Raw genomic sequence first — 121,896 nt, forward strand, 5'->3', positions numbered from 1 at the left:
TTAGCGACTTCGCCCAGAACATTCACAAAGGTGCTAGCGCCCTTGATAGCGAAATTAAGGAAGATGGGCATAGATATACCCGTACTTGAACGACATGCTGGTGAAATAAAGAAAAGATCAATTATTAGAAGACAGGTAGTAATTTCCTTTCTACAACACCATGGCTGGATTGTGACCAATAACAAGAGCCATGTAATATCAGCAGTCACCTAAAGTTCCTAGGAATATCATTTCATACGATAGAAAGGGAAGCCCATTTGCCTCACGCAAAGGCCCAAGTTATTGCGGCCCAAACAAGACAGCTCAGGACAGTGAGCTTCACTTTTGCAGCAGATTGTTTAAAACACCTGGGAAAATGTATATCAACACTGAATGTGGTGACGTGGTCAGGGCTTCATATGAGGCGTCTACAAGTCTTGCAGCAATGGAACAGAAATCCAAAAGATACACGTACATATATACAAAGACGAATTAAGATGGTTGGAGAATTCCTGAACTTTTTGTTTTAAAGGATATAGGGAATTAATGTACTTGGTGTAACGTATCACCACAGACGCCAGTGGTGCAGGTTGGGAAACGCAGATGAGATCAGATGGTGCAAGGTTGGTCAGCAAAAGACCAACAGTTAGTAGCAAATCTGTTAGAACTCAAGGCAGTTCAAAAAGCATTAGTAACGTTCTAAGGACACATAAGTGGAAATATACCAATGAGATTCGACAACAGGACTGTGGTAAAAAAAATATATATAGATAGATCTATCCCATCTATCCATCCATCCATCCGAGGAGGAGCAAAGAGTGGATGAGCCGAGAGGCTCATCAATCATATCTTGCAAGCAGTCAAACGATTAAGACCGCAAATCAGTAATTTCGTTATGGGACCTCTCTGGTTCTAGATGCCCTGACAGTTCCCAGGACATACTTGGAAACGAGAGGTAACTCTCAATATATTACTTCCTGGTAACACATTGTATAAATAAATAAGTACATACTTTTGAACCAGGAAACTATATATATATATATATATATATATTTTTTTTTTGTAACAATTGTCATGGAAAAAGGTTTTCTCATAGCCATAACGTCGGCAAAAAGAGTGGGAGAGCTGCAAGCTATATCTGGCAAAGAACCATTCCTTATCATTTATCACGATAAGGCAGTCACGAGGCCAGTTTACCATTTTCTGCCTATAGTGATCTCCATTTCACATTAACCAAGAAATTGTAATTCCCTCATTTTGCCCAAAATAAGAAAAAGGAAGTAGTATTACACAATCTAGATGTGGTGAGATGTTTGAAAACCTATCTCAGCCGGGTACAGAATATCAGAAAGTCTGATAGGCTGTTTTTCCTCCCAGAGGGACCAAGACCTGGGCAAGCAGTTTCCAAGGCAACAATATCCCGATGGATGGTTCCATGCATGCGTAAAGCCTATGAATAGAGAGGGGACGGATCGCCACAAAGTCTAAAAGCTCATTCAACACATCATGGGCCCATCATGGGCATTTAAGGCACAAGCATCACCTGCACAAATCTGCAAGGCACATGTATGGTTATCATTTAATACATTTATGATATTTTATAGACTAGACATTCAGGCCTCAGCTGACAAAAGCTTTAGGCGTAAAGCACTTCAGTCTGTAGTAACAAAATAAATATTGAAACTATTGTATGTATGTATTCATATAGCGCCATCTATGTACATAGCACTTCACAGCAGTAATACACGTTACATAATAATATAACACATAATTGGAATAAGCGCTTTAGACATAAAAGTACCATTAGGAAAAAGAGTCCCTGCTTGAAGAGCTTACAATCTAAATGGTAAGTAGGAAGAACATACAGAGACTAGGAGGTATTCTGGTAAGTGCGTCTGCAAGGGGCCATGTTCGATGTATGAGGTGTATAGAATCAGCCACAGTGCTACTCATATAGGCTTCGTTAAAGAGGTTTGTTTTAAGATGTAGTGTCAGAGGGCGCAAATAAGAAAGGTGTTCATGTGATATGAGACGTGGAGAAGGAAGGAAGGAATAATGAGGCTTGTAGCAAGAAATGTAGCTTCAAAAGAAGTGAGGTCAGAGCATAAATAAATAGTAGAGGAGGCATGGCAGTGATTGTTTAGTGTTGAGGTGAGGGAGGACTGGGCAGTGAAAATGAAGTTAGGATAAGATAAAGTGGAAGTTGTGAGAAATACAATATATGAGTGGAGGTGCTCTTAGAGTGAAGAGCGATGCATCTTCTTTAAGTATGTGATGGAAACTCCTTTTCAGCGCAGTTCAAATGCTGTATGCAGAGCCAATAGGTGTTCTGTTGTCCACATCTTGTTCCACTCCTGTTGAACTCCCTGTTAAACTCCAACACTGTGTGCCACTTAAAGAAGGGTCACTTTAAAGATGTCCTCTTTACATGTAGGCTGCTGGTATTCACGATTTCTGGTGCTATATAACTAAAAGAAAAAAAATATATATATATATATATATCATACTCGAATTGGCAATAAATATGTAGAAAGTGATCCTTTATTTTTAAACTGAAAAAAGTGCATCTTTGAGTTTGTAATATTTTCATTCATACTGGGCAAAGTAACAGGTGATAAGCTATCCATTTTAGGCACTAGGTAACTTAGTACTGCAGAGCTTGGTATAATTGCACATCTAGGTAGCACCTATTCCCTTAATGGTGAGCCTAGATTATCCTTAAAATAGCTATGCTACGCTTGTTTTTTCCTGTGCCTGGTATGAGATGGTATTCATAATTCCGACAATACAAGAATGGTAGTTAATGATAAACTGCGGTGTCATTGGTAAAATGGACTTCAGCACAAATTTGGTGGCTTTATATTTATTTAAAGAGACCTCCAGTCTAAGTAATTGAGTATTTCACATATTTGTTCTAGTCAAATTTTGACCACAAACTCTTCCTTCTATAAAAAATACAGTGCTGGATATTTGGGGGTTTATTCTAGTGCAGATAAAATGGCTAATTCACAGTATGTCCTTTAGTAAAACTCATCGTTCTATTTGCTTCTATATGGGCAAAATTGTGTATGGGTTAGATTTATTTTTTGGGACATTTGCATTTAATTTGTATTGCTTGCCCCAATGACACAGTTTTGTTGGGAAATCCTCCAGAATCTATTGGATAAATGTAAAAATCATATTTTTTTGATTGACTGCCAATGTGATTTCTTTATGCGGTATTATAATTCTACATTGATCATTTAAACTTTGGAATTACTGAGATCATCTTAACAAAATTAGTATACCACATTTGTTGTTCTATGACGCCACAATGAAAATGGTGACACCACTTGAAGGCTTTCACTTTATTGCAGTGCCAATATACTGTATGGTGTGGAAGGAATGTTTCTTGGTTAGAATTTCGATGTCACAATGAAACTGTGATGTCACTCTTAGCAAGATGATTACCTCTAAAATGGTTTATTGTTGTTATTTAATGCTGAAGTAATGTTTCAGAAATGATGCAGACAGTCATTTTTTGTTTTGGTATTTTAATTCAATGAAAATATTTAGAATTCTTGTATTGCTTTAGGTAAGTGTATTAGGTGTTTTTTTTAAGATTGTGTATGCTTGATTTTGCAGTATGTTTTATACAGGTCTGCAATTTTGATGTTCTAGTTTGAGATTGTAATTCTGGCAACAAAATGAGGTCTTGCACCGAATCTTATTTCTTTTGGTTTAGTATATTTTCATCCAATCCTTAGATTGTCATGAATAATGTAAGTTTGGTATTTTGTCGATCTTACAGTTCACCCAGAGCTGTACATATAAGTATGTTTTTGTTTAGAACAGTGGTTCCCATCTCCAGTCCTTAAGAACCTGTGCTGAAGCAGCGCTATCCGGAAAACCTGACTTGTTGGTGGCCCGTGAGGACTGAAGTTGGCCACCCCTGCTATGCACTGTCTGATCAGCACAAGACTAATAGTGAGATTTTGTCAAATCATTTTTGAGAATGTTCTATGGTAACAATATTTGGTAAAAATGGCAATTCATTGTTTTTCCAGTGTTTTTCATTGTTTTCTGTTAATACATTAGCTGGAACCCGCAGCAGAGTTCTCCATTGATGTTACAAAAACTAAACTTCACCGTTTTTATAGAATGAGACCATTGCTTTTGTTCTTTATAATCTTATTTGCAGTTACAAGGTTACACTTCCATTACAGCTCAAACTGATCTCAAGCAAAACACAGATGTGATCAAATTGGTTCATAACAAACCATCATTTTCATTACTTTGATCTTGTTTATATGCTGTATTAAAAAAATTCTTGTTCCCCCTTTAAGGGAAGCAATCGTGTTTATTTTCTGTTGCCAAGTGTTCTGTTTTTCTGGCGAGCTATCTTGGACACTGCAAGTCTTCTAAGCAACCTCTGTTTGATTTCTTGTGATGTTTTATACAGAAAATCCCTGCAGATTACAACTGGCAAGAGTAAACCAGGTTCTCTGTAGCTAAGGCTGCTTTTAGTCAGATAGCAGAACGTTTTAACCCCTCTGCTTTCCACAGCACCAGGGGGGCAGAATGCTCTAATAATACCCATTTTCAGTGAAGAGGTCAAGGACGGAAATCAGGGCAGAGCCCTGTTCTGATGCCTGGAAAGGAAATGTACAGAATCATTTTCACTGATTTATGGAAGAGAACAAATAGATCTGGTTTCCTAAGGTACTGTGTGTCTTTGCTCCTTGCTTAAATCAACAATAACCTCCAAAATACATCCAAATTAACTTCTTTTTTTTTTTTAACTGTCTAGTTCACCAAACACAACTTTTTTTTAAGTTGCAGAAATATTGCTATTTTTCCTTTTTGTTAGGTCATTGCTAAAGTGTATTGTTATGCTTCTTTCGAACAAATTCTCTTTCAGGAAAATAATGCAAAATAAATATTCTATGCTTTGCCAATAGGCCTTCGATACTGTTTCTTACAAGTTTTGCCATAGCATTACAGGGTACCTTAACGCGGGCACGCTAAAATAATAGGGGAGATATCAATACGAAAGGCCTGGAAAGAAAGAAAATTTGACAAGTCATTCTGAGGTTTTTAATTAACTCATCTGGGATTCATAAGGGTGTGGCTCTGTGTTTCGTTTCTGTGCGGTTGTTTTGTTAGCCGGTGCTTCCAATATGTACAGGATTATCAGTGTTATTGTAGTTTCAATTTCTGTACAAACCGTAGCCAAATATGTAGCTCTGAGTTGATTTAATTCCTGTAACATTAGTGCATATTGTGTACATCTTTTATTTTGTACTCCACAGTATAAGGAAAATATCATTGTTACAAATAAATACTTTTGAAGGATTACAGTACTGTATTATTATTATTTGATGGTTTTGCTCTCCAGTTATGTATTTGTGTGCATTTTGGGGGAAACGTAACGCTTGCCATTATAATAATAATAATAATAATAAAAAAAAGAATCCTAATTTGAGGATTTCACAAATGAATATTGGCAGATTCGGGTAAACAAAGGCGTGTTGGTAAAAAGTGCTAAACGGCGAAGAGCTCCACCTGCTGGTGAGATGTAAAACAATGTTTGTAAATGTGTTTAGATTAGGGGTGAGCAACTCCAGTCCCCAAGGGCCACCAACAGGTCAGGTGTTCAGGATATCCCTGCTTCAGCACAGGTGGCTCAATCAGTGGCTCAGTCGAAGACTAATTGGTATTGTTCTACATTATCCCTAATGCCTTTTATTACAGTATCTGAAGTATTATAGATCGCTTCTGGCCTTCTCTTCCCCCTTTTTCTCCGGTATGGTTTGTTCTCATGCTTTCTTATGCTTTTTAGCAAAGCAACATTTTTTATTATACTGTTAAGACAGTATTTTTACTAAATAGATTAACATGGTAACTCATTTACTTCCATTTTAGTATGTAATGCCAAACAGTGCAAGAAGGTAGGTTTGTTTTTGTAACATTTGGAATGGCAGTTGTGCTTGTGTTGTGTCGCATACGGTATTACATAACAAAGGCAATGATTCTAAATGTAATAAGTATTTTGTGAAGATATTGCAGGTGTCCCCCTTCCTGTATCATTTCAGAATGACAAGAACAGCAGTGTGTTGTATTTCCTCCAGTTTCTTTTGTCTCCCCAGCTTGGCCTCGGGGCTCCTCCCAGAGACATTTAGGATTGGCTAGTAATCTTATAGGAGGAGCTAATGAGATTGTTTTTCTTCTCTTGTGTGACCTCACTGTATTTGTCTTAGTGCTGGCAGCCAGAAAGCTCAGTTGAGGATTTGCTGGCTGAGGAGAGAGACTGTGGATTTTTTTACCGTTTACCAAACTATGAAGCGATTTTTGGATTTAATTAAAAACTGAACCGTCCATTTGCTTAAAAATAGTGGTTGTATTTGTTTTAACAGAAACCTTAAACAGGAATTAGCTGCTGTTCAGGACAGTGCTGAGAAGAAGCCTTTCTGCTGTTGTGCTGCTCTCCCCACGGACACACTGCTCTCTCTCATGTGCAGTAACGATGAGCCCAGCATTTGGAGCCATGGAAGTGGAGCACTATGCAAAGGGAGTTCTGCTCGAGCCCTTTTTACACCAGGTTGGAGGGCACTCCTGTGTCCTTCGCTTTAATGACAAGACCATCTGTAAGCCTCTTATCCAAAGGGAGCATCAGTTCTATGAAACACTCCCTGCAGAAATCCGGAAGTTTACACCTCAGTATAAAGGTAAGATCTAATATCTGTGCGGGGCCGCCTTCATTTAAAAAATAAATAAACATGTAATTGTGTATGCTAATGCTAGTATCACCTGTTCTCCCTAAAACTCTTCTTTATAGAAGAGGTTTGGAAATGATTCTTTTTCATGTATTTCGATGTCAGGGACAGGCTGTGATGCGTGTGTTGGAGATGCTTGCCATTGGGTCTCTTGGCTGACTAACAGCATTAGAGTATAGACAAGCAGTGCTGGTGATAGGCCTTAAGTCTCCCATAGGCACCAGTAGGTAAGTGGAATTTGTTCAGACCAGTGCCTAAAAAGGCACGGTCATATGGACTTTTGTCTTTTCCTTTTTACTATCTCTCACCTCAAACTTTTTCTCTTGCTGCGGGTAAAGTTGGTTTACTTGCTGATTAAACACATTTTTTTAAAACATCTGTTATGCCTGGCATGAGCCTAATTGTGTAACTGCATAAGTTGAAAAGAACCAAGGATGAGCACAGTAATGAAAGTTAAACAAACTCTCAACGTGGTCGGTCTATTATTTTGCGGTTGGTTTCGGTTTAAAAAAAATGAAATTTGCATCTGTATAGACAGGTTGCATCAAATAGCTGAACTGAGTCATCTGTGGTGTTGCAATGGAAATTCCATTTCCCAGATGCATTGCGATAACTAGTCAATATCCTTTAGTTCTTGAGTAAATCGGTTCATGGAAAGGATATTTTTTCAGTTACTGTGCTTGCTCCAAGTTCACTCTGGGTAAATAACATTATGGCTGGAAGTCCCATGTTTCCATATGGCAAATGGTATGTTCTATGAAGACCAGGTAAATATTTTCATTATATCGTGTTTTTTTTTTTTTAATGTCCACGTAATACGTAATAATACAAAATAATTTCAAGTGTTTTGTTAAACTGTGACATACACAGGTATAAAATTAAACATGCATTGGAAGGTTTGGTTGTAAACCTTTTTTAGCTGTATAACTTATTATTTCTGCTTGTTTTTGATGTTTTATTTTAAATGTGGTGGAGGGTGGGAGGACTGATTTTGGCCCATGTGTACGGATGTTGCTCCTGGATAAAAAGTAAAGGATGTTTGCTAGCTGGCTTGTCCCCTTTATCCTCCTAGTCCTTCCTTTTTTCTGTGCTTGATAGCAGGGACTGTCTGAGCTTCTGCACTCCCTTCCCAGCTACTGTAAATCCCAGATCCATCTGCTCAGCTCAGAAGTTGCCACTCTCTCCTAGAGCTCTCCCAGCTGTCCTGAGTGATGTGAGCAGCAAGAACTCTGGTGCAGACTCTAGAGAAAAGGGAGAGTTAAAGGACTTTAAGGACATTATTATGACATTCAAGGATAACAGCTGAACCATTCAGATATTTCAAAGACTCAAAATAGTCATAATAATAAAAAATAAATAAAACAAAATCGGTACAGTGCACTCTGTTTTATGAGCAGAACAAATAAAGTTCTTTTAAGGTTCACCATGTTTCTTTGTACCAGAATTCAATTTGATTTGTATCTGTGTTTGATTTTACAACATTACTGCAAATAAAACAAACAATCCTTTCCCCTAAATACAATAAAAGAAATAAAACAGATTTAAACCTGGTGATTCTCAACGGAAGCCTTTCAAATAGTGTATGTTTTATTGTTTGGCGTCTTTTTATTTTTTATTTTATATTTTTCTTCTGTTTTGCTATGCTTGCAGAGTTCCTAATCAGATGCATAAAACCCCACACAATACTGTGATCATATTGAATGCCTTTTGCCTTTGCAACACTGCATAAATGAAACCCTTTTGGTGTTTCACTGCAAGATGTAAATAGGAAATGTTTTTTTTTTTTTTTACATCTTTTTCTTTTAAATACAATCAATAAAGATATTTATATATTTTAATAAATATTTTCAAGAATTGAAAACGTCTCCTGTTATTATTTGGTCAGTGTTGTGTTGTGTTAAAAGCTGGTACAAATTGTTGCCTAAGCATTTTGTCCTAATAATATGCTGTCTGTATACCGTATGTCAGGTGTTTCTATGTTTAGCTGTTTAGCTGTTTTGCTATTTGTTAGGTTGGCAGATGAGATTTGGCCTGTGGCAGGATAAATACTAAGGACTGGGTAAGAAAACAAACAGTTCTTGTTACATTGTTTGACATGCCCCCTCTGTTATCTAAATGCTCTTTCTCTCTGCCCCCCCCCCCCACCCACCAGGTGTTGTGTCCGTGAGCTTCGAAGAAGATGAAGATGGCAACCTGTGTTTAATAGCCTATCCCTTAAATGGGGACCAAGACAACTTAGAAAATTCAGAGTGCAGTGAACCCAAGAGTAAACTGCTGAGATGGTCTAATAAGAAAGCTCTTTTGTTAGAAAATGATAACATGACCAAGGAGAGGGTTCGACAGCACAGGAAAGAGGAAAAAATGAAAAGGTGAGCTTTTGTGCAAACCCTGCATGCAAAGTATTAACAATTGAATGCAACCTTTTACCATTTGCAGCAGAAGTCTATAGGAATCTTCAGCCCAATTACAAAACTTCCTAATTAATAATAATGAGAAAATGTTTGTTAAAGATTTGCATTAGAGATCCTATATACAGGCATACCCCGGTTTAAGGACACTCACTTTAAGTACACTCGCGAGTAAGTACATATCGCTCAATAGGCAAATGGCAGCTTGCGCATGCGCCTTTCAGCACGTCTTGAACAGCAATACCAGCTCCCTACCTGTTCCGAAGCTGTGCGCAAGCGGGGAGACTATAGAGCCTGTTACACATGTGTTATTTACATCAGTTATGCACCTATATGACGATTGCAGTACAGTACATGCATCGATAAGTGGGAAAAAGGTAGTGCTTCACTTTAAGTACATTTTCGCTTTACATACATGCTCCGGTCCCATTACGTATGTTAATGCGGGGTATGCCTGTATTACACATCTATTGAGAGACTGCCTGTGTTACAATATTCCTATTCTTGAGTTAGAAACGAAAAACACAAAGCAGGATGTAATCAATTGAACAGTAAACTCCTAATACCTCACAATTGGGAGCGTGTCCTGCAATTATATACTCAGCTGCATGTAAACCGTTTCAAAGAAATAGAACCAAGCAGCTATTTAAGGAGTTCCTCCATTTACACATTTAATTTTGGCTATTAGCAGATCATTTTTTGGGGTGAAAGATGCTTACATAAATGGATGGAATTCTACGTTCCATTATGATAAATTCTTCTACACCATTTGTCTAAGGGGTTACATGGATTACCAAAATATATAACCCAGCACTGGTATACCACAATGTATTAACTGCATTTCGTCAATGATAATTTTTTATTTTCCTTTTTTTCTAGTCACAAGCTGGACGATGAATTTGAATGGTTAAAGAAGTCCGAAGTCTTGTATTACAGCGTAGAGAAAAAAGGGAATGTTAGTTCACAATTTAAGCACAATCCTTGGAGTATGAAATGCCATCAGCAACAGTTACAGCGCATGAAGGAGAATGCCAAGCACAGGAACCAATACAGTATCCTTTTAACAAAATAAATGTGTGTGTATGTACTGTATATGACACACACACACACACGTACGTACGTACGTACGCATACGTGATAGCTACTCTTATAATGTCTTGTCTATGGCTAATTGTTAGGGGAATGTATCATTCTATACCAGGGTTGGCCAACTCCAAGCACAGGAACCAATACAGTATCCTTTTAACAAAAAAAGGGCCACCAATGGGTCAGGTTTACATGATATCCCTGCTTCAGCGCAGGTGGCTCAATCAGTGACAGCCACCTGTGCTGAAGCAGGGATATTCTGAAAACCTGACCTATTCGTGGCCCTTTAGGACTGGAGTTGTTGGGCCACTCCAGCTTTATACAGTTTCAACGAATGTCAAACATTTGGACTATATATAGTTTCTCTTGAGGCTTATGGCAATGAGGCACTTTGCTAGTGGCTTTTCAAGTTATCTAATGGTTCCTTCTGCTCTTGTACTTAGAAAAAGAAAAACCTGAGTCAAGCTATAGTGGTAATGTGAATGTAATGCTATGTAAGCTCCTAGTAAAAGCTAATGCAAATATCTGTACACGCTACAGCTAATTTCCTTCCCTGTTTGCCTCCATGCTGTCTGACTTTCACTGCAGTCTACAGTACGGATAACAATGTTTAGCTAAATGAAACTATTTGTAAATACAGGGCAAACTCTTGTCCTCCTGGTTTTAGATTATCCTAAAGAAACAAGCCTGGTTACTGAGCATTGTGAGCACTTCTGTCTGAGAAGTGGAAGAATCACAGTAAGAATGCTCAATATTTACCCAGTGTGTTAGTAACTCCCTTGAACAGTGCAGGGATTGTGGTGTTTTTTTTTTGTGGTTACATGGTTTCAAAGAGGAAATGGTGCCAGAAATGTGTTTTTCTCACATCACCCCTGTTACTAAAACAGTTGTCCTGAGAGATTTCAAAAAAGTTTAGTGTTAAGGGATTGATGCATCAGGTGACTTTATGGATTTTACATCAATGTCTAAAGTCTAACTGTTTTGTATACCGCAGTATAACAATGCAGTGATCCTATTGTTAATAGTAAATGTCCTCGGTTCTGTAATGAGGGACCCTGGTGAAGTAATCCTGATCATCATGTTATTTTTTAGTTTATTGCACAGTACTCTGCTCTTGTTCTACACGCAGCACACCATGCTTCTATTTAGCAAAGGGGACACCCCAGTAAATGTAATCTGCTCTTATATCTTAAGGAGACTAAGTGATTAGACATGTCCTAGGAACCAAAAGCTGATTAGGCGTAAACATTCAGTGTTATTTCAAGCTTTCATCTTGTTCTCTGAATAGAACGGGAACAAAGATCTGTGTGTCTCTTGTACCCTTCAGGCTGAACCCACTTAATTCCAGTTGAAACAAAAAATGCTTATGTTCACGTTACCCAAGCTTTCTATAGAAAAGTCTTGTAACATACAAAGCCGTTGTGTTAGCCAAGAACTATATAGGAAAGAACCCTCACGTCTGAAATCATATAGGTTGAAAAAGTTAATAGGGGTGGTATTGCCTTCCAGAAACTGTCGCAACCTGGGAGCATAATAGAATACATTGTTTGATTAGTTACCTTTTAGTTCCAACCTGTTAAGTAGAGAAGACTGCTACACAGAGCTTTTTGTATGTACACAAATGTATCATTGATTTAGGATTCTGCCCCACAAACACAATTGCATTTCTTTTGACCATAAAATATGTCCTGTTGTGAAAAGGTGTCCCTGGTTTAATTATGCCTATAACAGCCAGTTAAAAGCATATACCAAAGGCAAATCGAACTTTTAACATCCATTCAGTATTCTGTTTTATTAATTCAAATAAGAATATTCCTTAATGAATCAGAATTCATCCTTTTGGAAAACCTGACCTGCCGATATCCAGTACCGTGCGTCCTGGACTTAAAAATGGGAACCCGACAGCACGGAGACGACGCGTCAGAGGAGAAGAAAGCCAATCAGATCCGAAAGTGTCAACAGAGCACTTCTGCAATCATTGGGGTCCGAGTGTGTGGTATGCAGGTGAGCTTCTAGTGCTGTGCTAAACTAACCTTTTAACATGTCATATTAACTGCAGATGAAGTTAACCTTTTGTGTGCTGAATTTGTAGCATAGCTACACAGGAAAAAGGTATTATCGTTACATGGAGTATGATTGATTTGAAATTCAGCAGGGGATTTACAATAATCTTTTGCTCCACAGCAAAGCTTATGATTGCAAATGGGACATGAGAATAGTGTCTAAATTTGGGCTTAATTACTTAACTTGGTTGATGAGGTTAGAATGTGTCCTGTAAAGGGAGCATTTGAACTTTCACTGACAGTAATTTCTAGTGTTTACATGTCATTAAGAGCAAATTACTTTATGTAGCAACATGGAGGGATTGATTTTTAGCTCTGAACTGGGCGAGACTTTCAGAACTAATTACTGTTCATTGTCTGACATTGTGCAGGGAGGCCAGCTGTATAAAATATTGATTCTACAAAGCATAATTAACCATCTTTGCCACTGTCATGGGATTGATATCCATTTCTATCCATTTCTATCCATAAAACATCCAGTGATCTTGACAACATGTTCCTGTTTGGTTGGCAGAATGGTTCTTTAACATTGTAATACAAAGCTGGAACATGTAGCATTAAGGGGTTAACCCGTCCTACAATAAAAGTGGTTAAGATCTACAAGGCATTGATTTCTGCCATGTAAACAGGAAAGAGTTAAGGCCATTCTGACTTTCAACATTTCAATTGAGTGTGCTCTCCAGCTTCTGTAGCTTCTGTAACTTGAGCAAGTAACAGATCCTGTACATTGTCTTGTCATTTTCTCTTCACCAAAATGTTTTTTTTTTTTTAATAAGTTAATTCTGAAAGCATTCTACCACATTGAAGTGTGCATATATGCATCTAAGGTTCGATATCAATTGCTGGTAGCCACCTTGCATCTATGTTGTCATTTGTTACAAATTTCTCTGGGTTCTTTGACAACAGCACAAGAATGCCCTCCCCCCCTCAAAGTTTCCATGTAACATACAGCGTACACAGAACAGGTGCTTGGTGTCCCAGAAGGATTGATTTATACTGTTGAAAGCATTTGGGGGAGAAAACAAAAGGCCTGTGAGGTGTCTGCACTTCAGTTCCCTGCTGATAAACTGTTTGTTCCATTTACAGGTCTACCAGACAGGTACTGGGCAGCTAATGTTTATGAACAAATACCATGGAAGGAAGCTTTCAGTCCAGGGTTTTAAAGAAGCACTTTATCAATTCTTTCACAATGGGAAAACCCTGCGCAGGGAACTGTTTGAACCTGTAATAAAGAAACTGACAGAACTGAAACTCGTTTTAGAAAAACAGGAGTCGTACCGTTTTTATTCCAGTTCACTGCTTATTATTTACGATGGGAAAGAGGTACAGGAAGTTCCTGTGGACTCAGACCCTGAAGACATAGAGGACCTTTCAGAAGAATCGTCGGACGAATCTGCAGGAGCGTTTGCTTACAAGCCCTCTATTAACAAGCTCGCTGCTAGCACTGTTGATGTCCGAATGATAGACTTTGCACACACGACCTGCAAGTTCTATGGGGAAGATAGCATTGTGCATGAGGGCCAAGACACAGGCTACATATTTGGACTTCAAAATTTAATAGCTATTATTAAAGAAATAAGAGACGAAAGCAGCGAATAAAGGCGATGCAAACACCGTTTGTATGAAGCACTATATTGACTGTTTATATTCCAATTTGCTGACCACTTTGTGGTGGTAGGAATCTTTACAGGAACCGATGGGTTGTCCCATCTTAAAGACTTGTTCAAAAGAGGGCATTTACTTACAGCTGTGCTGGGAATAGCACTGATTTAATATTGTTATACTTATTTATTTTAAATATTTCTTGAACATTCCATATTTGATGATTCAAATACTTCTGTTACACCTGTGTGTATATGTTCCAATAAATTAAACATTTTTTCCCCCCTGTTTATTGGAAGTGATGCAGCTATCAGTCGTGGGAATGGGATTAAAGATTCCGCATTTTGTTGCCTGGAGATGCGGATATCCTTTAGTTACACGAATAAGGCTCAGATTCTGCCCAAACTACAATATATAGGCCAGACTCGAGCATAATATATACATAAAAAAGCTACATAAAGTATTATTGTAAATGATGCTATATTGGACAGCTCTGCATGTAGCATTGTAAATGTGTTGTTTAAGGCAGGGGTGCTCAATTTCAGTCCTCAAGCCTCCCAACAGGTCGGGCTTTCATGATATCCCTGCTTCAGCAAAGGTGGCTCAGTCTTCGTCAGAGCCCCCTGTGTGGAAGCTGGGATATCCTGAAAACCGTAACTGTTTTTTTTTTGGGGGGGTGGGGGGGGGGGGACGCAGGGACTGGAGTTGAGCACCCCCTGCTGGTGTAAGACACTGCGTATAAGAAATCACTATTGGGTCAAGCTCGTGGTTACAACAGCATTGGAATATTAAAAAAAAACATTCTGTGCGATTTTAAGCACATACATGTGCCTTTTATCAGAAAGAAAACATAAGATGCCAAATGTTAGCATTGGAATCTATTATAACAAGTAACGGTTGAAGTAGGGATGTTCATTGAAATGGGAACAGAAGTCACGATAACTGTCCCATGACGTTTGCACTTTTTGCTTCTGTAACGATACCATTAAACCAAATACTTATATTTTGTGAGATAATCCTGTAACGGGGAACAGTAAAATGAAACAAAACACCTTCTTTGTTGCAATATATAAGGGTATTGAATAGAAATATACATTAATAGAATACATGAGTAGAAAACAAAGAGCAACTATGTTTTACTTGTGGAAACGGATACATTTCAAAAATCTTATTTAGAGGAGGATTGGTTTAATTCTACTCATTTGTTTTATAATCTGATCTAATCAGTCTGTGGAATGGGTTAATTTAGGGCGTCCATGATCATGCCTGGCAGAAAGACTATATTTATATATTGTAAATCGGTCCTAGATATTTATATTCCATAGCTGGGCTTAAGATGGAGTATTAGTAGCAAGGGGCTTGAGAGAGTAATTTTTCACGATCTAATTTCACCGGGAAAATGCACTGGGATTTAAAAGGGTAAATGTTCAGTAGGTATTTCACTAGAAAATGCCATAGCTGTTAACCCTTTATTTCACAATGTGTTTGTGCGTTCTATCCTTGTGTTAGGTTAATGAGCGATGGATAAATTGTGTTTATACAGTAGTAAAATAAAAGATCTTCTATGACTTGTAGAGGGTGTGGTTTTGTTTATCGATATGTAATTTCATGGGCGTGTTTATCAAACATGTCCTATACACCGCGGCTGGCCCACTCCAGTCCCCAATGGCTACCAACTGGTCAGGTTTTCCGAATCAGTCTTTGACTGCACCACCTGTGCTGAAGCAGGGATATCCTGAAAACCTGACTTGTCCTATACCAAGAAAGAATATGAACAAAAAAACCCAACAAGATTTGGTAATGGTCAACTGTAGTATACATCTGTCTTACTGGACTGTTTAATATAAACGTGTTGTGCTTCTAAATCTAGAGTGGGCTAGTACATTTCAGACTGCAGTGCTACAAACTATTGTAGCCTGATTACACGTAAAAAAAAACAATTCTTATTACGTCTGTAAATGTACAAAACCGTTTGTAACCTACCCCTTTGTTGCTCAATTACCTTTTAATAAACAATACTTTAAATGACATATATTGGATTATATTTTACACATGTACTGGTCACATCCTTGAAGTAATTATATTGCTGCATTTTGTTAAAAACCATGTTAATTTTTAGTGGGTCAAACAGAAATGGAAGGTAGTTAGCCCACCTAGATGACCAATTCTCATACCCCTACCCATATCCTATGCAGCTGTGATTATTTACATACCTTCTTCCCTGCCATTGTTTGACCAGCCGCGTTCTGTAAAGGATGCTGACAATGAACCGCATCTGATGTAGCTATGGAGTTCCAAGCAAGGTTTCTAAGAATACAATCCCAATTGTGAAATATGTTCCAACTGAAAATAAGCTTCAGTAGTTATAAAATAGGACTTGTTTATAAACTTTTTGCAAACATCCTCCATTGATATAAGATTAGACAACTAGTGACGTGTTAAACCTCACATTTCTTATGCAAACTCAGGAGAGAATCTTGTAATTGTAGATCTTCCATCACAAAAGGGAAGGTATGAATTAGGGGGAGGGGGGAGATGTAACCAAATCAAAATGTTTCACCAAGTAAAAGCTTCGGGCGGGCCTCATGGATACATTAGTGTGATCACTCACTTGCCAAAACTATACTTTGTGGGTTAGGCTGAGTTCCCGCTGGCGCTGAGCGCGCTCATGTTTGGAGAGCGCTCCAAGCATGAGTGCCGGGTGTCCTGGCATTTACGTGCGGGGGGGGGAGGCATTGAGCGCGCTGAAAAGTTATTATTTTTTTCTTTACATAAGCGTAGAGAGCGTGGGACTTATATAGAGATATGTACAGTATGTAAGTAACCGTGGCAAGTGCCGCCCGCTCAGCGCTAGCGGGGACTCAGCCTTAGGCACGTTCTATAGTGCCGTGCGCGCGCGGATTTTCAGTTGGCTGACATTAGTCAGCCTTTCTATAGAAGGGCCGCGCGCGCACGGCAGGGAGAGGGGAGCCGACGGACAGCGGCGAAGATGAAGAAATTCATCTTTTCGCGCCGCTACCTGCGCGTGTGTGTGTGTGTGTGTGTGTGTGTGTGTGTCCGGGGACGATCTCACAGGAACCCCCCATTCAAAATTCACACGATCGGTAAACTAAAGCTTTTATTTTCCAGCAAATAATTCGTATTGTGTTTGTTTTTGCTGACTCCTATGCCAGTGAAGGTATGAGTAGACACTGCTTCATAGTTGGACTACTGGTATGTACCATTTTATGGGATTACAAAAAGTTGAGTGGACTTTATTGATCACCCTCCACTTCCAGGAATCCCACACTTTTAGCTTTATTACACTAGAGGTAGGTTCAATGAAACGGCAGGGAGAGGGGAGCCGACGGACAGCGGCGAAGATGAAGAAATTCATCTTTTCGCGCCGCTACCTGCGCGTGTGTGTGTGTGTGTGTGTGTGTGTGTGTCCGGGGACGATCTCACAGGAACCCCCCATTCAAAATTCACACGATCGGTAAACTAAAGCTTTTATTTTCCAGCAAATAATTCGTATTGTGTTTGTTTTTGCTGACTCCTATGCCAGTGAAGGTATGAGTAGACACTGCTTCATAGTTGGACTACTGGTATGTACCATTTTATGGGATTACAAAAAGTTGAGTGGACTTTATTGATCACCCTCCACTTCCAGGAATCCCACACTTTTAGCTTTATTACACTAGAGGTAGGTTCAATGAAACCCTTTAATAATAAAAGGTGCAATGTTACGGTATTTTTTAAAGGATTGCACCTTTAACATGTTGAAAGGAAAAGCAAATGATGGTGAAGCTGTACCGGAGTTGCTTGTGGTATGTTTGTAGCTGCGGGACGCTTGGTCTCCTACATTTTGAAGGAAGCGATGGGTGCGGCACGTGAGGACTTGAGAAAGGGGTCGTTGGCCGAGGCTTTGAAGCGGTGAGCTGAGCAGACACGAGCCAGGACGCCTCGTTCTTATCGTAATTGAATATAGCTCAATGGCTTCTCTTGGCTCTGCTCCCGGGACACACACTGCCAGTGCCGGTGTGAAACTTCATGGGAATATAAGGGCGGCACACAGCACAGTCACACATTCACACACTGGACACCGTGCTAAAAATATCTTGTTTTTAAATAGTAATGCCAGCGTCTGTGCACAGACCAAAGGAATGCAAAGCCAAGGGACTAGCATCATCTGCAACCGGAAATTAAAGGGCCTTTTACATTCCTCTGCTTTGGATGGTAAATGTTATGCATTCGTGTGCCCCCCATGTTCCCTGCAGACCTGTGCAAGGTGTGTGTGCAACGGTATTCAAACGCTTCCCTGCAAGGCCCCACTGGCAATGGTGGGGTTAAGCGGCTGCCCCTGGCGCCAAGTGAATTTTTTCTTGTGCCTTAGGCTAAGGCCCCACTCCCTCAGTCAGCGCGCCCGCACTGCAGACAGGCGGGGCGCGGACAGACACAGACCGCGATATGCGGTCTGTAGGGAGTGGGAGGGAGGGGAGTGGGATCTGATTGTGGTGCCGTCCACTCCTCCACACACATAGATACACACACATATATACATATACACACACACACACACACACACATACATACACACACACATATACACACACACACACACATACATACACACACACACTTTAACCCGCAGCTCCTTCCCTGCTCCCCGCCCAAGGCGCCTCCCATCTAGCTCCTTCCCTCCCCTCCTCCCCATTGGCTGACTCGCGTACCATGTGACACGTCGCCGCACGGGAACACAATTCTCTTGTATCCCCTGCTGGCTGACGCGTCACAGTACGTAGTCAGTTGGCAGTGAGGAGGGACTGGGACCGGATCGTGAGGCTAAACAGCAATAGTGAATTGCGCTCACGCGGCCGCCCGCGCCACCGGGCGCAGCGGGTCCCAGCCCTTAGAGTTGATCTGTTCAATGAACGTGCTATCTTCCTCTGTGGGATCTAGTAAAGAGGAAGATATTCGTGTTACTGCAGAACTCCCTCTTAGAGAATAGGAGAAGCTTGTCGTAATGAACCTCGACCTTTTGTCCTACGGGACATACTGCACTTTATATACATCCCGCGTGGGTATATACACGCTTTGTCTTTTACCTTTGTACTTTATTATTATATTGTATTGTATGTCTTTATTTATATAGCGCCATTAATGTACATGACAATCAATATATTTGTGTTTATGTACACAGAGATATACCTTGAGCGGTATTGATCTATTTTTATATTTATACATTTGCAGTTGCATACTGTTATACCTTTGTGTGTATTTAAATGTTCTTTATATTTCACTTTTCTGTCAAATTTTCAAAATACTTAAACTATTAGATGGTTGTTGTGGGTTTATTCTTAGCTCTCGTTATATTTTTCTTTTCGTTTTTATTATTTATATATAACACCCAAGTCTTATAGACTTTATAGTCTTATAGTAATAACACTTGGCTCATAATTAGTAGTTTTCTGTTTAAAATATATATATATTTAGCTCCAAGCCTCACTGATTTCATTGATTAGTGGTTAAAATATTTGGGATTGTGCACATCTGGATACATCAGATCCTGTGAAAGAGAGAGTGCTTTATAGATTCTTTTTGGTATTGTCACTGAGATCACCCTTTAAATACATACAAGTGGTGCTTGTTTTTATCATTGATATGAGAATTCCCACTGATTTTCCTATATTAACCTTTGCTTTGCCACCCGTTGCCGGCATCTGCAAGATACGTATACTGTATTAAGCAGTTCCCATATTCACAAAACGGCTAAGCACCTACACTGATAGTGATCAGTGCCGCTGTCCTGATGAATGTTGACCAGAATAAACCTTGGAAAACTGGAGCTGCCAAGCAGTTGTATATGGATTTATCGCATGCGGCTGTTACAGTACCCAGTTATTCCTATGTCGCTAGGTTGTAAATATTTAACTTGCGTATGCCATAACATGTGTATGATCTGTTAGTTAACATCACCACCTTTTAAACCTTTTTTTTTCCCCTTCTGAAATAGAGATCAGCGTGAGAGGGAATCCCCTAAGCCTTGTGAAAGCCTGTGAGTCCTGCAGCATTAGGACAGGCTGGCCTTTTTTTAAAAAATGGGACTTGAAAATCCTTCTTGCATTTGAGTTATAAGCGGCAGCGGAAAGGTCAGACAGAAAGTTCAGTGTGTGCAGGGGAGACGACCTTTTCCCAAAGCGAAAAGAAAACATGGGATTAGTATAGCTCCTTCAGAATGTCTGTCACCCCATGGAACAGCAACTCGGGGTGACCTCACCACAAAGTACTGACACACCTCCCCGTCAGAGCCAGGATCTATTCAATCTGATCCACTCTCAGTGCTGGAGAGATCAGCAACACATTCCCCGGCAAAGGAACGCAGTATTGAAAGTGGAGACGAGCACTTCTTAGGCCGAGTTCAGGGTGCTTACTGCATAAGCGCGCGCACGATCGGAACAAGGTCACGGTTTTCCATTAACCATGTCAGGTTGCAATTTCTTGTGACGGCAAAGTACAGCGTTGTCGCAGCTACGTTTGGCCGTTACAACCGAAACAGATTTTTTTTTGGGGGGGGGGGGCGGCAGTCGCGTCACGTGAGCTGGTTCAGCGAACCAGCTCCGTGACACGTTGGCCACGTCCCCCAAACGCCGCAACCCGACTCCTGCAGCCTGAACACAGATCGCCGGGCTGCAGGAGCGTGCGGCGGAAACGCGCATGGGAGCACGCAGACGCAGCATGCACCCTGAACCCGTCTTATATTCATACCCGCTACTTTTTAATTTTCACACCTACAGTACCACTACTTTTTTTTTTTTTTTATTTCTAATCTTAATTTCATTTTCTTTTTCAAGGAAAGGAGATTTATTTCATAATCCTGCGCACTTTCTATTGTTACATCATAAATATCCCTTTATGGACCAACCCAAGCCATTGGTTTTTTTTTTGTTTTCGTTTTTTCTTTAACAGAGGTTTGAAGGAGGGGGTCTCCGGAGCTGAACCCCCATTAATTTCAGCTCCGGAGACCCCCTGCTTCCAGAGATATTTACCTCGGAAGGGGGTGCCGGTGCTTTTTAAAGCTCCAGCGTCTCATGGGCCAATAGGAAGCCGCACCAATGATGTCACAGCTTCCTATTGGCCCGCAGGGAGCTTTGAAAGCGACCATTACGTGATCCCTGGTAGCCGAGTGGCTACCAGCACCCCCTTAGGCTACGCTTATAGTTCCGGCTACGTCAGGCTACGGTCGCTGGGAAAATCAAATCGCGACGACTACCAAGCTCTGAAGGAGCTGTACTAATCCCATGTTTTATTTTCGCTTTGGGAAGAGGCCGTCGTGTCATGCTTACTATAAGCGCACGCGGCGGCAGCAATGCATTTGTTTTAACGCGACGTCGCTGTCGCCGGCACTATAAGCGCAGCCTAAGGAGGCGTATATCTCAGGAAGCGGCATTCTCCTGCATCTCCCCTGCAACTCCAGTGAACATGGCTGTGCGTTGCCATGACAACGGGATGCTACGTGATGACCCAGCGTCACGTGACGCCCATTGCCAGGACAACGGGATGCCATGGCGCTACGCAGGGCCACGTTGCCATGGCAACTTGACACAGCATACCGTTAAGACGTCACCTAGCGTCCCGTTGTCATGGCTATGACGCCGTGCAGCCATGTTCATTGGAGTTGTAGGGGGGAGATGCAGGAGGATGTCAGGAGACGCCGCTGCAGATGAGAGAGAAATGTTTTTACATTTTTCTCCGGGTTGACCTTCAGTAGACGGTGGCAACCCTGGTCACACATTTATTTCAGCTTCATTAAAAACATTCTCTGAAAGTTTTACTTGGAAAACGCACAGTAAACAAACCCTTTAACATTGCGGTCTCCCTACCTGTGCCGACAAACTGGTTTGTTATGATCAATGTTGTGTTGCTTCCCCAAATGACAGTGAAGGGGTTCATCTTTTGATAGAGTGCTGAAAGGGAACAGATTCAGTTTTCATCAGAATAAACAAGCTCTGCTTCTTACACCTCTTTTACCTTCAGTGGAAATAACACGTCCCCGTATCCCTTTCATTTCCGATCCGTAACAACCCCTGTTTGCCAGTCTCTCAGCTTCAATCTCTGTGCAAAAGAATTGTACCTGATTTATCCCCCCCCCCCCCCAAAAAAAAAACTCCATTTGTTTTTTTCTTTCAATTGTTTAACTTGTTTTGATGATAATTTAGCCTGTTTTTGCCATTGTTTTGCAACCAGGAGACCTCAGTAAATAACCCTGAGCTGTGTGTTGTAGTGAATATCACTTCATGGACATGGATGACAAACTGTTAGAGATTAATTCCATGCATGGGACAGATCTGTCATAGTCATTGGTAACTCTCATAGGTCTAAAATCCACAGGCAGATAACAAGTCATGCCAGAAGAGGTGTGACAGACATCGCTATCGCCTAAATCACTCGAGATATCGCTGCAGTGAACCACAACCTGCTATAATTAGGGCATTCCAGTTGTACACCTGCTGATCTAAGGGTTTTTCTGATTTGAAGCATTATCAGTAGGAGTAAACAAAATAAACCCCTGAGGCTGATACCCTATCGAGAACAAACACAGGTGCACCCAGTGTTAAGATAGGACTCCATTTCTTCTCTGCCTAAATTACAAGAACATCAAGGCCCATATTTCTAAACGGTGCTACTCCATACGACACCTTACCACTGCCTTCAGTTGATGTCTTCCTGCTTAGTAAATCTGAGTCTCATGGCCACAGTGCCAGGGGGGGTATTATGAACTGTTGTTATGTGTTCTTGGCGAGTTGAATAGGAGGTTTCAAGATTTTTTTTAGGTGTTGAATAAGAAAACAAATGCTCAGAGGCAGTTATTTCTAGGTATGACAAGATTCCTGTTAACCCCCGCTGTGTTGTTCTTACTAGTTTTGAATGTCATGCCTTTGAGGTGAGTGCGGCATATCACGGGCCCCTTGTACATTTAGGCAAGTTGGTAAAACGGAGGGTGATATGGATCAATTTGCTTCATAATGCAGAGCAAAAGTTTTAATTTGTCAATTTGTGCCAGCGGAATATGTGTGACTGGGTCTGTGTATCAGCCTTTTTAGAGCACAGTTACGTCAAATGGAAGAAACAATTTCTTACATCTAGTGTAGGATATTAAACTTATACGTCTCCAGATATGGACGATTTTTTGTCACATCTCATTTCAATACGAGCACCATGTAACTCCTTCCCAACTCCTACTGACTCTCCCCAAGGTGCAAGATGGGGCAGAGATACAGAATTTGATACATCTCATTATAATCTGTGCACTATGTAACTCCTTCCCAACTCCTCCTACTGACTCTCCCCAAGGTGCAAGCTGGGGATATATATACACTTATACATACATACGTCCTACACAGATGGCTTCTCGGAAAATACTGGACATAATGGGGAAAGGTGCGACGTGCTCGAGACAAACACACACACACCATCTCTCGCTGATCCATGCTGTTTCGTTCTCTCCTTGGCCCCACCTGATTGGCTCCCTGGCTCCTGATTGGCTGCTGCTGGGTAATGCAACCAATCGGGATGGAGGAAGCTGCCCAGCCCCCTAGCCACAGCCCTGCTCTCTCCCCGTTCGGGGGAAATCCCACGGCGCCCCAAGTTAGCTAGGTCGCTATGTCCAGGGAGGTAATACTGGACACACACATCCAGGATTACCTCCAATTTTTTACAGGACAGTCCAGTTCAGTCCTGGACTCCTGGCAACCCTACGCTACAGCTGTATTCTCTCTCCCCTCCTGCCTCTGCAACCTCTTCCCTCCCTCCATTCCATAAACATCTCCACCATGGTGAGCCCCCCTATTCAGGCTCATACCCATACGTTCCTCAGGCCAAAGTTAAATCCCATGTCCACCAAGTCGCACCAATCACCCAATTTTACCAATCCACCCAGCTCCATTCCTCTACTTGCCGTAGGTCGCACATACAACGAAGGGTTAACTAAAGATTATTTCTTATGCAATGTGCAAGGTATTCAGTTTAATAGAGATTATTGCTAACTAGGTTGATGCTAACCTTTAACTCATGTAATGCTTAAACAAGATTATTGAAGCTTTTTTTTAAGTAAACAGTAACCTAACCCCTTTTCGCCTGTGGTTTTAACTGTGAGACAGAGGAGGAACTTAACTCACTGGCGGGTCCCCTCTCTTCTGTCCCCTGCTCCCCCCCCTTTACCCCCACCCTGACGGCCATACCTGTGCAGCAAGGAGGTGTAGGGCCATACCTAGCAACGGCGAGAGCCCACCCAGACGGTGATTGCAGAAGTTTGGTCCGACTTCCGGTGGGGCCTAACATCTGTTAGGACCGACTGGGTGGGTTCCCTCCACGCCTGCCGCTGGGTAAGATCCCGCTCCACAGCTAGGGAGAGAGAGCGGGACCCTGTATCAGAACGTTCCGATGTAAAGCGGGTAGTAGGGGCGGACGCGCCCTTAACCGTCCTGGCGCAGCTGACCTGGCTGCACCTACGGTAGTTCTGCCGTTGCTGTGAGATCCAGCAGGAGTTTGGTTACCATCAAATAGTTTGCCCATTCCCAACTGAAATCCATTAAATATTGTGACGGTTTAGGATAAGTTCTTCATGGCCATCTTGGATTGTCTTTCTCCGTAAGTTCCTTAAGATCCCTCCTGCACTGGGTGGACAAATACCAGCAGAAGCATGTAGCGATGGAAACGTGGGTGGCTGTGATGGAGGGAAGAAAGATATCATAGCGTTATTCTTAAATGTGACCCACAGAAAATGAACATAGGCATTGTATGGCGCTCTACAAACTGGTCCATTGCCCCATGAGCTGAGGTCCAATATGTCATGTAATGTCATGTAACATACGTGTTGCGTTGTTGGAAGGGGTTACATAAGCCGTGATGCATACTTATTGACTCCAACCCCCTGTATTTGCTAGGTTTCAGACCTCGCTGAAGATTGTAGACCCTATACCAGGGGTGGGCAACTCCAGTCCTCAAGGGCAACAAACAGGTCAGGATATCCCTGCTCCAGCACAGGTGGCTCAATCCGAGCCACGGATTGAGCCACCTATGCTGAAGTAGGGATAGCCTCAACCTGACCTGCTGGTGGCCCTTGAGGACTGGAGTTGCCCACCCCTGCCCTATACATTCGCCCGTGTTCTGCAAAACTCCACACCCACCCCTGCAATCCTAACCAGTATCATTTCGCTACAGGTACTGTGAGCTGACCATGAAGAAGCTGGACTCTCCGTGTCATGGGAAGAGAGCAGAAAACAGGGTCCACTTTTGAAACCGTAGAAATGCATTATGATCTCTTTTTTTGAGAGACTGCTTCTTTAAATGCCCCCGGGGCCAGACGGTTACGAATGAAAGGTCTTTTTCATGAAGCCTTGGAATGAGTTTTGTCACCGTTCAGCATCAGGATAGTTACATATTCACTTGTTTGTCTACTACCGGAGCCAGCACCTGATGCCAACACCTGATACGAACTGAATTAGGTTTGCAGTGCAAAATATGGTTAACGGTGCAATCCCACACAGCTGGACAAAAAAAATAAACTTTTGTAAACAATTCACCAATCTAATTGGCTTCCTTAAACTCATGTAGCCATGTTTAAAGCAAAGATTTATCTTTTGTTTCTTTGTATAACCTGATGAGACCCAAAAGGTCGAAATAGCTGTCTGTGAGTAGGTTTGCTGACTCTGCACTTCTTTAACCCGGCTGTGCTGAAAACCTGTGTTATACGGCAGGTATACGCTTATAGGGGGTCTATGTTAAAATGGATAAGAAACAAAAGGTGACAGTGTGTGCTCATTTGCATGTCATTACCCAGAATCCCCGTCTCTTGTGGAAGCATTTTATGCTAAGACTGGGGTGCGCAAACCTTTTGCCCTGTGCCCCCCTGCCTGCTCTCCCTCACTGCTCGGGCCCCCCTCCCCCCTCCCCCCTATTAACTTGTCTCAAGCGTCAAATGACACAGTGGGTCATGTGATGTCACGTGATCCCCGCGGCGTCATTTGACGCTACCAAAGCCATCTGAGTCAAGGTAAGGAAACTTACAGAGGCCTTGCGCGGTCCCCCGACATTTAATTTAAATGCTTTGGGGAAGATCGTGGGGCCTCTGTAAGCACCGCACCCACCCACCCCCACCAAAACAATCTCACCCCCCAGTTTGTGCACCCCTGTGCTAAGAGAGAATGGGGAAGGTGGGGGTTGCAGACGTGTCTGAGATGTGAATATGCTCACAAGGTATTTTTATTTGTTTCTCTGGAAATAAATGACATATTGCATTTCTTATGGGCCTCTAAAATGTGGGAGGTGTTTGTCAATCAAGTGTTTTATTTCTCCTGTCCTTCTCAGAGATACAAGAAAGATAAGGGACGGGGAGAGAGAGGGTTCTGACCCGTATTGAACACAGTGATTTGGGATTAAAGGGAGTAGCCAGAAGAAAACAGCTCCTCCCAGGTGTCCGCCCAGCAGTTTTACCAACTAACGTTACAAAAACACTAAAGAAACATATAGATGTCAGATTTTAGTACGAAAAAGCATCAATCGCCCAGACGTGTTCCCTTAAACCCGTGTTTTTCAAACAGGATTCCTAGAAAGCATTGGGTTCCCCTGGCATCCCTTAAGGGTTCCCTGTAGTTTTCAGGTCATTTTAAAATTGTACCAAATACAGAAGAATTTACAATGATCTCAGACGCGCTATTAGAGAGGGTTGGGGTTCCTTACAATGCATCTGATCTCAGAAGTGCTATTAGAGAGGGTTGGGGTTCCTTACAATGCATCTGATCTCAGAGGCGCTATTAGAGAGGGTTGGGGTTCCTTACAATGCATCTGATCTCAGAGGCGCTATTAGAGAGGGTTGGGGTTCCTTACAATGCATCTCATATCAGACGTGCTATTAGAGAGGGTTGGGGTTCCTTACAATGCATCTGATCTCAGAGGCGCTATTAGAGAGGGTTGGGGTTCCTTACAATGCATCTGATCTCAGACGCGCTATTAGAGAGAGTTGGGGTTCCTTACAATGCATCTGATATCAGACGTGCTATTAGAGAGCGTTGGAGTTCCTTACAATGCATCTGATCTCAGAGGCGCTATTAGAGAGGGTTGGGGTTCCTTACAATGCATCTGATCTCAGACGCGCTATTAGAGGGGGTTGGGGCTCCTTACAATGCATCTGATCTCAGACGCGCTATTAGAGAGGGTTGGGGTTCCTCAGAATTTCACATAGGTTTCCTTAACCAAAAAATGGTTGGAACCCACTGCCTTGAACATATCCCTGCCATTAGTACACTTTGGTGCTAGGAGAGGTGTCCAAACTCGCCGTCTAAATGTTTCATACTAGTACTATTCCAAAGTGTGGGAAAACAGTTTCAGGCGAGGAGAATCCTGCGTGTGCCGCCAACACAACATAGACAAACAAATTCTTCAAAGTGCAGGTCTCCTCTAGGACAGAGGCACAAAGTTGAGCTCTGCTCACACGTTCACGATGTCATTTCTCATTTATTGTAACAGCCAAGAACAGAGGAGGAGCAATGTTTCAGCTCCCATATGGACCTTACATCAAGTGGAGAACATTATGAACTTGTGAGTTGAGCTCTACTTTGTATTTCAGTCCTAGAGGAGACCTGCACTTTGGAGAATTTGTTTGTTCATACTAGTACCGGGCACCAAATCATAGAGTGTGAGCTCATCTGGGCAGGGACTGTGTGTGTAACAATCCTACGTGCCGCGTACCGCGCGCTGTCATAGTGACGCGCTTTGTGTCCCATTGGGAGAAAAGGGCTATATGAAATAAAGTTATTATTATTAAGTTATTATATATGTACGGATTCTGGTTTTAACTGAAAAAAACACCACTGACTGATCATTTTGCACTCCCAGCTAAAACCAAACATATATTCAAAAATCATCCACTAGTTTACTGCTTCCAATGAATATTAATTAGTTGTAAGTTGTGATACCAATTAGGTTCTTCGTTGATTAAATTATAAAGTACAGTAATTTTGGAAACCTCACAGGTCTCTTCTTCAAGGGTATAAATGTGCAAAGTGATTCATTGTATTGACAGCCGGGGAAAGTAGACGTGCAGTAGACGAGCAGAGGAGTGAATGGGTTAATCCTGGTCTCTCCGTGCTTACAGGGACACATAAGAGTGAGGTCACTGGAAATTCTGCGCGATATTCTCAGCCTCACATCAATGACTTTGCAGTCACACTTAACTCAGTCTTGTTTAAGAATTCATTTCTGGTCAGTGATGCCCAAGTAGGGTAAGAAAGCTTTGCGTCCGCAGGGCACCGCTTAGACAACGGGGGCAGCTCTTCATATTATTATCAATATCAAAGTCTCCAGATCGCCTTTGAAGTTGTTCCGTTTAACAAAATGATTCAGATGAGCTCTGAGTTTATTTCAAACAGTTCAGTGCACAAAACAGCTTGAGTGTTATTTGTTCAGCTTTTCCTCCTGAACACACAATATTTTTTATTTTTTTTAAAACAGTGGGTCACCTGTTGCAAAAGTCAGGTAGCAAACTGTTGCCCTGCCATGTTTGGCCCAGTAAACAGCCAGCTTGGCATTGGTAGTCGGGAAAAGGAAAGGAGACGTAGGAGGAAGAATATGAACAGAGCAGCAAGCGATGGATAAAACCTTCACCAGTTGGTACATTTGGTGTAGCCTGGAATAAGAAACAGGCAGACACAGACAGAACTGGAAGCCCCGGGAGATGAGACTGTGCCGGTGATGTGAGCTAGGAGAGGTGTGTGAGAGATACAGGCAGACACAGGCAGAACTGGAAGCCCCGGGAGATGAGACTGGCAGCGATGTGCGCTAGGAGAGGTGTGTGAGAGATACAGGCAGACACAGGCTGAACTGGAAGCCCCGGGAGACTGTGCCAGCGATGTGAGCTAGGAGAGGTGTGTGAGAGACACAGGCAGACACAGACAGAACTGGAAGCCCCGGGAGATGAGACTGGCAGCGATGTGAGCTAGGAGAGGTGTGTGAGAGACACAGGCAGACACAGGCAGAACTGGAAGCCCCGGGAGATGAGACTGTGCCAGCGATGTGAGCTAGGAGAGGTGTGTGAGAGACACAGGCAGACACAGGCAGAACTGGAAGCCCCGGGATATAAGACTGTGCCAGCGATGTGAGCTAGGAGAGGTGTGTGAGAGACACAGGTAGACACAGACAGAACTGGAAGCCCCGGGAGATGAGACTGGCAGCGATATAAGCTAGGAGAGGTGTGTGAGAGACACAGGCAGACACAGACAGAACTGGAAGCCCGGGAGATGAGACTGGCAGCGATGTGAGCTAGGAGAGGTGTGTGAGAGACACAGACAGACACAGACAGAACTGGAAGCCCCGGGAGATGAGACTGTGCCAGCAATGTGAGCTAGGAGAGGTGTATGAGAGACACAGGCAGAACTGGAGCCCCGGGAGATGAGACTGGCAGTGATGTGAGCTAGGAAAGGTGTGTGAGCGACACAGACAGACACAGACAGAACTGGAAGCCCCGGGAGGTGAGACTGGCAGCGATGTGAGCTAGGAGAGGTGTGTGAGAGACACAGGCAGACACAGACAGAACTGGGAGCCCCGGGAGGTGAGACTGTGCCAGCGATGTGAGCTAGGAGAGGTATGTGAGAGACACAAACAGACACAGGCAGAACTGGAAGCCCCGGGAGATGAGACTGTGCCAGCGATGTGAGCTAGGAGAGGTGTGTGAGAGACACAGACAGACACAGGCAGAACTGGAAGCCCCGGGAGATGAGACTGGCAGCGATGTGAGCTAGGAGAGGTGTGTGAGAGATACAGGCAGACACAGGCAGAACTGGAAGCCCCGGTAGACTGTGCCAGCGATGTGAGCTAGGAGAGGTGTGTGAGAGACAGGCAGACACAGGCAGAACTGGAAGCCCCGGGAGATGAGACTGGCAGCGATGTGAGCTAGGAGTGGTGTGTGAGAGACACAGGCAGAACTGGAAGCCCCGGGAGATGACATTAGCAGCGATGTGAGCTAGGAGAGGTGTGTGAGAGACACAGACAGACACAGGCAGAACTGGAAGCCCCGGGAGATGAGACTGTGCCAGTGATGTGAGCTAGGAGAGGTGTGTGAGACACAGGCAGACACAGGCAGAACTGGAAGCCCCGGGAGATGAGACTGTGCCGGCGATGTGAGCTAGGAGAGGTGTGCGAGAGACACAGACATACACAGGCAGAACTGGAAGCACCGGGAGATGAGACTGTGCCAGCGATGTGAGCTAGGAGAGGTGTGTGAGAGACAGGCAGACACAGGCAGAACTGGAAGCCCCGAGAGACGAGACTGTGCCAGCGATGTGAGCTAGGAGAGGTGTGTGAGAGACACAGACAGAACTGGAAGCCCTGGGAGATGAGACTGTGCCAGCGATGTGAGCTAGGAGAGGTGTGTGAGAGACACAGACATACACAGGCAGAACTGGAAGCCCCGGAAGATGGGACTGTGCCAGCGATGTGAGCTAGGAGAGGTGTGTGAGAGACAGGCAGACACAGGACGAACTGGAAGCCCCGGGAGATGAGACTGTGCCAGCGATGTGAGCTAGGAGAGGTGTGTGAGAGACACAGACAGAACTGGAAGCCCTGGGAGGTGAGACTGTGCCAGCGATGTGAACTAGGAGAGGTAGAAGATGAAACACACTTCCTGCTGCGTTGCACACAATACTCTGACGTGAGGAGCGCCCACCCGGAGAAACTCGCAGCTCTTATCCAGAACTTTAATAATATAGAAGAGAACCAAAAAATAGCGATCCTCCTGGGAGAAGATGAAACCCCAGCAGGACTGGCTGCACACTATATCAGCACCTGTCACAGACTGAGAGACACCCACTAACACCCAATGTGTAATTGTCACCCATGTACTGTGTAATCTTTATACCCTACCCCCTATTATTCATGTACTGTGTAATCATTGTACCCTCCCCCCTATTATTCATGTACTGTGTAATCATTTTACCCTCCCCCCTATTATTCATGTACTGTGTAATCATTTTACCCTCCCCCCTATTATTCATGTACTGTGTAATCATTGTACCCTCCCCCCTATTATTCATGTACTGTGTAATTATTGTACCCTACCCCGTTATTCATGTACTGTGTAATTATTGTACCCTACTCCCTACTATTCATGTACTGTGTAATCATTGTACCCTACCCCCTGTTATTCATGTACTGTGTAATTATTGTACCCTACCCCCTGTTATTCATGTACTCTGTAATCATTGTACCCTACCCCCTGTTATTCATGTACTGTGTAATCATTGTACCCTACCCCCTGTTATTCATGTACTGTGTAATTATTGTACCCTATCCCCTATTATTCATGTACTGTGTAATCATTGTACCCTACCCCCTGTTATTCATGTACTGTGTAATTATTGTACCCTATCCCCTATTATTCATGTACTGTGTAATTATTGTACCCTACCCCCTGTTATTCATGTACTGTGTAATTATTGTACCCTATCCCCTATTATTCATGTACTGTGTAATCATTGTACCCTACCCCCTGTTATTCATGTAGCCCTTTTTGTGACTGCATGCACTAAGGAACTACGGTGTTGCATATACCTGTGGCTTCAGGAGCTCTGAGCCTCCGCTAATTGGGAGCCTGGGGTCATACCCTTACTTATCACGGTGCAGCGCCTCCACTTGCCCAGGATCCCCATGATAGAGAATATACCCTAAGCAAGAACATAACAACCATATTGTGCAACAGCAACCTTTTATGTATTATGCATACTTAACGGAATAAATGCAGAATATATATATATCTTAACGCTACACACACACACACAGTGGCTCGGCCACACCTTATCAGGGTTAATGTTCTGTACACATGTGGCTCTGCCACTCTCCCTAGGAGTATGTCCTATAACCAGTAGTTGTATTGTACCATAGGGTTTCACACTGATGCCCAATTAGTTAGTGGGAGGCGGGATCAGCGCTTGTTGACCGGTGTAGGTGCACTTGTAGACAATGATACCTTCCGGTCACTGCGATGACCGCACACTCCACACAGGGTCCTCAGCGTTGTTCCAGCCTTTCGCCGACACTCCGTTATGCTGCGCCGTCTGTATCCAATCCAAGATGGCGACCGCAGCTCCGCAGCTCCAACCGCACTAAAGGGAAACGTCCCTAACAGCTATGGCCGTCCCTACAAAACGGCACTCTACGATGACAGGGGAATGCTCCTCGGGCCTGGGGAATGTCTCTCACCTAAGCGGGAAGGTCACTGACCCTCCGCTCACGCACACGAGGTTCCGCCAACCTCCTCCTTCACCTCCCTCTCGTGTCTGAGCCACCGCCCACACGCATCCTGTTCCTCTCTCCAGAGTCTCACACCCGATTGGTCCTCAGCCTCAGCTGACTCTCTCACAGTTCAGAGTTCAGAGTTCAGAGTCTCTACAGATTGGTTGCCCTTCGCGCGCTTCTCTCGCGCATGCGCAGCCTAACTTGTACACAGTGACCTTGCTGGCAAAAGGACAATATGGCGCTTCCTTTGCAAATGACAGCGCGAAACCTTTATATATATGCACATCCTTACATTCATGTACTGTGTAATTATTGTATCCTACCCCTTATTATTCATGTACTGTGTAATCATTGTACCCTACCCCCTGTTATTCATGTACTGTGTAATTATTATATCCTACCCCTTATTATTCATGTACTGTGTAATCATTGTACCCTACCCCCTGTTATTCATGTACTGTGTAATTATTGTATCCTACCCCTTATTATTCATGTACTGTGTAATCATTGTACCCTCCCCCCTACTATTCATGTACTGTGTAATCATTGTACCCTACCCCCTGTTATTCATGTACTGTGTAATCATTGTACCCTTCCCCCTATTAGTCATGTACTGTGTAATCATGGTACCCTGCCCCCTGTTGTTCATGTACTGTGTAATCATTGTACCCTACCCCCTGTTATTCATGCTTTGGGAATACTGAAATGTTCTTTCGTCATGCCAATAAATTTTGATTTGATTTGTCACAAAGATGAGTCTTCACCAAAAAAACGCCAATATTAAATATCTTTAGGGAGCCCCCTGCCGCCTTCACTTTTGAGAATATTACGGTTGGGAATCTTGGCTTAAATACACATTTTTGACTGACCAACAAATACCTTTTGCTCGATACATTTTGCAGTAATGTATTACAACATGGTGTAATTCGCGCTGCAGGAGTTAATCCCACCCATTGCTAAGACGAGCAAAGCCCTGGCAGGCTTTTAGTAGTGAAAGGGTTATTCCAGCAGACCATTAAAGGGAAGTGTTTGCAGCCCGTTGGGCAATTTGCCTCCATTCTCCTCGGCCCCCACATTGTCCCATCCCTAGCGCTCTCTGGTACATAAAGTCCTAGTTTTCAGATGAAGAATGCTTTTAGTCTAAAGAATGCCCCTAATGTCCCACTCAGGGGACACATCGCGAAGTATGACGACGATGCTGCATCTTCATCCAACACTGTTGACGTCGCCATGCAAAGGAGGAGGTGGGAACGGGACATCTCCTAAATTGCTTTCTATCCATTGTGTGATTGTCACTCTCTGGTTGTTCTTATCCATTGTGTGATTGTCACTCTCTGGTTGTTCTTATCCATTGTGTGATTGTCACTCTCTGGTTGTTCTTATCCATTGTGTGATTGTCACTCTGGTTGTTCTTTGCTTGAAAGAGACGATTGAACATACCATTTTCCTTAAATGAGCAATCCGCTCTGGTCAGTCTCAGGAAACAAATATGTGACCAACCAGTCCAACCACTGTCTCTGTATGTCCTGCAACACACTAGTTAGACTGTAAGCTCTTTGGGGTATTATTCTACCCTGTATTATGACTTTTCTATTGTCACTTTAAAGCACTGCGTGAACGGAAGAGGAATATAAATGATATACTGGTGTATATATAAAACGATATATATATATATATATATATATATATATAAAACTATATATTTATAAAACTATATATATATAAGACTATATATTAGATCAGGGGGGCGCAAACTTTTTTCCCTGCGCCCCCCTGACGGCTGTCCCCTCGCTCCCGCGCCCCCCCCAACCCCAACTTACCCGCGCTCCGGCGTAATGACGTCACGTTGCCATAGCAACGTGACGTCACATGACCTCGCAGCGTCATTTTGACGCCGCGTTGCCATGGCGACGCCGGGAGGAAGCCGCCGGAGCCACGGGTAAGTATGGTTTACAGAGGCCCTGCAGCTCCCCCGGCACTTAATTTAAGTGCCTTCGGGAAGCGCGCGGGGCCTCTGTAAACCCCGCGCCCCCCGTCGGCAGTCTCGCGCCCCCCCTGGGGGTCGCGCCCCACAGATTGCGCACCGCTGTATTAGATAATGGGGAAAGGCGGGGTTGCAGACCTGCCTAAGACATGCAGATGAGCATAGAGTTGTATTTGCATATTTGCTTTCCTGTGGAGGGTTTTTGTCACTTTTTTTATCAAAGGATACACAGGAAGAAGATTTACCAAGACAACGCTGGAATACTTTTACTTGGTGCTTTTTTCGGTCATTCTGCTTAACCAACACTACTTCTAGCCAAATTGTATTTCTTGAATCTCTGTGGATGCGACACTGTGTACCCAACAAACAGAATGCAGAAATATCAGCGGCTGTGTGACGTTACTCAGACGCATTCCTTTCATCCAGACAATCCCACTCTGATTGTCCTCTCTACCCACTCAAACGAAGCAGACCCAGATATGTCAATGCACTGCTTGTACTGTATATAATGTGTCAGGGCTGGGGTAAGTAACAGCGATAGGAATTAGCTAATACATGTAAAAACCACCAAGGACCCCCTGAGATCGGAGCAGATAGAATTACAATCGTCTGTGTCGCCTATTCAATCGCTCCTGTATAAATGGAGATTCAACCCAACGGGGGTTAAAAGATGCAGACCTGCTTAATATTGCCCTGGTTAACCTAAGCCAGCGGTAAGCTTTCAACCCAATGGAATGCCGACTCATACTTAGTGTATCTTAGGCCTATGGTCTATATCTCCGAGTCTTAGGGACACAAGAAGGGCTTACGTCTGGGGTCCTCCACTGCAGTCCTCAAGGCCCCTCAACAGGGGAAGACCGAGCCACTGATTGAGCCACCTGTGCTGAAGCAGGGATATCCTGGAAACCTGACCTGTTGGGGGGGGGGGGGTCTTGAGGACTTGGGTTGAGAACCCCTGGCCTGCGATCATCTGGAAACTCCCAAGTTAAAGGGATCACAGCGAGGCCGCTTCGCAGATTATAGAGTTGAAGTTATTACTTTTCTAGAAATTGTGACATTTGGCCAGTTTGTATTCTAGGACCCTAGCAATAGAAGGGTTGAAGTCAATGGGAATTTTTGGTGCGATAGTGCCCTGATCGGTACTATCATAGTTTAATGAATCACCCTCTTAGAGTCCAATTTGGCCCAAGCATGATGAGAGGTGATTATAAGGAGCAGGGATGGAGACCGGTGGCTTGGTTACTCAATGCATAAATATTAATAGCATGTAGCCGTTTTTACTTATTATGTAAGTTTTCTTTCAGCAAATCTCAAATCCCATCAAATACCAAAGGCCCTCGGCACTTTTATTTCTAGAGGCCTGTGTGCCCGATATTTTTACTCCATTTTTATGCTAATTTCATCGTTTGCTTGTTTCTTTCGATACTAGCGATATTTGGTACCGATTCTTTTGTTGCGATATTTAAAAGTATCGATACTTCGAAGACATTTTAAAATAAAATGTGCTGTTTTCTCTTATTTTGTGATTTTTTTTTGTTTAGGTATTTTTTCAAGTGAAATATTGTAGGCCCTAAAAGGTTCGTAGGCCCCAGGCCCTGTGCCTAGTCGGCCTAATGTATAAAGCGGCCCTGCACCAACCTGACTGTCCCCATTATCTCTTAGCATACAATGCTCCCACTGCTGCCAGGGAATATTACATGAAACATCACATGAAAATGGGAGTGGTCAAGGTTATAGTTAATATATATACTCGCGTTTTCTCGCGTGTATGTGTGTGTGTGTATGTATGTATATATATATTTTTATATATATATATATATATATATATATATATAAATATATATATATATATACACTAGCTGAGAGACCCGGCGTTGCCCGGGATGAAATTTTGGGGGGGCGTACGACAGGGTTGGGCTTCCCCCCCCCCCATGACAGCTAGGTGGGTGAGTGAGTTGACTGAGTGTGTGGGTGGGTGGGTGACACTTGACTGAGTGGGTGGGTGGGTTGGTGACTGAGTGGGTCGGTGACTGGGTGGGTGACTTTGGGTCGGTTTGACTTAGGGTCGGTGGGTGGGTGACTGGGTGGGTGACTTTGGGTCGGTTTGACTTTGGGTCGGTGGGTGGGTGACTTTGGGTCGGTGGGTGGGTGACATTGGGTCGGTTTGACTTTGGGTCGGTGGGTGTGTGACTTTGGGTCGGTGGGTGGGTGACTTTGGGTCGGTGGGTGGGTGACTTTGGGTCGGTGGGTGGGTGTATGACTTTGGGTCGGTGGGTGGGTGGGTGACTTTGGGTCGGTGGGTGGGTGGGTGACTTTGGGTCAGTTTGACTTTGGGTCGGTGGGTGGGTGACTTTGGGTCGGTGGGTGACTTTGGGTCGGTGGTTGGGTGGGTGAGTTGGGTCGGTGGGTGGGTGACTTGGGTCGGTGGGTGGATGACTTTGGGTCGGTGGGTGGGTGACTTTGGGTCGGTGGGTGGGTGACTTTGGGTCGGTGGGTGGGTGACTTTGGGTCGGTGGGTGGGTGACTTTGGGTCGGTGGGTGGGTGACTTTGGGTCGGTGGGTGGGTGGGTGACTTTGGGTCGGTGGGTGGGTCGGTGACTGGGTGACTTTTTCAGGGTCGGTGAGTGGGTAGGTGGGGTCAGTGACTGGGTGGGTGGTTTTGGGTGAGACTGGGTGGGTGGTTTAGGGTGAGACTGGGTGGGTGAGTGGGAGACTGAATGGGTGGGTGAGTGGGAGATTGAATGGGTGGGTGAGTGGGAGACTGACTGGGTGGGAGACTGACTAGGTGGGAGACTGACTGGGTGGGAGACTGACTGGGTGGGAGACTGACTGGGTGGGAGACTGACTGGGTGGGTGAGTGGGAGACTGACTGGGTGGGTGAGTGGGAGACTGACTGGGTGGGTGAGTGGGAGACTGACTGGGTGGGTGAGTGGGAGATTGACTGGGTGGGTGAGTGGGAGACTGACTGGGTGGGTGAGTGGGTGACTGACTGGGTGACTGACTGAATGGGTGGGTGACTGGGTGACTGACTGAGTGGGTGACTGACTGAGTGGGTGACTGACTGAGTGGGTGGGTGACTGAGTGGGTGGGTGACTGAGTGGGTGGGTGACTGAGTGGGTGGGTGACTGAGTGGGTGGGTGACTGAGTGGGTGGGTGACTGAGTGAGTGGGTGACTGAGTGAGTGGGTGGGTGACTGAGTGAGTGGGTGACTGAGTGGGTGGGTGGGTGACTGAGTGGGTGGGTGACTGAGTGGGTGACTGACTGAGTGGGTGACTGACTGAGTGGGTGACTGACTGAGTGGGTGGGTGACTGAGAGGGTGGGTGACTGAGTGGGTGGGTGACTGAGTGGGTGGGTGACTGAGTGGGTGGGTGACTGAGTGGGTGGGTGACTGAGTGAGTGGGTGACTGAGTGAGTGGGTGGGTGACTGAGTGAGTGGGTGACTGAGTGGGTGGGTGGGTGACTGAGTGGGTGGGTGACTGAGTGGGTGACTGAGTGGGTGGGTGGGTGACTGAGTGGGTGGGTGGGTGACTGAGTTGACTGGGTGGGTGGGTGACTGAGTGGGTGGGTGACTGAGTGGGTGGGTGACTGAGTGGGTGGGTGACTGAGTGGGTGGGTGGGTGACTGAGTGGGTGGGTGGGTGACTGAGTTGACTGAGTGGGTGGGTGACTGAGTGGGTGGGTGACTGAGTGGGTGGGTGGGTGACTGAGTGGGTGGGTGGGTGGGTGACTGAGTGGGTGGGTGACTGAGTGGGTGACTGGGTGGGTGAATGACTGAGTGGGTGGGTGGGTGGGTGGGTGGGTGACTGGGTGAAAGTGGGTGGGTGACTGGGTGACTAAGTGAGTGGGTGGGTGACTGAGTGACTAAGTGAGTTTTTGGGTGACTGAGTGGGTGGGTAACTGAGTGAGTGGGTGACTGGGTGGGTGTGTGGGTGACTGGGTGGGTGTGTGGGTGGGTGACTGGGTGACAGTGCGTGGGTGGGAGACGGTGGGTGACTTACCTTGACCCCGGGGGGCAAGAGTGGCAGGAGGCCCGGGCCGCGCTTCCCCTCCGTCTGGGAGCCGGCGCACGTGAGGGGGAGAGCAGGAGACCCGGGCCGTGCTTCCCCTCTCCGGAGCGGCGCACGTGAGGAGGAGAGCAGGAGAGCAGGAGGCCCGGGCCGCGCTTCCCCTCTCCGGGATCGGCGCACGTGAGGGGGAGAGCAGGAGGCCCGGGCCGCGCCGCGAGGGGGGAGGAGCCTGTAGTTTGCAGCTGAGCAGGAGGGCCGCGCTTCCTCCGCGGCGCACGGTGAGGGTGATGGTGCGGCTGGGGATGTTGCGGAGCGTGGGGATTTGGGTGAGGTGGGGAGGGGGGAGAGAGTGAGGGGGGGGAGGGGGGAGAGAGTGAGGGGGAGGGGGGAGAGAGTGAGGGGGAGGGGGGGAGAGAGTGAGGGGCACCGGGAGAGGAGGGGGGGGGGTGTGTGGAAGGTGAGCTGCGGTCCAACTGACGGGGGGGAGAGAGAGAGAGAGTGTGTGTGTGTGTGTGTGTGTCTGTGTCTGTGTGTGTGTGTGTGTGTGTGTGTCTGTGTCTGTGTGTGTGTGTGTGTGTGTGTGTGTGTGTCTGTGTGTGTGTCTGTGTGTGTGTCTGTGTGTGTGTCCCCGTCCGTCCCCTTTGGCCCGTCACTCCGCCTCAGGCCAATGAGAGGTGTGCGGGGGCGGGCGGCCCAAGGGACCAATGAGATTTCCCCTAGGGACACCGGACATCCAGGCAGGCAAACATACAGTGCTTTCAATGATATATAGTAAGATACATACACACACACATATACACGCGAGAAAAAGTTTGTAAACTTTCACATATTTCAAACCTAAAATGTTATTAGATCTTAATCTAAGTCCTAATCTAATATATATAAAACTGAAAAGTATTTGATTGTTAGTAGATGTGGGGATTCTCATTGGTCCCTTGGTCCGCCCGCCCCCACGGCCCGCCTCCCCCACGACTCTCATTGGCCAAGAGGTACGCTGACATCACGGACACACCTACTCCACTGTGACACACACACACACACACCCTGAGACTGTCACCTGAGACTATCACCCCTGCGGAGTAAGCACCCTGTCTGCCGCTACCCCCTCAAATTTTGCGCCTTCACGGCTGCTCCACACTCCACCTTCCGCACGTTCCTGTCAGCAATTTCACCCTCTCGCCGCTCTGCACACAAAATTTCCAACTTCCCCTCATCATCACACTCAATGTCCACCTTCCCACCCGATGAACACTCCCTGCCCGCCCGCTACGCGAGCAAAATCTCCGCATTACCCTGTCGCCGCTTCAATCACACTCTCAAAATGGCCCGCCCGCTCCGCAGTAAAATGACTCACTCTCCGCTACCCTCGCACCTATATATAATGTATGAATGTCTCCTGCTGCCCCCAGGACCACAGCATAAAGTGTCTGATAGCAGCATCTGTTATCACTACAGCAGCAGCAGCAGCAGCAGCAGCAGCAGCAGCAGCAGCAGCAGCAGCAGCAGCAGCAGCAGCAGCAGCAGCAGCAGCAGCAGCAGCAGCAGCAGCAGCACCTGTCTGATTTGTGTTCTTATCTGCTGATGCAAGACGTCTTGTTCTCACAGTGGATTAGAATTTGTTACATCACCTGTTCCCAGAGGTGTCCTAAAATGAGTAGCTGCACAGCGCCTCACTGTTCTTACTTCACTTCTAGACTGATGACACTCTTCTTTACATAACTATCATGTATGCATGTATATCTTTATTTATACAGCGCCATTCGGGTACATAGCGCTTTACAATACACGTGACATAATATTATAACACATAATGGGAATAAGCGCTTCAGGAAAAGGATTATTAACGTACTATATGTGTTGGACAAGATGTATGTAAGGACCACTTATTTCCTATGGGATGGCCAATATCTCATGTAATTACAATCTGATTGCGTCTGGTTTCATTTGCTCTCCACTGATTTTTATGATTTTTTTATACTTAAACTGTGCAGTTTATAATTGCCTGGTTCTTTTTGTGTTTACCCTTTCACCACCCCCCTTCTGGGAAGCGGTTCCATGTGTCCACGACTCCTTTTAGCGGTAAATACATTGTTAAGTACTCCTTAAGTATCTGTAGGAGGAGGAGTGTAAAAACTGTATTTATACAGCGCCAGCATGAATCTGGTGGGTTACAGAATTGGAATACAGAGAATTATAATATGGTCGTACGCTAGATCAGGGGGCTCAACTCCAGTCTTCAAGCCCCCCCCTAACAGGTCAGGTTTTCAGGATATCCCAGCGTCAGCACAGGTGGCTCAGTCGAAGCCTCTGATTGAGCCACTAGTGCTGAAGCAGGGACTGATTGAGCCACCTGTGCTGAAGCAAGGATATCCTGAAAACATGACCTATTGACGGGGGGGGGAGGGGGTAGCTTGAGAACTGGAGTTGAGCCCCCCTGAACATGAATGTAACACCGGACAAAGAAATGCTTTCCCTGAAGAGCTTACAATCTAAATCTGCCGCATACCTATAATCTCAGCATCCTGTATGGTTACTACAATGAAACAAAACATAGAGGGAAATAAAGTCGTCGTGCAAAGGCCTAGAACAGGGTGAACGGGAGAGACGTCCCTTCTGAGCCTCAATATGTTTACGGGAGTCAAGTGGTCGTGATGTGACCCTTTTATTTCCTCTCCGGACATTTAACACGTTCTGTAGGGATCAACTGTATCTGTCCCTGTAAATATATGTTGAAAGTGAAGCTATCGTGTATCCATCTGGGCAGGGGAAAGGCACACCTCACGGGATGGGTTTCCGCCTGCTCTGCTGACCAGGGAGAAAAGAATCAGATCAACAAGAAGCTCTGAAGCCTTTTGATGAGCAGCCCTATAGAGCACATGGAATGGAGTGGCAGTGACGTATGTTTATAAGAGTTCCTTGTGAACTAATGTGCTTCTAATAAGAACATAACTGGAACATTTCACTGGGAAATACAGTCTATCCAAAAGTAACATTTCCTTTCCCTATAACCCACTGAGCACCATTAAATAAGTCGTTTTGTGTGTCTCTACTGGCACACAATAGCCTGCACCGCCTGAGGGATGGGCAAAGATGTCCCATTGATTCTTGTTTCCATCATTCATTTGCAATGGCTACGTTCCAACAGAATCAGTTCTCCCCAGCAGTAAAGAAGTTTCATAGTCACAGGGATCCAGTTAGAGCGAGATGCGGCAGCAATGCATTCGAAATGCCAGTTAACATGTCCCACGGGAATCTGTAACAAGCAGAAGAAAGTAAATGCTTTATATAAGTTCCATCGCTCTGTTGATTCCAACCCGTTGGCGCCTGTGACTGTGCTTTGGTGCAATGATGCAGTGAGTTCATAGTTGTGTTATCGTCGGTTTTAACACTGTATGGTGACAGCTTGTGTTAGACGTGGGTGCACCCTTGGGTGCCTTTATCACAGGAGCAATGCCTCCTAATGGCAGTGATCTGACTAAGGAGTTGCATCTGGGCTATTGATGCCTTTTTTTAACACAATCAGGCAGCTATAAGTATTATTAAATAATTTTTTATTTAGTTTGTAACCAAAGTGTGTACTTTTCAGGAACAAATCCTCCCTAAGTCTGCTGGTCAGAAAGCGTATCGCACAGCAGATGCTAATGCCAATAATAGACTACGTGGGACATAGTATACGGCTCGGCACCCCAAACCCACCTTGGCAAACTTGATACCCTCTACAATTCAATATGCCGTTTTGTTCTCCAATGCAACTACAACACACATCACTGCGAAATGCTCAAAGAACTAGATTGGTCATCACTTGAGTCTAGGTACAAAGTTAATCTCTCCTGTTTTGCCTTCAAATACTTTCTGGGCAAGCTACCCGCCTACCTGAACAAGCTCCTAATCCCTACCACATGCAGCACTTATCATCTGAGTTCTGACTCCATAAGACTGTTCATGGTCCCTAAGTTCAGCGAAGTATCCGTCCGCTCCTCCTTCTCTTACCGTTCTCCCCAAAACTGGAACAGTCTACCGGAGACTCTCACATCCACCACCAGTTTAAGTTCTTTCCAAACTAAAGTTGTCCCACATTTTAATAATGTCTGTAACTGTTACATACGTCTATAATATATATGATCTCTAGCTGTGCATGCAATGTCTTGTATATAATGTATACCCTGTTCACTTATGTAACTGTATTTGTAACCATTAATTAGTTGTCTTAACTCTGTGCCCAGGACATACTTGCAAACGAGAGGTAACTCGCAATGTATTACTTCCTGGTAAAACATGTTATAAATAAAGTTAGCTGAGACTCGGAATGGGATTTGATGTCCTCTGCTTCTTTTTGTTTGATGTTGCTGTGTGTTCTGCAAGAGGTTGCACAGGCAAAGCCCCTCCATCTCACTGTTGTCTTTATTGGCTTTCTAATAAGGACAAGGTGGACTATGGGTTAAAGAAAACCATTGATTGACAGACAAGTCCCCATTCAGAGACCCCTAAAAGAAATGTTATTTAAAAATTATTTTCCAGAGAAACTAAATAAGACACATTGTTGCTCTTAGCACAGTTAGATTGGTTTAAGGAAGCAAATCTACTTGTTAAATAGTTCACAACAGGTTTTTTAGTTGCCCTTTAAATAAATGGAAAGACAGTCACATGGGTGGCTTTGCAGAGTCAAAAGTATGAAGCATGCATAGAAACAATGGGTGACATAGGAGGGATCAACTGGTCCTTACTTGCAGCTCACTTGCATATATCTATATATAATATATGGATCTGTGCCTCTGCATTTCAGAGCCTCTATGGACTGTGTAACACTCCCTCCTAGTGAATGTGCAGGAGGCACAGTGGTGTACCTGAGCCAGTGACTGCGTTACTACTCCCAAGTTTATGATACTCTACCCCCTGCGGTATTTCCGGAATGTCTTTCCCGGGCAGTAATTGTTCCCAGATGTTGGAAGACGATGAACCCTCCTCTACAAGAGGACTTCTGAGGTTCAACAACCGCATGTAGCCTGTGTTCCCGCTTCGTACACTGCAGCCAAAACCATTGCGAAAGCGTTCAGCAGAGTAAACAAACCTTACAGCCTAATAATTCCTTTAGGGAACATTTTGCAGAGCACTTCAAGTTTTAGGACAGCTTCCAGAAGAAGTAATGACGTCAAAATCATAAGGCAAATCGGAAGTTATCTTGGATAATTCCACCATTTGAGTCCCAAGTAAACTGGAGTGTTGAGCACTGGCTGGTTGTTTTCGGAAGGGATTCCACAGTAAATTGTTTCTTGTAGAGAAAAGGTATTGGAAACAAAACCTTTTTATAGTAGAGGGGGTCTCATGAAAGAATAGGGACAAAGCATTTACTCAGGTGTCGCACATTTTAATGTTGTCTGTAACTGTTACATACGCCCATAACATATATTAACTCTAAATTGCCATGTGATGTCTGTAACGTGAGAAGGAGCGGCTCAGTGAGGAAAGGCACTGAGGGGCTTATGCAGAGAAGAACGTTATTTAATGTGAAAACGGCAGGAAAATAGCCACAGAATTGGAGTAAGTTATGGGCGTATGCTGAAAGCTGCGTTACCTCTTTTTTCTGATGAGATTCAAAATTGCCAAGTTTTTCTGGCTACATTGAACTCGCTATAATATAGGGCAGAATGGCGAGTTGCAGTGCATCTATGCTACCTGCATACCACCCTATTTTAACATGGCGAATTTACCAATCTCGCCACGTGTTTGGCAATTTTTAAAGTAAAGAAACCTGCTGTGGCGAATTTTATGAATCTCTCCATGTTCTCTGCAGGACAAGCTTCTCTGGTGCGTATTTTCGCCAAAAGATGGCGCTATTTCCCTTCTCTATCCTCTCTGCATAAGCCCCTGAGTTTGAAACTGTGGAAGGGGGTTCAATTCCCGGCGTTGGCTCCTTGTGACCTTGGGCAAGTCACTTTATCTCCCTGTGCCTCAGGCACCAACATCATAGCTTGTAAACTCATCTGGGCAGGGACTGTGTCTGTAACACACACTTGGGAAAAAAGTGCAATATGGAATAAAGTTATTGTTATTAAACATAACTTTTAACCTCTGTTCATTTAATGTAGCTATGTGTTGTCAACATAACTGTGCCCAGGACATATTTGAACATGAGAGGCAACTCAATGCATTATTTCCTGGTAAAACATTATATAAAACTATAGGGGGGAGCCATAAAGGTCCTGCGATGGGTTGTCCGTATATAGTCCCCGTAGATTTTAACATTTGCATAACTTGGCTGTACTCCAATACATTTATCCGTTTTCTTTCACAAAAAAAAGAACAGAGTGGAACGGGATATTTTTAACCAAAGCAACAGCGAGCCGATGCCAATAACACAAGAATACGCTCTCAGTTTCCATAGCAACCGGAATAAATTCCACTGATTAGTACCAGAAATTCTAGGTTATTAAAGTCCTCAAAAAAAACTAAATAAAAAAACCACATCTGAGAAAACAGAACAAAAAGATTACCAAAAAAAAACTATTTACATTTCGATTCATAAAAGAGGTTATCAATGTTTTTTTCCCACAATAAAACGATACAGTGCCTAGTGGGGGGAGGGGTGCGTGTATGAGATTTCTTAGATACATTTTTGGGAATAAGAAATATTTAGCTCCTATGGGATGCTCAGTAAATTCCTGCATTCAACGCTCAGGAGAAATATGTTGGCGCTTTTGAAATAAATTAGAATAATAACAGAAGGACTTGTTGGGGCCTTCTCTGGCAGCAAAGATGTCAATCTGCACTCACTCGTAGTTACCATTTTCTGTTAGGGAGAAGTGGGCCAGAACTTTATGCAAAGAAATATGAATGGAGACCTAAATTACAATGAATAATTCAGCTTTAAATGAAGAAATATGGCAGAACAGAAAGCACGAATCCCTCTCTCTCCCTGTTAGCTTTCCAGCAGAACTCGTCATCGTTTCAGAATCAGAACCCTATAGAAAGGTGCCAGAGCCCGGAACCCGTTTCCCCTTAATTCCCCCACAAAATTAACCCTGCTCTTATTAGAGAATAAAAACATAACATACATACATAGGGTGACCAGACGTCCCGGTTTTTCGTCATTTGTCCCGGATCGCGAATTTTCTGGCCACTATCCTGGGTTTTATTGGCGCTTGTGCGCATGCGCGTTCGGCAAGTGCCCACCGCGCATTTTTTTCCCCAGGACAAATATGGTCACCCTAAACATAAAGCCAATGTTTTAATCCATGATTTTCAATTTCATAACCCCATTTTAATTAACAAACCTCATTAACCTGCTCACAGTGATCCTCGCCTTCCTGTTTTTCCCACCGGAGAAATATCTGCATGTGTCATTTCGGGTTTAATGGGAGTGTATAAAATGGCTGCCGTTTCCCGATCTAGGAATTCATGGAGGGCCGGGATTGAGTTGTCACAGAGGCCTGCGAGACTGCAACTGAAAATGCAGAATAAAGGAATATAAAAAAAAAAATTGTAGTTCTGGATATACAATATTTACCAGTTTTAAAGGCCAGATCCACAAAACTCTGTTAAATGACAATGTGATGGTAACTGAGTTATCTTGTATTGTGTCTTTATTTATATAGCGCCATTAATGTACATAGCGCTTCACAGTAGTAATACACGTGGTAATCAAATAAATAACAGATAATATAAATAACAGATCATGGGAATAAGTGCTTTAGACATAAAAGTAACATTAAGGAAGAGGAGTCCCTGCCCCGAGGATCTTCAACGTGTATCTTCAGAGGCTAATAACGTTAAGACATGCTTCCTACCGTAAACATGAATTAGGTAGAAATATCCGTGTTAGTTCAGTTGCGATAGTGCAGAGTAAATGAGGACTGCAGTATTAGGCAATACCTTTTTTATTTGGACTAACAATAGATATTATAAGACAGGCTTTGGAGACTTATCTCTCTTCGTCAGGTCAGCGATGCTGATTTACAGGGATTCCACGAGCTTAACACAGATGTAAAAAACAAGGTAACGATCTAAGAAACGAGATGTGGGGTATTCGTGGTAAATAAACCGACGGGGCAATAAATGGATGAATGGGATCCTGGGAAATGGGGAGAGTATGTAGGACCATATATCCATCAGCAGTGTGGGGGAGAGGGGGGTGCAGCGGGGAGAAGGGTTTAAAATTAAAATTAACAAAGAGGTAGGGAGAAACATGACACAAAAAATGATGATCGTGTGTAAGAAATCCCCATTTCTGCATTAAGTCCTCTTGTTTTAGTGTCAAAGTGCATTATCATTCTGCGTTCAAACGTTTTTCCGTTCTTGAAGGCTTGCAAACATTCCTTTGAGGATATACACCAGCGTTTCCCAAATGGTGGGTCGCGACCCGGCACCGGGCCACGGCACCAAAATTGCCGGGTCGCAGCGAGGCTGGCCGCCCGGTGTCTCCCCCCCCCCCCCCGCTCAAGTTTAAAAAAATGGCGGCGATTCCCCCCGCGGTCCCGCGTGCATGCGTAGGGCAAGCAGGGCCCGCTCCCTTCCTCCCCCCCACTCCCAACGTGGGACGGAGGAGTAAGTACCAGCTCCTCTGCGGCCTGCACGTTACGTGGGATGGAGGAGGAATTACCAGCTCCTTTGCGGCCCACACGTTATGTGGGACGGAGGGGGAAGTACAAGCTCCTACTGCGGCCCGCTTCCCCCCGCGGCCAGCTTTCCGAGCTCACCTCCCGTGGCACCCCCTCCCGAGCCCACCTCCCGTGCCCCCAAGCCCACCTCCCGTCCCGGGCAGCAGGGGATATCGGGGGCAGCAGGGGAAAGCGTCCGGCGGCAAGGTAAGTCACCCCACCCAGTCACTGTCACCCACCCAGTCACTGTCACCCACCCACCCAGTCACTGTCACCCAGTGACTCTCTCCCACCCAGTCACTGTCACCCAGTCACTGTCTCCCACCCACCCAGTCACTGTCACCTAGTCACTGTCTCCCACCCACCCACCCAGTCACTGTCACCCAGTCACTGTCACCCACCCACCCACCCAGTAACTGTCAAGTAGTAACTCACCCACCGTCTCCCAAACCCACCCAGTCACTGCCACCCACCCAAGTGTCCCAGTCCCCCCCCTCTCACCCAACCAGTCCCAGTTCCCCCCTCCCTCCCACCCACCCAGTCCCAGTTCCTCCCTCCCACCCACCCAGTCCCAGTTCCCCCCTCCCTCCCACCCACCCAGTCCCAGTTCCCCCCTCCCTCCCACCCACCCAGTCCCAGTTCCCCTCTCCCACCCACCCAGTCCCAGTTCTCCCCTCCCACCCACTCAGTCCCAGTTCCCCCCTCCCTCCCACCCAGTCCCAGTTCCCGCCTCCCACCCACCCAGTCCCAGTTCCCCCCTCCTTTCCACCCACCCAGTCCCAGTTCCCCCCTCCCACCCACCCAGTCCCAGTTCCCCCCTCCCTCCCACCCACCTAGTCCCAGTTCCCCCCTCCCTCCCACCCACCCAGTCCCAGTTCCCCTCTAAGTGTGTATCAGTGTGTGTGTATCAGTATCAGTGTGTGTGTATCAGTGTCTGTGTGTATCAGTGTGTGTGTGTGTGTGTGTGTATCAGTGGCTGTGTGTGTGTGTATCTGTATCAGTGTCTGTGTGTGTGTGTATCAGAGTGTGTGTGTGTATCAGTGGCTGTGTGTTTGTGTGTATCTGTATCAATGTGTGTGTGTATATCAGTGTGTGTGTGTGTGTGTGTATCAGTGTGTGTGTGTGTATCAGTATCAGTGTGTATCAGTGTGTGTGTGTATCAGTGTCTGTGTGTATCAGTGTGTGTGTGTGTGTATCAGTGTCTGTGTGTGTGTATCAGTGTGTGTGTGTATCAGTGTATGTGTGTGTGTAGCAGTGTCTCTGTGTGTGTATCAGTGTGTGTGTGTGTAGCAGTGTCTCTATGTGGCTGCGTGTGTGTCAGTGGCTGCGTGTTTGTCAGTGGCTGTGTGTGTGTGTCAGTGGCTGCGTGTGTGTGTATCAGTGGCTGTGTGTGTGTATCAGTGTGTGTGTCAGTGGCTGCGTGTCTGTCAGTGGATGTGTGTGTGTGTGTGTGTGTGTGTATCAGTGGCTGTGTGTGTGTGTATCAGTGGCTGTGTGTGTATCAGTGGCTGTGTGTGTGTCTGTGTGTATCAGTGGCTGTGTGTGTGTGTATCAGTGGCTGTGTGTGTGTCTGTGCAGGCCCTATAGGCCAGTATAGGCGATAAATATTTTAGTGGGTCACGAAGGAGAAGTTCAAAAATAACTGGGTCACGGAAAAAAAGTTTGGGAAACCCTGATATACACCACATTCCTGGGTGTTCAGTAGTATGATCCTTTGACATTGAGTGTTCGATGTTTGTGGCTGGCTGTGGGATTTTGGCATATACGTTTACAAAGTTTGCAGTGTGTTGTTGCATGGTCTTGGGCCATTCTCTATCTATCTGAACAAGCTCCTTACCCCTACCGCATGCAGCACTTATCATCTGAGATCTGATTCCAAAAGACTGTTCATGGTCCCAAGGTTCAGCAAAGTATCCGGCCGCTCCTCCTTCTCTTACCGTGCACCGGAGACTCTCACAGCCGCCACCAGTCTAAGTTCTTTCAAAACTAATGCTCTCACATTTTAATCTGGTCTGTAACTGTTACATACGCCTATAATATATATTATCTCTAACTGTGCATGCAATGCCTTGTATATAATGTATAACCCTGCTCACTTAATGTAACTATGTGTTTGTAACCATGTATTATTTGTCATCTTAACTCTGTGCCCAGGACATACAATGTATTACTTCCTGGTAACACATTTTATAAATAAATAAATTCTCAGTGCCCTTCAGTTGTTATGACGTTTTCCGTGGACTAACATCTGTCTGAGGTTTGGCGGTTGCCGGAATGGAAGGATGGGAGGTTTGGGGAATATTTATTTTAATATTTCATCCGCTGTCAGCATAGGCTTCAGATCTTTGATTATTTTTTGTATTCCCTCTGGGGCAGGGTTGTATGTGACCACTAGTGGTATGTGTGTGGTTGTTTCTTCTTGTATTGGAGTAGGTATTCTCTTGGGGCTTTAAGTGCAGTTGTGATTGCATTGGCAATAGTCTTTGTCTTGTATCCCTTTTGTGTGAATGATTCAGTCAGGGTTGTGAGGTGTCTGTTTCTGTCTTTAGTAGAGAAGGAGAAAAACTGGAAGAGCACTACTGTAGGTATCAAAAAAGTAGAAAGGAGGGTGCGTATCCAATAAAAAGATTATTTATTGGTCATGGAAAAACAGGGCAATGGAGAGCCCTACCAACGTTTCACGCTTCACAGAGCGCTTTCTCTGTCTTCAGTGCAAGAGCATATTCAGTGGTATCTTAAAGCCTGGCTCTGTACGATGGCTCGTTTTGTAAGAGTGGGACGGAAGCTGGAGTTATGGGGGTAACTACATCTGACTGTGGGTTTCTTGTATACAGATGTGTGTGTTTTACCATTCTTCAGTGGTTCTCTATCGTATCCAGAAAGTTCACAAGGTTTGCTGAATAATGTATCTTGAGCTTAATTGATGGGTGGAATCAATTAAAGGACTCGTAAAATTGTTTTCGATTTTCTTCACCCTTTGGGGGTTATGCACTAAGCAGTGATAAGTGCTTTTAAGTGAGATAAAAAGCCATTATAGCGTGATACTGCCTGCTGTGAGATTCACAAAGCAGTGATAAGTCTTTTAAGTGAGATAAATGCCTTTATAGCGCGATACTGCGTTCTGTGAGATGCACAAAGCAGTGATAAGTGCTTTTAAATAGCCATTATAGCACGATACTGCACTGTTATCACTGCTTTGTGAATCTCACAGCAATCAGTATCACGCTATAAAGGCAGTTATCTCACTTAAAAGCACTTATCACTGCTTAGTGCATAACCCCCTTTGTCCATATTATAAACAGGTCATCAATGTATCTGTAATATTTGTTAGCTTTGTGGGGGCATGGGGTTAGGAATCTCTGTTCAAGATTTGTCATAAAAAGATTGGCATATTTAGGTGCCATCCTGGTGCCCATTGCAGTGCCCATTAGTTGTAGGTACATTTCCTTGTTGAAGCTGAAGTAGTTGTGTGTGAGGATGGATTCCATCAGTTTGGTCATTATTTCAGTGTTGGTGTCTGTGAATAGTGGTTTTACAATATTCTCCACTAAGCCTGATATTTGTTCAGTGAGTGTATCCCATACCTGTTCTAATTGGTCTGCCGGGGTTTCCTGGTTTGTGGATTTTGGGCAGCATGTAGAAGATCCCAGCTCCTGGGTTGTTAGGTATTAGTAGCTCTGATTCTGGTTGTAGGTGATTAGGGAATGAATTGATGATATTCTTGAGTTGCTTTGTATATTCCTGGGTTGGATCACGGCATGGGCGTCCGCAGGGGTGGCTTGACCCCCCCTGGATCCTGGGCTGCCAACAGCGGGGGACAGAGGGCACTGGCGTGACAGGATTTAGCGCGCTCACGATGTGCAAGGAAGCGCGCGCGTATCTTCCCTGCTTCCCCCCCGCCCACCTGGGGCTTCCCCCCCCCACCTGGGACCCCCCCTTCCTCCCCCCGAGCCCGCTCACAGCCGCTCGCGGCACTTCCTGTGCCTGCTGCTAGTGAGCGCGTGACTGTCCGTGACGCAGAATCTTCCCGCTCCTCTAATGGTGGCTGCGCAGTGCCCCCCTTCTTCCCCGGGTCTCCGTGGCTGCCCACTCGCCCAGGGTGATAGTAGGTAGGTGCAGGGGTGCGGCTGCCAGGGGGGGGGGTTGCCTCCTGTCCTGGTGCTCCCTCCTGTCCTGGTGCTCCCTCCTGTCCTGGTGCTCCCTCCTGCCCTGGTGCTCCCTCCTGCCCTGGTGCTCCCTCCTGCCCTGGTGCTCCCTCCTGCCCTGGTGCTCTGCTCCCTCCTACCCTGGTGCTCCCTCCTGCCCTGGTGCTCCGCTCCCTCCTGTCCTGGTGCTCCCTCCTGTCCTGGTGCTCCCTCCTGCCCTGGTGCTCCCTCCTGCCCTGGTTCTCCGCTCCCTCCTGTCCTGGTGCTCCCTCCTGTCCTGGTGCTCCCTCCTGTCCTGGTGCTCCCTCCTGTCCTGGTGCTCCCTCCTGTCCTGGTGCTCCCTCCTGTCCTGGTGCTCCCTCCTGTCCTGGTGCTCCCTCCTGTCCTGGTGCTCCCTCCTGTCCTGGTGCTCCCTCCTGTCCTGGTGCTCCCTCCTGTCCTGGTGCTCCCTCCTGTCCTGGTGCTCCGCTCCCTCCTGTCCTGGTGCTCCCATCCCCCGTCCCCTTGGTGTGGGAGATGAGCGCGGGGGCGGGTAGTGGTGATGCACTTCTGGCTGGTCGGATCGCCGGCCTTCCCCCCCCCCCTCCCGTCCCCAGGCACTTACATCCGGCGCTGCATCTCTTGCTCCACTTTGTGTGTGTGTGTGTGTCTGAGGCGTGTGTGTGTGTGTCTGTCTGAGGCGTGTGTGTGTGTGTGTGTCTGTCTGAGGCGTGTGTGTGTGTGTCTGAGGCTGTGTGTGTGTGTGTGTGTGTCTGAGGCTGTGTGTGTGTGTGTGTGTGTGTGTCTGTCTGAGGCGTGTGTGTGTGTGTGTCTGAGGCTGTGTGTGTGTGTGTCTGAGGCTGTGTGTGTGTGTGTCTGAGGCTGTGTGTGTGTGTGTCTAAGGCTGTGTGTGTGTGTGTGTGTCTGAGGCTGTGTGTGTGTGTCTGAGGCTGTGTGTGTGTCTGAGGCTGTGTGTGTGTGTGTGTGTGTGTGTGTGTGAGGCTGTGTGTGTGTGTGTGTGTGTGTGTGTCTGAGGCTGTGTGTGTGTGTGTGTGTGTGTGTGTCTGAGGCTGTGTGTGTGTGTGTGTGTCTGAGGCTGTGTGTGTGTGTGTGTGTGTGTGTGTGTCTGAGGCTGTGTGTGTGTGTTTGTGTGTGTGTGTCTGAGGCTGTGTGTGTGTGTGGGTGTGTCTGAGGCTGTGTGTGGGTGTGTCTGAGGCTGTGTGTGTATGTGTGTGTGTGTGTGTCTGAGGCTGTGTGTGGGTGTGTGTGTGTGTCTGAGGCTGTGTGTGTCTGAGGCTGTGTGTGTGTGTGTGTGTGTGTGTGTGGTGTGTGTGTGTGGCTGTCTGGTGTGTGTGGTGTGTGGCTGTGTGTGGCTGTGTGGCTGTCTGGTGTGTGTGTGGCTGTCTGGTGTGTGTGTGGCTGTCTGGTGTGTGTGTGGCTGTCTGGTGTGTGTGTGGCTGTCTGGTGTGTGTGTGGCTGTCTGGTGTGTGTGTGTGGCTGTCTGGTGTGTGTGGCTGTCTGGTCACCCTTGAGAGAGGGAGAGTCTGAGAGAGGGAGAGTGTGAGAGAGGGAGAGTCTGAGAGAGGGAGAGGGAGAGTCTGAGAGACTGAGAGGGAGAGTCTGAGAGACTGAGAGGGAGAGTCTGAGAGACTGAGAGGGAGAGTCTGAGAGACTGAGAGGGAGAGTCTGAGAGACTGAGAGGGAGAGTCTGAGAGACTGAGAGGGAGAGACTGAGAGACTGAGAGGGAGAGACTGAGAGACTGAGAGGGAGAGACTGAGAGACTGAGAGGGAGAGACTGAGAGACTGAGAGGGAGAGACTGAGAGGGAGAGACTGAGAGGGAGAGTCTGAGAGGGAGAGTCTGAGAGACTGAGAGGGAGAGTCTGAGAGGGAGAGTCTGAGAGGGAGAGAATGAGAGGGAGAGTCTGAGAGGGAGAGACTGAGAGGGAGGGTGTGTGTGTTTGTGTCTGTCTGTCTGTGAATGAATACAGACACCAACCCACAGTCAGTCAGTCAGTCACCCAAGTGTCAGTCACACACGAGTCAGTCAGTCACCCACCCACCCACCCACCCAAGTGTCAGTCACCCACCCCGTCACCCACACACCCCCACACCCACTCTCTCTCTGTCTAGTTAAAATTATGCCCCCCCCTGAAAACATTTCTGCGGACGCCCATGGATCACGGGTGTGTTTCTTGTAGCAGATGTTGTCTGTGAGTTGTCTTTTACCTTCTTCTATGTATTTACTAGCTGAGAGACCCGGCATTGCCTGGGATTAAAATTTTGCGCTCCCCCTCTCTCCACTCCCCCTGTCTCTTTCTCCGCTCCCCCAGTCTTTCTGCCGCCGCCCCCCCCCCCTGCGCAACTCCGTTCTCAGGGCCCTCCCCTTTGCGCAGCTCTGGCCCCTCCCCTGCGCAGCTCTGTTCCCCCCCTGAGCAGCTCTGGTCCGCCCCATGCGCAGCTCTGGTCCGTCCCATGCGCAGTTCTGCCCCCCCCCCCCTGCGCAGCTCTGGTCCCCCCCCCCCTGCGCAGCACACAGTGTCACATAGACAGTGAGACACACACACAGTGTCACACACACAGTGTGAAACACACACACACACACAGTGTCACACACACACAGTGTCACACACACACACCTCCCTCCCCACGCGGGCAAGCAAGGGAGCGCCGTGTGGAAGGGACCAGAGGGAAGGGGAGGAGCAGCCAGGCGGGACGGTCCGGCGCGTCACCCGCTCGCAGGAGAAGCTGGGGGATGTAGTCCGGCGGCGGCGCCGTGACTGCGCACCACCACCCCACCCCCCCCATGCCCATCTCCCTCCCTAGGTAATGGGAGCATAGTGCGCACGCGTAATGAGCTGCGGGTGAGGGGGGGTGATGGGGGGAGCCGGCGGGAAGGTGAGCTGCGGGTGAGGGGAGGTGATGGGGGGAGCCGGCAGGGAGGTGAGCTGGGGGGGTGATGGGTGGGGGGTGATGGGGGGGGGGAGCCGGCGGTCCGGGCCGCTGGGTGCGTGTATGTGGCAGTTGGGTGAGGCCGAGGGGGAAGGTGAGCTGCGAGTGAGGAGGAAAAGAGAGTGGCAGTTGGGTGACGTCATAGAGCCACGCAGGCCAATGAGAGGCATGCGGGGCGGGGCAGGGATACGGACCAATCTGATTGGCCAGAGGCTGAGTGACAGACCCACGGACCAATCAGATTCACCACATCTACCAACAACCCCACAAATTTCACATTTATATATTAAGATTTGTGTGCACAACCACCACTGCCCCGCCTTTATCTGCTGGTTTGATGGTGATGTTGTGGTTTGGTTCGCAGTTCCTTGATTGCAGATCTCCCCATGGGGGAAAGGTTTGTACATCATAATTTTTTCTGCTGTGCTGATGCCAGTGAGGAAACTCGCGATCTGAAGCTCTCTATGTAGCTGTATAGTTTGCCGGTGCGTCCTGTTGGTGGTATGAAAAAGGTGTTCCTCTTGTCGTTGTTGTACCGTAAACAGTATCATGCTAAATATATCAGCCGTTAGTGATAATTATATGCAAAAGAGAAGTTGGCACTAACAGAGCACATTCGCAAAGGTTAATACAAGGACATAATGTTACGTCAAAACTAAACTCTGTGTCACTTACATCCAGACTCTAAGGCTGCGGCCAGGCAGGGAGCGGGCGCGCTGGCACTCATGTGCTGCGCCCTGCTCGGCCGGGCGATTCGTGGGCGGCTAGTTGCGCGCTCATCTGGGGGCGCAGCCATGACGTCACGGAGCTGGTTCGCCCTCATTGGGCGAACCGCTCACGTGAGGCGCTTGCGAGCAGCAAAATCAAATTTGCTTGCTCTGTAAGCAGCTAAGCGCCGAGCAGGAGCAGGCGCTCGCTCACGCTGGCCACACACATTGCTGCAATGTGTTTCATCGCGGCCAACATGAGCGCGCCTGCTCAGCGCCACCCTGGCCGAGGCCTAAGGGTTCCAGTCCAGGCTTTGGCTGGAACCCGCCCTTACCTGGCTGCTGTGGACATTTTGATTACTGGCAGCCTGCTATATTCCTCAAAGATTCAGGGGAGCGCCAGTGTTCACGTAGTCATATGTAAAAGAATAATTAAAGCAACATAGTGTAGCCCCGGTCTTATTTTGGTCCCAGAGACCCCCCTCGTAGAGTGCCGAGTGATTGCGGGAGCCGCCGCAGGCAGCGACGGACCCGCCGGAACAACGCGAGGGTGGGGGCCGGAGCAGGGAGCGCTCCGAGTCCCCGGAGTCTTGGTGGCATACCCAACTAGCGGGGGCCGCCATGACAGGATGCGCGAACGTGCGTGTGATCGCGCATGCGCAGGAACAGTCCGGGAGTTGTTGCGGTGGCCATCAGGGACTTGCGCATGCGCAAGGCAAGTGCGCACGCGGCCCCAATGTATTTGCAGCCTCTGCGGGACTACAGTTCCCAGGAGGCTTAGGGCCAAGTCCCCCTTGGCTTAGGGCCAAGCGGGCAATGGGAGCGCAAGGTTACTGGGAGAGCAAAAAGAGATAAATTTCTCGGGCTTAGGCAACGGCAGTTGGAGCTGGGAGAGGAAGGGTGTAGGGAGCAAGTGGCTCCTACACCAGGTAAGGTAGTTTCCCACATCCCAGACAGGCCCCAATCCCCACCAGGGTAGGGGGTAAGTACTGAGGGACGGCCCCTAGGTTAGGGACCCTGCCCTTAGCAGTGTGTGGAGTGTGTAGTCTTGTCAGTGTCACGGCTGTCAGTGCTGTGTGCGCTGACAAGTAGGCACAGTGTGTGTGTGTAGCACGGTTGCTGCAGGTACAGTGTGAGTGCAGTGTGTTTGCTGCAGGTGTTAGGTTGAGTTAGTCAATGGGGATCCGGGAGGTGAAGGGAGAGGTAGTGTGGGTGCAGGGGGTCAGTGACCCACCTGCATAGGACAGGCTACCCCGTAGGCCCCTAGGAGTGTTCCCTGAAGTCACCAAAGGTTGCTGTGCTGCAGGGACACCCATAGTGGTAGCGAGCATCACCCTTTACTGTGCAGCCAGCTAGGGACAAAGGGACAAGCGTCCGGAGCAGGTTTGCTGGCGAGTCGTCTGGGACCAGACGGCTGGACATTGAGACCCAGGAGGCAGACCGCTGATTCATCTGACCCTTTGCGAAGAGGTATCGGTCACCGCCGTGACTGGAAGGTACTATAACAACAAGTGCACCAACACCGGTCAACAGGCGCTGATCTCGCCTTAGGCTAAACTCTTTAGGAACACTGAGCGAGTGGTTAAAGAACTGAGCCTATACCAACACATTTCCGTACACGGACACGGTGTGGAGCGCGCGGTAGCGGGACTGAGACAGTACTCATTAGGAGCGTGGCTGAGCCACTACCGTTATAAGGACGGTACCAGTTATTAGGGTGTTAGGCATTGCTGCTAAGGTTATGCGTTAGGATATGCTGCGTGTGTGTGATTGATATGTGTTATTGCTACGTTGCATTATAGAGTGATAAGGTTGCCGTGCATTATCATTATTACAGCTAAGTTGGTTGCATCACATGTGTGTGTATGTATTTCTTGCCCAGGGGAATCTCACATCACGGGGATCCTGGGTAAGTGGAGGCGCTGCGCTAGAATAGTTACCCCAGGCTCCCAGCTAGCGGAGGCTCAGATCTCCTTTAGCCGCAGGTGTTGTACAGTGACCAGTAGTTCCTTTGGGAGGGTTCAGAAAAAGGGCTACAATAGTATGGTACAGTATAGTTTCAACTCTGTGTGACTTTCTTTCAAGTGTAAAGGTAATCCACTCACAATTTTCTTCTCATTAGTAAGGCATTACAGAGACACTCCTCTCTCTGATTAGAGCAATGAAACTGGATATCCACAGGTACAAACCCCTTTCACTTCCTCTCCACCGTTACACGAATACCCAGGAATAATAAGAAACACCAAATAGCGCAATAACGTCTTAAAATGTATTGGAGATCATCATAAGTAAAACGTATGGATATGCACTCACATAAGATCTATAAGTACAGTCATTGTACGAAATCCCGATAAGATAAGCACAATTCACCGGTACACAATGTGTTGTTCCCCTCCGCGTCTCTGCTCCCATCAACGTCACTTCCGGTTGACACAGGGTTAAGGGCGGAAGTGCTGTAGGGAGGATCTCCGGCTGCCAGGACTTCGCATCAAAGACTTGCACAGACTGAATACTGAACAAAGATTCTACGCGTTTCGTCGGTACGACTTCTTCAGGAGTCTGCTATATTGGCTGCACCTGTTCAAGGGCTTAAATAGCAGATAGTGACTTCCAGCCCTTGGCTGAGCATTGTATATGTTCCCCTGTTCCTGGCTACCCTGGGTTCTCGTAACTGAGCCTTCCTTGTTCCTGGCCACTTAGGCCAATATTATTGCCAGCACTGTGTTGGAGCTCTTATCTCACATATCGGCGTATAGTCGCGTTACAGGCCTGTTAAGGGTTAAACATGTGAGAGGTGCGTGGGTCATTTGTAAAGAATATTCAAGTTGCAGGAAAAGTCCCCCCCAACTGTCTGAGATCCGGACGCTCGTTAACAGCCCGGCCTTTGCCATGATAAGCGACCCTGCAGGAAGAGATGGCGCAGGAGAGGGTAAGTGTTACAGACGCCGCACGCTCTCCCCCCGGCAATCAGTTTCATTGTTGTGGGGAAGAGCGCGGTGCCTCTAACCTCGGGGCTGGGTGCAGTGCCACCGACGGCACAGTCATCACGCCGGCACTGACAGCTCAACATGACGCAACAATTGCGCCTACGCACACGCACCGGCTTCTTTATATATAGATTTTTAAAAAAAATCTTACGGCATTAACTGTGGTATTTTAAATCAACATGCAGCCGGGATTGCGCCCACGCGTATATTTATGTATTGATGGATTTAAAGAAAGAAAAAAGGATGGTAAGATGTGAGCTTGGTATTTTTAACACAACATGATATATGGATTGTAAGGGAATTGTTGGCATCAGTTTCCTGTTCCCGTGGAGGCGGCGTGACTGGGGTTTCACAACGCTAGGTTAGTACAATGCTGCCCTCTTGCTGTTAGAGAGCACAGCCGGTGTGAAATGGAATAGGGTGAGGATGGCGTGCTGGACCAGCCTGCATGTGGTACCGTGTAGGCGCTGGTACTGCCATAGGGTAGGACGGCAGGCGGGGACCCTCTTATAACTACACTTCCGAGCGGTGATATACATGGGAAAAAATAAGGTTCCTGTATTAAAGAAAGAGAATTAAGAGGACTGTGATTTGCATCAAAGAGTATGGTAAATACACCGCCCCCCCGCCCCCCCGCTCCCCCGCCCCCCCGCCCCCCGATTTCTTATTGTAATGCCAAACATACAGAAAGAGACAGTTGACAAAGAGACTTGTGAGGTGTGGAAAGCTCTCATGCTCTTTAAACGTTCAAATTGTTTTTATTTTTTGCTTTTAACCTGACGTTGTTCAAAATGTCCTGTTTATCGTTATCTTCAACATGACTTCCCTGTCACTGAGCCAATCAGCGCGGTTCTGATGGAACCCACATGTGTTCTAAGGCCCCAATTCAATTTGCTGTCAGGTTTTCCAATGCTGGAGAGGATTTTAAGTCCCATTCCTTGGAATGGTGCTGAGATCTTCCTCAGCACTGGGAAGACATCTTCACAGCATATGTTGGGACATTTTCTCAACTGATTGATAAAAGGGCCTCTGGCAGCCATTTTTACTCCCCAACAGGCTGAAAAAAAAAAACTAAAAAGCTCCCACATCAGAGAATTCTCTGATGTTTTCTGAGTGTTACTGATTTTTATAATCTGACTTCAATGGAGTCTCACTGACGAAAAAATAACCTATATTCTGTTTAATAGACCAGGGCAGCTGTGGCTCAACAAACTCCCCATTCCGGGACGGGTTACAGAAAGAAAAATGGGGATTTGTGTAGCTTTAAAAGTTATCACTAACTGCAAAAGAATGATGTGATGTTTGGTTCAGTATCATTTCGCTCCCTCCAGTCACTCCCTGATCCCCGTCTCTAGCTTGCAACCCTGTAGTTAGGGGATGGTGACTGGTACAGACTGAGATATGTAGTAGAATCAATGGCAGGTGTGCGTCATAAAAAAACCTAGAAACAAACTGATAAAACAAAACAACCAGATAGTTCCCCCTTATCACTGGGGCCGAGCGCTTATTTGTCTGGGCTGGGCCTCAGCTACGGGTTTGAATTCAAATATTATTTCTGAAACATTATCCAGTGTTTGGGAACTGTCATACTGTGCACTGAACACAACCTTTTCTGTGATAATACTTTAGTTAGATGTAACAGGTCTCCCCCCACCCCCTGCCTATTACAGGGTGTGTAGTGCTGGGTATTTTCTGGTTCACAGGATGCGGAGCTTTCCGCCGGTGGTATGGGGAAGACAGGACAGGCTTTTGGGGTGATGTTTAGTTCTTCTCGTGGTGGTTCAGCACCTCAATCTCTTGCAGGCTCTAGGAGTGCCGGAGACATTCACCACAGGAGAACTCTCTGATACTTTCCCTGATAGATTGTACTCTATTTTATCAACTGGAACAACTTTATTCTTCAGCTCACTGCAGACAGTCAGCATACACAGCATACAGTCAGCATACACTGCATACACAGCATACAGTCAGCATACACAGCATACAGTCAGCATACACTGCATACAGTCAGCATACACAGCATACACTGCATACAGTCAGCATACACTGCATACAGTCAGCATACACTGCATACAGTCAGCATACACAGCATACAGTCAGCATACACTGCATACAGTCAGCATACACTGCATACAGTCAGCATACACTGCATACAGTCAGCATACACTACATACAGTCAGCATACACTGCATACACTTGGCCTTCAGCGTTCAGATGGTCCCTGGACTCAAACCCCCAGGCATGGGCCCCATGGGTCGGTCCTAACTCTTCCCCTACTCCCTGATAGAGTAGGAGGTATAGTCCTCACTCCCACTCCCCTAAGGGGGGGGGGGGGTGGAAGGTGGACAGAGCTCTGTGCACACTCTTCCGTGGGACAGTTTCTCTCAGGGGAGAGACTACTGACTACATTTACATGTGCAGCCCCTTAAGTACCCAGGGGGAGGGTCTAAGGTCTGAGCCTAGGATTGGGCAGACAGAACACAGGCCTTGTCTGACCCCCCCCCCCCTTGTCACTCAAGGGAACTGCTCACTGCTGGGGAAAATCCGGATTGGGCCTAACACTGCCTGCACTGATCCCAGGACTTCCATGCTAGGCAGGGCAGATTAGTAGCCAAAACCAGAGAGAGAGGGGGAACTAAGAATGACGGAGAGAGGGGGGCGAATGACAGAGGGAGGGAGGGGGAGAAGGGCAGAGTGGAGAGAGGGGGGGAGGGAGAGAGAAGGGGAGAGTTACAGGGAGAGGGGGGAACCAAGGTAACAGGTAGAGAGGGGGGAAGAGAATAACGGAGAGAGAGGGGTGTGTGTCTGAATGTTAGAAAAAATCTATTAGCTCTAACATTTACATTTTTCAGTTGGATAGAAAGAAAAAATCTGAAAGTGAAGTGTGTGTATGTGGTGTGTGTGGTGGGGGGGTGGGAGGGAGGCAGAGCAGCAGCGCGCAACCTAAAGGCACGCCCAGGGCGCCAAATACCCTGGCACAACTCCCATATGTCTAACATGATTTATTATCTCACTGCCTTCTTTAGAAGAACACCAGCATATCCCCATATAACCTGCTTCGAAGAAGTTGCACCTCGAAGACGTCTCCTAGGGCGTTCCCTGTAAAATGTTATACAGCATCAACGGAGAAGTTCAGTTGTAAACTCAGTGGAATCCTCTACACCATGGCGGCCAACTCCAGTCCTCAAGAGCTACCAACAGGTCAGTTTTTCAGGATGTCCCTGCTTCAGCATAGGTGGCTCAAGCAGTGGCTCAGTCGAAGACTGCACTGCCTGGGCCGAAGCAGGGATATCCTGAAAACCTGACCTTCGTAGCTCTTGAGGACTGGAGTTGGCTGCACCAGCTCTGCAGACAAATAAAAGCGTAATTACATGAAACACACCTGAAACTGGCATTGCAGGAGTGGCCTTAGGCTGCGTCCATAGAAGGACAAGCAGCGCTGAGCCGTGCGAACGCTCCGCGCTGAGCCCCGGCATCCTCAATGAGGATGTCTTTAGAGGGGGCTCACGCGAGCGTCCGCAGGCGTGCTGAGGAGTTGGATTTTTCAGCCGACAGCCAAACTGTTTTTCAGCGCGCTGTCGGCTGAAAACATCCAATCAGCACGAAGCAGCATTAACGTAACTGCGCCGTGACGTCGGCGCCGTGACGTTGACGTCAGTGCGTCGCGGGCGATTTTCCCAGCGACGTCACTGCCCCGCCTCCCCCCACCTCCCGATCGCGCCCGCTGGCTCGCCTGCATGTGCATGAAATCGCACAGCTTCAGCAGGCGAGCCTCAGCGTCAGCGCTGTTCAGCACTGCTCCCCCCCTCTATGGACGCAGCCTTAATCGGTCTCTGCTTTGCACTGGCAGATATAACATATAATACTTTGGAAGGTCCAGCCTTATATAGCCACAGACTCACCAAACACCCCCCCGTGCTTTTCCCCAGTGAAAGTCACTGTATTTGGAAGAACTGACAGGAAAAATATTTCCATTGCGCTGGTCCTTGCTCAAAGTTCAGAGCAATGCGGTCACAGGGAGACTTTCTCAGAGAATAACACGTCTGTTACGTGTCAGCGAAGGGAAACGGCAAAGCAGGGGCAAATAAAACGATGCCAGGGACACTAGGGAAATGATTTCATTGTGATCCCCCCGTTCCCCCCTCCCCCTTCCTTAAGTTGAAACAATTATTTTTTGGCTTCAGTAAACCATCAAATGGGTAAAACTAGCCAGGAAATTGTTACAATACATGGTTACTTTACTATATTTATTACTACTACTGGTTACATTTTCGGTGCCCCTAAGCACAAAAGGCCAATTACATGGCATTGTTCTTATGGATACATTAAGGGTTAATTCTCAATTAAGGAAAAAATGCTGCAACCTACTCGCCAGGATCACGATGAACATGAGATCTGAGCCTATCATTAAGACATGAGAAGTGGTTACTGTACTTTAAATGTCCCAGGAAGAGGATAAATCTAATAATTCAAGAACCAAGGGGCTTCAGTTCAGGTTTGGGGTGAAGTCCTATTCAGCATATGATAGGGTTACCCGGTGTCCAGTATTTATTTATTTATAAAATGTTTTACCAGGAAGTAATACATTGAGAGTTACCTCTCGTTTTCAAGTATGTCCTGGGCATAGAGTTATGATGACAAATACATGGTTACAAATACATAGTTACATAAGTGAACAGGGTTATACATTATATACAAGACATTGCATGCACAGTTAAATATAATATATATTATAGGTGTATATAACTGTTACAGACCAGATTAAAATGTGAGACAGCTTTAGTTTTGAAAGAACTTAGACTTAGACTGGTGGCGGCTGTGAGAGTCTCCGGTAGATTGTTCCAGTTTTGCGGTGCACGTTGAGAGAAGGAGGAGCGGCCAGATACTTTGCTGAACCTTAGGACCATGAACAGTCTTTTGGAGTCTGATCTCAGATGAAGATGATAAGTGCTGCATGTGGTAGGGGTGAGGAGCTTGTTCAGATAGACGGGTAGCTTGCCCAGAAAGTATTTGAAGGCAAGACAGGAAAGATTCACTTTGCGCCTAGATTCAAGTGATGGCCAATCTAGTTCTTTGAACATTTCACAGTGATGTTTGTTGTAGTTGCATTGGAGAACAATTGAACCGGACTGTCCTGTATTTTGACACTGGCCAGTAAAAAATTGAATATTGGGTAATACTGGACATGTACAGTATGTGTGAACCGATATTACTTCTCTGGACGTAAATCCCACGGCCCCCCAAGCCGGTCAGGTCTCTATATCCAAAGAGGTAATACCGGACACATACATGTCCAGTATTACATCTAATTTTTTACTGGACAGTGTCCAAATACAGGACAGTCCGGTTCAATACTGGACACCTGGCAACCCTACACGCACGCAAATGTACACACACACACACACACACACACAACCACACACACATACACACATCCATAACCAGCTGATCATTATCAGATAGGTTATCAGCCCCACAGAGGTTTTAATTAGCTGAAGGATCCGAACTTCAACCACTGGCAGAAATCGGTACAACAGGTAGTGCTGTATGTAATAGCTCCAGGACATAGAATATTTAAACCTTCTTTGTGTTTTAATATTGTTATAAGAACACGTCACTTTAACTGCACTCTATATAGGAGCGCTTAAGCGCCACTTTTTGTCACAGGACCTAGAAAACAGGTCCAGCACCTGCTAAATAAGTGCAGTTGGTGAGTGTGAGTGACTGAGTGATGCAGCCTGCAGCCGTGAACCGGGTCAGCATTCAGTGCAAAGGTTTGGGTTTCTCTGGTGTTTTGTTGACATGTTATGATTTTGCTGAGGCGCTTTCTTTTCTCTGATCAAAGGTTAAAGGACGCAGTGGACGTTGCACAGCGGCACCTGCAGTCTGCCCCTCCTCTGCTCCGCCCGCTGCTGCCAAGCACACACATATTTCTTGTCCTGGGGGATTTCTAGGAATCACAGCTGTTTAATACAGAACACCTTTTTCACTAGCAGTGATTTATTCCTCACTTCTGTTAATATCCCACCGACAGGCCGCGTGAAATAACATTGACATTCCACATGCGTCTCAGAGAGAAAAACAAAGGCTTCAGCAACGCGCAATGTCAGCATTATTAATCTCATTCTGCTACACATAGGCGCAGAGGTTAATGCAGACGCTGTTGTAGTCCAATCAAACATAGAGAAGTTATTAATTAAACTGCGATGGTGCCGATCGGGGCACTATCGTATGGAAACAGACTGGAATGGGCAAAGGACGCAGAGCAGCCTTCAGAAAAAGAAGGTGCTGATTAGATGTATAGAATCCAATGGAAACAGAAACAATGGCGGCATTGTAACTTGCCAGTAAAAATGTTCCATTCCACGACAAGGGCAAGGAATTGTCTGCTATGTTTGTGTCTTTTGTTCCGTGTGACCTCACAGCTCCGATGACAGAGTTGCCCTGCGCCAGAGATCAGCCATCTATATAGTCCCGGCTGGATTGTTATTAACAAGGCCAGAGAGAAGGAACTCAGCAGAGTTGTTGAGGGATTGGCAAATGGGATACAAGGTTACAACGGAAGCAAATCTTACTTTAGGTTTACCATTGTGGCTCAAGGATGCGTTTAACCCTTTCACGCGGCCATGAAGTCTTGTAACCCAATTTGCCGGGCTTCTGGCAGCGTAAGGGTTAAAGAGCAAGGAGGGCATCTATATGGGTACAAGTGGGCACCCATCAGTACGTTGTAATATGAAGCAGTACAGGTGTTCAAGAAGCTTAACAGGTGTATGGAATGCAGACGGAGTAACTAGCAATATAAATCTGACCAGTGGTAATAGGAAAGGCCCCTAATGTTTGGCTGATTTTTCCTATAAATACAATTGGGGGGCTCAGGGGTTCCCAAAAGAGCTTGCTGGGGTTCTGTGTGTTTGTTAACTTATGTTCAGCTGTCTCAGCGGTTGGCGGTTAGTGGCCCCTCCTTCCCAGGTTTTAAGCTCGCCACTTCCCAAGTCAGCAGGTTCCTTTTCATTTTACAGGATATAGATCCAATGTTGGTCTTTCTCCCTCCAAATAGAGGTAAATGAGAATTTTAATCCTAATAGAGGTATACTAGTATTTTATCTGGTAGTGTTCGGACCTGTGAACAGGTTCTGCCTTGTCGTGGCTCACAGGCTTACAATGCTTTGGTCAAAGGGTTAAACTAAATGGCCCCTTTTCAAGAGAATATATAAGTATTTTACTGTGTATTTTTGTCATATTGGAAGTGGCATTGGGCTTCTCTGTCGCTTGTTGTATAAATACATTTGTCCTTGTTTCCAGCAGAATACAAAGATCTGCTGACATATCTATGGCACAAAGTCTGTGGAAAATATGTTGAGGGCAAACGCTATATTACAGAGTGTTAACAAATGAAACCTCCTTTGTATTAGACGCAGACCTGTTAAGTTATCATTGAACATTATCTTTCAGTAGCCAAGATAAGTGTTTCAGCTATTTTAGCTATTTTATTGCAAAGACAGTATAACCAACCTTGCACCCAAAAGGTCGAAATAGCTGTCTTTGAGTAGGGTTACTGGCTCTGCACTTCTTTAACCCAGGCTGTGCTGAAAAGTTGTGTAATACGGCAGGCACAAGCTCATATGGGTCCATGTTAAAATGGTTAAGCAAAAGGTGAGACTGTGTGCTCATTTGCATGTCATTACCCAGAATCCCTGGCTGCAGTGGAAGCATTGTATGCTAAGAGATAATGGGGAAAGGCAGGGTGGCAGACCTGTCTGAGACATGTGAATGTGCTCACACGTGAGATTTTTTTATTAGCTATTTTATCGAAAGATCTCAGGCTTGGGAAAAAAGTAAGGACGCTTAGCGAGCCCCTCCTGCCGTCCTGATCACCTGGGGGCCAGCGAGCCCCTCCTGCAGTCCGGATCACCTGGGGGCCAGCCAGCCCCTCCTGCAGCCCGGATCACCTGGGGGCCAGCGAGCCCCTCCTGCAGTCCTGATCACCTGGGGGCCAGCGAGCCCCTCCTTCAGTCCTGATCACCTGGGGGCCAGCGAGCCCCTCCTGCAGTCCGGATCACCTGGGGGCCAGCGAGCCCCTCCTGCAGTCCTGATCACCTGGGGGCCAGCCAGCCCCTCCTGCAGTCCTGATCACCTGGGGGCCAGCAAGCCCCTCCTGCAGTCCTAATCACCGGGGGGCCAGCCCCTCCTGCAGTCCTAATCACCGGGGGGCCAGCCCCTCCTGCAGTCCTAATCACCTGGGGGCCAGCGAGCCCCTCCTGCAGTCCTAATCACCTGGGGGCCAGCGAGCCCCTCCTGCAGTCCTGATCAGCTGGGGGCCAGCAAGCCCCTCCTGCAATCCTGATCACCTGGGGGCCAGCAAGCCCAGAAACACTGCCTGGTAGGGGGGATAAGCTACGGTCGGGCTACCGGGGACGTGTGGGCAGTAAAGGGCCTTCCTTTTTGGAAGTGAAACGTCTTTAGCGGCGTGAATGCATTTGATTGAGACGGACGTCAGTGGTGACGGAAGCTACATCAATCCTGGCAGAAGAGGCCATAAGTGTTGCCAGCTTCCAGTAGGAGGAGTCGCCGCTGACACCCACAGACGTTACCGTGCCCTGTCGCCTCTCACAGCTCCTGCTCCGGCACGGGGGGGGGGGGGGTTGAGCGCGCCGCGTCCCACGCAGCACCGCCAGGGGGAGGGGGGGAAGGGGAAGAGGAGAAAGGAAGAGCTCTGAGTGCGCACGCATACACACACGCGCGTTACCGTTCCCTGTTGCCTTCTGCTCTGGTAACGGGGAGAGTGTGGGGGTTTGAGCGCGCTGTGTCCCCCGCAGCACCACTAGAGGGGGGTGGGGAGGAAGAGCGCAGATAATTAGTGCAGAATAAATGTGTACTTTAGTATTAGGTGATACCTTTTTTCCATTTAATATATATATATTTTTTTTTTTTTTCTTTTTTCTTTGCCATGACAAAAACAAGGACATAGTACATTATACACAAAGAGTATGTACACAGTACATGCCTGTTTAAAAGTATATTAAAAAAAAAAAAAGAAAAATTGAAGCCCTTTGCCGAAACCCGGGATCGAACCAGGGACCTTTAGATCTTCAGTCTAACGCTCTCCCAACTGAGCTATTTCGGCAGCTATGAGATGTCGGTTCTTATTCTCTATTATACTATATCTGAGCATGCACTGCTTCTGGTGTGGTGATCTTTTACCCCATGGATTAACTCTCTATCTCTTGTTACAACAGTCACAATGTCATTTTTTCAGGATTTCTCCACCTGAAGCTTTTTATTCATACACCAACCGCCTCACACTCAGCCTGATACTCATGCACAACACCCACCTAGTATGTTATTCGGATATTTATTCTCTATCCTTCAATACTGAAATTACAGTGTATAAAAATAGCTGTCTTAACTATTACTATCTACAGTGTGACTGTTAACAAACACATCTTTACATACATTCATAGAACTTATTAACTGTGCCTGAACGTGTCGCGTCTCTGTGGCGCAATTGGTTAGCGCGTTCGGCTGTTAACCGAAAGGTTGGTGGTTCAAGCCCACCCAGGGACGTAAATTTTTTATTATTATTTATTTTTGCCACCAAAGTGTTGATTTTTCTTAAGTAGTGTCAGATACTTGTGAATAAATAAAACTATATATCGAAGTTAAACGTTTGCTACATTTCCTCAGGAATGCTTTTAGTAGCATATTAATAATCAACACGATCCACATGCAAATCATACCTGATAACAGATACCCTTTATATTCACTAACGTGTATGACCATTAACAGGTAACAATTAAGAATAATCATGTATATACCTATATGTCCATTATAATTTTTTTTTTTTTTTTGAAACATGTCAACATCAATTGTTGATTAAACATAACTGGTTTAATGCACAGTAATGTCTGAGTAATGTCTTTGGAAGCCAAGTTGAGTTTACAATGTAATGGGATTGAGCTGCAGATTGCTGCATTTTAAATGTGCAAACACAGCTTTTAACCCTATTGAACATATATAACGATTTTAATACAGAAATCTTGGGTGCATAGTAACTGTCATTTTGCAGACTGGCCACTCTGTGTCACTGCTATTGCACAGAACAGTTTTTCAAACCCCCTGCTGATGAAGGGGCCTGTGTTTCAAGACAATTTGAGAACATTGAAAATGTTCCTCCTGCCTTGAAGTATTGAAGTACTTTCGAGTCATAATGCAATCCGCCAGAACACACACTTCTTCGTGTTTGGCGTTGACGCAGAAACCCGGATTCACTAAACGCAGATGCTCGTAATAGAATTCAATAGCAATTAGGACATCAGCTTAGGCCCGTTCTATACTGTGTGAGTGTGTGTGTGAGAGTGTGAGTGTGTGTGTGAGAGTGTGTGTGAGTGTGTGTGAGTGTGTGAGTGTGTGAGTGTGAGTGTGTGAGTGTGAGTGTGAGTGTGTGAGTGTGTGTGGTGTGTGTGGATTGTGTGAGTGAAATAATGGTTTAAATAAGATTTTTTAAAGAAAAAAAAAGTTGAATAAATATATTTTTTTAATTTGTGCACTCATTGACACACACACACACACACACACACACACACACACACAAACACACACACACACACACACACACACACACACACACACACACACACACACACACACATTTCATCGGCGGTAGCGACGCAAAATCTTTATTTTCTGGTCTTCCCTGCTGACTGTCGGCTCCACGTTCCCTGCCGTGCGCGCGTGCGGCCCTTGTACTAACCTCAGCCATCTATAACTGCCGTGCGCGCGCATGGCGTAGCACAGGCACCAGTATAGAAGGAGCCTCAGGCAGCGTCCCCGCTTTGGGGGCATGTTGAGCATGCTTCAAAGTCACATTTTTTTTGTCTCAAGCGACAAGTTTGGGAGAGCATGCGTGCGCGCGCACACCGCGTGAGCGTGGACGCCTACAAAACGAGTACGAGAAGTAAAAACGGCAAGCGCCAAGCTCACAGCACGCTCAGCACCAGCAGGGACACAGCCTTAGGCTGGGGCCATAGAGGGGTTAGCAGGGCTGAGGCACGCTGATGCTGAGGCTCGCCTGCTGAAATCTGCGCGATTTCATGCCCATGCAGGCGAGCCAGCGGGCGCGATCGGGAGGCGGGGCAGTGACGTCGCTGGGCCAATCGCCCGCGATGCACCGACGTCAACGTCACGGCGCCGTGACGTTGACGCTGCTCCGCGCTGATTGGATGTTTTCAGCCGACAGCGCTCTGAAAAACAGTCTGGCTGTCGGCTGAAAAATCCAGCGCCTCAGCACGCCTGCGGACGCTCGCGTGAGCCCCCTCTAAAGACATCCTCATGGAGGATGCAGGGGCTCAGCGCGGAGCGTCCGTACGGCTCAGCACGAACGTGCCTTCTATGGACTCAGCCTTAGACTCCCCCCCCTCCTCTATTTTTGGTGGATGGGACAAACACAAAGGAAAAGATGAATACCCTCAATTTACTGCTGTGTTAGACCGCATCCAAACTAGGATAACACATTAAGATGGCCTTTCATTGAGTAAGACTGTCAGCAGGTAAATGAGACGTCTTTCTATTGACTGCTTTTTTATGGCAGGGGATTGTCTTCCATTGAATGAGACTGCCTTCCATTAAGGTAGGTAGATAAGATAGGTAGACTGGCTTCAGCTAAATTAGACTGCCTTCTATTGAGTGAAACTCACTCCCAAAGAATAGTTCCTTCATTTGGGTAAAAGGGCCACCTACAGAATGTGGGACTGCCTACCAATATGTGAGACTGTCTGCCTGAATGAGACTGCCACTCATTGGAGAAAAAGGCCAACAAATGAATGAGACTGCCTCAGAAAATTGGACTGCCACCACTTGGATGAGACTGTTGTGCAGAAAATAAGATTGCCACTTGTTGAATAAGACTGCCACTCATTGGATGACTGTTTTTTTTCTTCAAAAAATGAGACTGCCACTCATTGAGTAAGACTTTCAGAAAATGAGACTGTCTCCTAGAAAATGAGACTGCCACTCATTGAATAACTTTCAGAAAATTAGGCTGCCATTCATTGAATAAGACTGCCACTCATTGGATGAGACTGTCTCCCAGAAAATGAGACTGCCACTCATTGAGTAAGACTTTCAGAAAATGAGACTGTCTCCTAGAAAATGAGACTGCCACTCATTGAATAAGACTTTCAGAAAATTAGGCTGCCATATGAGACTGCCACTCATTGAATAAGACTTTCAGAAAATTAGGCTGCCATTCATTGAATAAGACTGCCACTCATTGGATGAGACTGTCTCCCAGAAAATGAGACTGCCACTCATTGAGTAAGACTTTCAGAAAATGAGACTGTCTCCTAGAAAATGAGACTGCCACTCATTGAATAAGACTTTCAGAAAATTAGGCTGCCATATGAGACTGCCACTCATTGAATAAGACTTTCAGAAAATTAGGCTGCCATTCATTGAATAAGACTGCCACTCATTGGATGAGACTGTCTCCCAGAAAATGAGACTGCCACTCATTGAATAAGACTTTCAGAAGATGAGACTGCCTCCCAGTGAGTGACGGCCTAAATCAAGACACTGAGGGAGCTCGCGTCAGACTGTCACACAGTGACGTCTCATGACGTCTCCCTAAAGAGAGAGAGGAGAGGAAGGCGGGGCCTGCTTCGCGCGCTCCTTCCCCGCTGTCACAATTCTCGCGCGCGGGCGGACGTGTCACGCGCTTGTATTGCGCGCGCAGCAGGATCCCCGCACGCGCGCGCTCCCCCTGACACCTCCGGTACGGTTCGGCAGATTCCCGCCTTTTCGGTCACACCCCCCTCCCGCGGCCTGTGAGGCGGAGGAGGGGATCCCCCCTTCCCTGCACAGCGGTCATGTACCACTCCCTGTACGCCTTCCGCTCCCCGGAGCCCAACTCGCTGCAGTTCGCTATCGGGGAGAGTTTCCTGATCTTGGAGAGGAGTAACCAGCATTGGTGGCTGGCGAGCCGCTGCAGCAGCGGGGACACGGGCTACGTGCCGGCCTCCTACCTCCAGCGGGTCCAGGTGCGTCACACAGGGGGAGCGAGTGCGGGGGGCACTGTCCACTCCCGTGTGTGTCACTCCCGTGTGTGTGTGTTTCTGTCACTGTCCACTCCCGTGTGTGTCACTCCCGTGTGTGTCACTCCCGTGTGTGTGTGTGTGTGTGTGTGTGTGTGTTTCTGTCACTGTCACTGTCACGGTGTGTGTGTGTGTCACTGTGTGTGTGTGTGTGTGTGTGTCACTGTCTACTTTCGTCAGTCTGTTGTCTTCATGTAATTATGTGGATATATATACAGTAATTCATTATGCTATGTTCATATGGTACACACATTCGTTATGTTCATATTGTGCATACACATTGCCAGAAACATACATGCACAAATATGTGTGTGTGTGTATATGTATGTATGTGCGCGCGCATGTATGTTTCTGGCAGTGTGTATGCACAATATGAACATAATTCGTTATTTGTTAACTCTATGCCCAGGACATACTTGAAAACGAGAGGTAACTCTCAATGTATTACTTCCTGGTAAAACATTTTATAAATATATGTATCCCCATGACTCGGGGAGCTACACCTGCTGAGTAACTGTTTGGCATACAGGAGGCCTAATCCGCCGCCACTGGGAGCCTGGGGTGATCGCGTTCTTTCTGGATACAGCACCTCCACCTGGGAGGGATCCTATCGCTGCAGGAAATCCCCTCACAGGAACCAATACAGTCAGTGAATAAGGATACACACACTGGTATAACTAACTTATATTTACTGACACATAACTAGATAACACAACCATAAAAGGCCCCCACAATACAGTACCCATACAATATACCCCACCCCGGTGGAACCCCCAAAGTACTGAGGGTGCCCTGGTCACCTAACCACCCCATTGTCCACAGAGCCAGGCCCACCCAAAGTGTATGTGGAGTAGCGCTTCGCCAGTGTGTGTCGTTGGTGCACGTGGGTACCGTCCTGGTCTTAGGCCAGACCAAGCCAACTTGGAAATGGTGGATTCGCTGAACCGCTCTGTGATCCCACGACGCGGGGTCAGTCTGATCCTCTCACTCTCTGTACCGGAGGCGTCCGCCTCTTGAGGGACCTCCAGCTGGAGGGAAACCCTTAATGTTTCTTAGGGTGCCTGTGGTCTGTTCCCAGGCCGCAGCTCACCGCGTGACGTCAGTCACCGGTGCATGACGTCACCGGTGCACGAACACTGTGTATGTTATTGGAGAAGCGTCCCTATCTGGGGGCCTTCCCTACAGCACAACAAGCTACAGAGGGTCGTGGCCTAGCTGGGACCTGTGGAAAGATCTGGCCTAGTTCAGGGGCTACTGGCACCCTGAACATTTCCTCACCCCTTGTCGTCCTGCTCCCTAATGGCGTTCTGCTGTATTTCGCGCCAAACTCCACTGCTCTGCCTTCGGCTGCGTCGCCCATGCCGCGGACCGCCCTCATGCTTGCGAGTGGTGAAATCACCAACTCTCCAAGCATGAGCGTTGGACTGTCCTGCAAAGTTTCCAGGGGGGTGGGGGTTAGGCGGTACATGGCCTAAACAGTGACGTGCTGATTGGCTGAGGAGGTCATGTGACCCCTCAGCGCGCCTCAGTCCATTTAATCTGTCTCGGCAAGTGCCCAGAGCCCGCGAGCGTATGTGTACGCTGCGTGAGCATGGCCGGACAGACTTAAATTGATTGTGCGCGGTCAGCGGCAGCGTGGACGCAGCCTTACGTGGATCCTTCATCCCTATTGGCTGTGCTGCTCCACGTGGTGCTTGCCCTAGAGGAGCCTTGTAGTCCCCTGCGGCTCTTGCGGAGCCACCTAATATGGCCGCCGCAGCTACTGCCCTACTGTGCATGTGCCGGGCATTGAAGATGGCGGCCCCCGCTTGCTGGATATGCCGCGGAGCTCCGGCAACCCAGTCTCCCTGCAGCCTTCCCCCACCCGCTACGGAGGGGAGATGGGACCCGTATGTATGTATGTATTTGGAACCTTAGGCTGCGCTTATAGTGACAGCGACGCGACATCGCATCAAAACAAATGCATTGGCTCCGTCGTGTGCACTTTTAGTATGCGCAGCGCGATGCAGCCAGAAGAATTCAAACCCCTCCTGTCTTATGTTAAATAATAAATATAAAATACTTGTCAGATTGGCATAAAGTTATTTATCACCCAGATAAGACCCTTTAAATATGTTACTGGAATTGGTTAATTTTGGTTCTAGGAGGGATTGCCCCAGAAGAATGTCTGTAGCTCCAATATATTCACTCCTTGCGTTAACACCCCTTACCCAAGCACACGCTACATGAAACCCCCTCTACTGTCTAAGTTTTATGTTTGAAGCACTTATTCCCATTTTGTATTACATCCCATGTTACTTTGTTGCCGATTTTATAGTTGTGTTGTGCAGTGTATATGGATGGTGCTATAAAAGTAAAGTGTGTGTGTGTCTATACGCACACCGATTTCTTGTTATCCATAGCTGCACGTTTGACACAATGGGGGTTCTTCCTTAAATAGTGATAGTGCCCAATGGGACACTATATCACACCGAAACTTTCATTGATGTCAATGGGTTTCCATGCCATAGTGCTGATCGGCACTATCACAGCTTACTGACTAACCCCCATTGTCTGTTAAATGTGCAGCGATTGATACTCTCCTACCATTTGAGTGTAAGGCGATATTGTTGATGTCATATAATAGACAGAGCCAATGTTGACACCTTGGCAATGGTGCAAGTTAGAAATTCCAATGTCTAACACGAATAGTTTGTAGGCAAGTCAATCGCTTCTTCCCACCCTTGCCAGAGGAGCACAGCCCTAAAATGTCAATCGACTTCAAGCAACTGGACTTTTGTCTGTTACCTGCATTTTGCCATGTTCGTGCTGAACATGCAACAGCTGTTCAATGTGTTTTTGTTGGCCTCCACAGGTCACCTGGGATCCCTTTTTAAATTAGTGGCTTTCATTTGCAGAGAGCAGAGACTGCACGCCCCCTCGGAGGCACAGCTGTCAGTCACCGCCCTGCTTTCAGAGGTCGTGGCCTACAATGCCTTGCATAACCCTATTTAAAGTACATGTAATGGGCATCACTGACAGCTCAGTCTCCCAAGCGGGTTGCAAGTGTGCGGACAGTCTTCTTTGGTGGACCCTCCCTTGGTGTATATGGTCAATATTGTGTAAAAGAAAGTGTTTTTTTCTTTTTTCTTAAAACAATACTAGAAATCATGATGTTTCAGGCGACAAAGTGACTTTCTGTAGAAGGTTCATTTGAATAAGGTCATCTGGAGATGAAAACATCAGCTTATCTGGTATTATATGGTTTAAATAAACACTTTGTTTACACTAAATTGTCGGGTGTCGCTACTTGTGAATTTATGTAATCCCTTTTGACGGCATACAGAGCTGCCATGTAAAGACGCTAATGAAAGGATATGTGCCGTCATTTCAACAGTAAAAAATGAGGCCCGGGGATATCTAAGATGCATATGGATCAAAAATATAAACCAGCATGCTCAACAAATTGTGTGTATGTGTTTTTAATGAATGCAGATCTGCTGCACTCTTGTAACTTAAACTACTGTCCTCGGCGGTCTGATATTCAATTTGACCATATTATGCAAGTATTGTAGGTGCTCGCAGGAGACTTCCAATTTAGTAAAATAATGTTTTAGAGTTCTCACCTTGACAAAGACTGCGTGGCAGTCGAAACTTGGGTTCTTTTTTGCTGAATACTTTTGCTATATTGAATTCCGTGTGCCTGGATTTTGCCTTCTACATGTGAACCCCTGGGGACTTTGCAGGATTGTCCCTTCTTGTCCCTGAGCACCGGCAGGTGATATTCTCTTCAACCAGAAGTTATTGTGTGCCAGAACCTCAGTCACCAGTTACATGAACCTCAACATTTCAGTCCGATGTCAAGTAAGGTCCTGTATTGGGACCGAAACGTTGATGTTTATGGAATAAAACATTATTGCACTACACACACTGTTATAGCCTAAGACTAGGTGCCTTTGACTGGGAGCCTGATAGTCCTGGTATACAAACTGCTCTGAATTTGTTAACTATTGTAATCTTTCAGGGGAAATCATTACATTCCAGTGTTTAATTTAATTATGAATTAAGGGTATTCATGCTACCTATGATTACAATAATGAATGTGATTCAAATTCTTGCTACGTCAGAGATGTTCAATTAGGCTAGCAAATTTAATATAATCTAATATAAGATGTTCAATTTAATGCAATAAGTAATTTCCATGCTTTATAAGACACGGATTAGCTATTTAATAACCACATTTCTAGTCTTAATGTAAAATCCCCTTTCACTGAATAAATGTGACATTGAATGAAGTATAATGGCTGACTGGAAACGGGGGTATTACTATAGATTAACCCGTTGAGTGCTGGAAGGCCCACAACACCAGAAAGCCCCTGGCCATCTGGCACATCACGATCACGTGACCGCTCCGCGTAACATTCACGTGATTGCGGCGTCTGATTACAGGAACGTAAATATCTATTAACAAAAGTTAAAAACAGTTGTTGACACAGGAAACGCACAAAACAAATATCATTTTTCATGATACAGTATGTATAACAAGTTATACATTAAATCGAGGGCTGGGTGCATACCCCAATATGACACCTTAGAATGTTCTGAACTTGGACAGATATTATGGCCAGTAAAATGTGTAGAAGGCAATTAATGCATTCTGGTGTTGCTCCAAATTAATGACAACAATCTTTTGATATTTTTTACTTTGTTTAATTGATTCTGAGCACACCAGCAAATGCATTAATTCTTGCACTGTTAATAAACCATTGATGTTATTTTCTTGATTTTAGATTCTTAGGCCGTGATTATAGCGAAAAACGCACGCGGCGTCGCCAAAACAAGTAGCAAAAATCCAATGAAAGTGCTCGTACCGCTGGTGAAGGTCGCGGCGCGCTGTACTGCAAAGTGGACGACTGGGGAAGAGACTGCAACATTGGTTATTTTCTGGCGACTGCCATGTCGCGTGTGCGGTTCAGCCGATGAGGGCGAACCGCTCATGGCCACGCCTTCTGCCCTGTCTCCCTGGTATAATCAAGATGCTGCTCGGCGGCAGCGCTGGGTGACGTCACAGAATAGCGCTGCTGCCTTGTAGCACTTGGTATAATCAAGGCCTTACTGATAATTAATGCCAGCTCTTTCTATCACCTGCAGTTTTTACTGTAAATGTTTTTTTATCTATATCGGTGTGGTGCTAAAAGTTCTGTAATTTGTCATGTAGTATGCATGCATTTTATTCACAGTTAAACATTTTGAGAGGTATCTATTCAGTTTAAAATAAACAGTAGTTGACAAATATGGATGAAACGCAGGCAAATATAACAGTGACTTCAATTTTTAAAAACTTATCAAACAATAAATTGACTTCATTTGCAATGTTTTGTTGCGTGCATTATTTAAACTGATATTGTATTCATATTTGATAGGTCAATACACTGGGCTGCTCGTACCCTATGCATTATTAAAACTGAGGACATGGTACATAAACATAGAATTCTCTTGGGGCTCATTAATTTTGCTGTGGAGTTTGTGGGCTGGGTCTGTTCATTTCCCTCCCATTAGGTGTAATATTTTATTGTTCCTGGCTTTAGGCTAAATGTATAGCAGGATGGCTATGGGAAGTTTCCATATTTACATTTTATTTCACATGTGTGGGCCTTAATATATCAGTGGAACTGATTGTATTGTCTGGCAAAAATTGCTTACAATTGACTGCTTTGTCCCTTGTATTTTGTTTATCTTGCATGGTGCTATCAATGAATTTGGGAGTGATTTTGAGTTTCATCTTGGGGGATTCTATGGAAAATAACATGGTGGTGAATACGGCCCTTTGTTTAGTGCTTGTTCACTCATTGTAGCTGTTCTGTGTATTCCGTATACATTTTCATGCATGCATCCTCACATAAAATCATCCGTTATACAATATTCATAATCAAATAAAGTCTGCGTGTGGTTGTTTTTTTTTTTGGTGGATATAATTTTTTTTAAATACTTGTTTTTGTGCTGTCCTGCTGTTTTTAGCAGCTTTATTTGCCAGTTTTTCAATTCGTTATAATTTCAATGTTTTTAATAGAGAAAGATATGACCCATTGAACCTTGTTTTAATTAGTAGTACTCGAAGGCAACTTTTTTTTTTTTTATAGCTCATTCACTTCTATAGGCTGTAAGGTATTGTCCCAGGCCCTGGAAGGGGTCTAATGCAGTAGCCCTGTAAATATGGCCATCCCATTATGCATGGTTGGTAAATCCTAAACTAAATACTTAGAGAAAAACCTGCTATACACATTATCATTTAACTTTATGATTTGATTTTCTGCTAATCACTCAATCCTGTAAGAAGAAATGCTTCTTATTTAGCTTTTGGTAGCTAGTACACATGTACATTGTGTTCTTAGTGTAGTGCTATTCCTCTATACCAGACACTTGTATTAATAAGCTTACTTATGTCTCCAGGAAAAAAAAATAGTGGCTGATAATCTTGCAGTGATTTATAATTGGCAACATGTTCTTGCATGCTTGTTGAACACTTGCCAGCACTTTGCTAAGAATACTTAGCGTACTACTTAAATCCTTTGAATCCATTTGGCCTGTCAAAATTAAAAGGACATGTCACTTTTCATATTTCCACTTTCCTACACTATGCAACTCTGCAAATTATTTAGCTAATTAAGTTATGCATGAAACAATGAGTTGCAATTGGTTGACTGATTTGAAATCTCTTTCAGAAATGGTGGTTCTGTCTTTGTTCTGCAGGCGCATTGAGTGAAAGGACCGCTTTTTTGGGAGGAGCAGTGTGCACGTATATTTTTTTTTTAGATATTTGTTCTCTGTCTTGATGCATGGGAATGACATCAGACCTTTGTCTCCATCTAGCGCACAATATTCTAAAGCTGCATTTAACAATAGCAAAAAATACATGTTTCAAAAAAAAAAAAAAAAAAATAGTTGCTGCACTTATATTGAACATACTCTGATTTAAAAAATCAATATATTCCTGTGAACGGCCTTGCTCCACTTCATCAGTGTTCCCACAAAGTATGACACAGAGCTTGAAGGGGATTTGAACTGATCCTCAAAGGTAGCGCGTGAGATGTGCTAGTGTTTTTATTCATCATAAAACAGAGCTGAAACGTTGCATTCGGGATTGTATTCCGTAAGGGTTTGGGTCAAATACATCTGGAGAAGATTTCTTCCTTCTCTATACAACAACTCTGAATGTGGCAAGGCAAAAATTAGCTACTGTACGTTTCCTATTGTAAATGTATGTTGGCAAAAAGTGGACCTGTGTGAAAATGAAATAATCAAGTTTGAGTGAGGTAGGCATTTTCCGTAAACGACATTGCGTCATCTTCTACAAACTAGGAAGTGATGCGTTGTAGAGGCCAGCGGCAGGATGTTCAATACGTCCTCTAGTGTTTCCACGCTTCGTAATTGTTGTCCTGCCATTGGGTTCTTTGCTAATTTTCCAGTTCTGTCGCCACGGGAACCAACACTTCCCATTTCTTTCATACGGGCTTGTGACCGGCATTGGTTGGGTTAAGTTGAGTGAGGGAACATAAGAATAGTAATTTCACCTTTAAAGCTGCAGACCAAGCCATATTCTACATGTTTGTTTATTTAATTTTTTTTGTTAATCAGTTCTGTACGATGAGAAAATACTTGCAGTTTGTTTTTTCAACCACTCTGAATTATATTTTTAATGTATTATAATGTAACACGCATTTTTGTTTCTCTAGCAACCATTTACCAAGACACATCCCGTTCCTCTTCTGAAACAGGCTCTGGCACACCCCTTTTATTGAACCCTGCCCCCTCTCTAGCAGTGCACCAATTGTATCTAGTGACTGCCTGGTCACATGATCTTCCCCACAGAACTTTACATCTTTAGTCCTCTTCTGCTGCACTGACAGCCATTTAGTGAACCCCGAGCCGAATCTTTGCCGGTTGATTACAGGAGAACAGATTGATTGTCAACTTAGCGAATTACTTATTGTGTGGATTGTATTGATATATATGAAGAATATGTTGTATGGTGCTCAATAGAAAACAGCAAAAAACAGAATAAATATTGAAAAACGGAATTAACCCAATATGTATAGATAACAAATAATTCCGAAAGATGTAAACTGGTAGACTGTAATCCCACGAAGCACTGAGGTAAGGATACAATAATATTTAACACCTGCTGGTGACCAGTATTATAAACATCAGTAGAAACGGAATGATTATTGTAACTGAAATCCAATATGGTGGACAAACTGGAATAGACTCACATTGGGATGGTGATCCACGATTGACAGCAAGTCCTGATGTAGCCAGTAGTCCATGGGTTAATTGTGCCTCCGTCTGTGGATGGATGCAATAGACAAAAAAAGGGAAAAAACGGAGCACTAAATCCAAGGCTGGTTGAGCCAAAATAAGATACAAGGATGCGTTCCCATGATAAAAATAGCTTGTTTAATGGATAAGAGCAAAACAACCACACCAACGCGTTTCGGACAAACAAAAAGTCCTTTCTCAAGGTGAATAACCACTAAACCCATATGGAGTGTTATTTATATAAAAATACTAACCCGCGCGCGCCAATCGCCACCATTTCCGCATACGTCACTAATTGGGACGTAATGCGTCATCACGTAGCTGTACGTCACTCTCCCGCGCGAAGCAAAACACCAGGGCGCCGACTGAAGGGATCGGAAAGAGACTCACCGCCCCTTGAGGTCAATGGGCTCATCCGCATCCGCCGCAGGCTGTTACCCGTGCGTGACTATCATATTAAAAAAAGGATAAACAATCCAATAAATGTTCGACGTCAAGATAAGTTTAATTAACATTTTATTGGATTGTTTATCCTTTTTTTTAATATGTTTGTTTGTATGTTCTGTATACATTTTTGCAAGTTGTTATTTTGCATTTTTTATTGACGTTTGTCCCCGGCTTGAAGTGTCTCTGATCAATAAAGTTGTAACTTTTTTGTATAGGCCCAGTGACGCGCCCGCGCCCATCACCACGTGACATGTGCGTCGCGTCCCCAGACGCGCGATAGTCACGCACGGGTAACAGCCTGCGGCGGATGCGGATGAGCCCATTGACCTCAAGGGGCGGTGAGTCTCTTTCCGATCCCTTCAGTCGGCGCCCTGGTGTTTTGCTTCGCGCGGGAGAGTGACGTACAGCTACGTGATGACGCATGACGTCCCAATTAGTGACGTATGCGGAAATGGTGGCGATTGGCGCGCGCGGGTTAGTATTTTTATATAAATAACACTCCATATGGGTTAGTGGTTATTCACCTTGAGAAAGGACTTTTTGTTTGTCCGAAACGCGTTGGTGTGGTTGTTTTGCTCTTATCCATTAAACAAGCTATTTTTATCATGGGAACGCATCCTTGTATCTTATTTTGGCTCAACCAGCCTTGGATTTAGTGCTCCGTTTTTTCCCTTTTTTTGTCTATTGTATCCATCCACAGACGGAGGCACAATTAACCCATTGTATTGATATATACATTAAAGGGGGCGGGGGGTGGGGCGTAAACCGGCTGCTTGGACTGCTGCCTTAAAAGGCACGAAGTTTAGTATCTTACACAGTTAAGCACGATGTCAAAGTGCAGCCATTCCACAATTGCTGGATCAAAATATATAGACTTTTTTTTTTGTTGAAAAACTAGTGAAGAAATACCTTCAACACAATAGAATGATTGTCTTTAAAATCGTACTTATTGCAGAAATCAGATTATTGGGAGGGGTTTTCACTGTTTGCATCAAGGAAATCCATTCCTAGAAGTTTTGCAGTATTTTGTAATTGGGAGTTCCGGTCTGTCCTGTTATAACCCTGTTGATTTATTACAAAAAAATAAATAAAATAAAATTACCTATCCTCACAATTTTGCGAGTTCAGTGTGCTAAAAAAGTTACATTTCCGTGCTCCTAGCTCAACGTGCAATGTATTGGAAACAAAGAAGTATTCGTATTGCACATGCAAAATAAGCGGACAAAAAAATGGAGGAAAATTCTCAACATTTCCTTAGGTATACGCTTTTTCTTTGGACACCAGACCAGTGCCAAAGCTGCCATTTTGTTTCGGCTTAGTTTCTAACCCTACTGCTTTTGGCCCTCAGTATTAACTAGATACCTTCTATTCCACCCCCCCACACCCCCCATCTCTTCATTCTTTCCGCAGAGTTGGAGAAATGTAGTCCATAATTAAATTATTTGTAACTAAAGTACAATCTTGGTTTTGCAGTGCAAGCTCTTTGCAGCAGTGGATGTTAATGTAGTACTGTACTGGTTTTGTCTTTTAGGCTTGAGGATAATGGTGTATTGCCGTGTTACTGTATTACAAACAAGTTACATGATCAGCAGCCAATTAACAGTGCTAGTTTTGCTGACTTGTGTTACCCCTTTTATATAGGTACTAGCTGAGAGACCCGGCGTTGATCGTGAGTTAAATTTCCCGCTGGGATGGGGGGGGGACGACGACACAGTGGACAGGAGGGGGACGACACAGTGGACAGGAGGGGGACGACAAAGTGGACAGGAGGGGGTGGGGGGACAGTGGACAGGAGGGGGTGGGGGGGACAGTGGACAGGAGGGGGTGGGGGGACAGTGGACAGGAGGGGGCGGGCAGTGGACAGGAGGTTGCTTAAAATTTCTGGGTCCCTCCTCTCCACTCCCCCTGTATGTTTCTCCGCTCCCCCCTCTCTCTCCGCTCATCCCCCCCTGCCCACCATGCGCAGCTCCGGTCCCCACCCTACAATGTCTGACACACACACACACACACACACACACACACACACACACACACACACACACACACACACACACACACACAGTGTCACACACACAGTGTCACACACACACACACACACACACACAGTGTCACACACAGTGTCACACACACACGCACTGTCACACACACACGCACTGTCACACACACACGCACTGTCACACACAGTGTCACACACACGCACTGTCACACACACACACACACACACAGTGTCACACACACACGCACTGTCACACACAGTGTCACACGCACGCACTGTCACACACACACACACACACACACACACACACACACACACACACACACACTGTCTCACACACACACACACACACACACTGTCTCACACACACACACACACACACACACACACACACACACACACACACACACACACACACACACACACACACACACACACTGTCTCACACACACACACACACACACACACACACTGTCTCACACACACACACACACACACACACACTGTCTCACACACACACACACACACACACACACTGTCTCACACACACACACACACACACACACACACACACACACACACACACACACACACACACACACACACACACACACTGTCTCACACACACACAGTGTCACACTCACACACACACACACACACACACTCACACTCACACTCACACTCACACTCACACACACTCTCACACACACACACTCTCACACACACACACTCTCACTCACACACACTCTCACTCACACACACTCTCACTCACACACACTCTCACTCACACACACACACACTCACACACACACACACTCACACACACAGATATGTCACCTCTCCTTCCGGGCGCCGCCATCTTATGCACTCGGTGCCGCGAGGCAGCTGCAGGCTGTCTGCTCACTGCCTGTCCCCCCCCCCGGGGAGGGAGGTGAGCGAGCGCCGGGGAGGGAGGTGAGCGAGCGCCGGGGAGGGAGGTGAGCGAGCGCCGGGGAGGGAGGGGAGCGAGCGCCGGGGAGGGAGGGGAGCGAGTGGCGGGTCTTTGGGCGGGAAAACACGCACCTGACAGGAGCCGGGCGGGAACAGACCGCCTCAGTATTGCCAACGCCGCCATCTTGTCTGACCTTACGCGAGTGCCCAGCACACGATTTATATATACAGTATCCTGTTGTAAATCATGTGTATAAATAGCCTGAGGAAAGAGAGAGCGACATCTGGTGGGACCAGCTGCAGGAGGAAGGGGGTCCTTCCGGAGGCTGTCTGCCCACTGCCTGTCCCCCCGCCGGGGAGGGAGGTGAGTGATGGGGGGAGAGGGAGAGGGAGACGCAGAGGGGGAAGAGAGTGGCAGTTGGGTGATGTCAGAGCCACCAATCTGATTGGCCAGAGGCTGAGGACCAATCAGATTCACCGCAGCTAGCACCAACCTTTCGATTTTATATATTAAGATTTAAAGATATGAATTCTGCACAATAAGGTCTCATGCTTTAAATGACAATGATGTTACAAAACAGATTGCATTTGCACTTGTTTTCCATATGCTTGCATTGTGTATTTGACATTGTTTCTTTTTGGCAACTAACCAAAATAAAGCACAATTGTATATATTTTAATATACACATTACATGATGTCAATTCTCCCTGTTGGCAGGTCTTTTAGTCGGTTCAATATGTTCAATCTGTACAGGCGTTTGTAATCTTCATATACTTCTCACAAGGGACAACAAGAAGGTATGATTTCAGGGACCGTCCAAGGTACTTTCTGTAGATGTGGAGACAACTCCTATTTCTTGAATTAGACTAGCAGACCTGGATGTATATATCCTATCTATATATATCAAATGAAAGCAAGAATTCATGGCTCTGAGAATGAAGACGGACGTACAGAAAAATCAATACTGCAATCATGGAAATGGGCAGATGGCAGCTGGGATTGTTGAAGCTCGTAAAGTGACAGGAACAAGAGATTGAATTAAAAAGGAGCCTTTTCCTGCCCTTTACCTTGGAAATGCATTGAGCGGACTTGTCACGGAAAGCCTACCTTCTGATTTGATGCCTTTTTGTCCAGGGATTTACTGGTACTATATTTAGTTTTCAAATAAATATAGCGTATATGATTTATTTATTTATTTTTCTCCCCCAGGTCATCCAAGGACGGCTGGGATTGTGGTCCATTATTGTAACCATGGACTTGAATGTAGGATTTGATGTAATGTGAAGATGTTGTGCCCCATAATGAGAGATTTAACCTGAAACAGTACAGATTTAATCCCAGCTAGTACAGTAGAAACATCTAATCATTTAAGCAGCGGGTTTCAACGTTCATAATCTTGCTGTAAACTCTGATGGCAAATGCACAGACCTAGGAAATAAAAACGGAATATTGGATATAAACCAATAAAGCAGGGGAATTGGGTTACACACGACTGCAGCACATATGGTGTCTGTGTAGCATCACCACACGGTTAGGGTTATCGCCTAGCAATAATAGCTGACTGACTGACGCCTCATAACAGCATATCCAATACTTCACATGTTCACACACAGGAAATAAATCTCGGTAAAACCATCCTCATAAATGTTCTGTGTTTGGTCTGGCCTTAACCACGAGCGATACAATTTAGGTTTACAAAACTTTTAATGCTGCAACCTATACTATTAATGCTGCAGACCAAGCAGACCAAGCAATATCCTATATGGTGTGTTTTTTAATTTTGAAAATTTTTTTTTATACAAATACTTGAAGTATTTAAAAGAAAAAAAAAATACAATGTCTCTTAGGCTGCGTACATAGTGCATGCGGCACGAACAAATTCATGCAAGTGCACCACTCCGGCCATGCTGCACGCTATGCGAAGCGAGCGGCAAGATTTGGTGAAGACAAATTTGATTTCACGTGTGACGGCCGCATCACATGAGCCGTTTGAGCCAATGAGGGTGAACCAGCCTGATGACATCACGGACACGCCTCTATCGCGCGCGTGAACAGAGTCCACAGATCGCTGAGACAACAGGCTACGCTTATAGTACTTGCGACTGCCGCGTCGCCGTAGCCTTAGCAGTATGTTACAATATGCCAGACAGGAGACGATCAGGGCATGCAGTAGATTGATAGAGGAAAGTGGGAATCTTGGCAGTATTATGGAGGAAGAAGCGACAATTTTTAGCCATGCTGTGGATGGAGGAGTCAAATGTCGCTCCTAGGCAACGTGCTTCGGCGACAGGATAGATGGTAGTAGCGTTTACTGTGATGGAAAAAGTGGCTATTATGTCAAGTTAGAGGGAAATAGGAGGAGCCCCCATTTTCTCTAAAACCTTGTAATGCAAAGAATCTGGATTACAACCTGCACACTCTGAGTCAGTAAACAGTCTTAGAGATGTAATCAAAAAGGGATTTTACTTGGCTTCAATTATGTTCAGTTACAGCTTGCACAGCATAAGAGCATTCAACAGGAAAATGATCCAAACACCCGGGGAAGCCCCAATCAGTCTTGTCTGATCCCGAGAGAGTGAGGGAAATTCTTGGCCAGTGCACCTGCACGGTCCATGGAGAAGCTTCTTGCACTATCCCCAGCCTAGGCTCTTATTTATAGCATTTTGTGTTTGGAGGAAGCCTATCAGTGTTAAGTGTTGTAGCAAAATGCATTCTTCAACTGTTGAGTCACACATGTGTGACACACACACACACACACACACAGAGAGAGAGAGCTCTGCTAACTCATAGCACATGCCATGGCACACTTAAGCTGATGAGTGGTCAAACATGTGACGAGAGAGCTCTGCTTGCTTAAAGCACATGTTATGGCATGCTTCAGCTAATAAGTGGTACTTCCCAATACAAACCTGTACATATTAAGGTCTTTTAGTCTTTCCTGAAGAATCTCCTGCTGTAAACCAGTAATTGTTTTATAATCTTTGCAGCATCTCTTATTTGTGGAAATGCGGTCCCCAGAACTCTTCACAGTACTCCTAGATGAGGCGTTGCTGCCCCTCGCTTTCTGCTGCTAATACATCTGTATACAACCTAGCATCCTGCTTTTTGTACATTGCTTGCCTAAAGTTATTATTTTTTACTTTTTAGGTCAGCCAAAATGACTTGCAGGTCCCTTCCCTCTAAAGTAATTGACATGATATCGCCATTAATTCTGTGCTCTGCCTTTTTTTGATTTGAGACACAAGTGTATTACTTTGCACTTTTTTGGCACTGTAGTTGCCACACTTTTGATCATTCCTCTAATCTAGCTATATAATCCATTTTATTTACCTCCTCTGGAGTGTCAACCTTGTTAGATATCTTTTGTGTCATCTGCCACAAGGCATACATCCCCCTTCTAGACCATTTTTGAAAACACTAATAAAGATCACGCTCACTGGAGTCTCGGCCCGTCGGACACGCAAAGGGTTAAAGCCAGGACTGGATTAAAATAATGCCAAGTTTAGCTATGTATTTAAATAATGTAATGTTAAGTTTGACAGACTTGAGTGAATGTGATATAAGAACTGCTCATTTGCATCTCATTATCACCGTTTGTTATAGTTAATGCATTCTTTACAGGCGAAAACATGGCTTAATGTTTGTCCTTATTGCAGTGATTCCCAAAGGGGGGTTCAGGAACCCCTATAGGTTCATGTAGTGTCTCCAAAGAGTTTTCCCAAAAATATCTCTTAATTGCAGATCCCAGGCAGTATAGCAGGTTTCTGAGCCTGTGCTCAGGGTTGCACACTTTGTAAAGCCCCAAACTGCACCTTTACGTGGGTGGTGTAGCTATCTATTACCGCAGTACCTTCCCACAGTACTTTGCATCCACAGAACCAAGGCATTGTGGGGTGTGACTTTGGAAACTCCAGTAGTAATTGACAGCTATACCACCTATGCTTTCTGAGCACACTGAAGTGCAGTTTGGGGTCTTTGTGTGTTCCCCCCATGAGTTCAAGACATTATACTGCCTGGGATCGGTCACATGGTTTTGTTAGCAATAGTCTGATCAGTGTAACAGGGACTTATCCCTGTCTAAATAAAGCTGCCATTAATGGTCTGAGGAATCCCAGCAGGGAGCTGGTTAATTGCAGCTAGTCAATTAACCAGTCTCCACCTGGCTAATCAGGCAGCTTGAAAAGCCTGCATCTGGGAACTCCCAAAGACCGTATTGAGCTGTGTGCTGCCAGCAAGACACGAGGGGACCAGACCTCTATGCCTGGACGCAGAGAAGGCAGAAACCTGCCTGTCAAGCAGACAACTATCCAGACCCCGACCCAGAGACTGCCATGAAAGGCCACCTGCATTGAGGTAGCTCCTTGAGACTTTGGGGTGATAGACTTGTAAAGGGGCTTTTTCCTCCCAGTCTTGCAGAGAGGGACTGGGGAAGTGAGATGGCCCTTACACAGGGATAGGCTGTTTATTTAGTTTGTTCTTGTGTGCTTTGCCTTGTTTAAAGTGACAGGCTGAATAAAGCCGTATTTTAATTTCCCCAAAACTGTCTCCTTGAGTGTACCTCGGCACAGGTCTCTTGCAATCGAACCATAAGGCTGTGCTTATACTAAATGCGGCCGTGCACACAATGCTGCGCCCCGTCAAAACAAATGCATGTTTTCCACGGAGGGGGCACTAAGTGCGCCCGAACGAGGCGGCCAAGCGCGCTATTTTAGAGCAGACTTCAGAAATTGATTTTTCCCGAGCGACAGCCGCGTCATGGGAGCAATTCAGCCAATGAGGGCGAACCGCTTACGTGATGTCATGGGCACGCTTCCTGCCTGCAGTGCAGGTTTCGGGCGTGTGCATCGCCCTGAGGGAGCGCGCCCTGCCCGATCGGGTATAATCGCAGCCTAAGTTTTTATTAGGGGTTCGTGAAAATCAAAATACCACTTGTAAGCACATTGGCATGTCTCAGACAGGTCTGCAACCCTGCCCTTCCCCATTAACTCTTGGCATACAATGCTTCCTCTGCAGCCAGGGATTCTGGGTAATGACGTGCAAATGAGCACTCGGGTGTTGCTTAAAATATTTTTTAGCTGCGGGTGTACAGTGTAACAAAGCTTGGGAACTTCTGCCTTAGTGGATACAGCATTAAATAAATGTGGCGTGAACATCACGTTAAGTAGCCTAATGAAGCTTAATGCTTCTAGCCCTTGGAATTCATTCCCAAGCATTGCAATGGTTTCAGTCTTCTGTGTGGGAGAGTGTCAAAGGCCATAGTAAAATCTAAGTAAGCTACATCAACTGCCCTGCCGTGATATATTGCATTCGTCACGCAGTAAAAACAATGTTTATCTGCCCCAACCATTTTGCTGTGACCAAATGATCATCGGTGCTTCGCCGCTAAGGTTGGTGTCTAAGTTTTTAACCCATGCCCTTAGTCTAACCGCTAAAACCTCTAAAGTTAATCCCTTACCCTAAAACTAACCCTACTTGAAAACATACTTGAAAACGAGAGGTAACTCTCAATGTATTACTTCCTGGTAAAATATTTTATAAATAATAACCCTAAACGAAAAAAATTACCTTTTAGAAGCGGGTGGCTATGGTTCCAGCAGCTGATTGGCTACGGCATTTGGTCACAATGAAACGTCCGATACCAAATGCCGCATTCCGCGTGATTGCTACACCAAGTGATCATGTGGTTGAGTGCCGCAAGAGAGGTATTCAGGCGCTGCGGGTCTTTGAGCACACACGAGGTTAAAATAGTTGCCACTTTTTTTTTTCTTTTTCCTTCCACTTCATTTTTTTAATATGAACACAATCAGGAGATGGCGAAATTATAACCGTTCTGAAAAGCCACAGTTATTTAGTATAGCAAAAACCATACAAAATACACACAGGCTTCAGTAATATTTTTTCAGATCTTCCTGTCTATAATTGAATGTTCTGCATTATAAACAAATGGACAATTTAAGCACATATTGCAACAGGAAATTCCAATTTATATGCTGCATATAAATTTACCGCCATTATGATAGTATCACATGCTAAAAATTAAAAAATAAACTTACCTGTGCTAATGTTAATTATTATAATTAAATCTTTATTGGTTTGAATTCACGATGCAGTGGACCTTATACATCCTATTCAGTATAATTTGCATTTTCACAAAATGGAGAAAAAAATAGTGAAATGCTAATTAATGTCAGAGATTAATCACTGAGTTCTGCTTTGCCATGCATGAATGGTTCACTTGCATGGTGTTTGATGCTGCGGTGGGGCAGGGGCAGTGGGGAGGAGGCGCACGTTCCACTTACGTTACATAAAAAAGGCTGTTTGAATGCTAAATAGATTTTTTACTGCATGTTCAAAGCACAGAAAATGTTACTCTGCACATACCTGGACTACAAATTGATTTGCTGTAGGCAGATATAAGGAGGCTCTGTGGGTATGAAATGTAGGGGGGTTGGGATCTGTGTGGGTATGAAGGGGTAGGTGGTGTGGGAATAATACCTGGACTGATGAATGTTAGTGACGTTTTTGTGTGTACATGTACGTACACTGCATCAACCACAAAACTTGGTTCATCTCAACCCCGTTACAGCGCAATCCGATACAACGTGAATCCGCTTATAACGCAAAATGTCTCTGTAAAGCGCTGTGTACAATTAGCAGCGCTATACAAGAACATTCTATTATTATTATTACATAGATCACCCCCTCTACTTTGCCAAAATATATAAAGGACAATAAGTACATTTATTATACCATAAAACAAATACCTTTATACTTCTGCTCAGGGAGGCGCGCTTTTGCCCGGTCATGTGCGTGCTGTGTGACATATGGTGGATGCCGGCGGTCGGACTCCAGGAAGTGGAGCCAGCTGAAGTTGCTGCGTGACACCGGGACTTCACTGCCTCCCTGTTGGGCTCCTTGCTGCAAGAAGCTTATCCAGCCCCCCCACCCCCTGTATACAGTTTCCCCTCAGTCTAATCCCCCTTGAACCCTTGCATAGCGCCTCCGCGATGGCTGACCCGCACCCGATGTCCGTGGTGTCTGATCCCCAGCACGCTGCCAAGCTGCTCCAGGCTCATTCCGGGCAGAGTCCGTCTGCTGTGACACGGTTCTAGTGCTGGAGGAGCAGGAGATCTCCATGCAAAAAAACACCCTGGAAGCAGGGAGAACAACTAGCCGATGAAGAACCCCTGAGGGGTACAATGTTCGCGGGCACATTTCCCCCCCCCCGCGATCTGCATATAACGAGATCGCATTCTGTGGACCCCAAGCACCGCTCTATAACGGGGTTCAGCTGTAATTGTACCAGGAAAATGTCAGTCGTAGCTGTTCAGTGAATGTCACATTCTTATTGGATTTAACTATACAAGATAGTTGTTCAGGCAATAGTAAATGGATAGGCAATACATTTCAGGAGGGTCATTATTTTTACTCTCATGGTGACATACCTTCAGATGTAGTAGGGATTATTCTCCAGTAAATGTGCCATCCATTCATTGGGCACCTTTTTTTACAGTTTCCATGTTGATCACGGGTGGGCAACTCCAGTCCTCAAGCGCCACCAACCGCTCAGATTTTCAGGATTTCCCTACTTCAGAACACATGGCTCTGTCAATGACAGCCACCTGTGCTGAAGCAGAGATATCCTGAAAAAACCTGACCTGTTGGTGGCCCTTGAGGACTGGAGTTGACCAGCCCTGATTTTATCCTCCTGTTTCTCAGTGCCACCATTTTCAATCTCTGATAGAAAAGCTACAGCTCCAAATATTTTAAATGAATATATATTTTTCCCCCCATCATGCTTGTAAGATTCCCCCTCCTCCCACTCCCCTCCATAAAGCTTTCTTTGATACACAAATTATGTCTCTGGAAACTCAATATTAATCTTTTGTGTAGAGTAGATATACAGCTCTTTCATTTCCCTTGTGTTTTTTTTCCTCATTTTCTCTTTTCTAAATGCTGACAGCAAATGTCCCCAGTAGCAGAGAGACTCAAACGGCTGGAGGCATATTTCTACACCTTCCCTTCTGCTTGCCATCGATCTGGCAGCAAGAACTGGCTTAAATTGGTAACATTGCCCTTTTTTTTTGTATTCCATATACTTCATGTATTTTAAAAAAACTGTGTATTCTATTTCTCATTATTGAAAGTAGTTAAGAACGTCGCTGCTCAAGAGACTCACAACTCCTTGCATAGTAATGAATTTGATCAAATACAATAATAAAACTAGCCTTTCAACAGCATTTTTCTTACTTTAACTCTTACCTTTGTATTGTATAATGCAGCATTCCACACATGGACGGACTTTGACCATCTGAGGCCCTAAGCCAGTGTTTTTCTACATTGCCTAGAATCTAGATTATGACATTGTGGGGAACCCCAACCTTCTTTCCCCCCCCCCCCTTCTCATCCCTCTCTGTCTCCCCCCCCTCCCCCCTTAGACCGCGATTATAGTTGCAACATGTGCGTGATGTCACGTGGGCCTGTTGCTTGCACAAAACATGCACTAGGCGGGAGGCGTGGCATCACCAGGATGGTCCGCCCTCATTGGCTGAACCGCTCACGTGACGCATCAGTCTCGTGAAATACAAAACAAATTCGGCTGTATTTTTAAAAATCGCCCGAGCGGTTACTCTGCAGCGCTCGCACGCATTATGGGCAGCCTCATTGAAGAACACACATTTGTAATCGCAGCGTGCCATGTCGCTGGCCATGGCCTTATATTTGTGAGGCCCTTAGCTGTAGCTTATTTAATGTATGTGTAACGGTGTTTCTCCCACCCGGTGGGAGATTTGTCCATTACTACGGTGTAGCGTGCATATACCTGCTGGCAACAGGAGGGCTGAGTCGTCCGCCGGTGTTAGTGGGGACACAGGACTAGGCTTCTGGGGTTCATAACCCACATATCTCTTTAATAGTGCAGCGCCTCCATCTGCCGTAGGCTCCAGGAACTGAAGGTGATCTCCCACGGTAGAACAATTACCTCTCCCCCCCCCCACCCCCCCCCCCAGTAAGGTCACGCACCAGGCAGGAGGTATATAACAGTAACGGTTTATTACTCTTCTGTACAATACAGAAACAACGGCCAGAAACAACGGCAGGCCTCTGCCTGATGCAGTCTCACAGCTATCACTGGATGATGGTCCCTGGACCGTTGCTACAGGCCAAGGGCACCGGCAGCCGTCTTAGCTCTTCCCTGCCTCCCTAGCAGAGGCAGAGGTATGGTCCACACTCGCTCTCCCCCGGAAGGAAGAGGATTGGAGAAGGCCCAATCTCAGCCTTTCCACTGTGACCTGCATTCTTCAGTGGGGGAAGGTACAACTAACAAATTTGGGGTGATACTGCCCTTAAGTACAGCCAGGAGGAGGGCACCAGGTCTGGTTCATTATTGGTCATGCCCAGGCTTGATGCAACTGCCACCCGCTGTCACTCAAGTGCAGCTCCAAGGAGGGGGGAAAACCCCATATCAACTACTGGCAACCTAATTGTACCAGGGTTTACTGCCAGCCCAAGGGCAGAATAGTAGCTGTCAGGTGACCTGGTTACATATGCGTAACTCCGGCACTGACAACTGCTTTGTATACCTTTTGATTGTCTAGATTACCTGATTTGGGTGTTGTTTTTTAATATTAGGTGTGACCGTTGCATGTTTTGAAAGCAGAGGGGAAAGTGCCTGAGTAGAGTTGCAAATGTGTGTAAATATAAGGAGCAGAATTGGGGAGTAAGCTGTCTGAGGTGAGAGGAAATGGGGTGAAGGTGCCACGTAGTAGGAGAATAGTAGCTGAGACCACTTCAATTCTGTGATAGGTGAGGAGTCCAGCGGGAAGAGCGTTTGTTTATTTATTGGAAGGCGAGGAGTATGAGCAGTAAGTGGAATATCTTGACAGATTGGATAGGACCGTGGCCTTGAAGTAGTCTGCGGTGTCTTGGGGTGTAGTTGAAAGAGAAAGCGGTATGAGGTCGCAGGAGGGAGTCGAAGATGGTGAAAAGCCGACGTGGGTGGGTTACATTTGTGAGAACTAATTGGTTTAGAAAAATAGTGTTGTCTTTAGCCTGAGAGGGTGGCGTTGAAGCAGGAAACAGAAATGTGTAGTGGAAAGACATGCCATTTTTTTTAAATGCTACAGAATTGAGTATTTAGAAAATCAAAATAGTGTAAAAACACATTCCATGAGGGCCAAACACCACTAGATATATTTTCTGTGTGTGTGTGTGTGTGTGTGTGTGTGTGTGTGTATGTATTAAATATATATTGCCATGCTCAGTAGCACTCCTCTGTGACACTTATATGCATATATATATGTATGTATGTATATATATATGTTGTGGTTATATTGGGGGTTCAATATGAGCTTGTAGGTGTTCTGTATGTCTTGTATATTCCCGTTTTGCGGTTTTGTTTTTGCCAGTCTCCTGACAGTCTCCAGCACTAGGAAAATGCTGAGATGTTTTAAACAAGATGAGTTTATTTTAAAATTGCACCTAAATACATTCACATACCAAAACCAGCTGTTATCTAAAAATATGTCTCTGCTTATTAGTGGATATGCATGTAGACAGGAAAACAAAATGAAAAATGTACTATTTGAAGTGCAAGGTAATCACATGATCGTATTTTCCCTGACTACCCAGATCCGTTTAAAATGCATCCTTGTTTCACAGATGATGTACCGTATTTGTCTTAAAGCAGCAGTCCAAGCTGCCGGTTTATTTTATTCTCTCCCCTCCCACCCCCCCCCCCCCTTTAATATGTGCATTAATACAATCCACCCAATGATAAGTAATTCACCAAGTTGCCCATCGATCCGTTCTCCTGTGATCGCTCAGTGAAGATTCGGCTCGGGGGTTCACTAAATGGCTGTCAATGCAGCAGAAGAGGACCAAAGAGGCAAAGCGCTGTGGGGAAAATGTGACCAGGCAGTCGCTAGATACAATTGGTGCACTTCTAGAGGGCAGGGCTCAAAAAGTGGTGTGCCAGAGCCTGTTTCAGAAGATGGAGATGTGATTTTGTAAATGGTTGCTATAGAAACAAAAAATGCTTGTTACATTATAATACATTAAAAATGGCAGACAGATTTGTTTAAGAAAAAAAATGCTACAAGTATTTTCTCATAGTACAGAACTCATTTATTTAAAAAACAAACAAAAAAAAACACATGTAGGATATTGCTTGGTCTGCAGCTTTAAGAGTTCTTTCTATACATATTATTATTTTATGTGTCTGAATATCATCTTAGTGGGTGGCATTTAAACCTCTCCAGACAATTATCAGAGATGTCTTATGAATAGGCAAAAGAAAAGACGCTGCCGATTAATTGGAATACTTGGCACAATATGCAAAATCATAGGGGTTAGAACACGTTTTAATTTTATATTTGACATTATTTGCATTAGAGTAAGTGTGCTGTACTTGCGGTAGCCACGGTTACGAAAGATCATGAGTTATTAGAGGTAAAAATGTTATCTAAAATACATTGACTCCTTCATTGCTGCCTTGGCCACAAAATAACATCACTTTTCCACTAAAATGAAACAACGGCAGTGACCTGTCTAAAGGGTTTACGTGGAATGATGCATAAATCCATTTATATTTATTTTATAAATGCTCTCCAAAAGGGGTAGCCAACTCCAGTCCTCAAGACCTACCAACAGGTCAGGTTTTCAGGATATCTGTGCTTCAGCACAGGGAGCCACCTGTGCTGGAGCAGGGATATGCTCACAACCTGGCCTGTTGGTAGCTCTTGAGGACTGGAGTTGGCTACCCCTGCTCTACAAGCACTTTGAATATTTGTTTGTAAGTTGACACGTGGGTAGGGTTTTGACTTGTTGCATCTCCCTTCAGTCCTGTTTCTGTGTTAATCCTGATTAGTCCTGTATTCTTACTGCCATCCCCGCCTTGGTCCTCTGATAAGGAGTGCACAAGGGTACAAATACTTGATATTTATTAAATAATTATATTTTCTATGTTAAAGATACGAAACAATATAGAATGTTCTGCTTTACAAATGTTTTTTTATTTTTTATTTTCAACTGTTTATTTGAAATTTTCTTGGGTTCAGAAAGAGTGAAGCGGTAAATGGAACATCTAAAAATAACACAATGAAGTGCCCTAAAAATAATAATTCAGAAGTGGATGCAAACTACAAATCACGAAACATGTATAGTAGTCACAGGATCACATTAGGCCTGGGACATAGTAGTTGGAAGCTCGCTGAGGCAGTGAGCGCGCTCAGGGGGCGGGGCAGAGGCGAAGCGGAAGCGTGCCGGAAGGCGGGGCTAGTCCCCCGCTCCCATTGGATGGGAGCGATTACGTGACCGCTCCTCCGCTTCCCCGAGCGGCAAATTTGAAACCTGTCTGTCTCGGCAAAGTTTCTGAGCCTCCGCACGCATCAGCGCGCATGCGGAGGGGGAAACTGTAGCCGCGCTGATGACAGATGCAGGGGCTTTGTGCATCTGATCAGCGCGGCTCAGCCCGCCTCAGCGAGCTTAAACTCACTATGTCCCAGGCCTTAAAGATAAGATGGGATGCAGATAAGACATTTTTTTTTTTTATATAAACTACACACGAAGACGAGATCAATAACAAATCCAGGGTTAATCATGGCTCCCGACACACACTTATTATTATTATTATTATTATTATTATTATGCTAGGGTTGCAATGCAACATTGTGGCTGTATTAGTGGATATTAATTTCTTGGAGCTTCTTTAACTTTTTTTTAGGGTGGGTGTTTATTTAATAAGTCTGTCCAACAGTTAGGGGTTAACAAGGTTCCCAGAAACTTAAAATGTTCATTTGAGACCAAGGTGTGGAGATGCTTCCAAACGCGTAAATGAGAACCGTTCTGTTACGTTACAGTGTCTGAAACATTTTGTTAAAGTTGCTATTGATCCTTTTTTTTTTTTTTGAACGTAAGATAATGTTGGTATAAGAACTTGTATACGTTCTCCTTTTTTACTGTTCTACAGATCTAACTTTTTACTGCCGAATCACAAATTCTCCATCAATAAAACGGTAGAGGTTACCGCACTCTGTGTTCTAAGAAAGCCAATTGAGGATTGGGATAAATCCATACATGGCTTAAAGAAATAAGGTGTATAACTTGAAACAATCCCCAAACTGTTGGAAACCAGAGCTGGAATCGGGCAATAAGGGAAGTCAAAGTATTTGAATTTAATCCCAGGTTTGAGATTTTTGTGAGTTTTATACACCACTCATATCATAAATGTTTCTAATTCCGAGGAGATTTGGGAAATGGAGATTCATTTCTGCTTCTACTGTAGAATTTCTGTTAGGTGCACTAATTTTGTACACAAACCCTGAGTCTTTTGTGCTTGTTTGCACCCTATAGTATTATGATTACACATCTTTTAAACAATAAATGTATACATTGATCAAGACGTTACTTGACCTGTATGAACCCAAACTCCATGAACTGTATTATTTGTCAAATTAATCTGCTTTGGTCTTCAGCAAAAATCCACCCCTCTTGCTTGATTTATAGTAAGTACATGTCAGACATGAAAGTGATAATATTTGAGAAATTGGTGTTTGTGTTTTCCAGGTGCAGGAACAGGATGTAGTTCTTCAGTCCATTGATCGAGCTATTGAAGCCATACACAATGCAGCCATGAAGAACGAGGGTAAATACAATCTGGAGCAGAGAGATGTATTACAGTAAGTACTGCTGCAGCTACAGTTGGGGAAAGGATAATGGCAGTGGGAAGTACAGGGAGAGAAGGAAAGTCTGTAAGTCCTCGGATAAGATCGGAGTGCTGCTGGCCTTGTGCTTGTCACAAACATGAGTTTAAACAAGAACATATTCCTGCCAGTGTTTCTATTGAAACCTTGATTTCATTCATAGGAAAACTATTTGTTTGTGACGTAGGGTTGATCTGAAAAGACGTGCTAAATAAAAGTGTAACGGTATGCTAAATGCATGCCCCTTTTCTAAGCTCTGAACAGATTCATGTGATCAGTCACCACAGTTTGGTTCCAAAAACGGAAAACTTGTTTCCAATAAAAAAAAATTACGAAATCCCAGCAATGCAAATTGTTTTGCATTAGCATAGCTTTTTTTTTTAGTAGCATTATTAGCTCAGGAAAAATTATTTTATTTTTTTCCCACTGTTTGCATATGTCTTTCCTTTGCTTTCTCTTCCTTTGTTTGTGGTGACACTTTTTGTTTGTTTTTCCTTTTAACATAGTATTTCTTTTTCCTCCCCATTCCTTTCTGCACATGTTAGAAAGCTGATCCACCACCGCAAAGAGACCCTGTCCCGAAAGACACACTCGCCAACTACGCCGTCGAATTTCATGACTTCCTCCTCCAGCGATCACCATTTAGACTCCGCACAGCAGCCCAATGGTGTTTGCCGGGCTGCTGCTGATCGGCACCAGAGCTTACCAAACTCAGAGTTTCAATTCGAGGAAGAAGGCCTCTACCAGGTATGCAGTATACTAAACATAATTTAGGGGTTTATTGTGGTTCATGAGCACCAACATTGGTTTGTAGATTTTATTTTCACTTTCCTCGTAAACCGGCCAAGTCTGATATGTAATTTTTTTTAAGCAATGTTTTTTGTTCTTGTACATTGCATATATATATATTGGTGCAAGTTGGATAAATAGTATTTGGTAGACTTGAGAGAAATATTCGGCGTCATGCGCAATATCTTTCTCTAGATTCCTCCACAGCCCAGGCGTGCTGCTCCTCTTACACCCCCACCACCAGAGAAACGCAAGAATGCGGCGCTAACGGCACCTACTAAAAGTAAGGGACACCTTGCATGTTTGTTTCATTTTTATTATTTACTCAGGAGGTGCATGTCAAACATTACATTTGGGGAGATACATGGATGTCAATCCCAAATAAAGTGCTACAACATGAAACAGAATCTCTACAGCAGGAGTGGCCAACTCCAGCACTCGAGCTACCAACAGGTCAAGTTTTCAGGATATTCCTGCATCAGCACAGGTGGCTCAGTTAAAGACTGCACCACCTGTGCGGAAGCAGGGATATCCTGAAAACCTGACCTGTTGGTAGCTCTTGAGGATTGGAGTTGGCCACTCCTGCTGTAGAGAGACTGCATTCAGTGCGCTGCGATCTTTAATTTGCCCTCAATATGTTTCCGTGCACTTCTTCATTGTTCGTGTAGTACTGTGGTTCTAGTAGTTGTATTGGACCTGGAGAAATGCACATTTGTTGTAGCTTGTCATAGCATTTAGGGGAACCAACATTTGAGTACTTCATGGATTAAATCAGGGGTGCGCAATGTTCCGGAGCTGCAGCCCCAGCGATCGCGACCCCCCCCCCTCCCCTCTTCAAGGACCCGACGTCAAATGACGTCACCCCGCAGCGTCATTTGACGCACGTTGCCATGGTGACGCGTTGCTGAAGAGCCGGCCGAGAGCAGGTAAGGGAGTTGCAGAGGCCTCGCGCCACCCCCGGGCCTCTCACTGCTGCCCCCCCCCCCCCCCCAGTGTGCGTACCTCTGGATTAAATTGTAGTAGTATAGATCATTTTGGTAAGATTGTTTTGGCAACTCTTAATTAAGAGACAAAATATGGTTATGCTACTTAACCTACGATACTAATTAGTGTATGAAAGTTGCGTATCTATGTGCATATTTTTAATTTTTTTTAAATGTTTGTTTCTTTTCTTCCAGACTCTGTTAACAACACATTAAAGTCCGTATCCAGCACGTCCACCGCAAGTATGTCATCTCTTGATACCATGTGCACCACTTCCACAGACTCTTGTCATCTTACAGCGGCATCCAGCCCGAGTAATACCCCCCCACCTGTGCCTAGTAGGAATGTCCACACTACAGTGTCCCGTAGCACGGACGCATTTACTTCAAACCCCGAGGTTTTAACAAACTCGCAGAGAAAGATTGCTGTCCCAGGACCCCCTAATAAGGTAGAGACTCACGGTGACAGGAATCTGCAAACCAAGAGAAATGCTCCAGCGCCCCCTCCCAGCATCGAAGCTTTCAGCACTGTCAACCCTGACAGCAAAGCAAAAGCACCGTGGAAATCTGCAGAAACGATTCACCCTGATGTAGTAACTGTTCCCAAAACAACGGGTGCTGAGCTAATCGAACTTGTCCGCAAGAATACCAACCTTAGCTATGAACTGTCTCGGGTGGCCATAGGGGTGATTGTTGGTCACATTCAAACCGCTGTCCCATCTACAGCATCGATCATGGAGCAAATCCTTGTATCTCTAGTAGAAAGCAAGGTAAATAAGTTCCTGTCTCTAAGCTCACTATTGTAAGTTCCATGTACTTTTTTTTGTTTATTCAGTCTGTTGGATTCCGTGTGAGTTAAAAGTAGGTACAAACAGGGCCGGCTTAACAGCATTATAGGCCCCCGGGCAAAGCCGTGCACTGGGCCCTGCAAAATTTCTCTCGCGAATGCAGACATGCCAACTCTCCGCTACAAGTCGTAATTTTTCTCCTACAGAGTTAGCGGGAGATTTGAATGTTGAGGCGGGTGATCGGAAAATTAGTGTTAAATTCTGGTGTGCGCATAGATTAGCGTGGGGCCCCTATGCTCGTGGGGCCCCCGGGCAACTGCCCAGCGCGGCCATGCGTTAAGACTGCACTGGGTACAAAGGTAAATGTAAAACGTTGAGTAGACATAGGAGATGAGTAGTGTGTGCCATGTATATGAAATTCAAACCGTGAGTGAGATATATCCATTTGGTAAATAATGATATATACATTTTTGTTTTGGAGGGGTATTGCTGTGCTAAGTATAATTGTTGTATTTGAACACCGGAAAATGTAGATTTTTTTTTTTTTTCATGTTTTGAAAATAATACATTATTGTTTCTGTGTTGTAGCATGGCAAAGCTTTTAAAATATAATTCCTTCCCTTTGATCATTTACATGTTGACGCTTTCCCACCACTAATGCTTCTTTAGTGCATAGAGAATTCTACCCTAAAAGACCCAATTTATGCCAGGTTTTAAAGATTCATATGTAAATTAGGTGTATTTTATTTGTGTTTATGTATTGATTCCTGGTGTAAGCTATGGCTGGAAATAGTACTTTAAAGGAGTTAAAAAAACAAAACAAAAACGGGTGTTTGCCTGGGCTTCTGTGTTTAAGTTTTTGTGCCAACCTTCCGCTAATACTAACCCTAAATTAGTGCGATGATTTTGCTTTATATTGTTGAACATTTTGCTTTATCAAGTGGTTCCGAACAAAAACGGCCTTTTTGTTTCGTTGACTGACTTGTGAAAAGAAATGTCTGTTTAACTTTTATTTTTGTTTTTTTGCTGTGTAGACCGACTGACCAATCCTGACCATTATAAATGTGTTTTGTGTTAGTTGTCAGAACACGCCCTGAATCAAATTACCTCTTTGTATTTTATAGAAATCCTGTTCATTTTTTTACATGTCATTAAGTGATCTATGCCATAGAACAGTAGTGGCCAACTCCAGTCCTCAAATGCCACCAACTGGTCAGGTTTTAAGGATATCCCTGCTTCCGCAAAGGTGACTCAGTCGAAGACTGCATCACCTGTGCTGAAGCAGGGATATTCTGGAAACCTGACCTGTTGGTGGCCCTTGAGGTCTCGATTTGGCCACTACTGCCATAGATCCTTCATAACCAAGAAAGAAAGTGATAAATTGCACTAATAGAAAACCTGACTTGTCAGATGCTCTATCCATTATTTTCCTATTGGATTTCACAGTTGTAGATATACAAGTGTATCCAATATCCTCAATCTGTAAACATACGTGATTCTAGCACTACAGCACTGACAGACATTGTGTGTTAGCGATGTACTGCAATATAAACCTTGCTTCAGTTTAATAGTATTAATGTTACATGGGCATACAAGTTCGGTGATTATGAATAATGAAGTCCTAATTTACATCATTTTATTTTTTTAAATGTGAGCCGTGTAAGCTCTTGAACAGAGAATAGTGCATGATTGGCTTTTTCTGCAGTCTTGATATGTTTGTCTGCTGTAAAACTAGCAGAGACATCGATTCTGGGAGAACGACATGACGCGTCCCTAGTTTTCAGCTAACGCCATATCAGAATTTTTTTGTTTTTTGTAGCGTTAATGCTCTCTTGTGTGTATAACCTGAACAGACCCAGCGTGACAGATGACCATCTTTAACCCTTTCTATGTATGATGGAGTGTCATGGTCTTTATAGGTTACTAGCTGATATACCCGGCGTTGCCCGGGCGTGGAAGGGCAGGGGGCATGGAGTGGAAGGGCGGGTGGGGCGGGGCCAAGGGGCGTGGAAGGGCAGCGGGGGGCAAAGGGCAGAGGGGGCAAAGGGCAGGGAGGGGCGGGGGGGCAAAGGGCAGGGAGGGGCGGGGGGGCAAAGGGCAGGGAGGGGCGGAGGGGCAAAGGGCAGGGGGAGTCAGGGACGCGTTAAATAACCCATTCCCCTGCGTTTACTCACCTTGCACACGGCCGCGCTCCTCTTCGTCCGGGTACCGGCCGCCCTCCTCTTCCACCTCGGGCTCCTCAGCGGAGAGGCTGAGACGCTCCGGTGAGGAGGTGCTGTGCCTTTCGCGGGGAGAGGCGGAGACAGCCGGAGGAGAGGCCTCTGGGACGGGGAGTGGCCTGTGTGAGGGGAGAGACGCACAGTGCGTGCTCTGTGTGTGTGGGGGGTATGGGGGGTGAGCGGGGTGGGGGGTGAGGGAGAGCGCCGGGTGAGGGAGTGGCCTATGGGTGGTGAGAGCCGTGGTGAGGTGAGAGTCCCCCGCTGTGTCCCGGGCGCTCGCTCCGCTCCCCCGCTGACTGTAGCGGCGCCGGGAGGGGGGGGGGGGGAGGGGAGGAAAAAGCGCAGGAAACCGGGAGACCCGGGGAGAGGAGGAGGTGCGCGCGGGTCCCGATGAGCGCGGGTCCCGATGAGCGCCGCGCACTGCGGCTGTGATGAGTTGGGGTGCAGGCTGATGTTCGGGGAGGAAGCGGCGGAGCCTCCGGGACTGGCGGGTAAGAGACCGGGAAATGTGCTGCTAACACTGAGCCCCACCCCCTGGGTTATACATGCTGCTAATGTATGTAACACCCCCCCCCTACCCGTGTGTGTGTGTGTGTGTGTGTGTGTGTGTGTGTGTGTGTGTGTGTGTGTGTGTGTGTGTGTGTGTGTGTGTGTGTGTTGGACCTTTGGCCCGTCACTCCGCCTCAGGCCAATGAGAGGTGTGCGGGGGCGGGCGGGCCAAGGGAGCAATCTCATTGGCCTGAGGGACACAGGCCAGGCAGACAGACATACAGTGCTTTCAGAAATATATAGTAAGATTGCTGTAGCAAGAGAGGTGGCACATAGCACATGGTGACGTCTTCACAATCAGAATTGTTGACACCTCTCTCTTGCCTCTCTCGCCTCTCTCTCCCCTCTTCCTCTCTTCTCTCTCTCAAACTTTAACATTTAAAGCCCTTGGGGGTTTTTTTTGGTAAACATTCATTGAAATGGCTGTTAATTGCTATTATTTAATAGCTCTGTAGGATAGTTTTCACATCAATTATATTGAAATGTTAATATAATGAAGCCATGAATGTCGTAGTGGCTGTTTAAAAGCCGGCTGGCGGACAATATTGCAGCCATTTCTGGACATCTAGCATTCTGGAAACCTTTTCATAAATGTTTAACAAGAACATAATATTGCCATTAAATAGTGATAAAGCTACAGATTGCACTGTGCCTAATAATGTTTGAACAATCATGCAGTGGTTTTGTCTATTGCCTTTCAAGAGCGGAGAGTATATATTCTAACGAGTACTATGTAAATAAGATCATTTGGAGTGTGTTCTGGAAGTAGCCACCCTGTTCATTTTCTGATACCTATGGAGATGGTTTGAATTGTCCACTGGTACTTTGTGATTAAGTGATTGTCCACCATATTACAGTTTTAAATTACATGAATACTTTCTGACCACTGTAAAACTCTTTAGTGGAAGGCTTTCTTTGAGCAGGCATGGTACACCGTAACTTTCACAGGATCAGCATTGAATGTTCAGTCAATCATATTTTAGAAGGCTTTCAATTAACCTTTATTGACTGCAATAAAGATATCACAACCTGTGACAATATTATTCAAGATCATCCATGTATTATGAGACTATTACATGATTACAAGGACAAGGTCCACTTTGTTTAATGTTATGGTACATGCCATTACCAGATTTGTGTTTTTCTTATCCAGAGGTATAGCCTGATGAGATCTTTGCTCGATCTGCTTCCTGGTTGCAGAAACCATACAGAATTTTTTAAAGAAGTGGAATAATTAGTTATTTGATAAGTCGTGTAATTTGTGCTTCCTCTCCTACACCCATTTGTTCTTCTACCTCCCCGAGCGACACGCTTAGACTTCCGCTGTTAAAATAGCGCTAGCATAAATTTATATCATTATAACTCACACAGCAGGAAAAATTCACTAATAAATGAGGCAGTATTTTCAAATTACTTCTCTGGAGAATTAAATTCAATAAATTAAATTAGGCTTCTCTTTTTCTTTAATGCACTGTCGTCTCAGTACGGATTGTGGTCTCATGGGAAGATGGATTTAGTCTTCCTAGTTTCCACTGACTACCTAATAATTATTGTGATTTAAAAAAAAAAAAAAATATTCTCCCTGTCCCTCTCCTGAAATTGTTAGCATTGAAGTAATTTTATAAGGCCTCCACATGAATGCCATTGGGTATAAAAATGTATTGTATTTCTATTATAAAAAAATAATTAGCCTTTTCCTGAAATTTCTGGGGCACATTTTGGAAATTCCAACGTACAGAAAAGTGTGGGTGTCAGGAAATAAAAGGGTTGTATGAGAGAGAGCATGACAGATGGACACTAGTGTATTAAAATTATACATTTATCTATATACAGTACACATTTTTTGTGTGTGTGTAAGTAAGCAATAAAACACACACCTGATGTTGAGCGTATGTTCTCATAAAGCTATTTGAAGTCTAATTTATATGCTGGTGTGTGAAGCGGTACAGAGTGCTTTTATGGAGATGTTAGTAGGTGAATGCCAGAGCGTATCCTGGCAGCATTGGTTCTGATGTATGGTAGAACTATTTCAACAGAAGGAATTATTTGTGTTTCTTTTGTTTGTTTTTTTTAGTGGCATTATGCAGTAACCAATATGCAGTCCAAATCTGGAGCCTCCCATTTTTAAGGCTTGTGTTGCAACGCCTTTAAAAGCTTCATTTGTACCTTTCGTGGCTGTAAATGTACAGGTGCACAATCGACGAAATCTTCCCACTTTGATGTTGGAATGTATGTGAAAGACTGCAGTCTGTGTATGCAGGAAAATGTGTTTATCGCACCAGACTAAACCCACAATCAGAAATGCAATTTGTGTATAAATAATGGTGTCCTGGTGACAGTCTGACGGCTGACAGATGTTTAACCAACGTGCTACCACAGTACACTAGTGCATTACACAGCCGTGCTTCTGGCTATAAATGGCATATGTTCTCAAACCCCACATCATTGTACCGCTATAAGCAATGGCGAAAGAGTTGGCAAAACGTGCATTGCCCCCAGCAGCATCTGCAAATTGCTCTTAGGTTCATAACTGTGCACGGTTTCGCCATGTGAGTTCTGGAGAGCTGAGCAAATATAACGGGGAAATTACCTGTATTCCTTTCTGGTTTCTTCAGGGGATTTAAATAGCTGTCCAAAATAAGCCGCAAACGATGACGTGGCAGCTTCCTAATGGCCCGAGATTTGGTGGCCATTTTGTTTCACCATGAATCCCATGAACCCCCGAAGCTGGAAATACCACTGATCAGCTCCTGAGGAGCCACCAGTAATTCCTATCCTGTAATAAGTGTGTGTTTTGTGTGGCGCAGGATTGGTACCTTAGGTTGCGCTTATAGTACTGGCGACGGCGTTATGCGCCATCGCGGGTGCCCGTATTGGGTGCGGCATAGCGATCAAAATTGCTTTAGTCCAGAGAATTGGAGATTTACAGCGGCGGCAGTGTGACCGCTCACGGCCATGCCCCCTGTCACCCTCCCGCACCAGAGTGCAGGAATCGCAATAGCGGAGGCAATTGCGTCGTCGTAGGCAGTACCAGCCATAAGGTTACAACATTTCACCCCCAGAGGTTCCCATAAACGTGTAAAAAAACAAACAAAAAAACTGCTTTTAAATCACGCCTACTAGTTAGAGATTCATTGACTGATTCATTTATTGGTGGATTATAGTACAGTGCAGTTATAGTGTGTTGGCGGATGTCCCTCATCTGATCTTCCACTTAAAGAATGTCTAAAACTAGCATCACCTTTAGTGCAATAAGGATCCACAAGACCTTTCATAATGACCATGTTATGGGCTACTCTAGAGCACAGAAAGGGGCAAAAGCTTGGTAACACGAGCTTATATTTTCTTTTACACTTGACAGACTGTGTATAATTAGCAACACCACTTTAGCAAAAGGTATTGGTGTTCAATTAGGTACTTAAAAGGTTCTAATTGGCTCACACCCTGAATACTGTATCACTAACTCAACATATTTCACGTATCCCCTTAATTACCATTCACATGTGCTGTGCTTAATGTCATTTTACTCAAAGTGGTTGTAAAAAAATACATTTTAGAATTCAGTCAACGTCAATTCTCTGTCCTGTTACCTAAATACAGTCACAAGACATATTAGCCATTTTCCGTGGAGCATGCAATAATTACTCACTGCCTACGCTAATGTAATCCTCTCCATATACCAAGAGTTAACACTACTGAAAAAAGGTTAATTGAAGCAAAGAGAGCTGCTCCAGTTATTTATTGATGAACATTATGAGCCATGTCATACAATGTTGCACTGCCGATCTCCCCCAACTCTTATAATCACTCCCTCGTTTTCTCACTAGCATGAGAGCTATGTTGATATTAAGTGGCGCAGAATCGGTGTCACAATTTTTGGAGCAGTGGTTCAGTTTGCCACACTATTTTAAATATACTTTTGGAATCTGAGTGTGCCGAGATGATTGGCGTTCTCATACAGTGCTGTATGTTATCTTGGGTATATGAAGCACTGAAATACACCATTTCCAGTTAACATGAAATTCGTAATCGTGCAGCACTCCTGAGTGAAATTGTTTCTTCAAATCAGGGATGATTTAATTAGGCTGCTAAAATAATTTAATGTAAAATGCTGAGAATACAACTTATTTGCCCTGATTGCTGCTTGTTCCTTATGATTAATTTAAAATCATCATACGTGTTTGGCAACTGAGGAAATAGGGCTGAAAAGGGTTCTGTAGCATTGCAGTCAGTAGTTTATTGTATTTGTGTTGCAAATGTAGAAAATTATTTGTGCGCACGCATTTCTAGCTATCTTACTCCATTAGACTTTGCTTCCCATGGCCACAGATGGCTTTCCATTGATCAATCTGAGGCAAACAGCTGCTGTAGTTCCTAGCTACTACAGTATTTGTTTTGGTTATGCATGGTTAGTGAGAAGTTGGCATGCTGATGTTTCCCTACTTGTAAAAGTAATATTTAAAAGCTCAGACTTTGCAGTTCAACTGAATTGGTGTGTGGGATCTTTTGCAATTTATGTTCCCTAACCTGTTTTCTGCCAGATGGGCCTGCAACACACAAAGAAATGCATTGCCGGCCCCTCTGGTGGGAGAAAAGGGGTTAAATGAGAGACGATAGAGAAGTCTGTGTGTTCTGATTGGCAGGATTCCAGTTCTGGATTACCTTCTGGGCAGATCTGTCATGACGAGCAGCGCCTGGAGGTCATATTTGCAGACCTGACCCGACACAAGGACGATGCTCAACAGCGGAGCTGGGCTCTGTATGAAGATGAAAATGTGATCCTGTGTTACTTGGAGGAGCTGCTGCTTATTCTGGTGGGTTGCTCCATTTCCTCACCTCCCAGCCTGCATGCGTAGCATCTATGGCCATTATCATGCGGATGAACCAACTTTAAAGGAAAATTGGGGAAAGATGTATTTCATACAATATCCAAGTAATAATATAAGCAATTATGGAATAACTATATTAAAATATGGGTGCCACACATACAAGCATTGAGCTCATACATTCACAGCAAAGTCTGAAAATCCGGGCACACAAAAATTCGTAGCAACACCATGGGCTTCCATCATTATCTAAATCTATAGTAATGCCTAATAAATGAGTTTGTTCTTGGTGTAAAAATTTTTTTTATGTTTTCGACCAGCTTTTTCTAAGACCAATTCCCCCTCCTCCCCCTCCTCAAATTTCTATTCTTTGTCCAGCATGTAACGTGTTAAAAACATATCCACCCCCTCTCTCCTTTTCTCTTTTTATATACAGTGTACAGTGGCGTAGCTAGACATGCATGGGCCCCGTTTATTTCAGGGCCCCGTTTATATTAATATTGACTGTAATTTGTTTCTCCCTGATCCTCTCTCATCATCTCCACCATCATTACCTCATCTCCACCATCATTACCTCATCTCCACCATCATTACCTCATCTCCCCTACCATCATTACCTCATCTCCCCCATCAGCATCTTTACCTCATCTCCCCTTCCATCATCGCCATCATTACCTCATCTCCCCCACCGTCGTCATCGCCATCATTACCTCATCTCCCCCACCGTCGTCATCGCCATCATTACCTCATCTCCCCCACCGTCGTCATCGCCATCATTACCTCATCTCCCCCACCGTCGTCAGCGCCATCATTACCTCATCTCCCCCACCGTCGTCATCGCCATCATTACCACATCTCCACCACCGTCGTCATCGCCATCATTACCTCATCTCCCCCACCGTCGTCAGCACGTCTCTTCCCCCCTCCTTCCCCATGCCTACCTGTGGGTGTTCCTGCCTTAAACAGAGGAAAAGCCACAGAGGAATCAGCAGCTGTTACACGGAAAAGCAGGGGAGGAGCGCGCCCTAGTGGTCTGACCCGGAAGTCTTTCTTCCGATGTCGACTCTGTAACAGCTGCTGAATCGTCTGCAGGCTTCAGTTTAACGCTGGGGCCGGCCGCCTGGAGGGGGGAGAAGAGAGTGGGCCCTCTGGCTATAGCTACGCCCCTGTCAGTGTATATTGCATGGAGAACTATTTTTGCTCCGGTATTATACAACAAGTGTATATTACAAATCCTGCACAGCTGGGCTCGTCTAAGCATATGTGCCGTATCCTACCATTGGCTGAAGGGGCAAGTGAACAAATGGATATGATGTTTATTACATAAATGGTATACGTGTTCATGTCATTTACCGTGTGAGTTTCAGAACATGGAGAGATAACGGAGTACCTCTTGTCAAAAATACTATTGTTAGCTTTGGTGAAAAATAAAATAGATTAGTTATGACTTGGTATTAGTTCTTTTCTCCACTTAAAAGTATGAAAAATGTCTCCATGTTTTCTTTCAGACAGATGCAGACCCAGAAGTGTGTAACAAAATGTGCAAGAAGAACCAGTTTGAGGCCGTTCTGTCCCTTGTGGCTTATTATCAAATGGTAAGTAGTGGTCCAGATAATTTCTGGCAAGGAATTCTGCTAACTGATCGGTGTATATAAAATGCAATCAAGGAAAGCATCTGTCGGCTACCAAAAACAACAATATTTTCTGGCATTCTTCCATCTATTTGTTTAGTGTTCAGCATTTTGTAGAATATCGTTATGTTTAGACTAATGGCTTGTGTTTTCTGATAAATGCAGAAAATTGGATTTTGTGTTCTGATGACTCTGAAAAGGCTTTGCATTAATTGTCATCAGAACATTAAGATTGCACATTTGTTTCTAAAGAGACTCAACCAAGCATGGTAATGTGCGCTATGTAAATACATATTAATCTCCCCAGTTCCATAGTCTGCCCTCTTACTGCAGGTTATTCTCCTTCACATGCTTTCTTACAAATTCCGGCCGTGCCATGTGAAACCGGTTTCAGATTAAACCTGACTGCCCAACTTAATACAGACAACTTTTTGCTTAAAATTGTTTCTTTTAACACTACTCACAGTTCAATGTGTTTTTCCAGCATGATTAGCATCTCAACCAAGTGACTCCTTTATCAAAAATTAGGATGTTGCGTAGCTTTCTTTACCCCGGCTAAACTAGCAGTCCAATACTATATTCATCTTTTCCCTTGGTTACAAGATTTAAAAAATCACAACCGTCTGAATTGATTTATTGTTTAAGTGGTAGGGAGGAGAATAGGGGGAAAAAAATGAGTTCAGATAATAACATTTTAGAACAAATCATGGGAAGCAGCAGCCCAGAATAACAAAGAAATCCATATCTTGATATTGTTTTGACACCGTAGAAAATGGTTCAGTGTTTTGAAACATTTGCGCACTAAAATATTTCATGTGAAATAACTCTGCGTTTTAATAGGAGCACAGAGTGCCTTTGCGCCTGCTGCTGCTGAAGTGTTTCGGAGCCATGTGCAACCTGGACGCTTCAATTATCTCTGCGCTCGTAAACTCTATCCTGCCCATGGAGCTGGCACGCGACATGCAGACGCACACTCAAGGTAAATTCCAGTTAAGGGACTTCTGGAACCACAACATGGGCTGCACTTGTGATCAGACACCAAGAAGTATTAAAGGCGCCTAAAAATCACTGTACATATATTGTGATGTCTTCTATGCACACAACAAAAGACAAGCGGTATTTTTATTTGTTGGACGGTGGAGGTTTATTTCCCACAACTTGCAACAAAACTTTGTTTTAATGGGGGGTTATTCATTAAACTGCGTTCGTAGGCGATAAAGTCGTCATTGCATGGAAACACAGATAAAAGGCCATGGGAGTTTCTGATAGAGAATGCCCCGATTGGCACTATCACAGTTTAATGATTAACCCCCATTCAGTATAATGTGTATACAGGCAGTCCTCGGTTATCCGTCACAATGCGTTACTCAAAATTGCGTTGGATAGCGAAACGTCTTAAAGTGAAACACGTTTTCCCATAGGAACACTGTTTAAATGAAAGGTTCCGTTCCTGAAGGCATTTTTAACACTAAAATACACCAAATATTTTATGCAGGCAATAAGATACGCAGTACACACATAAATTATATAGTGTGTGTATATACTGTATTATATATATATATATATAATATAACCTAAAATATAATAATATAATATATAGTATAATATATTATATAGTATAATATATTATATAATGTATATATTATATACACATAGACATCACTTTGCAAAGCGTTGTAAGAGCGTTGGATAAGCCGTTTTGGCGTTGTAAAAATGAACATAGGTATGCATTGCATAGCGTTGGATAAGCCATTCGTTGTAATGCGAAGCGTTGTAAAACGATGACTGCCTGTATATTTGTTTAGATATGTCTCTCTTGTTAGACGGTTTTCGTGTGCCTCAGTCAACCGAAGTTAGATTGCATGCTGCTTAGCGTTGGGGACTCGTGCAAAATGCTAATTTTATATGTAATGGATATATATAGTACCTAAGCTTTTCATAAAATAGGACCGATGTAGTCATGCAATTATTACTTTGATAAAACGAGGTCTGTGACCGAATCTCGCTTTGCTTGTGATACAAGGAGTTCTCCGTGCTAATGTGAGGCAAGTTGATTACATTTTTCCTCAGATGCACTTTATAATTTTCCTATACCTAGCAAAGTGGGCCATAAATCATAGCAAACCACTTTAATGCAGACCATGTTTCTTTTCTTTGCTTAAACTGGAAGGAAATGGCATTGGCCTACTATGTTCTATCTGCAAGTCTGCAGAAAGAGGACTGAATAGTGTTTGAGTTCACTACTTGATCCCTGTGATTTTTCCTCGTTATTGTGTAATCGCCAGTTTATTCATAGTACGTAGGGCATTTTCTTCATCCATAACCATTTTAACAATTATTATTTTTCCCTCCAGAATTTAGTTTTGTCTACATTAAATAATATGACCTATTTTTTTTTTTCTCCAACTTTGTTATTGTTTTACATAGTTATTGTGGAATAAACATAGAAAAGAACATGGGATACAGAAAGCAAGAAGGGGGGGGGGGGGCAGGGGCTGGGGGACACTTGGAGGGGATGTATATCCCCCTGCAGACAGTGATGGAGTTATGAATCCAAAATGCATAAGCTGTTCCTGAATGGGATGTTGGCTTTGTACTTCTTGACCGTGACAACTTGATAAACTGCTTAAGATGCAGCTTATTTTAGGTAGTCCTATGAAGGTTGAAGCTGAAAAATTGTTCATTTTAAAAAAGCAGATGACAATACAGCTGGTGTTCGGAAGGCTTTTTTATTTTATTTTTGCACTGTATTTTGTGCAGGGTCTTTGAGCTAGAGTATGGCGCATATAAAAGTGACTGTCTGGTTTTATGTATTTATTATTCATTAAATGAATGTCGTCGCATGTTCAAAAGGCTGTGTCAAACAAAGAAAATGTGATGAACTAAAAAGGCTGTGTGTGTGTGTTCAAGGCCTAAACCTATGTAGCAGAATTGTGTGTAAATCAGAGGAAGGCTTTAAAAAGAGCATGTGCATCCCATAAATACATGACTGAGAACCCACAATTTCCAGGCCTTTTGAAATAGTTTGTGGTAATCTGCAAGAAATTAAATGTCAATGTGCAAATCACAAAAGGCTACTGGAAAAGTAGCTCCGGAGTTATAATTATACCTTGGAAAAGAAACACCATGATGCTATTGAACCTCTTTGCTGCCAGAGAGGCCTAAAATACATTGAGGGTATTGGGCTAATTGATCCACTCTTACGTTTCATGTTGGATGAGTCCACGAACTCTTCATTAAACAAAATGTTGCTTTGATTTTTTTTTTATGCTGTGCCAATTGTATCCTGCATAACTTGATTATTTATGGCTTTTCTTATTCATGAAGCTGGCCGTCCTGAACGGTCTTAAAGGATGTAGTAAGATCACATTCATTAGCCAAATTTCAACTACTTGTATTAACAACTACTTGTATTCCAAGCTGTTGCATTCTGTTTTTGTTTGGTCTCCTCCATAGAACGGCGGTCCTTCAGTATGAAGTGACCTTGAATCTCAGAAAATGTAAGCTGTTTTTTTGGTCTTAGGAATTTGGGACTAACGGCTGCTTCATTGTCTGCCATAATCCGTTTTACGCTTGGTGAAACAGTTGGTGCCCTTATTCAATAAGGGAATATACAATCTTAAGCGTGGACTCCATGGGAGCTGTGTCAACTTACTATGACTGAAACAGACTGGTTTAAGGTCTTTGAAGTGTACTATTTGTGCCACGGGGACTGATTGTCATGCAGGTTGGCAACTGTACATTTTGTCATTAAATAAAGTGATTTGAACAGAACACATGAAAGGATGGAACGAATAACAGCACAATCTTCATTGTATGTAATTCTAACTCCATCAGAGTGTGAACATCTCTCCACTAATCCCCCAAAAATTAATTCCCCAAATTCCTTGCTATTCGACTTAATGAATTATTGGCAAGTTTGTGATTTGCAAGTGCCAGATTCCCACATGGATGTTTTTCTGCTGTATGCAGGGGAGATTGAGAGAGGTTCAAAGAAAGTCGTTTGTGAAGACGCGTAAAGCTGCAGAAAGTTTCTTCCTGGCCTGCAAATTAATTCGCACCAAGAATTCTTCACGGTGTATTTCCAATGTTGATGTAGTACTGGGGAGGGGCAGGTCATTTTAGTTATGAGAATTTTGGGACTTCACTTTCTAAACTGCTTCTAAATAGAGCCCTGTGTCACACACTTCACATGAGCCTTAGGGTAGCTATATCAGGCATTTAGTATCACTTACATGTTGGTAACCACAGTCTACAAAGCGAGGCTGTCAGATGTCTGCATTGTAGTATACATTTACGGTGCCCTCTATTGTTACTATTTAGAAATATTGCTCGATATAACATCTGTAATTTAGCACCAAGCAATTCAAAATTGAAGGTTTAACTATTCCTTTCTGATTTTATTTCGATTAAAATGACTTCCTTTGATTGCAAATGGGGACACAGATAGGTTGGGCATGATGATGTAATTTGTATTGTATGTCTTTATATAGCGCCACAAGTGTACTCAGCGCTTTACAAAGAATACAGTACAGGGAATTATAATAATACAACAAGTGCAGCAAAATCAGACAATAGGAAAAGAAATCCCTGCCCCGAAGAGCTTACAATCTAAGAGGTTTGATGGCAGTGCTTGGTCACAATGGGTGGTAGAAGTGACTGGGTGTGGGACAGTAACCATGAGTGCAGACTATTGGGATGCTTGATTTGTGGGGCAAGTCTTAATGTTAGTCAAATAACTTAAGGTTTAACACACTTTACAGGGGAAGAGATGGCAGGGAAGCATGGGTTAAATCAGATGTGTATGTCTGGCTTCAGGCTTAGGGAGATCCCCAGCAGCAGGAAGGAGTAGATAGAGGTTGTGAATAGAGGATTTGTGGGTGTGCTTTTTATTGAAGGGTAAAGAAGTTGTTGGGAGAGGGGTGTATAAATAATGGTGCATTGGGGAGTGGGGAAGTCGGAGAAAACAGAGACATTCACAAAGGAGCGAGGAAACCGTAAACAGAAAAAGCAATAGGGAGGGCATAGTGAGATGCAGGAAGAGAGTCTTCCCACATACTGGAGGATAGAAAGAGTACAGAGAATCACAGCTTTTCCGAATGTTAAATTCTCACAGTTGCAAAGTTGTTGGGCAGAGTCCCTATCTTCCTCAAATCTTCAACTCCAAAATTAACTCTGCCACACACTTTAACTGGGACACTTAAGATAGGACACAGCCAAGTCACTGTTTATCGTTCAACTTGGTGTGCCATCCTATAATTGTAAAGACAGATTGGTTGGACATGATGATGTAGCTGATGGTTCAGATTGGATTGGATAATGTGGTGTTTTTTTTTTTTTTTTTAAATCCGGTGTTTATGACTTCTACTTGTATGTAACTAAATATATTACATAGTACAATAATCTGCTGCACAGAAAAAGCAAGTGAGTTATTCTGCCAAGGGCCCTTACATAGAAGCTATTGAACCATTATTTGGTCATTCCCTTGAGTGCTATGCTTAATGACCATCATTTTACCATAACGTTATTAGGACACGTCAAAGTAGCTTTAACCGATTGGGGAGGGGGTATGATTGGGATAGTGATTATATGTTGCAGTAGGAGCCATCGACTGTATGACTTGATAAATAAGTCGTTTCTGCGTTTTCTGTATTTAGAGATTTTTCACTAACTTGTGTGTGTGTGTGTGTGTGTGTTGGTTTTTTTTATAACTGATTTACACCCATTTTATCATCCATTGTTTTACGCAATGTGTGTATTGCAGCTTTGAGATTGAAGCATTTTCTGTGAAACACAACAGACAAAAAGTGGATGTCAGCAAAAAAAAATCATATCGTAATTTAAAAGACATGAAGAATGTTGGGTTTATACAAATGTCAGCATGCACTTTTTAGTAAAATGTGTATATATGAAAAATAAATGACTACTTTTTTTTCTTTAACCTGATTTTTATCCAGGTTTTAATGATTGGGAAATTACCTCTGGGGGGGAAAAAAGCAGTATTTTTTTTACAAATTAAAAACTGAAAATGCTGTGCACAATACAAATAAGTAATGGCATTAACAATAGAGGCTGGAGTCGCCTTTAATTTATTTCCTCAACGCTGCTAATATTCTTGTTACACAGGTGCCATTGGCTTTGCCAATTGGTGAAATGGATCTTGCTTTTAGTCACCAAATTTGGTAAACTTGTTGATTTCTCTTGTAGAACACCAGAAGATGTGTTACTCTGCGTTAGTTCTGGCAATGACTTTCTCAATGGGAGAGCCTCTTCCATATCACCATTACGGTAAGATTCGGAATAATCTGACTCGTACATTTGTTGCTTCTAGTGCTTTGCATCAACATTCTTGACCTCATATGGCCATTTATGTATGATTACACACATCCTTTGCTTGTAGGTGTAATACATGTGTTGAATATCAAAGCCCTTGTTTTACCCCAGGAAGAGATACAGTGACTTATTTTTTGTGTGTCAGAAATGTATGTTCTCCATGATGATGATGATGATGATGATGATGATGATGATGATGATGATGATGATGATGATGATAATAATAAACTTTATTTCATATAGCGCTTTTCTCCCAATGGGACTCAAAGCGCGTCACAATTACAGTAGTGTGCAGTACGCAGCACAGTACCTAGGATTTTTACAGACACTGTCCCTTGCCAGATGAGCTTGCAATCTATTATTTTGGTGCCTGATGCACAGGGAGAAAGTGACTTGCCTAAGTTCACAATGTCACTAGGAGTTCCTGATTCAAACTTGGTGTTATTGTTTACAGAGTCGTTACTCACTTAGCCACTCCTCTCTCTAGTAGCTGTGTAGGAAGCGATTATCACAGCTTCCTAATTTAGTCCCACAGTCCGAAGACCTGCTGACATACCAGATGCATGTTGCATGAATGGATAAATGAACTCATTCAATGCCTGTTGTTTTCGGTTACTTTTTTTTTTTTAACAATGGCACTTAGGTGGTTAGCTAGTATAACACACATTTCCTTTTGGACAGGTTTTAAATCTGTCCTGGCTTTAGTTATTGTTTTCGCTGTGTACACACCACCAGACATATGTTCATCTTGGTGGTACTCGCAATCAATGGACCAAAGCATGACTCGCTCCATATCATGTACACCAGATGTGAATATAAATGAATTAATATTCCTCTCATTATGACTAGAACATCTGAACTCCCAGTTTGTCCAGTTCCTGCTGGATGTAATTGAAGATGGGTTACCTTCTGACACTACAGAACAGCTGCCTGACTTATTTATCAATGTGCTTCTGGCTTTTAACTTGCACATACCAGGTGATGAGAGGCTTTACTTGCGTTACATCTCATACAAATACAGAATTATGGGGGGGATTGTGTCCCTGCTTTCTTCTCATATTTCCCACTTCCATTGCAGACTGAGATGCACACTACACAAGGCTTGACTTAGTGGTACTTGTGCCAGTTGCCAGTGGAGGAAGCAATATGTGTATTTTTCCATTTGACATATTCCTCCGATGGGAACTAGTAGACGCCACCCCCGTGCATTTTTCCCCAGCACGTGATGATGAAACAACATGGTGGAGAGGAACATATTAGATATAGTGTTCTTTTCTTCCTATCTTGCCAGATTTTATTCTCGTCACTAAGCTGAAAGTACAGTTTCATCCCACTGTGACCTCTACCCAGTGCTGTTAAACCTAAGCTAAGGGTCCCTGATCTGCGAATAGGTATATGGAGAAAAGCAGTCTTTATTTGCACAGAGCATTAAAAACCCTGCATTCCCATTCACCATCTTTGTCATAAGACTTTTTTTTATAACATGTCCGATCTATACTGTAAGTAAATGTCATACTGTGTTGCTGAAGACTGGAGAGAACTATGGCAAAATATGCCATGGTTCATTTTTGTTTTTTTGTTTTTTGTTTTTAATGTACGCCTTCTGTTTTTGCATCACAAACTCTGCTTTAAATATAAATTCCTGAGCTCTAGTCTACTCTGCATTATTCCATTCCAAACTTTTTTTATTGTCCTATATTTACTCACCAAATGTTAGTAGATTAGTTGCCACCTAAGGAGACAAGCTTTTTTTTTTTTCTGTGTTGCTTGACAGTTCCTGCAAACAATGTGATCATGAAAACACTATGCAAGCGTTCAAACGTCAAGGTGTTTACAGAAAAGCTGCTATTACTTCTCAACAGGGGAGGTACGTAAAATATACTTTTAATGCGGTATTTGGGACCCATAGTAAGAAGTACCTCTTCACACAGTTCTTGAAGATTAAGTGGCCCTACTGCTCAGTCTTGTCTCCTTCCTAATTAATTTTAAGCTGCATGTATTTCTAGATGATCCTGTTTGCATCTTCAAACATCAGCCTCAGCCCCCACACTCTGTCCTGAAGATCCTTCAAGATGTCTTTGCCAGCAAAGACATGGCAAACCTCTTTTACCACACGGACATGCTGGTTATGATCGATATAATTGTGCGTCAGATTGCCGACCTTTCGCCTGGAGATAAGGTGAGCGCTGGGGGGGAGAAGGCTTTACTCTGTGATGTAAAACGAGTGATTATAGATGCACTATTTGTTTTAGTCTACTCTCTCTGTCTCTCTCTGTCTCTCTCTGTCTCTTTCTGTCTCTTTCTGTCTCTCTGTGTCTCCGAATTTTGCTCAAGCCACGTGGTCGGGAATAAACAGTCCAAAGAAAAATAAGTTATCAAATTCAAGGAAAATCATAAAATTGTCAGACTAATCAGTCCTTTTAGTAGATGTCCAGTCTCTTAAATAACTGTATTAAGGGTGTTATGGTGCTGCTTCAACTTCAATTATTATTTTGAGTGATTTTGAGCATACAAGATCACACAAACACTCCATAGTGTAGACCATTTTATTCAAAGAGAATGAGATAGAAACGTAATCATATGCACTAACACATTATTGTTGATCTAAAAGCACATCATGCTCCGTCCAGCCTCTTGTCAGTGTGATCAGACCTCCATGATCAAGCCACACGCTGTTCAGACCATCCGATCTTTCTCCTTGGTGTCAGCGAATGCTTCCGCGTTCCAGCTGAGAAGTCCCTTCCGGAATCCGTCTGAAACGGAAACCGCTGCTTGATTCCGCCCTATGTGTTTTTTGTAATTCCACCTGACACCCGTGCCTCTCAACAGCGTAATCTGGGACTCCAGTGATCCCGTAGCATGTAGCTCTGTGATGCTCCTCTTGGTCAGCTGATATCCCGTATGACAGTAGTCCCTGCTGGGCTGGGAGGCGCTCTTCTTCGCGTCTCCTCCGACTCTTCCAAATCTTACAGGTCCGTCTGAACTCCTTTCCATGTTATGTTAGGTGAGTGGGATTCAAACGCTAAATCCTTAACAGTAGCTTGGTAATGGACATGCATAGCTATGATTTTAAGGCTTGTGTACAGGCTCTACCTTAGTTGTCAGTGGAGGACAATGGAGTGACCCCACATGTTCATCATTGTGACGGGGAACACTCAGTTTAAAGAAAATGTAGTGGTTTGAACATCACCGTGTCTGAATCAAGCTGTGTAAGATTTGGGAGATTCGGAGGAGACGCGGTGCGCAAGCGCCTCCAAGCCCCGCAGTAACTATCATCATACGGGATATCAGCTGACCGAGAGGAGCATCACAGAGCTACATGCTACGGGATCACAGGAGTCCCGGATTACACTGTTTAGAGGCGCGGGTGTCCAGGTGGAAATAACACCCACTACTCTCTTATATTAACTATCCTGTTAGTGGATTTCATGCTTTTCTATGCGGATTATTGTTAAAAGAAGTTACACTATGTTCTCTTTCGGTAATTTTCACTAGGGTATTTGGCGTTCTCTTTTCAATCTGGAAGGACTGCTGGGTGCTTTCTGGAGTGCATGGGTGCTTTCTGGAGTGCATTTTCACTGTTATTCACATGTTTACAAGACCAGAGTTCTTTTTTTTTTTTCCTGAGGGTGATTGCGCCTCGTATTTTTCTTGTGCTATTGTAACGTGGTGCAAAATATAAACGTATGTTAATATATATATTTATATATATATTTATATATATTTATATTTATTTATTTATTAGAGGCAATCCAAGCTAGCGCATGGCTTTTTTTTTTGTGGTGGTGTTGCAAATATAGGATTGAGGACTGGAGTTGGCCATCCCTGATCTAAGTGTAAAAACCTTGTTTTGTCTTGCAGCAGCGGATGGAGTACCTCTCACTGATGCACTCTATCATTCGCTCAACCGATTATCTCCTGCATCTACACCGCCAACAAGACCTGCATGGGATACTACAGCGCATCTTGGCTGAAGAGGAAGAGGGACCACATTGCCAGATGGACAAAATGATCATACATGAAATACTCAAGGAGTTCCCTGAAATCTCTCCCGAAAGAGGCTAGAGGTGCACTAGTGGGGCACATTTAGGAAAACGAGACAATCAACTGGTATACTAACAGCACCTATCGTATTTACGCTTATCCCTAGCTATCCTGTAGCCTATTAACATCACCATTTCTATCACTGCTCCTCCATTAGAGAAGGTGCAGAAACTATTTGCTGTAGTTACATACTGCCCGTACTGTACTTAATGCTGTTGAAGGCTGAAGTTCTAACTTTGAAAGGATTTTTCGTAATACTCCAAGCACTGTTTTTTTAAGAGGCTTTCTGACAGTATTATGCACAAATCAACAGTGGCATATTAAAAAATGACAATAAATGTCAGTGTCTCCGACTGGAAGCAAAATATTATATTTGCCTTGGAGAAAGGGTTTTATTGTCAGGAAACCATTTGCCTGGTGGATTGATAATGGTCCATGCAGTGTTGTACAGCTTTTCCATGATAAAACTGTTCGGCTTACCCAGCACATGTATCCATAAAGCAGCAGCTGAGAAAATACTTCATTTTAGGCATTAACTGTGAAACCTCTTGTAATCATACTTGACATTATTTCTGGGTCAGTGTTTGCTGCTTTTTGAATTCAGATGTTCTAGCTCAACAGGCAACACTATAGAATGACTGACACAAGACATTTAGATGCAGACATAGTGTTTTGGAAATGCGTTTTATGCAGCTGACAAGTCTATAAGAAAGTTGTATCTCACCAACCCTATATTGGAAATATTCAATCAATCCTCTGTACCAGCAGAATTCTTTCCTTAACAGATTTTCATTACAGAACAGAATGAGTACATAGGTGGCTTCCCTTGGCACGGTTAAAACCTACAGCATCTCTTATGTACAGGACTTTAAAGTCTTTGTTGAGAAACGGCGTTGCTACTCCCAGTGCAATGTGTTCCAACCTGAAATCAAAATTAGTTCCTGTTAGGTAATCAGCAATTCTTTGAGATATTAAGTAATGATCAATGTTGGTAAAGCCGACTGCACTGAGATTGAGGGAAGTTCCCATATCAAATAATTTAAACGTAAAGAACAAAAAAAAGCGAAAGTATATTACCTTAAGTGTTAATTAAAAGTTGTTTTAAAGGCTAAAAAATAATGTAGCACGCATAACATTAAGCTGGAACATTGTTACTTTGCTACTAAATATCCTTATTGTTTATTTCTTCTCTGCCGAATGCTTCTGCTGTAAAACATGCACGAGTGTGCAAGAAGATTAGAATTAAACCTGCTCGCTGTGATATATATAGAGAAACCTGTATGTATAACAAATGCAAAATATAAGAAATTAAAGATTTGCCTTTTTACATATTAAATTCTGTTTGCATAAAGATTGGTAATGTTTTACAGTTTAACACTGGCATTTTGATTTCCAGCATTTGTAATGTGATATTTTCTGTACCCAGACAACCAGTGGAAGTTGTGTAGCCTTGATGATCATTAATTAGAATATAATGCAATGTTTTTATTTTTGCTACTTCCCAGAGGACTCCATCTCTATAAAGACATATTTTTTTTGTCCAGCCCCCGTGCCTACTGGTATATGGTACTTGACGTAGAAAAAATTGGGCAATTAAAAATGCTGAAGTCAGAAGAAAAACTTGAAATGACGTCAATTAAATACGTTCTGTGAATAAATATTGTGGCTTCCCCTCAATTTGTATATGCATGCAGAGTCTTTATTACTAAATGTTCATTGATAACAAGGTCAACTCTTCAGTTGTCTTATTTGCATGCTGTAACTATATCTGTGAAATGATTTGCATTAATAAGATGATGCCTCTTGTCAGTAAACTGTTTTCCATCGCTGCATTTTTCATGATGTATCAAAAAAAATGACCAGTTTGTGCATTGCTGTAGGGACAGCGAATGATTTATTGGCCTTTAGCTGCGTAGGAGTTAGTTACCTTTGGGGAATTCCATGATATAAGATCTTACCTATCCGATCCCAACACTGTCACCCTTTTGATGGAATTATTTCACTCTAAGCAGAGGACATGCCCTTCGCTGGCATTATGTCATATACTTTCTGTCCTCCCTAAACTCTGTTAAGGACTACTAGCATGACAGGTGTCGTTTGCTTACTGAATTGTATTGCCTGACTTCCCTAAGGCAAGTCACAGGTTAATTTTATTACGCACCCTTTTAGGATGGCTCCACAAGGGACAACATTCAAATGGCTTCACAGCATACATCTGTTTAACCCAATCGGTGGCCAACAAGCCTGCAGTGTACTGACACTTTGGGAGCAACATTTATATTTATTTTTTTGGGGCTGGGATTTATTTTTAAATCGCTCAGATAAAAAATGTGTTTTTAGAATCTGTAAATGTTATCTTTGAAACTTATTGGCGTTTTCTTATCCTAAACATTGGGCTGATTTTCTAAACAATACAGCACAATACAAGTAGCATATTATACATTGAAAAAAGTGTGTCTAGATCTTGGGAGATTTGTTTGAGTAACGTGGAGCAGAGGCGTGTCCGTGTGTCCGTGTGTCCGTGTGTCCGTGTGTCCGTGTGTCCGTGTGTCCGTGTGTCCGTGTGTCCGTGTGTCCGTGTGTCCGTGTGTCCGTGTGTCCGTGTGTCCGTGTGTCCGTGTGTCCGTGTGTCCGTGTGTCCGTGTGTCCGTGTGTCCGTGTGTCCGTGTGTCCGTGTGTCCGTGTGTCTCACCACTGGAGCATTATATGTAGTACAATAGCACATTTTATGCAAATGACCTTGAGACATACAAAACACTTGGCAATGGATGGACTATATTGCACGAATTGTTCTGCACATTTCTTTTGCTGTGTTGTCTAAAAGTGAATCCAACTTTCAGTTGTGGTAACATGATAAATGATTTGCAGATACCTGCCGTTTTTAAAATGAAACGAGTAAAATATATACACACACAAATCGCGGTTGCCCAAAATGTAACCACTGGCGCCTGTGCTGTGCAAGCGCGGACAGCTGTCGGCGCGCTCCATAATGCCTGAGCACAAATCAAGGTAGGGTGCGCTGTGACCAGCTAAGGTGGTGACTGACAGGTCTGTGCTGTGCTGCTGAGTGTGGCCAGTTTAGATGGTTGAATGAGACACTAGGTGGGACGGGGAGCAAGATGGAGTGCTTGGCCCACCCCTGCTCTGAAGTGTGTTAAATGCGCACTATATAGCTTATCAAGGATAGCGCCTTCTATAATTTATAGTGTTACTGGAAGTACTCCACAATTAGAGGAAGAAATTAATAGTTCAACGTAGACTTTAAACTCTTCAGGACAGTGGCTTTATACTGCCACTTTCATGCCTGAATATTTTATTTTTGCACTGCATTTTCCCTGTAAATTGTCTTTAAACTTGTATTGGTAAGCCGTGAATATATGGTTGGCTGCAAATAAAAAATTTTTTATAGATATATCTATATCTCACATTGGCACAGTGCAATGTTAATATAGAAACACAGGAATTGATGGCAGTTAAGAGCCACTTGCCCACCTACAGTAGTCTGCCAATTCGCAGGGGATTGTTTTTTAACTCCAGGCCCTAATAGATCCTTTAAAGACATTATATATATATATATATATATATATATATATATATATATATATATATATATATATATATATATATATATATATATATATAATGTGTGTGTTTTTGTCTATCCCAAACATTTTTAAACTCCTTGTATTGGCCTCTACCATCTTTGCTGGGTATATATTGATGTGGTAATATCTGGATAAGGGCATTGACTATTCAAAGCTACTGT

General features: G+C 44.6%; 2 protein-coding genes and 1 non-coding gene across 11 annotated transcripts in view; 2 read left to right on the forward strand and 1 right to left on the reverse strand.

Moving 5' to 3' along the window:
• Window positions 1-15,467, forward strand: part of IP6K2 (inositol hexakisphosphate kinase 2) — a 23,863-nt gene extending 8,396 nt beyond the window's left edge. Inside the window, exons 1-6 of one of the 4 annotated variants that reach the window (XM_075574516.1) lie at window positions 3,819-3,945; window positions 6,375-6,686; window positions 8,887-9,103; window positions 10,022-10,194; window positions 12,057-12,232; window positions 13,378-15,467. In XM_075574516.1, the coding sequence (XP_075430631.1) occupies window positions 6,485-6,686; window positions 8,887-9,103; window positions 10,022-10,194; window positions 12,057-12,232; window positions 13,378-13,890 (1,281 nt within the window). In that variant the 5' untranslated portion in view covers window positions 3,819-3,945; window positions 6,375-6,484 and the 3' untranslated portion in view covers window positions 13,891-15,467. Of the gene's footprint in view, window positions 1-3,818; window positions 3,946-5,444; window positions 6,687-8,886; window positions 9,104-10,021; window positions 10,195-12,056; window positions 12,233-13,377 lie in introns of those variants that run through there. The other 3 variants (XM_075574515.1, XM_075574514.1, XM_075574517.1) reach the window with 3 other exon arrangements.
• Window positions 15,468-66,562: 51,095 nt separating this feature from the next.
• On the reverse strand, window positions 66,563-66,635 carry TRNAF-GAA (transfer RNA phenylalanine (anticodon GAA)). The gene has a single exon. It is a non-coding gene; the product is annotated as a tRNA-Phe (tRNA).
• A 3,563-nt stretch (window positions 66,636-70,198) lies between these two features.
• Window positions 70,199-119,807, forward strand: NCKIPSD (NCK interacting protein with SH3 domain). Of its 6 annotated transcripts, none has more exons than XM_075574523.1 (14): window positions 70,411-70,545; window positions 95,236-95,450; window positions 95,832-95,944; window positions 96,514-96,715; window positions 96,953-97,040; window positions 97,936-98,510; window positions 105,940-106,110; window positions 107,631-107,717; window positions 108,594-108,732; window positions 113,961-114,041; window positions 114,936-115,064; window positions 115,861-115,953; window positions 116,093-116,265; window positions 117,948-119,807. In XM_075574523.1, the coding sequence occupies exons 3-14, from the start codon at window positions 95,898-95,900 to the stop codon at window positions 118,149-118,151; spliced, it is 1,989 nt and encodes a 662-aa protein (XP_075430638.1). In that variant the 5' UTR covers window positions 70,411-70,545; window positions 95,236-95,450; window positions 95,832-95,897; the 3' UTR covers window positions 118,152-119,807. The 6 variants fall into 6 exon arrangements, with proteins under 6 accessions (XP_075430635.1, XP_075430637.1, XP_075430634.1 ...); XM_075574524.1 differs by lacking the exon at window positions 95,236-95,450 and adding an exon at window positions 71,129-71,270 and having other exon boundaries at window positions 70,418-70,545; XM_075574520.1 differs by lacking the exon at window positions 95,236-95,450 and having other exon boundaries at window positions 70,199-70,545; window positions 117,951-119,807.
• Window positions 119,808-121,896: the final 2,089 nt, after the last annotated feature.

The sequence above is a fragment of the Ascaphus truei genome, chromosome 17, assembly GCF_040206685.1.
Source record: "Ascaphus truei isolate aAscTru1 chromosome 17, aAscTru1.hap1, whole genome shotgun sequence".
Classification (NCBI taxonomy): Eukaryota; Metazoa; Chordata; class Amphibia; order Anura; family Ascaphidae; genus Ascaphus; species Ascaphus truei.

Bases quoted from the DNA above. Each gene is read 5' to 3' on its own strand.
- NCKIPSD (XM_075574519.1), top strand. From the start codon at position 70,375: ATGTACCACTCCCTGTACGCCTTCCGCTCCCCGGAGCCCAACTCGCTG. The intron at 95,945-96,513 runs GTAAGTACTGCT...TGCACATGTTAG, and splicing joins GAGCAGAGAGATGTATTACA to AAAGCTGATCCACCACCGCA. The intron at 114,042-114,935 runs GTAAGATTCGGA...CATTATGACTAG, and splicing joins TCTTCCATATCACCATTACG to AACATCTGAACTCCCAGTTT.